General features: G+C 52.4%; 1 protein-coding gene across 3 annotated transcripts; it reads right to left on the bottom strand.

The window, feature by feature from the left end:
- Nucleotides 1-70,160: 70,160 nt before the first annotated feature.
- On the bottom strand, nt 70,161-143,022 carry MYOM2 (myomesin 2). Of its 3 annotated transcripts, none has more exons than XM_043557424.1 (38): nt 142,893-142,985; nt 139,654-139,910; nt 137,965-138,083; nt 135,727-135,870; nt 132,135-132,273; nt 131,861-132,018; nt 130,371-130,463; nt 123,639-123,727; nt 123,512-123,562; nt 121,001-121,165; nt 118,305-118,466; nt 115,806-115,947; nt 113,578-113,777; nt 112,876-112,929; nt 108,798-108,925; nt 104,755-104,938; nt 103,366-103,540; nt 101,706-101,827; nt 100,649-100,836; nt 98,544-98,670; nt 97,941-98,119; nt 96,816-96,930; nt 95,710-95,866; nt 95,521-95,627; nt 93,016-93,060; nt 92,324-92,460; nt 87,590-87,734; nt 87,420-87,479; nt 86,151-86,218; nt 81,196-81,309; nt 80,935-81,022; nt 80,381-80,419; nt 76,975-77,080; nt 75,744-75,907; nt 75,502-75,538; nt 74,197-74,219; nt 71,999-72,054; nt 70,161-70,879 (listed from the first exon to the last, which is right to left on the bottom strand). In XM_043557424.1, the coding sequence occupies exons 3-38, from the start codon at nt 138,069-138,071 to the stop codon at nt 70,565-70,567; spliced, it is 4,383 nt and encodes a 1,460-aa protein (XP_043413359.1). In that variant the 5' UTR covers nt 138,072-138,083; nt 139,654-139,910; nt 142,893-142,985; the 3' UTR covers nt 70,161-70,564. The 3 variants fall into 3 exon arrangements, with proteins under 3 accessions (XP_043413359.1, XP_043413349.1, XP_043413339.1); XM_043557414.1 differs by having other exon boundaries at nt 139,654-139,890; nt 142,893-142,984; XM_043557404.1 differs by lacking the exon at nt 139,654-139,910 and having other exon boundaries at nt 142,893-143,022.
- Between the last annotated feature and the right edge of the window lie 253 nt (nt 143,023-143,275).

The following is a 143,275-nucleotide window of genomic DNA, read 5'->3' as shown; positions in this document are numbered from 1 at the left end:
AGGGTCTGGTCCTGAACATGACCCCATAAGGGGGGGAGGGGTCTGATCCTGAACATGACCCCATAAGGGGAAGGTCTGGTCCTGCGCATGACCCCAGAAGGGAGGGTCTGGTCCTGAACATGACCCCGTAAGGGGGGGGGGGGTCTGATCCTGAACATGACCCTGTAAGGGGAGGGTCTGGTCCTGAACATGACCCCGTAAGGAAGGGTCTGGTCCTGAACATGACCCCGTAAGGGGGGAGGGGGTCTGATCCTGAACATGACCCCATAAGGGGAGGGTCTGGTCCTGAACATGACCCCATAAGGGGGGGGTCTGGTCCTGAACATGACCCCGTAAGGGGAGGGTCTGGTCCTGAACATGACCCCATAAGGAAGGGTCTGGTCCTGAACATGACCCCGTAAGGGGGGAGGGGGTCTGATCCTGAACATGACCCCGTAAGGAAGGGTCTGGTCCTGAACATGACCCCATAAGGGGGGGGTCTGGTCCTGAACATGACCCCATAAGGGGGGGGTCTGGTCCTGAACATGACCCTGTAAGGACGCAGACCTCTGAATGGCATGGATGAGCTGTTAGGTGTGCTCTAGGCTATGTGGAAAGTTCCAGAAGAGCTGTGAGTGGGGAGAGGAGCCCTGAACCCCCACGGGTGATTGATTCAGAGCCTGGGCTCAGGTTCCCCAGTGCTCAGGAAGCGTGGGCCAATATCACCACACCGGGGACCTGAGAAGTTGGGCCTCTTATAATATATAGAATAGTTAACTGGGTTAAAACAAAATGCCTCCCCTCACGCTTAGTAGCACTTTCTTTTCCTCTTCTTTTCTCATTTTTCTCAGCCCTTCCCTTTTCTCATCCGTCTTCATCCTGAAGGGAAAGAGCCGACTGTCCGTTCCTGCACATCCGTGTGATGACATTTGCCCCCACGAGGGGCCAGGGGGAGTGGGGGCAGCCACGGCAGCGTCCCCGCCCGCCACACACCCAGGCTCTGGGGATTCGGGAGAGCAGCCCTGCAGCCCCCGTGGAAGGGGGAAAGGCCATGTCCCCATTGTCACGGAGGCCATTAAACCCTTTCTCCTCATCCCCCCACTGAGTAGATTCAGCATACTTTTGGATTTGACCAAGGCCTAAGGCAAATTCCAAGAGCCTTATAATCAAAATCCTCAATGCTCTATCATATACAAGAGCCCAAGTCTCCTGGGGGACTGGGGACAGCTAGATGACAGGTTGGGGGGCTCTGGGACTCTCCCACATTGAGGCAAGACTGCGTGTGTGCAAGAATCACAGCTGAGCTGGTGGTAAGATGGGCCTGCCTATTGAGGACCAGGACCCAAAGACATAACGCCCCAATGGCGTGGGGCCAGCATCTTGAGGATTTCCAAGAAACGTAAAATAAGATGAAGAAAAATTGCCCAACAGCAAGTAGCAAAGTCCTTTTCACAGGAATTTATGGTAGGACCTCGGTACCTTGCACATTTATGAGAAAGAGAGAGAGAGAGAGAGAGAACCCACACTGGAAAACACAAGGCATGGGAAATGAATGCCATTCCAGAAACCGAGGGAAAGGCTGCAGCCCAAAGAAGCAAGGCAAGATCCAACTTATGAGCTCCACGTGCAGCGTCAGAGCCACACCGGCAGCTGAGAAGGTTCGATGCTGGACGCTGGGCCCCTGGACCAGCCGTCTCCAGCTCCAGTGTCCCCCCCCCCACCCCACCGGCGACAGGGAGGACGCGTCACAGAGTGTGCAATGTGTCCTCCGCTGGGGCCGGAGGCATCAACCGAGGAGCGGGGGCGGGAGCACTGGCAGAGCACGACCGCACAGCTTGGCTCCGGGCCACTCAGCTTTCCGCCTTCGGGCAACCCCCTCGGTGTAACGATTCGTGTGCTCCAAGATCCATGTGCAAGGATATTCCTCGTTCATTGTACACCACAGAGAAATAGATGACGACGATGATAGGTAGACGGCAGATGAGACGTCAGACAGACTGATGACGATGATGATAGACGATACACAGAGGACACAGAAGAATGACAGGTGAACGGTGTGGGCGCCGACTCGTGCCCGTTGTTAATTACCCGCCCTCGGTTCTAGGGTTTAGCGTGTTTTCCCACAGTGATGACCGCTGAAAAGGCGACTTGAAAATACGTTTAAAAACCTCACGTATTTCTGCCCGCTCATACAACATAAACATGTGGGGGCCATTGGGGTCCCTGATGCATATTCATTTCGGATTAAAATCTCAGGAAAGGAAGCAGCATAAGTAAAAGTGCTGAATCATAGATCCTCGAAGTGCGGGAGGGGTAACGGATGACCCCATCCGAGCCACCGCTCCGCGCCCTCGGCCGGAGTTCTTTTCCTGCACTTTCGCCAGGACTCAGCCAGCCTCCTGTCGTTCAGACCACTGACCGAGTGAGCATCATGTAAGGAGCCCCCTTGGTTTCAGCTCAGGTCATGATATCATGGCTTCGTGAGTTTGAGCCCCGCGTCGGGCTCTGAGCTGGCGACCCAGAGCCTGCCTGGGATTCCCTCTCTCCCTCTCTCTCCGCTCCTCCCCCGCTCCATGCTGTCTCTGTCTCTCTCTCAGAATAAATAAATTTAAAACAAAAAAGACAAGGTCTAATATGAAAATCTCTTTAGATTCCGGCGCTTGATGAGCCACTACAGGTGTTTAGTATTTTGATTCTTTTTGTTCCTATGCAAATAATCACCTATCAATCTTTTTTTTTTTTTTTAACCAGTTAAGCTCGAGTTCTGCATTTCAAGGAATCTCATTAAAAGTAATGGTCTTGTCCTGCTGGAATTTAATCTTGTTTTCTTTATTAAAATGTTTCCTTTTCAATGCCTTCAAGAAAGTCTGAAAGGGAGGAGAGACCGTTTCATCACATTTAAATAATTTGTTCCCGTGTCACTGGCATCGTGGGTGCTATTCGAAACTCTTCTTTATGAGATGGCCATTTTTGGTCCATATTTCACAAATTGGGGAGTGTTACTATATCTTATATATATGAGTAAGAAAGTTTACTCTACAGGGGCGCCTGGGGGGCTCAGTCGGTTAAGTGTCCAACTTCAGCTCAGGTCATGATCTCATGGTTTGTGGGTTCAAGCCCCGCATCAGGGTCTGTGCTGACAGCTCAGAGCCTGGAGCCTGCTTCGGATTCTGTGTCTCCCTTACTGTCTGCCCCTTCCACACTTGTGCTCTCTCTCTCTCTCTCTCTCAAAAATAAATAAATATTAAAAAAAAAAAAGAAATGTCACGCTACAGAATATGAAACCATGTCTAAGAACAGTTTTCAACTTCATTTCTACAAGTCCCACTGAATTTGCTTACAAGTGAGACATGCGACCATGCAAAGCCTGTGTTTTCATTCCGTGGAGCCATGGCAGGCGGAGCCCAGTGGAGAACGTCACCACCGTCTCACCACATATGACATTCCTTGTGTTCTCACGTAGGGGGGCAGAAATACCAGAAGACCAGGAATGATCTTTCTGGACATCTAAGTCAGAGCAAAACTGTAATACACTCTTCAGATCTTCTCTTTCTTCTTTGCAGCAGATTTCTCTTTTCAAATAAAATTTTGCCTTGAACATTAAAGAGGTAAGTCCAGTATTGTTCTGGTTTAACCGTGAGAGAGCAGCCTTTGACGCCCAGACCAGCCTTCCTACCACTGCCCACCGGGGCAGACCCGCTGAGGTCTCTTCAGAAACACCAGGACTTGCTGTAGCTGATTTTGAAAAGTCCTGATTAGATTAACATGTAGCTTTATAGTCGAAGAAGCTAAGGCTGAACACCTAGGATGTCCCTGCGTGTTCGTTGTCAGCAGTGGCTGGAACCCACATTGTTCTCCTTAACCTCCCCCGTGGCCCGGGAGCTGCCTGTCTAGCGCGCGGAGGGCCACAGAGCATCTCAGATGCATCCTGGGTGGTGTAGACCCCTGACAGCTCCCTGGAGCCTGGTGGAGATGCCGGACGCCCACGGCCCAGCATGGAGCTCCTAGCGTTACCCAGGCTGCTTCTCCTGGGAACCCCTTCCCAGCCCTGTGGAAGGAAAACAAGGAGACGATGATTTTTCGTCACCTGGACCAGACCTTATGACGGGGTCAATAGTCCCCTGAGGACCTGGTCACTCAGAATGAGACCTCCCCGCCCCCACCAAAGGGAAGGGGAAATGAGAGTTGTGGAAGTCCCTTCCCCATGGCTAGAGTCTCCTCGGAGAGCTTCTGGATTTTCTTCCATAATAGCCACCGAGGAGATTGGTCACCATAAAGTTGGAGGCGGCTACTATGTCTGTTGGCCTCACAAGACGACACGGGCCTCCTGGCAAGCCAAGTGTGAGTGTTCGAAAAGAAATTATTCACACCGGGAGCTGAGTTTGTACTGTAGAATACTTTTGTAATTAAAACAAAATAAAACCTCTGTCGTCTCCCTTAAGCCCTCAGCATATTAAAGAAGCTGCCGGCTTATCAACCAAATGATTCGGTCATCGCTGGTTAATATGAAATCTGGAAAACTGGCTGTAGAAGACCAATTAAGAAAGGGAAATGAATTTTTAAAAAATTAAAGAGAGCACATAAAAATAACAAACACTCAAAGAGGTTCAGCTCAAATATAAACAGGTTAGTTTTATTATAGAATTACTGGAGTAGCTCCTTTTGTTAATAAGCACAAGAAATATGCCTTATATGTCATGTAGCAAATGGTTATTATACTCAAATCACTCTTAAGTAGTCAGATCATTAATATAGTGCATATCTTTCCATTGTTCCCTAGAGAGAAGATTTTTTTCAGGGTGCACAATGTAAAAATAATAACCTGCTGCTAAAACTCAAGGGATTGAACTACCTATAAGACAGATGACATTTAACAGCTAGGCGATGCTTAACTGCCTGAGTGAAATGCAAAAGTCCCATTGAAATGTAGCGTAAGGCTCAGCGATGTCATGACCCACGTTCCTAAAGGACACTGTTGTCACCATCGTTCTGCCATCAGAAATTAGTGTGTGAATTCCAAAAACAACAGGTTTGCAATACAGTTTAAGTGGCCCAAGTGACAGGGTCGCCCTACTAAGAAATCAGTAGAAATTGTAAAGAATCTGAGAGTCAAAGGTCTTTTTGGAAATACTGTCACCGGAAGGAAAAATCTAATTCTTTCTCTGATTTACAATTCTGCTCAAACTGGAATTAGGAACATATAAAGTGGAGGAACAGAGTCTATCAGCAGACTTTTCCTTTAAATAGCCAATGACTTCGGGGTGCCTGGCCGGCTCAGTCAGGAGAGCACGTGGCTCTTGATCTCAGGGTTGTGAGTTCAAGCCCCACGTTGGGTGTAGCAATTACTTAAAATCTTTAAGAAAAAAATGTCTAATGATTTTCAATACAGAAAAAGAGAAGACTATTTAGCAATTCATTAACCTATGTATAGCAGAAACAATGACTGAACTACTATTCAAAAGAGCAGACGATGTTCAGATACTTTACGAGTTCTGATTTATGTACAGGCAGTTCACACGTTTATTACAAACACATCCTATCTATGTATTAATTCAAACCTTATACACATTTAACCTACTTTCAAGTTTCTCTGTGCAGCAAAATCTATAAAGCCTCACGTTTTCACTCCTCAAAATCCTGACTAGTAATAAGGATATTACTTACTAACAAGGATAATGGTAAGTGTCGGTGCTAACATCAGGTAAGTGACGACTGACACGCCTCACGACAGCTTCGTGGGGCCTTTGATTCAATAATAGTCACCGAGGTCCTGCCTCTGCTCTAAGGGCAGGTGACGGAATAGCGAACTCAGCGGTGCAGTGCCTGCCCTCGTGGGGTAGAAACGCTAGCAGGTCAGAGGGCGAGAGGCACACAAATAAACACACGCAGTGTGTAACGTGAGCAGTGATATGCGTGGCACACACCTTTGGAAGCAGGGTGTGCTCATGTGTCCCTTCCCTAAAGGGGGATCTGGGATTAAAGTAACTTGATCCAGGATACAGAGTTAATAAGCCACCGGTCCAGAACTGAATTCCAAGGTCGTCAAATTCTACGGCTCAAGCTCTAAATCACTGCATCGCATTAATTTACCGTGCCTTGTGCACAATAAAAATCTGTATCCGGACCTCCTTTCTATCGATTAGAAATTGATTACAAGTCATTTAGAAATACGCACCTACCCTGGTTGAGACATTGGGATTCAGAAGTGGGCTTCAAATTGGGCTTCAAATATGGGCTTTGCCTTCTTGCGACTCATCTCTAGAAGACTTCGGAGGCAAAACCAAACACACACACACACACACACACACACAGGAGATTTTTACAAACACACGGTTAGAAGCGTAAACCCAGACAGGAGTGAGGGTCCCGACCAAGCCCCGCCATGTGTCTGGCACACCGCACTGAGGTACCAGTATTGTCTCATTAAATCACCATTTCGCCACCGGACCGGAACCAGCGAGGGTTTTGCCGGAATCGGCAAACGAAGCAGGAGTCAATTACGTAAGAGGCCCACAGGCATGTGACACACCAGTAGCAGTTATCTGCCCCCTGCGCGAGGACAGCAAACAGAAGAGACCGGACTTGGGGAGGCGGACTCCTCTCTTTCCTCCCAGGCACTTTTGGCCACGCCGTCCCCACAGCCGCCAAGCGCGCCATCACAAAAATATGGCTAAATTCACTTCTGACATTTGAACCAACGCCTCCCCCTCGGGGTCCCCAAGAGCCTGCACGTGTTTGCACGTGTGTCGAAATAAAGATTATTTTCATAACGACGTGGAGAGACTTCCCATTAGCCCTTTTGGCCTCATTGCCTGCTAATAATTTTTTAAAGGGAAGAGAACTTAGTTTACAAACAGGCTTTAAATTCGCCGTCCTGGCCGTGGTCTTCTCCACCCCCTCCTCCTCCGGGCCTGTGCAGTGTGACTTCGTCTCGTGAGATACGCCCGTGAGGCCCCCAGCCCTGCGTTTCTAAAGCAGGCAACATCCTTCTTATTCTAATCTGCCTTCTTCCCAGCCCTCGCCGCCCGCCCAGCTCGGATAAGTGACTTCAGCCTGGAGAGAATGATAAACATGTATCAAAAAGAGCAAAGGAAGCAAATTCCTTCCGACCCACGAGGCCGCATGATGGAACTAATAATCCCCAAAGGCGTCCACCTGACTTACAGGTGCAAAACCCTGCCTGCTCTGCTTCAGCGGGGACCGTTCGCGCAGATGCCACAGAAAGCACAACCCCCCCCCCCCCCCCGGCCAACCTCGACCGGAGGGTGAGCTCCCACACCGCCAGTTCTTACCAACACTCGTTGGTGTCTGTCCCCTCCCGCAAGTGTCACTAAATCTGGAGCTGGATGGCACTTGCCTCTCGTCTTCGAACAGACGACACGAGCTGGGCAGCCCAAAGCCGACGCCAGAAGCCCACCGCGAGCCCAGGTCACACACGCGGAGAGGGGACCTCGGGGGACTGCCTGGCCCAGGGCCAGGGACAGCACTCCCCTCGGAGCACGGCCAGCTGACTGCCCCCCAGGGGATCCCCCCAGGATGCTGCCTTCAGGCCACAGAGACCTCATTTCCGTCCATCAGTTGTGCTCTTTGAGGAAAGCAAACGCATCATGGGCATAAGTTGCACACGCAAACTAGCGACGAAGTAAAGGAAACGGGTAAAATCCCACTGCCGTCACTCAGGGTGCGGCCACCGTGCTCAACGGTCTCGTTCAGAAGGCCCGTGTGCGCTCTTGCCCTCCCGCCTGATTGAACTAGACGTCGTCTGGCCCAAACCGATACAATGAGAGGGCACGTGGATGCGGGGACCCCCCGGCGCTTGCCGGTCAGAATGGGGGGGACCTCAGGGAAACCCCCTGAGGATTAGGGGCGGGGCTGCAGGCTCCCCCGGCGCTCAGGCATTACTGAGAACTGCTCCTTCCCGGGGTCCTCACTCAGTGCAGTCACTTGAACGTTGAGCTCTACTCGGAGAGCAGGAATCCTCTCCACCACTCACTCTCCCCACAGAACCGGAAAGAAAGACAACATCGAGGAGAAATTCCCTTCTTGAAGGCAGGAAGGACTGCCCGCTAGGGAGTCACTTCAAATGACCCAATAGAAAAGGGTGCTCACTTTCAACCGTCCCCAGAGACAGTGACAGTAGGTGATGCAGGTGGACGAACTTATATGTATGAAATAGAACCCTAACTTACGGATGCTTCAGGCCCGTAACATTGATGGTAAGATCTGTATATTCTATTTTCGATGTTTGTTTATTTATTTTTGAGAGAGAGGTAGACAGCGAGTGGGAAAGGGGCAGAGAGAGAGGGAGACACAGAATCTGAAACAGGCTCCATAGTATCAACACAGAGCCCAACCTGAGGGTCGAACTCATGAACTGTGACATCACGTCCTGAGCTGAAACCGAGAGTCGGATGCTTAACTGCCGGAGCCACCCAGGTGCCCCGATATCTGTATATTTTTGATATTTCCTGCTTACTGGTCTTTGGTTCAGACTAATTTTGGTGCTCGCCGTGACGCTGGCCGCACTGTGTGGGAGACACTCAGGTCCCACTGAGGCCTCTCACTTGGGAGTGGGGGATGGAGGCTCCTTCCTGTGTCCTCACCTGGTCTCCGCTCTGTGCAAGGGCACGCCTGGTGTCTCTTCTTCTTATGAAGACTCCAGTCCTATTGGATCAGGGCCCCACTCCATGACCTCATTCAACCTTAATTACCTCCTCGAAGGCCCCATTCCAAATACGTTGGGGATTAGGGCTTCAACATCTGAACTATGGTGGCGTAATTCAGCCATCACAGGATGTGGATAGAGAGAGACATCCTGGGCTCACCCTATACAATGTGATCAATGTCTATGTTGACAAACGTACGCCACGAAGGTCATTTAAAATATGGCTAAGTTGTCTACAGAGTCGTATGTGTTAATAATTTCCCATTGCTTCCTAAAAACCATTTGCTTTTTAGACTGGAAACCACGTATCCAGTACAGGGATAGTAATTCTTGTTACAAGAGACCCATTAGTTGACATGCAAGAATCTGCATTTAGCTTGACTTCCATACGCAAGAGACACATTCATATGCCAGAAAAACTCTGAGAACACAAGTAAGCTAGGGAAGGCTCTAGAAACAATGTCAAATGGGTCATAGTGAATTCCGTGAGGCCCGTTTGCCTCAAAAAAGTGCAGTGGAAAATGAAGTCACAGGAATGTTGAAAGGGGCCACCATTTGAAAAATGAGTCTATGTGCCCTGCGTGAACCCAGAGGTGAGAGATAACACTAGAAATTTCAAGGGGAGAATGTGGACAGATACAGAATTGTTCATCCCACTAGGACAGTCTGTTCTATTTTAGCTCTCCTGTAAACATCCGGAGTTTCCCCACAGTAAGCTGGGGTCTGACACCTGTCAGGGAGGTTATAGGCAATAATGCTCATCTCATCTGGAGAATAAATGACCCTGACATCCCTTCTGGCACCAATGACTGATGCGTTCAGGACCACATCTAGACCAGGTGTCCAGGCCTGTGTGTGCACAGCCTCGAAGGTTCCTGGAAGGATGGTCGGAAACAGGAACACGGGGGGCCCCTAGGGGGCTCAGTCAGTTGAGCATCCGACTTCGGCTCAGGTCATGATCTCACGGTTTGTGTGTTCGAGCCCCGCGTCGGGCTCTGTGCTGACAGATTCTGTGTCTCCCTTTCTTTCTGCCCCTCCCCTGCTCGCACTCTCACTCTTTGTCTTTCAAAAATAAACATTAAAAAAATTTTTTTGAAACAGGAAGGCTGCTTTGCAGCACGAGTCAGTGTGATTCAGTTAAACGTCTAGCAGAACAAAGAGAGAAGGAGAGGAAAGATGAAGGAGATGGGCAGCGGGGCCCCGAGCACACGGGCACACGGTTCAGGGCCCGCTGCTCACGGATCAGCTGTTGCCTGCTTTCCACACTGTTTCGTTTCGATTTCTCTGAAGATACGGCCCGTCCCGGCATTTTGCTGTTGGAAAGCACTCAAGTCTCACTAGCGGCTGCTTCATGAATCACCTGCCTCGTAAAACTCTAGATTTGACTGTGGGTCCCAAGCACTGATGAGTTCGTTTTCCATAATGGGAACTGCTATAAAAGTAGAAGCCTATTATCTAATAGGAAATGTATAAGCATATATAAATACACATATATATAAATATACGATAGATATAATGACATGGGCACATATGTAATTTATTTAATAGGAACCTATTATGTTCTGCCTTCTCTGGGTTGTAATGGGCCAACGGAATTATGTTACTACGTAGCCATAATCGTAAAACACTCACATAGCACACAGAGTATAGCTATTTTAATACAATTTGAAAATAAAGTAGCTATCGCGATGAAACCGTTGGGCACAGTTCTCAATTATTAGCATGCATTTCAGATGCTGCAAAGCCAGAGCTGGATCATGTGACCCGCCCGTGCCTACCTGGGAAAGCCACGCTTGGAGAATCGCGAGGCAGAGTCTCTGGAGGACCCGGGATCTCACTGGGCTCGTGGATGGGGGGCAGAAAATAACCGTGGCAGATAAGCAGATTGCATGCAGCGTCACAAGACCCTGTGGGCTGTTAAGAAATTGAGCCGAGGAACACGGAAGGCCCGGCTGGTTGGGTCACATGGACGCCGAGTCCAGGTGGGAGCCACACGGCTCCAGGGTTCGAGCCCAGCAGGTGCCCGAGGCGCAGCTGGCCAGGGGATGATAGGGCCCGTGGCCGGAGGGGACCCCACGGCGCCAGCCGGAGCCCCTGGAGACCAGGGCCACGGACCAGCAGAATTTTGGCTTTGCAAGCACGGTGGCTTTTCCTGGGAGGGAGAGGCGGCGCTCCGACGCTTCTGGGAAGGGGGCAGGACGGTCTGACCTCGTTCTCAGGACACTCCGGCCAGAGCGCAAACTCGCAACACAAACCCGCCTTCTTGTGGGGGATGGGGCACGGGGGAGAATTCTTACTTATAACCCAGCCTCGGGACTTCAAGACAGAACCACTCATTTCCAGCACTGTTGCTCAAGCATTTTCTTTCACGCCCGGATCCACCCCCGAAGTATTAGGGCACGAATTTGCTGGGCCGTGGTGACACAGCACGTGGCCCGTCTCGGGTGAAGGGAGACTCGATTTACTGAGATTTTACCATGATGATTAGCTCGAATCCCTTCAAACGGCCGGAGAGGAAGATACAATTAATCTGTTTACGGGGAAAGAAGAGCTTCCCAAAGCATGGAAGGCGGCGTCCCCACGACGGATGTGCAGACACCAAGAAGCTCTGGACAGCGGCTGCCTCTGGAACGGGGGCTTGGCCCGCACCCGACAGACGAGGGACTGCAGGCCCCCTGTTCGGGGTCCCACCCCGTTGGCGCTCTCGGGCCCCCCAGAGGGGTTTGCCCAGGGAATGAGTCAAAGAGCCGAGGCAAGCAGGATTTACCGACCCCAATAAGGAGGGAAGAAGGCTGGGTAACACAGAGCTATTAAAGCGACTTTGTGTGGACACGAGGATCTCGGAAAATAAATTGGAAGATGGGAAAGTGTACGTATCAATATTCAACGAGGGTGTTAAGGCCACATTGAAATTCTTTGGGGAGATAGTGTCAAAGGGAAGGCATTAACGTAAGCAATCTAGATTGTCCCGGAACGGCAAAGTATGGGCAGGTCCCTAGATATTTGAGACAGCGGGCACCCCGGGGATGAGGCATGTGGGGCTGACCTTGCTGATTCCTCCCCAAGGCCTCTGATGCTGGAGGAATCAGAGCAAAGCCCGGCATTTGGAAGGAGGATGCGGGTGTCTCCAGGGAGCTGAAATAAGGCCTTTCAGAGCTCACGAGTGACGTGACTTAGGCTCCGGAGATACGGGACTCTGGCTCGGGACAAAGCCGCCAGCAGATTAGGTGGCCTGTTTGTACACAGAGAACAAACAAATCCCGTCCCTGCGACCACAGCTTCATTGTCCACGACGTCACCCCCGGACGGAACACCAGACGTCCCCCTCTGAACTCACCACGCGGCAGCTAAGATCGCCCCTGTGCTCACACTCTGGCTGCACACCCTGGGGAAGCTTTGCCTGGCTAACAAGTCCTTTCGTTCCCAAAGAAGTCCGCGGGCTGAGCCACGTTAACAGCAGGAATCTCCCACCTGCAAATTTCTCACCGACCGGAAGAAGAAAGTGAATGGAAGAGTGATGATGGTCTTTGAAAATCAGTGGAGGAAAGTTCTTTACGCAAATTCTAGCAGTGAACGAAATCATTTCCTTGCCAAAAAAAACAAAACAAAACTGGATGCGTCCCTATCATATAACAATGCATGGGTGACTCATTCCCTGCCAGAGGTGGCTGTGCAGTGACAGAGCAGCGCCCACCTACGGGCCCCCACAGGCAAGGCAGCACCACCTACGGGCCCCCCTGCACATACCTGCCCTCTCACAGACACGCTGGGGGGCGGGGGGACCAGCCACCTGTTTCTTGAACCCCCTTCGCTGCTTCCTCTCTTCCTGGTAGCCAAGGACCCCAGAAGCTTGTGCCGGAGAAACTCCAATAAATCAAGCATTGCCTCCAAGATATCCTCCCAGGTCCCCACCCTACCCAAGAGTAAGTCACTGCATCTTTCCCCTTCGAGTTGATCTTAATTTTTTCAAGGTACTTTAAAGTCAATTCTGTCTCATAGCCATAACGGTCACCAAAAAAGGCCCTTTCCCACTTGAAAAGATCCTCAGAAGCACGTATCCTCACCTCTCTTCTGTGTTCATGAGGCTGATCCCTGTGCCCACACTGTGCCTTCCTCTCTGCTTCCCGTTTTAAGTACTTTGTTAGACTTCATTTTCTCAGGGCGGTTTTAGGTTTACAATAAAGTTGAGAGGAAGACAGAGGTTTTCCATCTACCGCACAGCCTCCCCCGCTATCAACATCCCCGCTGGATGGTCCATTTGTTACACCTGATGGATCCGCACAGACATGTCGCCACCCAGAGCCCATAGTCTACATCAGGGTCCCTCTTGGTGCCATACGGTCTATGAGTTTGGGTCAAAGTACGATGACGTAGCGTCCATCACTACGGGATCGTACGGTATTTTCTCTGCCCTGAAAATCCTCTGTGCTCCCCCTGTTCATGCCTCCCCCCATCCACTGTCTCCATAGTTTTGCCTTTTCCAGAATGTCACAGAGTTGAAATCATACACTATGTAGGCTTTTCAGATTGCCCTCTTTCACTTAGTGATGTGCGTGTAAGGTTTCTCGTGTCTTTTCTTGCCCTGATAGCTCATTTCCTTCTTGTGCTGAATGAGATTCCGTTGTCTGGGTTGACCACAGTTTATTTACCCATCATCTACCGAAGGGCGCCTCGGTGGCTTCGGGTTTTGGCAATTACAAAGAAAGCTGCTATAAACATCCTGTAGAAGTTTCTGTGCGGACATGAGTTTTGAACTCCTTTGGGTAAATACCCAGGAACATCCTTGTCGGGTCAGATGACCGAGTGTGTTCAGTTCTTTAACAAACTCTAACACTGTCTCCGTAGTGGCTGTGCCATGTTGCTTTCCCTCCAACCGTGAGTGAGGGTCCCCGTGCCCCACGTCCTCTCCAGTGCTCTGGGCGCTGGCCGTTCTCATGGGTGCTCAGCGGCATCTGTCTTTCTTCTTCAGGAACTTTTTAAGCAAGCTCCCCTCTCTCACTGTCTCCATTTCACCTGGAGGGGTCCATTTCCTGAGGGGTCTGTCTACATGCCTAGGTCTGCTCTGGGCAGCAAAATGCACGTTCAGTCATTTTTTTTAAAATCTGGTTTCACCCTCAAGCTTTCTATTTGTCTCATGACACTTGAATATGAAGGAAAAGACTAACGGTGGATAACAGCCCTTATTCTGGAGACAGGTTACTGAGTTTACCACCTCTGAGTCTCGGGCAAGTAATTTAAGCTCTCAGTGCTCCAGCATCCTCATCAGTAAGACAGGGATTAAGATGATGTGTACTTACTGGGTTGCTGTGAACATGTACATACACACATGTGACTTAGTAGAGCTCCCAGCAGGCATACAAAGCGCTCACTAGATGTTTAAGGTAATAACAAGGCAAAAGGTCTTCGGCTTCTGTGTTCAGAAATTCAACAAGAACCTCCTAATTTCTTTCTCGAAATGCACTTTCTACCTCTTTGTATCTTTTGATGATCTCTTTTTAAATGCTTATTTTGAGAGAGAGAGAAAGGTCGTGTCCTCAAGCGGGAGAAGGGCAGAAAAAGAGAGAGAGAATCCCAAGCAGGCTCCGCCCCCAGCGCAGAGCCCGACACAGGGCTCGATCCTACGACCCCTGGATCATGACCTGAGCCGAAACCAAGAGTTGGACGCTTGGCCAACTGGGCCACCCCGGCGCCCTGCTTTTGATGACCTTGACTGCCTTTTTCCTTCTCCCTTCCTGTCTCTCTCTCCCTGTGTGTCTCTTTCTGTCTCTCCCTCCCCCCACTCACCATGCCAACCATAAGATAAGGAAACCTGAATTTAAACCTGAAGAACCAGCTACTACTGGCAAGTGTGAGGCTTCCACCTGCAACGGGAGGAACGGAGAGCGTCAACATGGCACCCACCGCGAAAGGCCAAGGGTGAAAACACAACATTTTGAAAACAAAGTGTATTGGGCGTTCATGTTTTGCGAGGGAAAACAGTGTACGCTCAAGTATCATGGAGACACAGGCCCAGGAAGCATCGCTTAAAAGGGAGAGACAGTAAAAACCCCACGGCCAGACAGCACAGGTTAGGTTACACAGCATTCAGGCTCGGTGGTGTTGGGAGGGGAGATTTTCTGCTGGGAAGAAGAAGCAGATTCTCTCCTCACCCAACACGCCTTCAATCCCAGCCCTTCTGGGGCGAATCACCTAAGAGATTTTAAATCCAACTCGCGTGAGGACCATAAGATAGCGACCCCTCGAGGGTGGGACTCTCCAGTTGGCGGGGTATCCGTGGCTCTTACTCCCTCTCTCTCCTTCCGTTTGTGCTTTGGGTGCTCGTTGGCCCAGGCTGGAAGGGATGCAGAGAAGACAGAATGCGAACCGCTCACTTTGCTGCTTGGTAATGGTGCTTGTCAAACGCGTGCCGGGCGGAAAGGTTAAAATTAAATGGGGACAAGGGCTTCCGAGCTCTATGGATTTCATTTTCTCCAGTCCTCCCTGCCCCCAGCAGCACGATAATTGAGAGTTGGCTGCGTTTTTTTTCCCCTATAATCAGATAATCTGTGAGGAAATGAGAATTTGACTCCTGTGGGTCTCTATGTAGACCCTTAGAAAGCGTCTCCTCAGAAGCATTACGTCGCTTAATTCTGAGCAAACTAGAAGCAGAAATGAGAAGTGCTAATGAAGATATCTGTTAGTTCATTATGGGGAAAAACTCAGCTCTCAGAGAACTGAAAGCAGGCGGTTTTCCCGGTCTCGGGGAAGACCCCAGGAGAAAGCAGAATCCGTTTGCAATCTGACTGAGGAGACATTAAAGGCATAAATTGAGTAGGAGATTTATTTACGTCCTATCCAATAGCACTTCTTGTGCTGGGGATCTAACTGTCCCCACCGTAAAGGAACCATGTAAAGATGTATGGTTCCACATGTCAGAGAACTTGGTAAACTCAGATGGTCTGTATCTCTGAATTTGGACGCTGTTGATACCTGAAAAATTATCCTGAATTACTTTCGTGCGAGACTATCGTCATGTACTTAGTCTCGGAAAATGTCACCGCCAATAGTAGATAAAAACAGAGAGGGAGGCAAACCATAAGAGAGTCTTAAATACAGAGAACAAACCGAGGGTTGAGGGAGGGAGGTGGGTGGGGGGATGGGCTGGATGGGTGACGGGCATTGAGGAGGGCACTTGCGGGGATGAGCACTGGGTGTCGTATGGAAGCGATGAATCACTAAATTCTACTCCTGAAACCAATACTGCACTGTATGTTAACTGACTTCAATTTAAATTAAACATAAATAAATAAAGAGTAAAAAAAAAGCCAAAAAACAAAACAGTGGTGCGTTGATCTTGAAACACTGTGTTAGCTTCCCGGGGCTTAGACCCCTCCCTGAGGACGTCGGCGAGATTCTTGGTGTCTCCTGGACGGGGTCCTTCACACTCAACCTCAGGAGGGGGCGATCACTCTTCCTCCTAATGGCTGTATCAGTCAGAATGAAATGATGCGGAAGGGCCTTTCTGTGGGACCCTGACGTGGCACGGGGACAGGCTGGCGGGGCCGAGGCCCTACCCTGGGGGTCCGTGCTGACTCCGGACCATCCGTGTCAGAGCCGAGGTAGATCACAGGACACCCAGTGCACATCCACGGAGACCAGGGACGTGCTTGGCGTGGAAAGACGCGCCTGTGCCTTGGAGCAGAGCAAGAGAAGGGGCTGCTTTCCTTTACCTGTGTGTCCTCCAGGTGGCCTCGAGGCGTCCCCTCCCGCCCTCCCTCCACATCTCCCCCTCTCCCAGAATGCAGGGCAGGACGGCCGAGCCCACCACACCCCCTCCTGTGATAGGGTCACCTGTCCACGTGCCAGGGTCAGACCGAGCAGCCACTCCACTGCCGGGTGGGACGGGACCCCAGCCCCTTCCCACAGCGGGAGCATCAGGGACCCCCCTACAGACCCAACGCCTGACGGCACAGACACAACCCTGAAGAGCTAAAAAAATTAAAAAGGAAAGGAACCTGAAAAGAGGTCCCCTCCCCTAAAGCTGCACGTTTGTGTGGATTGCTACGTCTTAATCACAACATGCAAGGGTGTCAGAACTAACAAAACTAAAAAATTTACAAATTTAAAAAAGCAAATTAATACTCTCTGTTGCCTAAATTTTTTAATCTACGAAACACATTGGGAATGTTTTAATTTCCATAATTGATCAACTTAATCTCACAGGAAATCATGCTTTCCTATTGATTTGCTTAGAAAACCTTAAAATTAAGCCCGAGCCTCCTGAGCGACGTCAAAAATCAAAAGAGTACTAAAATGGTACTTCGTGGTCATAAAATTTTCATCCATAAGGCACATTGGGGATGTTTTAATTTTCATAATTGACCCACTTCTTGAATAATCTCAAATTAAATAAATGTCTTCTAACTGATTTGTAAAAAGTTTAGAAACCCCGAGTCGAAAGAGTGCCTTTGAAATCTACAAAGTACAAAAATCGTGCTTAATAAGCATTGAAATATTACGTGGAGTCACAGCATCCTTGATGTTGGAGGCTTCTCAGTTATCACACCTGGCCCGCCAGGGAGACTCCAGCAAGCTCCTCGTCCTGCGTGGGGTCTTTCTCACGAATTAGCTCGCTCAGCCCCCATAATAACGGTGAGAACAACCGTCATCTCACAAGATTTCGGGGAGGATGACATGAAAGGAAGTACACAAAAGCTTCCCCTACGAGAGTTTAAACCCATGGAAACACCATAAACAAAACAAAAAGCAAACCAGGAAGAGACATACACATTTGCCTGCGTATGTTTGAGGTCTGTAAATGTGCGCGTGCATATAGCACACGGGAACACCATGGTGATGGCGTGCATGTAGAAAGAGTGAGTACAGATCTGTAAGAAAACGGTGATATTAGGGGCGCGTGGGGGGCTCAGTCAATTAAGCGTCCGACTTCGGCTCAGGTCACGATCTCACAGTTTGTGGGTTTGAGCCCCGCGTCGGGCTCTGTGCTGACAGCTGGGAGGCTGGAGCCTGCTTCGGATTCTGTGTGTCTCTCTCTCTGTCCCTCTCCTACTCGTGCTCTGTCTCTCTCTCAAAAATAAATAAACATTAAAAAGTTAGAAAACAGTGATATTAAGAAGCATACAAAGCTTTTGGGGCGCCTGGGTGGCTCAGTTGGTTGAGCGTCTGACTTCGGCTCAGGTCATGATCTCACGGTCCGTGAGTTCGAGCCCCGCATCGGACTTTGTGCTGATGGCTCGGAGCCTGGAGCCTGCTTCGGATTCTGTGTCTCCCTCTCTCTGGCCCTCCCCTGTTCATGCTTTGTCTCGCTCTGTCTCAAAAATAAATAAACATTAAAAAAAATTTTTTTAAAGAAGCATACAAAGCTTTTGACCAAAGATATTTCACTTCAGCATTTTTTTATTGTAAAATATGAAGCACAATCCAAAAGCCCAAGAGGACAGAAACAGTTAAGAAATACACATATTTGACACGTAGGAAAGAATATTATTATGTCGTTCAAAGTGGTGCTTCTGAGGAGTACGGATACCACAAAGGATTTTCACCAAATGAAAAGGAAAGAGAAAATTAAACAAGGAAACCATCAGATTCTGGTCCGTGTGCACACATCTACACAGAAGAGAGACCTCCATTATTTCAACTCTTCCTTTCCATTTTGTAAACATTCAAAAACTAAATGTTTTTCTAAACATTCAAAAACTAAACGAGGCTCAGGCTTAATTTTAAGGTTTTCTAAGCAAATCAAGAGGAAAGCATGATTTCCTGTGAGATTAAGTTGATCAATTATGGAAATTAAAACATTCCCAATGTGTTTCGTAGATTAAAAAATTTAATGGCTTAGGAGGACCAAGGATTGCGGTGAGCATGCAGAAATCTAGATAATCATGGTTACGTTCCTCAAAATGAAATAATATTGGCCTCACACAAGACAGGGACAAGGCCAAGGATAAATCCCAGTGCGTCAGCAATACTGAACAACGTGAAATTACATGCTATTTGTCAACTCCTGCTCATTAAGAACACTGGAGGTTTTCTCTCTTTCAGGGTGTCAATAGAACGTTTTAAAAATTTGCTTTTTCTGGGAGAAACGATGATCCAGAGACTGTCAGCCACTGGAAAGGCAAGTTCCAGGATTGTGCCAATTTTCATCTCACAGGTTACAGAAATTTCAAAGGCACAGATGTTTCACACGAAATTCTCAATACCTTTGGGAGAAGGGGCCAAAATTCACATCCGCAACATCTCACACGTGGAACTTGGCAGGTCGTGGAGGCGAATCAACATCACCTTTTCCGATTCCCGAAATGACATGACAAGTGAGTTAGAAAGAATCAATTCTCCCCACTTTCTACGATGTGAGTAAAATAAGCCGGGAGAATTTATCATTTAAATTGGGAAAGGCTACCCCTAAATGCACCATCATAATATGTGTAATGCACTCGCCGGGAGATCTCTCCTGCATTGGAGATTCAAATGTGCTCGTTTCTAGCTGGATTTTAAAGGCATTCCAAAGTTATTATCTGGTACCTCTGTTGAAAATGTTTAAACAGGGTGCTGCCTCTCTGGAATCTGGAGTCTAAGTCCTGACGAACTAGGAACCAGACATCCTCACAGATTCGGGAGAGAAGGCGAGGCAAAATTGGCACCTGTTGAAAAAATTACGTTTTTTGGGGCGCCTGGGTGGCGCAGTCGGTTAAGCGTCCGACTTCGGCCAGGTCACGATCTCGCGGTCCGGGAGTTCCAGCCCCGCGTCAGGCTCTGGGCTGATGGCTCGGAGCCTGGAGCCTGTTTCCGATTCTGTGTCTCCCTCTCTCTCTGCCCCTCCCCCGTTCATGCTCTGTCTCTCTCTGTCCCAAAAATAAATAAACGTTGAAAAAATAAATTAAAAAAAAAAATTACGTTTTTTGATGATCAAGTTGGTAGCCAGGGTCCTTGTCCTGAACAGTGTCTGGCAGCCTGGAAAGGCCACAGCCATGCCTCATGAGTCCTGGGATCTCCTCCCCTCCTGGGTTCCGAGGTGCCTCCTGGTGGCAGGTCCTCACTCAGACTCGGACTTCTCCACCATCTCTGACGTGGCGACCATGTGGAGTTGAATGGGAAGAGTGACGGGCTGCCTGGCCATGAAGACACATCTCGTCTTGTGGAGGCTGTTGAAATTCATCTTCAGCTGAATCATAACTGGATTTAGAACTTTTTCAATCTAGGGCAGTTTGGGAACAGGTATTTTCACCATGTGATTTTCCCCCCTCCCTATTTACTACCGAGGTTCCTTACTGGATAAGCAAAAGAGATATTATTGATGAAATGCTCTTGTAGAACATCAGCCCGAGTTTGTCAGCTCAATCAATAATTTATGCCTCAAGGCCAAATAAAAAGAGAGAAATTTTCAAGTGTTTATAGACTATCAAACTCCACACTGTCAGCTACTCCTGAGATAAATCTATTTTAATTTCACTTTCACCGGGGTCACTTAGCTTTCCACACGGCTATACTTAAAGTAAATAGAGGGGGATAAGGCAACACATTAATGAAAAACGGTATAAATAACTTAAAAACTTGAACGATTATAAAGTCGCCTGCCATCCGTAGGGTGAGCTGCTCCATTGTTGCCGCCATATTTCTATTTTCTACAGGAAATTATGCAGTAGGTAATTACGATGTCTCTACCTGTCGTCGAAAAAGACGTTTATCTTACTTGGTTAGTTAGAGAGTGATGTGAGTTAGAAATCACAGGAAGGGTTCTGGGCCACAATGCGTTTCCTCTGTTCCTGTGTCAAAGTTTTGCTGATCCTGCTTGGTCAATCACAAGACAAATACACTTTCTGGCAGAAGAGTCAGGCAGTCCGAATGGATCCAGGGTATGCTGTGTTCAATGATAGGAAATCTCCAAAGGGAAGTCCGGTCGATTTTCATCGTTCACAACGGTTATGTTCTATTAAGTCCCCACCAACACTGAATGAGCGATGGCACATCGTGCTCTCTGGAGAAGTACGGGGTGAGCTTCTTCTGGACCGCTGGTCACAACGTTCCCGTCAGCCGGTCTAAACAAACCTTGTTTTCTGTGTACTTTAAGGTGTTTAAAGCCACCTTAATATGTATTGTTGATGCATCAAACAGAACTCACGAGAACGAGAACCCTGTAACTCGTGCCCCAAGGAAGGGAGTCTACAGAACACACGTGTTTCCCTTAAGCGACAGAACACTAGACGGCATTTCAGCGCTGGGCTTGGGGGCCCTTTTAAACCCCACGATCGCCAACACCCTCGTTGCTAAACAGCCCCCGGAAAGAACACGTTTCGGCAGTGTGGGAGCTGAAACAAGAAGGCAGAGGACGGCCTCGTCCTCCTCAGCCAGGGACCGGTACGCCGGGTGACTCCAACCTTTCTCCACTCTGGGCAGGTCCACCAACAGCCGTGAAGGCACCGTGAGGATGGATGTTTGAGTTATAAATAAAATTTAGCTTAAGCTGATGTGAAGAAAGGGAATCTGCAAATCATGAGCACCAACTGCATGTAACAAGGAAGTCAAGACCCACACGCGAAGCCTCCCGCAAAAGCAAAGATAAACGACAGGTATGAAAAGTACAGATGCGGGCTTCAGTGACGCTCCCGGAACAAAATGTACCCGTGATTTGTGGACCATCTGGCTTATCTCATTAACACACAAAATGTGCTCCCTCCTCAAACAGAATCAGGGAGGAACTTTCTGTAATTAGTCAAGTGCATTGGGCCTCCTTCTAAATGGATCTTGAAAGAAGGAAAGAAGACGTCAAAAAGACAGTTGAGCTCCAAAATAGAACAGGGATCATCCAAAAGAAGCAGAAGACACAGCTGTCAGGAAGCGATAACTCGTAGGGAAAAAACGCATGGGCACTCTGGAAGGCGGGGGTGGTACCACAAGTGTGTCCATCAGTCCAAGATCACCGAATTGTTTACGGTGGTCATGTGCACGTTATAAGCATACAACAGTAACACCTCAATTATACTCAATAAAGCTGAGAAAAAAGAGCATTAGTCCGGTGGCTCCCCTGGCGTCTCTCCGTCACCCCCAGGACAAACATGTCTTGACACAGCCCAAGGGTTCTGGTCCCTAAAACCGAAAGTTGGGAGTCTTTCCCGATTTTCACAGGAAGTGGGAAGGGAGACTTATAGAGAGAATCGGCACGCTCATGGGCTTACCCCGCATGCCCAAAACGAAATCTGATTCGCGTAAGTGCTTAGTGACTGTCTCAAAATGGAACTGAATGGTGACGATATTCAAAGCGTCAAAGAGTGGTGTGCATGAGGCAGACGTTAAGACAGGGGCTGAATGTCCATCCACCTCCATCCGCTAGGCAAGACGGTAGTGGTTTTACTGGAAAGGGAGTGAGGTGGATACAGTCCCTTCCAGCACAGGCCAGCGCACACGTGGCTGGCGGGGAGACTAGCCGGCGGAAATCCACTCTTCTAAAAAAGTTCAGATCTCCTCAGAAATTTCCAAAATGCTTGGGAGAGACCTGGAACTCCGCCTCGATGCCCACGGCTTCACCGACGCCCGAAGTCTGCTTACTTCCCTCCTCTTGCGCCTTCAGTGAGCCACGGACGCGATCCTGACTCCCACACATTTGGGAGAGCCTCCCACCTCGTCTGCGGGAAGAGGAGAAGCCCTGATCGAGTAGCGATTCTGCCTCCTCTGGTTTCCACAGACCCCGGTCCCACATACCGTAGGCTGCTCCTCGGAGACCCAATCCTTTCCGTATGTGTCCCTGGATGGAAGAAACCTTAGCCGCCTGTGATGAATACGGTCCTCCGAGTGTCCTGGCCACCTGGAAGGCTGGGGCCCAGGTACTGGGTTTGAGGACAGCCAGAGGGCAGAGCAGGAGTCTCCCGGAAGGCCCAGAGAAGGCAGGCCAGGTGATCAGGCTGACACGGCGCTTTGTGTCCTGGGACGTCAGCACCTGGTGACTGAGCTGTGCCTCGGTGCTACTCAGTCTGCGCCCCCGACACTCCATCGCTGCCTGCCCTATCTTCACCCATCGTCCTGATGGTCTGAGCGAGTCAACTTCCACACATCCATCTGGCCGAAGATTCCTTAATCCCCGTCAATCCTAACCATCACAGGACCTGGAAAGACTCTCCCAGGCTCGGAACATAACGTACAGCCGTGGCTTCCTGTTTACCTACTTTGCTCAGTGCGGTAATAAATCTGGGACGGAGTGATGATTTTACACAGCAAATGTACACCAACCCAGGACTCAAATAAACAGCTGTCAGGCATATCCTGGGAGAGATTCCCGGTATAATTTTATACCATCACACGCAAGGAAGACATTACTTTATCCCAAATTCTTCCCGAGAAAGAGTCTCCTCATCCCACACGAAAGCCAATTTGGTGCCTAAGGGATCTGATTCCAAGGATGATTGCATTTTGTGCACCAGAAAGATCTTGCCGCAAAATCTAACTAAGAGAGAACTAAGAATTTGAGACTTGAATAGGAATCTAGGAATCCTGTGTATGGCAGCCCGTCACGTCTCAGAGAAGAAATCGGTGAGCCCCATGCCTCCCGGAGCCATCGGGGAGTGAGAGGCCAGGGCCTCTGTGTCCCTGCTCCGCTCCCCCTGCGCTCTCCCCTCCCCTTACAACGCGCAGCCCAATCTACAGCTGCCGTCAAGACCCCTCGTTAAAGATAAAAGCCTGGCATCGGTGCACATGGGAGCGACGTCCATTAGGTCTCATGCCACTTACACCTGGATCGCGTTTTCTGTATCGTAATGCACACCTGTGTATTTTCCCATTTGGCCTCCACCTAAACCCAGCAAGATGTATAAGCTGCACATGACTACCGGCTGGCAAAAAGTGAGTGACAAAAATGCTCTGGGATCTGCTCAACTTCACACAATTCATCGGTGACGAGGTCCTACCCGGAAGCCTGGAATCCTGATTACCCGGCAAGTAGAGGCGGGTTGGAAAGTCTAGCTGTTAAAAAGAACTATTATTACAAGAATTATTAGGCACCAAATGCATGCCTACGAGAAACCGGGCCATCCGATTATTTGGAGATCTCTTTTTCTAAGGTAATTTGATAGCTGTTTTCACCAGGAGCAGGTAGTCAACACCGAATAATAAATTCTCAAGGATCCTTTCCAATCCAACAAAGAAATTATTTCCAAGGGGCCTAAGGGGTGACGCTGGAGAAAACGACGAACGACACTTCTTTTTTTTAATTTTTTTTAATGTTTTATTCACTTTTGAGAGAGAGAGAGACAGGCCGTGAGCAGGGGCGGGGCAGAGAGAGGGAGACACAGAATGCGGAGCAGGCTGCAGGCCCTGAGCCGTCAGCACAGAGTCGGATGTGGGGCTCGAACTCACGAACCATGAGATCATGACCTGAGCCGAAGTCCGACGTTCAACTGAGCCACCCAGGCGCCCCTACAATGATGCTTCTTTTTGCTCCCAGAACAAGTCCGTTCTCAGGCCCTTTGATGACAGGGCAGATTTCCTTTCCAGAAGCTCCCCCCCATTCACAACGGGACACGATCCCTCGTGGCCAATTCTCGGGCAGGTGGGACCCTTTATGCCTCCCTGCTTCCCTACGCCCTTTCCTCCGGGTCAAGGGAAACCATCATCAGCGTCATTTGCTTCTCCTTTGGGGCTGAATGTGTTTTCATATTATCAGAGTCTTGAATCTGGCCTAGCAGGTGCTGGAAATCCTGACATTACCTTTATTTATATATATTTATTTATATTTATATATATATATATTTTTATATTATATATACGTTTCATTATCATCATTATTCTTTTGATTGTCCCGTTATTTACCTGGGGGTCCATGCTGGGGAGCACATACTCCAGGGGCAGGAGCCCTGAGTTTCTGTTTCCATGTGATGCCAACGTCCCTGGCGCTTTGGGCTCAGTGCCCCGGAGCAGTGAGGTTGCTGGAGGAAGTGTGGCCTCCTGCCGACCCGGAGGCCTTGGATGGAGACGATGGAGCCACAGGCAGACCTTGAACACAGCGTCCAGGGTCACAGCGAGAGAACGTCCTCCCCAGACAGCCACTGCCCCGCGGCCAGCTTTGGGAGCAAGTAGCACAGCCTCGTTGCGCTGGGACCCGGTGCCAGGGCGGGCGGGTGCTGGTGGGACCCCGTGACAGCTTCTGGCTGTGTCGCACGGAGGAGGGGCTGGGAACTCTGAGGGTCTCTTTTCTAAGGACGCCGATCCCATCGCGGGGGCCCCACCGCCAGGACCTCATCACGCTGGGGGTCAGGACACAATATATGGATTTGGGGGACACAAACATTCAGCCTGTATCAGCTTGTGCGTGTGCGTGTGTGTGTGCGTGTGTGTGTGTTACCAGACCCTTGGGTCTTTTCATGTTTAACATTTTTATCAAAATAAAATCCACAGGAAAGTGCACAAGCCACACTAAGGATATAACTCACGGGATTATTGCAGACTGAGCAAAGCCCGGTAGCCAAGTTTGTCCTTTAAGCTCTAAAGGACCGTCTCGGCAAAGCCCACGGAGTGTCTGCCTCCTTCCCACCCGGCCTGGTGCGCGGCTCTGAGGCCGAGCGCTCGGGAAGCCGCGTCAGAACCGGTCGCGAGGCTCGGGGACGGGAATCCAGGGGTAATCACGTAGGCTCACGCTAGGGACTCACCTCTCCAAAGAGAAGCGGCTGTCCCGTGTGAGACTCCTGCACGGGGAGAAAGATTCTCGGGGTGGGGGCCCTGACTCCAGTCCCCCGTGCACCGTTCCACCGAGGCGCCGTGGTCAGCCTCAGGGAACAGCACGGTCACTTTTCTAGGCAACGGGGCGACGGCGTGACCTTAGGCTGGTTCTCAGGTTGATGCTTGGTGACTGTAAGTGCTATGACCTAGGGTGCTAGAGGGAGCCTACTTCCTGTCTGTGACTCCCTCCCGGCCAAGCGTGGGGAGGGAGGAGAGCTTCCTGGAATCATTATCAGATAACTGCCTACGCTTTAATAGTTTTTAAAAACCCACAGAGTGAAGGTCAGCCCGCCTTCCCAGTGCTCCTCTTGTACCGGACACGTTTTTTGTTTGTCAGCACAAAGCAGACTTGAATCTCCCTTCACGGCCAGGAGCACCCAGAGTTCACAAGTAACTTGAATATTCACGTTCTAAGCCTATGGAAGTCATTGTCGTCAGCACCTGCCCCATTAGGACACGTGTGCTGGGGAGAGCATGTGGGTGCCAGGGGGGAAGGGAGGGAGGGACAGGAAGGTCAGGCTAAGTGAGCCCGGGCTTTAGCTGGAAAGACACCTATGGATTGAGGACCGCACGGGTCTTAGACACCTCCCTGCTCGGGAGAGCACCGGGAAGCGGACTGAGCGTACCCCAGCTCGGAGACGTCCTCTCTGCTCCCTACACCTGCAAGAGTTGAGCTCCAAGGTCTGGCCGGCTCTCAGGCGTAATTTATAACCAGCCAGTGGCAGATCCAGAACGGGGGCTCGAATCCACTCCAGCAGAGGGAATCCCCAGCTAACATGCTATGTGGGTTGTGTTCAGGCAAAATCACCTTCGTTCCGAGAACAAAAAGTTCTTGTTAGAAAACCGAAGCCCCCGGGTGGCTCAGTCAGTTGAGCGTCTGACTCTTGATTTCGGCTCAGGTCACGATCTCGCAGTTGGTGAGATCTGCGCTGACAGGGCGGAGCCTGCTTGAGAGCCTCTCTCCCCCTCTCTCTCCGCCCCTCCCCTGCCCTTTCTCTGTCTCTCAAAGTAAATAAACTTCAAAAAAAATCCCCTATCTTCTATCCTTCCTCCTGTGCCAGCCTCTCCGTCCCCAGCCCACACAGGATGACTGCAAATCTCTCGCTCTGAAAGCCTAACCCAGCTGAGCATCATTACAGCAATCGTGTACTTTGGCCGCACAAGACAGACACTCTCCACTGGCGGGAAACTGGAAAGTGGAGACTGACGAGCACACGGGCCACAGGCAGGTGCAGGTCGGACGCGTAGAGAGGCAACTCTGCAGACCCCGCCCCCGCTGGACATTTTATTCTCGCTGACGGTGTACGTTTCAAGTGGAGACAGACGGTCGCCTGAAGTCTGTGCCGTGACGGCAGGCTTCCTACCACTGAGCAAACAGCCTGTCAGCTTATACTCTCGTAGTGACTCAAACAGGCAGTTCGACAGAACCAACAAAATCCGGGGCCCTTTTCATCACCACGTCGGGAGTGCCTTCTGCCCATCACAACTGCATCCAAGAGACCTAGCACCTGCCCCTCTTGGTTGGGATTAGTATAAAATTACCTAAATAGCCATCTTTATCACTCAAGATGATTTTAGTTTAAATCGAGGGAGAGATTGATTTGTTCAGAGTACCATCACAGACCTAAAATACAGGAACAGTGACTTTGGAAGATGCTGAGGTGGGGCGGGGGGTGGGGGTGGGATGGAGCTAAAATGAGGGTTTAATGATTTAGCATGGGGTCTGGCCAACCTTCGTCCCCTGTGGATGCTTCACAGCCTCTGTGACAGTTAGAGAAGAGGGGGCTGGTAACATGCTACCAAGCACTCAGGCACACGTGGCAAGGTGTGGGATTATCACCCTACTTCTCAGGGGCCACGGGATGGTGTCGTGGTCCCATTTGATGAAGGATAAACACAGCGTGATTGACAACATTTCCACGCTTCCGAGCGGCAAGGAAATCCCAGCATCGGACGCGTCTTCTGTCCCTCGGAACCGTCAGGCAGGGGCACTTTGCAACGATGCCCACCTCTGAAATAGACACGATTGCTTGGAAATAGAGGTCACACCTGCTGAAATTGCCAGTGGAGGCTCACCCTGCCGGAGTGTCGCTAAAGCGGCATGAAATCACCAAAGCCGGAGCCCCCGCTTCTGCTCCAGACACGGGGAGGGCTCAGCGTCTCTGATCGCCTACGCCCCCTTCATCAAAGGCGCAAATGTGATGCTGATTTTGCCAGATCAGAGCCCGCGTTCATTTGGAAGCTTTACTTTTGAAAACAGGTGTTGACTGGGGTCATCTTGCCGGCGTTGGCATTTCTTTAGCTCACGTCACGCGCACCACGCCTTCTGGCTTTGGAGAATCTGGTGAAGCGGCAACAAACAGTGCAATTAACGAGTCCATCTCCGAGAAGCCGAGCGGTTCTCCCAGCGCGAGCCATGCAAGTCACAATCGGTGACGAGGGAGCGAGGGGGACCCTGCAGCAAAGGGCAGGGTCTGCCCCGAGGCACCCGCGGCCAGTCCCAGGGGTGGCTGACACTGAGTAGGGACGCTGAGTGGGTTACAGCGGAGGCCGCGTGCTGGCACGGGCAGCGAGCGCCTGGAGAGGCTCAGTGATCATCCTCACCAACGTGAGATCACGACCTGAGCCGCAATCAAGAGTCGGACCTTGGCTGGTGGGGCCACCAGGCGCCCCTCCCTGGGTTTTCTGAAAAACAACACGGTCGGTGTTCAGCAGCCTCAGGCCTGACCCCGCGGCCCACTGACTCCCAGAGCGTTCGGATTTCCCGCCTGGCTACGGCAGTGCCCGCAGGAGGTCTGGCCCGTGGAGCCAACGACCACCCGGTCGTTGAAAGCGCAACTTTCGTACGAACACGCACCCCCTCCGCACCCCCATGAGAGCGCATTCATTATTCCACACCCACTGTGTGCGAAAGGCATAGTGAGCCTGTGGGCCGTAAAACGGGCCCTCGGCTGAGCCGCACGGGGGACGGGGGACAGGGGACAGCCTGTGAGCCGGAGCATCGGACGGCGAGGGGCGGGCCCTGGGGCTGGAAGAACTAGGAAGGAAGGGTGGCCGGCAAGGTGCCCTGAGCAACAGCCAGCTTGTGACAGGAGAGAGAGCAGGCAGGGGCCCCACGTCGCGGGACTGCAGGGGACACGGGTGCATCGTCCGGCCTCGGGAGCACGCGCGGTGGCCCTCGCGAGGGCAGCTGAGCCCCGAAGGCAGCTGTCGCTTTGCTGAGAGGCCGAGGAAGACCCTCCCCTCCGTGGGGTGCAGGTACAGGGCTCCCATGAGCCCCGTGAGAGCAGCCCCTCCGAGGGAGAAGGACGCCCTCTGCCAAAGGACAGAGGATCGTGACGTTCCCGGGCCACGCCGCACTTTCTTTCGTGCTCGGAATGTTCCGGACACCACTGCCCCATCACCTCGCTTGAGAAAGAGCATGTGTGCCCACTTCTCCCACGGGGAGACGATCACGTGCCACCCGCTGGAAGACACCGCGAGCGGCAGGTGAGGACGGGAGCCTTGGACGCCGGGCCCCGGGTCTTTCTGCTTCGCCCATCCCCGCAAACAGGGCGCCCCACAGAGAGGACGGAAAGACCCCAAGGGGAGAGGGCCGAGCGGAGAGGCCTCCACGGAAACAACCACGCGGGGAAAACAGCTGCCCGAGAAGGCGCCGCCCATTCCGGCCCGCGGCCGCTGCCCGCGACGGGCCGCGTGGGTGGGCGCCGCCGAAGTCATCGGGACACGCGTGCAGAGGCGGCGGCCAGCAGCTGGGGCGCGCGGGGACCAGAGCGGCGGCCCAGAGCTGCTGGCGGGTCAGCTGTCACCCCTCCCCCGCCCTCGGCGGAGAAAGGACTTGACCCTTCTGAGTCGGAGCAACAGAGAACCCACAGTCCCAAGTCCTGCCCTAAAGGGCCTCACGTTGAACCTGGAGGACACGGTGCTTCCGGGGCGTCCTTCCCGCAGCCGCGCCAGGGCCCGGGCGGGGCACACGGTGGGGCCGCGGTCCCGTTCAGTGCGACTGAACCCAGAAGAGAAAGAAGGATTCACTTTCCCCATCGACCTACGTTGCTGGCATGGTACTTCTTTCTTTCATTGCAAAAATAGCCCACAAAGATGAAGAGAAGTGGCACCATTGAGGATGTTAAAAAGGATTTTTTTGAGAGGCAATTCACGCTTCTTTCTGTACGTGACAGATGTGCTTCTGTTCGGCTTGGGCTGAAATTCTGGCGTGCAAATCATGGATGTGATTTGTGCGGCCATAATCCGTCCCACCTATGAACCACATCGCGGGAACGTCCCCGCAGATTTCCCTCCCTCTGCTCCGTGCTTACAAAAGGAACACAAATCCCCAGGGAGCTGCTACGTGTAAGCGAGCTCAGTGTGACCGGGGAGGAACCGATGCATCCTCGTGAAGCAACAGAATAAGGGAGGATCGGGCATCACGGAGAAAACGTGCGGAGAGCGGGCGTCGCTGGGGCTGGGGTGGCGCCTCAGGAGCTAACTTTGCACAGAGGTGTTCCTTCAGACAGGGTTCTGTTTTCTCCTTAATAACGCTCCGCTTTCTCTCGCCTGTTTGCTTGTTTGCCCTTTGAAAGACCATTATGCTGAATAATTCCCGAAGGCTGGATTAGGATGATGAATCACAACTAATCCTCATGGCGCCAAACCCGAAAACACACAGAGCGTTTTCCCAAATGGTATGCGCGTACGTGAGTTTCGTCCCTTGGTTGATTTTTAACAGAATGCGGTTGTACCGTCTACATTATAGAGCCAAGTGCGCTTTCCGTTTGCCAGGCTGGCGTGGACAGCCCTACCTTCCTACCCCCAAATTTATGGGCACGCCCACGTATGCACTCACGTAATGTGGATCAGTGTGATCAGTGTGATCACGTATGTGGATCAGTGGATCCACATACTGTAATTTTTTTCGCGTCTTCTTTGCTCGTCTCCTCTCTCCCCCTCGAACCCCTACCTCTGCCGGCATTCACCGTGGCTCCCACCCACCCCTCTCCTCCAGAAAACTTGGTGAAGAACCTGGTATGTATTATTCATAACTTGCTCCCTACTGCTATAATTATGACCGTGCATATTTCCATGCACACAAGCTTATACTTTTACTTCACATTGGTATCGTTTGGGGCCAACATTTTCTTTGCAAAAATGGGATTATTCTGTCCATCTGGATCTTTCCTTTATTCACTCAACAGCAATCTGTAGATCTCCCGCTGAATTCATTTGTGCATGCTTCGAAGGCGCATCGAAAGGCTGCGTGATGTCACAAGACGTCTTCACCCTTCCTGGTGAGTGCCCATGTCTCTGACGGTGGATCTGGCCATCGTCAACAACGCTGTTAGGGACGTCTGTGTTCCTGTGGCCTTCCCCAGTACCTGTGCGTCCGTGGGACCCAGTCTTAGAAGTGGGTGGCTAGGGAACAGGGCACAGGCACATTTAATTTGGATAGGATTTGGTAACTCATTCTAAAAAATAGGTTCTAACCATTTCTATTTCTGGCAACAATGTGTAGATGAGCTTCCCCCCCCCCCCCCCCCGTATTCCTGGAGGAAATAAGTTTATTGCTGTTTCCCATTTTTACCAGTTTGATAGGTATTAAATGAGGTTATTTTAGTTGGAATTTTTCTGTCTACTTGTGATTTTGAACATCAGTGCATATGTTTGATGGTCATTTGTACTGCTAATCCGTGACCTTCTAATTCACACCTTTGCTTGTGTTTCTATTTTGTGGTTTGTCCTTCTCTTTGCATTTGTAAAAACTCCTTGTTTATGACACGTATTAGCCCTTTGCTTAGCATGTGTGTTGCAAATGTATCTTTCCACAGCTATAACTTTTAATTCACTTGGTTTGTGAAGTTTTCGGTCACACTTGAACGTTGCTTTTCATAGCTTTGAGCTTCTGGTATCGTCTAAGACATTATCTCGAAACTCCACGTAGTAATGTACTTTGGGATTTTTTTTTAACTTTTAGGAGCACAAAATTTGTTTGCTTATAATCCTTAATTCATGAAAGATCCTGAGCTCTGTTTTCTAAATGATGCCCTTACATTTATCTCCCTAGGTGTTTGGGTAATGGTCGTGCTGTAACTCACCAATCTGACATTGATCTTCCAACAACAAGCTGTGCCTCACACCCGCCCTGCTTTTGCTCGCCTCAAGTATCTGCCTTTCTGGAGGCTTTGTTCAGTCTCCTTTACCTTCCTTTTTATATGCTTAATTGCTTCTTTTCCTGGTGCTGTGGACTGTGTGGTGTCCCCCCCCCCAAATTCCATATGGCGGAGCCCAATCCCCAATGTCTCCACATTTGGAGACAGGACCTTTCAGGAAGGGATAAAGTTGAATGAGGCTGTGAGGCTGGGGCCCCGATCCACGAGAAGAGATGAGCACACAGACGCACCCAGGGGGACGACCACGTGAGGACACGGGGGGCCATCGTGTCTAGAGGCCAAGGAGGGGGGAAGCGTCTGTACCCTGCTCACTCCGGCCGCTGTACAATTTCTCATGGGATGAGACACGCGTTGTTGCCCCAGGTGATGATCGACTCATCCTCTCGCCTTTGCCACGTTGATGGGATCACACACGGACTGTGGCACGTTCCGGTCACGCGACTTTGCTTTCTAATCCCAACTGCTGCACATTTTCATTCTTTCTTGGCAATTTTGGAGTATTTAATTTCCTAAATCATTTCTCAAGAAGTTCTCATAGAATTTTATTTTGGAGTTGACCTAAACATAATGGGACTCTTAGAAGAATTGATTTTTTTTCTTTTTTTTCCAGGTTAATTCATCTTCCCATTTCCCTCCAACGCCCCTGGCAACCACTTTTCTACTCTGCTTTCCTACTCTGTTTCTATGAGGGTTTTGTTCATTTTTCTTTTTTTAGATTCCACATATAAGTGATATCATGCAGTATTTTTGTTTTTCTCTGACTTATTTCACAGAGCATCATGCCCTGGCCCCATCCCAATTGCCGCAAATGGCTGAATAACACTCCATTGTGCACAAACGCGACATCTTCTTTATCCATTCGTCAGTCAGTGGACCCTGGCTGCCTCCACCTCTTGGCTGCTGTAGACAGTGCTGTGGACAGTGTTATAGATAATGCAGCAGTGACCATGAAGGAGCACGTGACTTTTCATTTTGCTGTTTTTGTTTTCGTTGGGTAAATATCCAGAAGTGGAATTGCTGGATCATAGGACCGTTCTGTTTTTTAATTTTTCGGGAAACCTCCATACTGTTTTCCAGAGTGGCTGCACCAGTTTGCATTCCCACCAACAGCGTAAGAGGGTTCCCCTCTCCCCGCATCGTCTCGATACTTCTTGTCTCTTGTGTTATCGATTTGGCCCATTCTGACAGGTGTGAGGTGATATCCCCTTTTGGTTTTGATTTATATTTCCCTGATGCTGAGTGATGATGAACATTTTCCTTTGTAAATACAATAACTGTTGGGGTTAATATCTAAAATATATAAGGAGCTCCTACAACTTAATGGCTAAAAAACCAAATAGCTCAATTTAAAAAATGGGCAAAGGACTTGAAGAGACATTTTTCCAATAAAGACCTGTTGCTATATGAAAATAATTGATGTTTTTATTACAGTTAATTTTTACTTCTTCCCTTCTAAGAATTGAACAAATACATCTTGAAATTTTTGTCAGACCATGGGGTGCTTAGGTGGCTCAGTTGGTTAAGCATCTGACTTCAGCTCAGGTCATGATCTCACGGGTTATGGGTTCGAGCCCCATGTCAGGCTCTGTGCTGACAGCTCAGAGCCTGGAACCTGCTTCGGATTCTGTGTCTCCCTCTCTCTCTGACCGTCCCTCATTCATGTTCTGTCTCTCTCTCTCACACTCTCTCTCTCAAAAATAAACAAACATTAAAAAAATGAAAACAAATTTTTTCAGACCTGTTTTTAGTGGTTGTTTTTTTACTGTTTAAAATTTTCTGTATCAAGTCCTCTGGCTTATATAGATTTATCACTGAATATGGATGTTAATTCTATTGTATGTTGAGTGATTTTTTTCTCCTGTCTCTAGATGCTTAGTTGAAAGAAACACTATTGATGTGTTCATAGCATATTTATTTTGAACACAACCAGCTTAACAAATATTTTAAGTTCTAGTTTCTTTTTAACTAAGCCCTCCTGAGTATGTTAAATACACAATTACAACATCAGCACAAGTCAACAGTTAATGTTTTTTGTCTTGTACTAATTTGAAGGGATTCACTGTGTCTTACTGCTGTTATTAGAAATTTTCTTAAATAATGATGACAGGTCATGACATGATGTGTCTAATTCCTAGTTTTAACTGAAAAATTTTTTTAGTGTTTTGCTGCTTCGATAATATTTGGTATTTATTTTTGACATTTGCTCTCATAACTATCTAATCTTCTTGTACTCCTAACTTCACACAAAGATATTTAGGACTGCCTGCTCTATCTTATCGAATGCATTTCTAGGTTCCGATCAGAGGATCATATGATTTTTCTCTCTTAGCTTATTTATGAGTGCACTGCGTTAACGGGTATCCTGATAATTAACTTCCTCTGGACTCCCGAAGTAAGCTGTAACAGTCCTTAGTATATTATTCTGTCAATATTGCATTCCATCCTATGTATTAAATTTTTATTTAGAAGTTAACACCCCTAACTGTAAAATAAATCGATCTAATCGATCTTTATAAAGTTATAATATTAAAGTTGCACTGAACTTATAACATGAATTGCTTTCTATGATATACGTCCATTTCAATGACATTATATTCGTCCACCCTTTAAAATTAACTAGGTATTGGCAAAACAACCGAGTCTGCTGACTTTTTAAACAGGAAGCATTAGGGGCACCTGGATGGTTCAGTCAAGCGTCCAAGTTCGGCTCAGGTCAGGATCTCAGAGTTTGTGAGTTCGAGCCACGCATCGGGCTCTGTGCGTGCTGACAGCTCGGAGCCTGGATCCTGCTTCGGATTCTGGGTCTCCCTCGCTCTCTGTCCGCCCCCCCCCCACTTGCACTCTGTCTCTCTCCCTCAAAAGTAAAAATAAGTATTAAAATAATAAATACATAAATAAATAAATAAATAAACAGGAAAACTCAGATCACTTTTCCAAGCTCTGAAGTGATCTACGATGTGTTCAAGATCTCTAGTTCTTCCGTTTTGATGGTTTCATTTTGTCAAGAAATCACTTTTTCTAGGTTTGCAAATTGGTTGCAATAGATCTCCATATAATATTTGCTTGCATTTTCCATTGCAGACTTTACCTAACATTGTCATTTCTTACTATTAATCTTAAACATTTTGTTCATTTTCTTTCTTTAGTCAGCCTTTGAAAAGTTTATCTAATTTCATAACTTTAAAAGATAGGAAATTCTCCTTTCCACAATGCTTTCGTAATGTCATTAATTTGAGGTTTTTGATTAGTAATTCCCTCTTCATAATTTTTAGTTATTTTACTATTCTTTTTTAAATTTATCAAGATCAAATCATGCCATTCGCAGCAACGTGGACAGAACTGGAAGGTAATATGCTGAGTGAAATTAGCAGTCAGAGAAAGACAGATATCATGTTTTCACTCATATGTGGATCTTGAGAAACTTAGCAGAAGACCATGGGGGAGGGGAAGGGGGAAAAAAGAGAGGGAGGGAGGGAGGCAAACCATCAGAGACTCTTAAATACAGAGAACAAACTGGGGGTTGATGGGAGGGTGGGGGAGACAGGAAAGTGGGTGACGGGCACTGAGGAAGGCACTTGTTGGGACGAGCACTGGGTGTTGTGTACAAGAGATGAACCACGGGAATCTACCCCAAAACCGAGAGCACACTTGACACACTGTATGTTAGCCTATGTGACAATAAATTATGTTAAAAAATAATTAAGATTTTCTACTGAGGTTTTTTTCTTTACCGGTGACGTAATTTGACGGGTACACTTTGCTGTGAGTATAGTTTTGCTGGTTTCCCTCGGATCTGATAGCAAGCGTGCTTTATAAATAGCGGGAGGTCTCAGCACCGGCTTTCCTTTGATCTGGGCTTTACCCAGCACCACTTGGCTTAATTTGCCAGTCATTAAGGAGTATTTTTTTAAAATTGTTATCATTTGTGCCTTGGCTTCCTCACATCTCCTTGATAAGTGAGCAAAGCAAAACTTTACATTTTAAAGCAAAGGTAAGTTTTGCTATATGTTACTTCTATGGACACGTATGCCTGATTGATACAGAATTTGGTAACAGGAAAAGTGTCCTACAAGAGACAGATGCGAAAATGTACAATCGGCTGCACGGAAGGGTGAGGGCGGCCAGTAGGGGGCACACGAACACCAGCACCCCGACTTTCTAGAAGGAGACCAGGTGCCTCGGATTCCAGCTCTGTGTCCCGACACCTGCGAGGTGGGAAGGGAACCATGGCGTGAACCTAGTGCCTGAGCATGTCCGCTACTATTTTTAACTTAAAAAAAAATTAACTTATATTCTACACATTTTTAAGTCAGGAACAGACCTGAGTTAGAGTTGTCCACCATATTTGCTCATAGAACCTCACAGTCTACACGGCATTTTCACGCGCACACGACTGAATCCGAGCCCCACGGCAGTTCTGTGAGCTCCTCTCAGTTGTGGGCAGCTTCTCCTGTGGAGATGGAGAGAAGAAAGGAGTCTCCGAGGTAGCTCTCTTAGGGGGCGGCAGCCGAGTCCACTCAGACCCGCCCTCACCACCCCTGCCTCGCTAGATGTTACCGGCACGTGCCCTCCTCCCCGGACTCACAGAGAATCAGTACACCCCACTGACCACCACATCCGTGCCTCACTGCGGGTGCAAGCGAACCCCAGGTATTTTTATAACATGAAAACAAATGTGCTCGTTAGGATAGCCACCATCAAAAGAACAGAAGAGAACAGAGGTTGGCGAGGATGCGGAGAAAGGGAAAGCCTCGTGCACTGTTGGTGGGAACGCAAACCGGTGCAGCCGCTCTGGAGAGCAGCGTGGAGGCCTCTCGAACAACTAAAAGGAGAAATGCCATGTGATCCAACAACTCCCCTCCTGAGTATTTCTTCAAGAGAATTGCAATCTGGATCTCTGATAGATATCTGCACAACTGTGTTCATCATACCCTCACTCACAATAGCCAAGATATAGAAACAAGGCAAATGTCCATCGAAAGACGGGTGCATAAAGAAAACATGCATATACACAGTGGAATATTAAACAAATATTTCAGGGGCGCCTGGGTGGCTCAGTCGGTGAAACATCCAACTTCGGCTCAGGTCATGATCTCATGGTTCGTGAGTTCAAGCCCCATGTCGGAACGTGCTTTGATTCTGTGTCTCCCTCTGTCTCTGCCCCTGCTGTGCTCCCACTCTGTCTCTGTCTCTCAAAAAGTGAATAAACGTTAAAATAAATAAATAAATAAATAAATAAATAAATAAACAAATATATAAACAAACGAATAAACATAAAAATTAAAATTAAAATTAAAAAATATTTAAGACATAAGGCCATCCTGCCATTTGTGACCACGCAGGTGAACCTAGGGGATGTTCTGGTAACTGAAATAAGCCAGCCAGAGACAGATAGTGTATGATTCCACCCACGTGAAGTATCTAAAGTAGTCAAAAATCGCAGAAAGTCCGTTTCTACAAGCCAAAGGCTGGGGGAGGGGGGCGTGGATCTGTGTTTGGTGGGGACGCAGTGTGAGTTTCGCAAGATGAACAAGTTCCGTACGTGTGTTGAGGACGGCGTGAATGCACGCGACACGACCGAATGTACGCTCAACAACGGTGAACGCGTTACACGTGCTGGTAGGTATGTTTTGCCACGATAAGAATGAAGCGTGGCACGGAGATCCAAAGGCAGAGCCTCAACTATAAATCATACCACCCTGCTGTCCTGCTCACCCGCCTCGCCCCCAGCACCTGCTTTCGGGCACGGGCGCCGGCTCTGGGGGGACACGAGGCGGTGCCTCCGCTGAGCTCTGCTTCTTCACGAACCTGGGATGTTCGGAGGCCCTGCTGAGTCTCCGCTCAAAGGTCACTCCGCCTGGCCTGGCGGGAGCGGCCCTCCGGAAACCGTGAATCCCCGCGAAACCCCCTTTGGCTCCGGAGAATTCGAGCGCCCTACCTCCGCTGCGGGGATCGTTGGCCGCACTTGAATGGCTACACTACACGCCACAACTCGGGATCAAAACCAGCCGCGTTTAGCCCTTGTGTTAGCGCTGCAGCCTTGGGGGAGTTCAGCAGCCCCGGTGTGATGTTCTGACTCCAGGGACCTCTACACAGACTGGGGTCCTGCAGGGACGCTTCTTTCCCGTGAGTCCTCCGGCCTCTTAGGGCCTTTTTAGAAAAATCCTGAGATACTGGACCGCATGTGCCCGTGCACACCCAGCTCAGGGCTTAATTGGAGTGGGACTGATTATTCCCGCTTAGATTGTGAAGATACGGTACCGCGGGCTGCCCTTTCCCAGAATGAGAGACTCATAGATCCTTTTAATGGCGTGTTAATAATTTCATTCCGTTTTTTAATTCAGCGTATTAATTGGCCGAGGCGCACCAGCAGCACTGAGGATCTGCACGGGTTTATGACAGAACAGAAGGAAAGGCGCCTCCACTGTTCATCAGTCTGCACCCGAGAGCAGGTGCGCGAGCATCTAATATGGAAATGCCCCTAATTCACAGCAGGGCCCACCAAACAAGCGGCCCGATGGAGGGGCTGGGTTTTGTACTGTTATTTGTCTGCAGAAGGAAGGCGGAGGTCCGGTGAGCATTTCATCAAATTCGTCTGCAGACCCTCTGGCCCCCGGCGAGGGAGCCCGGGACGTGTGCGCTGTGTGCTTGGGTCTTGCAGAAGGGGCGCGTCGAGTACCGAGACGTGCACAAGGTGAAGCCGCATGAAAGGGGAAAAGGCCCACGAGGGACCGGCTCAAACCAGTGGCGACTCACGCTGACTGCTTTCCCGGCGCCGGGTGGAGGCTGTGCCGGGACACTGAGGACACAGAGTGAGAAGGAAGGGCGTCACCGGGCAGGAGCGGGAAGGTCCCTCCGGCCACCTCCGGCCACCTCCGCCCTTACAGAGCCCGTTTCTTTACCTGTGAAGTGAAGCTTCCTCCTCGCTGAGCCTCTGGGTACAGAGAAGAGAAAATTCAGGAAGCCCCAAGGGCAGTTCACAGTGTAACCAGGAAGAGGTGTGGAAGGAAGAGAGGCAGGGAGGGAGGGATCCGCCTGGCCCCGCTCCCCCTCCCCCTCCCTCAGAGAGTCATGGGGGCAGGTGAGGGGGCTGCGAGCAGGGCTGGCCGGATGGTGGAGCTGTGATTACCGCCCCTCTCGCCCAGCAGGGAGAGACAGCAGCTCCTGAGTGTCCCCGCAGGGGCGGAGGGGGGCGCAGCTGTGTATCTGTCCCCAACTACGTTTGAGAAACCCTCCCAGTCCGCATGGGGCCAAAAGCGCATCCGGCCTCTCCCTGCGTCTCGAATTTGACGAACGGCACTCACGAGTCACCCTTCCGACAGCATCCGAGCAGCCACCACGTGTCAAAAGTATAAAACGCTTCCAATGGGAACGTCCCCTTGGCTGAAGGAAGTGATCTAAGTTCAAGACGAAAGTAAGTCAACAGCACTGGGGGGAAACTGTTTATCAGCAAAATAAACACACAGAAGTTCTCCTGGAGCCGGCAGGCCTCGAGGTTCAACCCGGAAGGGCGGCGGCTTGACAGGCTGGCCTGACAAGTGAGGTAAGAAAAGGCCAACCGTAAGGTGACCAAATGCGCTCTGTCCCCCGCGAGAGGACGCTAACTGCACAGAGTGCGAACCACATACCACCTGGTGAGTCTGGTTGTCGGCGACACGTCAAGATGTGTACCCGTTGCCAGTCTTCTAAAACGGAATGATGACCCTTCGACAATGAAAGTAACGGGACATCAGTCGCTGGATAAGGTCCTAAGCGAGAAGCTTTACCCGCACGCCGCACATCGCCCACCTCGCGCCCCAGGGCAGCTTCCCGCCGCACCCCTGCTACAGGGGAGAGTCCCCCCCCCCCCCGTGGGCTGTCCTTTCCTGAGCTGAATGGCGGCAGTCTCCTGGCCTCTTCGCTTCTAGGACACGTGTCGCTTCTGCTCTCCAGCACCCCCAGTGTGGACAAGACCCCAGGCCCAACCCCAGGAGGCGGCATCCTGGGGGTTATCATCCCAGGAGACACACTGTCATTGACACACTCCCCCCCCCTTCCTCCTCCTCCTCCTCTTCATCCCCATCACCTCGTCAAATCTTATGCCAGACACCATCATAAGCAATAGGCATCTATCCCCTTGCTGGTGCTTTCGGCAAGGAGACGGCTCCCACGTGGCCGGTTTTATCGCTGTCCTGCAGCCAAGGACACTGAGGGGAGACAGCCGTTAAGGAGACTTTGAAGACCCCCCAGCTCCTAACAAGGAGACCGACATCTTCTTATGTTCATAAAAGCACGAGTGAAAATCACATTCACTGTGTATTTTCCATTGAACAAATGACCAAAAGCGCGAGCAGTCCACAAAGAGGACCCATATACAGATAGCAAAATACTTAAAAAAAACACCCCATCTCTATGGTAATTCAATGATCTCCCGTCAAAAGGAATGAAAACTAACAACTTGCACTTGTTGAAATGACATGTTACAGTCACGGGGCTCCCACATCTTGTTTTCCAAAGCGATGTTGCCGATGTAGGTGCGCGCTGAGTGTTCACGCAAAGGACGGTGCACGCTGTAGACCTTTGCTACCCCCTGGGCTGCTTCCTCTGCAAACAGACTTCCGGTAATTAAGTAAATCGAATGTTCATTTGAAATAAGTGACCGTTACCAATCGACCCCTGGGACTGTCAAAATTTAAAATATTCATAGCAAAAAAATAAAAATAAAACTTACCCGGAAAGAAATGTCCAATATGAGAAGAAAAGCAATCTAAATTATGACACATTGAGTAAACGGATGAATTCTTGTATCTACATCATTGTTACGTCCGTGGAAGGATGGTGAAGGGTATACGCACTATTGTGATGTGGAAAAAATAGCTGACATCATGGTAAGTTCACAAGTTGCCACTCCTGTAAAAACACGATGCCTACAAATTAAGGATCCAGCAAGAAAATGAGCTTCCCCTCTCTCGTGCCTGTTCAGCAGGAGCTCCTCAATAAAGGGGTGTTAGCAAATGACACTTTTTTTCACAAAACTATCTGTTGCTTGAGAAGTTACCAGTCAGGGGCGCCTGGTGGCTCAGTCGGTTGAGCGTTGACTTCAGCTCAGGTCGTGATCTCGCGGTTCATGGGTCCGAGCCCCGCGTCGGGCTCTGTGCTGACTGTGCAGAGCCTGCTTGAGATTCTCTTTCTCCCTCTCTCTCTGCCCCTCTCCTGCTCATGTGCGTGCTCCCTCTCTCTCGAAATAAACATGAAAAAAATTCTGAAGAAGGAGTCACCAGTCAATTGAGGAAATTGATTAACCTCGATTACATTCTATCACCTCCTTCTGACACATCACCCAGTCTCTTACTCTCTTGCTGTAGACGTGGACAGCAGTGTGCAATTCCATCAACAGCACGTTTATAAATTAGTTCTTAGGTTACTTCATCCTGCTCCTCCTTAATCTCACTCATACGGTCGACTTTTCGCTGAACTTGACTAGACGTTAGTGCAGTCACCTTGTTACAAATCGTTGACCCTTTATTCACCTGCTGGAAAAGTGTTCCTCTCTCCACCGTAAGACTAATTGATGTCAGGTGTCTCCTCGGGATCTGGGCCGTTCCAGTCCTGGGGGGGATGGGAAAGCCAGAGGCACGCTCAGGGAACCTTCTTGCTTGGTCGTCTCTTGTGCCCTTGTGGCCCCATTAACTGAGTTGTAGCTTTGTTCTCAGGATCTTCACAACCCATCACGACCACCAGGGTCTGCAGGTGAGTCCCTCCGTTAATTGCCTACACTCGGACTCCTTCCAGGAAACCTTCCCCATCCTCCACAGGTCTTGTGACTTCACTCTCATCACCCATCTGGGAAATCCGGGCCGGGGATCCTGATATCTCCTGATCAATGCGTTACAATCCCCCTCCTCTCGTGCCCCAAACCCCAGACTGCCCATCCAGAAACCCTGGGAGACATTTCTGACGGTAGCTGCTTCCTGGAACCCCACCTGCTGTGTGGCCGTCCTTTCTGGGTTACTAAATCTTACCTGCCTGATCTGACATTATTCCATTACCAGCAGTTGGGTCTGTTCCCTGTAACAGGCGGGTGAACACTAAATCCTAGCTCTTCTCACTTGGCCCAAAGCTGGGAGGCCACGAATTCCTTCGCACCTGGCGAGAGCTCAGACCACACCACAGATCCGTTTCAGGAAATCGATGTTTTGCGTGTTGCCGTGTGTCCTCTCATAAAACTTGCAAAGTCAGAGCAAGAGAAGATACGGACATCGGTGTACCTATCGCTAAATGTTTTAAAGTTAAAATCAAGCTAAGTAGCGGTGAAGTAGAGTGTTTTTGGAACCCCACCCTTTGCAAATATACTTCCATAATATCCAGGGAGGTCTGGCTCTTCCTGAGAACAATCCATTTTCTCAGAGCTCTGCCTCAAATGTGAGGGTGGGGTGCGGGGAGACGGGGTCCGGCCTCGCCTGACATGCTGGCCTGCCCACCCCCGGGGTCCTCCTACACTGCAAGTGGCATCACACACCCATGTGGAGACCCACCCCTGCTCACCCGGGTTCCATGCACCTGCTCATCCCTTACACAGGTACCTTTTGGGTTCATGCTGATGAAGAGGCATGCCTTCAGTCAAGGACCTGGGGAAGAAGCCCAAGAATCTCTACAACAAAGATCAATCATCAGGAAACCTGAGGGCCGTGGTGGGCATGTCCCTTAGGCCCTGTGGTCAGGGTGCGGCCTGAGAGGGTCAGGGCAGAGGCCCGGGTAGCTCCTGTCTGGATCTAAGGGCATCACAGCTCTCAGAGACCCACTGTTTGCTAGCAAGATAGATGTCATGGCCACCACGGTGTCTCCCGTCCCCATCCTCCCGAAAAGAAGAGTGGCAGGTGTCCTGGACCCCCCTTGAGTCTCTCTGAGGGGTAACCACCTCTGAGTCGGCCGACAGTGACCCCCACTTACAGGCTGGTCAAACTAGCTAATGGACCAGAGAAAGAAAGCCACGTGACCCGACCCTCTGTGTTTGGAGAGCACACCTGCGGGCCGAGGGAAGGGAGGGGGACAGCAGTGGTTATGGGTGGGCCTTCAGCCCCGGTCCAGCTGGCTGGGGAGGTATCTGAGTGCACAACGGAGGGGGCCACCCTTAGCGTTGCAACCACAGGATCCCGGGAAAGGGTCTTTGCAGCTGGCAGTGAGGGAGCGGGCGTCTCCTCCCGCCTGCGTGGTGGCCCAGAACTGGGTCTGCGTCCAAAACCCCACCGCGTGCAGAAGCGAGACTGTGGGCTGAAGGGATCCCGGGGCTCTGCCACCTGGTGTTGAAGCCAGAGGGCTTCCTTGAAGGGACGTGGGACAGCTCAGGGCCGGGCCCCACACCCAGATAATACATGTGCAGAGTTCAAACGAGCACCTGGCTGTAAGCCAGGTAGGGAAGCAGCCGTTTATACAACAGATGCACGTGTTCTCTTCTCCGGAAAAATGCTTATTCAAAGGCCTCAAATTATTCTTAAAGTCGGACAAAGTATAACAGGTTCAGAACGCCTACGCCATGCATAGGTTTTGCTGAGCTGCTCACTTTGAGAGCTTTGTGCTTTTCCTTTCTTTTTTTTTTCCTCTTAATACTTCACCTCTCACATCTTGGAGAGGAAGGCCTTTGCACTCAGTGCTTTGGGAACATCAGGAATGGCGCTGCAGTGGGCTGAGGCTTTCTGGTACTGCTCTGGGACTTGCCCATCCACTCGCTCCATAATGGACGTTGTCGCACAGAAGTCCCGAGCGCCGCTGTGCACAACTTACTCAGACTGGGGGTCAGGCTCCCTGGAACCGCCTGAAAAGATGGCATCCAAGGACCAGGAGGAAATGGACACAGATTCATAAAGAGATAAGAAGACCAGCAGGTGCCGACAACACATCAAGTGAGCGGAAAGAAATCGTGCCTTCACTTCCAGTTTCATGTTTCTGTAGTTGAGGACTCGTTCCGTGTAGGTTTGGGGGCACTTAGACTGTGGTCCAAGGGAATCATTGTCCAGTGGTTTCATTTAATTGAACACACACCAGATTGGCTGAGACCAAAGCCACTCTCCCTTTGTTACCTTTCACAATACATCCCAAAACTCAGCGTCCTCAGAATCCCCTCAGTATTTTCTTAGGACTTGTTCCAATTCCCTTGTCTCTGGGTTCTCCTGAGCTCAGAGAGAAACTCATTTCCACATTTCACCCCTGCACAAGTTCACACCATGACGTTCACGTCTGTGTGCTAGTTTTCAAAATCGTAATATCCCCTCTTTATTTCCTCTTTGACCCAACTTCCCTTTACTTCATGCCATTGTGCTCTACAAGTTCTTATAAACTACCTTGAAACAGTTTTGAAACGAGGGACAAGATAGATTGGTTGGCCAGTTGTTTGGTAGATGACAGATTAGATGGATGGATGGACAGGCAGACAGAAGGATGGATGGATGGATAATAGATAGATAGATAGATGATAGATTAGAGGCATGGCAGATGGATGGACAGAAGGAACGACAGATACACAGACTGGATAGATGGATGGATGGAAGGATGGATGGATGGAAGGATGGATGATAGATGGATGAAAAGATGGAAGTATGGATGGAAAGATGGATGGATGGATGGAAAGATGGATGGATGGATGGATGGATGGATGAAAGGATGGATGGATGGACGGATGGAAAGATGGATGGATGGATGGATGATAGATGGATGGATGGATGGAAGGATGGATGGATGAATGGATGGATGGAGAGATGGATGGATGGAAGGATGGATGGATGGATGGATGGAGGATTAGATAGAGAGGATAATTTAAGATAGTATTAATCTTCCACATAGGAGAATATAAATCAAACTCTTAACACCAATGACCTGGGTGGAGGGTGGAGGAAGAGCACAAGAAAGTCAACTGGAATAGAAGTGAGCAGGGGTGTGTTTTTTCCCACTTTCTAGTATTTGATTTTTTGCAATGAGCACTTATTTTTTTCAACACTTAAAAAACGCAAGGTGGGGCACCTGGCAGTCTCAGTTGGTTAAGCGTACAACTCTTGATTTCGGCTCAGGTCAGGATCTCATGGGGACGGGTTCAAGTTCCACATCAGGCTCCTCACTGATGGCACTGGGGTCTGCTTGGGATTCCCTCTCTCTCTCTCTCTCTCTCTGTTCCCCACTCTCTCTGCCCCTCCTCTACTCTCTCTGTCTCTCAAAAATAAACATTTGTTTACGCAAAGTAATAGCAACATATATAGTCTGTAAATATAAATACTACACAAATGAAGTACTAGAAATATAAATAAATATAAATATAGGGTTGATATGCAGTACGTCCCTAAGTTTTACACGTGAAATGCCATGAAGGCATCACCAATGTGCATTCACACCAACAGTGCAAAAGGATCCCCTTTTAGCAACATGCTCACCAGTACTTGTTGATAACCTAATTTCTGATCTGTTGTAACATGCCTCAAAAGGTATCTTGATTATAGACTCACTTTGTATTTGGAAGATAGAAACAAAAATGGATTAACTAAGATTCGAGGCAGAGCAGAAAGAGAACTACAATCGTTTTTAACCCACTCCCCACAGAAAAATTTAGAGATCTGTAGTTTCCTGCAGAATAGTAATTGCATAATCATTAATAATTTTGTTAAATGATTTGATTTTTTTGTTTGCTTAGTATACGTGATTTATGATAAATTAAGTAGAGTCCACGAGATTTTTTAAGTACAATACATTAGTAATTTAGGAATAGATATATTTATATATTTGGTGGGTACTTTGATTTATTTCTACATGATGAAAAATAGGGGTATCTATAGGAAAAATGTGATCCAGAGAATGAATAACTAGAACAAATAAGCATATAAACAAACAAAACATACCATCTAAAAATGGTGCCAACACGTCTCATGTCTGTATTTTCTCCTAATTACTTTCACGTACTTTGACATAAGCTTCATACATAAAATTTGATATCAAACACTATTGCAAAGAAATTATTTTTACAGCCGTTATACAATCTGTCAAAATGCCACTTTATTTCAGGAACAGGAATTATACTGGATTGCACAGAGTAACATAAGAGAAAGGGGCATTTGCGTCTTAAAAGCTGATTATCCGAAAGTTCTGAGGCCTAATGCAGAGTCCTAACACACTGGGGGATTAGGTAACTTTGGCTCTCACAAATTACCCCTGGACTTAGGGGTATTTATAGAATATTGAGTTACATAAGACATGCAGATATAAATTTCATTAGGAAAGAACGCTGACAGCCGCATTCTGTCCGTCGGATCTGGCCGGACACCTGGCGTGCGCTGGGTCACTGGCGCCGTGTTGCATAAGCTCCTTCTGGACGCGCCAACCACGCCCCACCCTCCTTCCCCACTGGCAGAACCTTGGCACAAAGTGTCTGATCCACAGCGTCTCTTCATTAGCCTTCAACCCAGGCCCGTTGCTGCTCTAAAAATAAAGGTCTACCACCTGCGTGTCCTCAGATGTGCAGTGACCACACCGGGCAGCAGGCACCGTCTCTCAAAATGGCTCCCGCTGCCCAAGAGACAGAAGTCATATTCCTTTAAAGAAGGATTGATGTCTGCTCCTGGCGCATACACTTCCACCTATGGAAAACTGAATCAAGATGTCAGTTGACAGTGACTCTCAGTTTCTCAGAAACAGGTAAAATAGAGCTCCGTGAAAAGAAGTAAAAAAAAAGTGGTAAGTCTGAAGTTGACAGAGTTGGTGAGGTCCATGGGAATAGGGGACGGGGGCAAATAGCCATTGGTTTCCAGACCATGCTGACCACACCTCTGCTCTGTTAACTGGGTCAAGTTACCGTCTAAGTGCGTAAGAACCATGGAAAGAGTCACCGTCTTGATTTCACAAATGGGGAGAGGAAACCAGAGAGAACAGAGATGATTTACTTCAAGACCTGAGCACCTTGATGAGAACGTGATTGGTTGCGGCTTAGACCACTTTTATTATCAGCACACATTGTGATGGAGACAGCAACGGTTGACTATTTTGTGCTCTCGACATTTGGATCTTGACACAGAAGACAGCAGATGGGAGGCAGGGTCCATAAACTCGGATTACTTTCTCTCCGCCGGCCAACAAGATGTGAAGACAGACCACGTTCTAGAAGGTTCCAGCAACTGTCCACTCTAACTGTACACAGATACATCTCGCACACCAAGTAGAACAGTGGAGGCCGGGCACCTGTTTACGAGTCCCTGTATAGCCATTTTCCTATCACCCCACCAAAAATGAGACAAGAGAGACTCCCGTGACCATCAGACTGTAAGGGAACTATTTGCCCTCTGGTTTGGGAAAAGGCCAGGAGAATTATGTGGTCAGTGAGACCTTCCAAAGGGTATTGGCATATTTGCTGAACAAAGTGTGGTGCCAGCTTCAACAATAAATAAACCGAGTTCTCGTCTTCGTTACGCCTCGAAAATGACCAACTTCTAGAACACGGCAACTTTCCCCTTTTATAACTTTAAGAGCACTTCCTGATATTTGGGATACAGATGACGTAAAACCTACCAATTCTCTCTTGCTTACGCTATTACGTGGAGAGCTATGTCGTACTTGGTTCAATCACTTTACAATGTACTTTTCATTGTGGACGAAATGTTTTGGATGCTTTTCTGTTTCCGGTTTTCTTTTTCCTGAGATCACTTCCTTTACCTGTCGACCTGATATTTTGTTTTCTATGTGGAAGCTGCGAGGGTCAGAAAATGATATAAATTCCACTTCTCTAAAAGTGTGTGAGCTTCAAAATGACCTTAAATAACTTGATCACAAAAAAGTAAATAAAAAGAGCATTTTCTCAATATTCAGCTTCTGCCCAGATTTCCTCTTCCACCTGTCCTTTCTGCCACTCCTGTATTCCATACCCTCCCCGACGGCTGACGGACCATGTCCAGGGTCAGTGCCTTGTCAGGCGCCCCTGACGGCTGTCCTGCAGGTCATGGCCTCCTCGTCTGTGTCCCCAGAGCACTGATTCTGGACCTCCGGACCTCCTGCCTTCCATTCACTGGCCTGCCTCCCCTGCTCAACAGCGGGGCTGCTTTGTCCTGAATATGTGACAGCCAGGAGGCAGTGGGGGAGGCCGGCTGCCAGGCTGGGAAGGTACCGAGGGTGTTGAGCTCTGGCCCCCGCGGCCCAGGAATTGCAAGCGGCTGTGTGGCCTTCCGTGGCCCGCCCTCCCTGCACCCCCAGAAATGGCAGTGGGAAAGGAATTTGGAAGCCCAGCTCTAGGGGCCCCTGGTCCCTTCAGTGCGCCATGGGGGAGTGATCCCGTGGGCTCAGGAGGCCACCTTTCCCTGGACTATGGGAGGGCTCATGGAGGGCAGCACATGCACTGGTTCCGGAACTGGTGCTGTCCCCACGCCTTGGGGGCGACCAGCCCTGGAGCAGCACCCACGAGACCTCGAAGCTGCCGTCCTGGTGGGCGTAACAGACTAGACCCTCCTCTGCTTACAGCCGTGCGTGGTGAACGTCCTGGTGTCCGCCCTCAGCTCCTGTCGGAGGGCTCGAGAATTTATCTTTCTTCTCTTTGGACCTGCTTGACTAAATCAGCCTTGGCTAACTGGGTCGCAACAGGCTTGAAGTTAAAACATAGGGTAAATCAGCTTCTTAGACTATTATGCACAGGAGAGAGATCATTATCAGGTACCAATCGTTGACTGATGAGGTTAATTGCTCCTAATGGTGGCTCCCGGTGTTTTAATTAAACACACAACGCCAAGGTGCTCCGCCAGGTGGGGTGTGAAGTAACCGGAAGGGAAGATTCTGCAAGCCCCTGAAAACCAGGAACAGAAATTTGAAGACATTTCTATTCCCAGATGGTCTCGTATGAATAGTGATGTTTTCAGGTACACGACAGACACCGATTTTATACGGCAGGTGCACACATTAGATGAGGGTCAGTGAAGACAGAGCTTGCCCTGGGCCGGGCGGAGGTGGATGGCTTTGTGACGGCTGTGGACCCTGACAAGGTGGCTTCAGAACCCCCTGGGAACGCCCAGAAATGCTGCCCAGCATCTTCCCGGGTTGAAGACACGTTCCCAGGGGCCCAGGTACAACAGGACCTCACAGTTTCTCAATGAGCCTAGGGACTCAGCTGATGGAACCTTTGTTTTAATCTATCCATCGTCCTCAGCCTGCAAGTGTCTGTGAGATCGAATCTCACCCACTCGGCGAAATCAGGTAGCGGTGTCACGGAACAGGAAATTAAGTTGTCACCGTTGACGGGTAAGTAATACCGCACCACTGACGAAGCTCTCGGTGAATATTTTTCCCGTTTGACGTCCCAGGAGCGTGAAAGGGGGACAGCGAATGTGGGGGGTTGAAAGGCTGTGCTGGTAAGAGTCCTCTCTGAGCACCTCATGTCAGCGCCTCGGGGGAGGAAGCCAAGGTCCCCCGGTGCCCGATGACACTGCAGACCCCACGGGACCTCCGGGCCTCCAGATCCCACACCTCTGCACTTTGTCCCCCCCTGCACAGCGGCCAGCGTTGCCTACACAGCAAAAACACAGAATGCAGGCAGAATGTGAAAGCCACCACTCAGAGAAACACTTTGGGGAACTTTCTTCCTCTGGAGTGAAAAAGTTCGGGGGTGCCTGGTGGTTCAGCCCATTGGTTAAGCATCTGACTTTGGCTCAGGTCATTATCTAGAGGTTCTCGCGTTTGAGCCCCGTGTAGGGCTCTGTGCTGACAGCTCAGAGCCTGGGGCCTGCTTCGGATTCTGTGTCTCCCTATCTCCCTCTCTATCCGTCTCTCTCTCTCTCTCAAAAATAAATAAACATTAAAAAAAACCTTTGTGTTTCCAAATGATTTCCTTATTTCATCATTTGTTTCTTGGTGACTGACTCCTCCACTGAGGATAATAATAAAATCATTAGGTTTTCAAGTTTTCTTGTTTTAGTAAAACACGGTGTCTAAGCCAATGGGAAATGCACGGGTTATGGTGTTTGCCTGCAGTAATTAGATGGAAACAGCCGTATCCTTCAGTCCGTGGAGCTGGAAGTTTCTAAGCAGCTTTTTTGTTGTCTGCATATGTGGGTTTGAGGGGCGGTTGTTTGGGTTTTGCTTTCTTTCTGGTAAGATGGGTGGTTCAGACATTTCTGCGCACACGCTGGGGCACCTGGGAGGCGGCTAACGCCCACACGCTTCGTCAGTGGTGGTGTTTCTTTGGTGCAAGAAAAGGCAACATTCATCTGCTTATTCATATTTCCTGAAGGATGCGGAAAAAATTAAGAATTTATCTTCAACTTAATTATAACAGGGAAGAGTGTTACCTTTGGTGTTTCTTTCCTCCCCACCAACAACGGCAAGAGAAAAACGTCCCTGAGCCTTGGGCCTCATTGTCCGCAGACTCGTCACAGCTGTCCCATGGAGAATCTTCTTTCCGTGACCGCGAAAGGGAAATCTTATTTAGTATTTGTCTTCTCTAAGCACCTGGGTGTTAAAAATGACAGGGAGCATATTTTATGCGTATTAGTTTAAGAAACCTGTTGAAAATCGACGCAGAGCAATGAGATGACGTCCGAATCCACTGTGGTGATACATTTCCATGACACAGAGGTGGGGGCTCTTGCCCGGAGAGTGCGGCCTCACTACCGGCAGGGGGCGAGGACAGCCTCTCAGGACATGTGGCCCCGAGGCGGACGCTTTCCCACAGGCGTCCCTGGAGAAGCACTGGTTCCGACCCAGCTTCTCCAAACCAGGAGGAAAGAGTGGAGGTCAGGGGAGTCATGAACCCCCGGGGGGAGCAGTGACCTTCCTCTTCCAAGAACAGCCTCTCTGTGCAACCCCCGTCCCCCGCAGGGAAAAGCCAGGCAGACACACCAGCCCCTCCCCTCCCCCCCCCCCCGCCCCCATCGACATTCACCAGGCTTTCTCGGCCACAGAAGCCTCTTTGTTCTAGGCTTTTCCTTTCTGTTCTTTCCGCCTGTACAGCCTGTCGTCACGGGGAGGGAGTTGAGTTCAATTGTGTTCCTTCCAGACCAGCTCCCTGGGAGGGTCAACCAAAGACCCCAAGTCTCAGAGCACATATACATCTAAAGATTTAGGCCTTAAACGTTCCACTTACTTGGGGCAACTAGTGACTTATCTCTTTAAATGGAATGGAGGCCTCGGACTTTCCTATCAGGATAATGATGCAAAAGGCAACGTTGCCAGGGATCCTGTTGTGTGACGTGCACCAAGTCGAGTGTTAAACAAAGGCGATCGAATAGACCCCCATGAAAGTCGGATGGAGGGGTCACACGAGCCCGTTTAGAGTTAGGAACCCAATGCCGAAGGAGGGGGTATAACTGACCCTCATCTGGCTGAGAAGCGGGGTCTGGGCCAAGGCTCCGTCTCTGATCCCCGGTATCTGCATTCGTTCGTGCAGATCTACCGTCTTCTCGTAGCCCCCCCCCCCCCCCCGGGGATTCACTTACTGTGTCGGGCACACAAGTCATGGTCTTTGTCAAGGTAAGAGAGAACGCTCACTGCCAGTCAACACGAGCTGAGTTGAGCTCAGTAGAGAACCAGGCTGATGGACCCCTGGCCGCCGTCCGCCCTCCCCAGCGTCTGACGGGGGGAGCGCTGGCCGACCAAGTTACTGGGGACACCGCATTCCAGTGTTGAATACGTCCAGTGGACGTCTTCGAGGAAAAATCGAATAGCTGAATATCAAAGAGGACCCGTCTTCTGAGCCTCCGCAGTAAACAATGAACTCACGAATTAAAAACGCCTTGTGGGAATATTTGAGTCTGAATTGAGGGCAAATGACATGTTGATTGAGCAGCAGAGATGCTGCAACAATGAATTCAGGGAACAGAAAAATTAATTACCACCCCCCCAGGACCACGCCCTCCAGCTCTCCCGCGGACCAAGGATGCGGCTCACACACGCCATCTTCCAACGCTGGGCAACGTCACTGGGACACAGGAAGGTGCAGCGTCTATTGGTTACGCCAAACACTATGCCCGCAACTTAGTAGTACAAGAAAATTGAAGGCGTGACATCTTCTGTCTGCCGCGTTTGCACGTGATCTCACTGATCTCACGGGAGCTTTGCACCAGCCAACTCAGTTTACCTGAGGTACTATTGATCGATCAGTTTTCATTTCGCACCCGAAAGCTAAAATATGATGGAATCTAACGTAAAATATTCATTCTCAGGGGTTCCCATTAGATCATTATGACAAAAAATAATATGTAAAACATTACCCATGAAATTGAGCTAAGTAAGACAAAAGGAAAATAAACGCTACCGGGAGAAAAGGTAGCACCAGTGTCTCTGTCTTAAAGACATTTGTGTGGGGCACCTGGAGGGCTCAGTCGGTTGAGCGTCCGACTTCGGCTCAGGTCTCAATCTCGGAGTCCGTGAGTTCGAGCCCCGTGTCGGGCTCTGTGCTGACAGCTCTGAGCCTGGAGCCTGCTTCGGATTCTGTGTCTCCATCTCTCTCTGCCCCTCCCCAACTCGTGCTCTGTCTCTCTCTGTCTCGGAAATAAACATTAAACATTTTTTTTAATTAAAAAACAAAAAAACAAAACCAAAAATAGATCATGTGTGCTTCCTTAGAATTGGGTGGAGATGTTGATGCTGAGGTCCTAGTTATTAATTCTTCTTCTTCTCCCAGGTATAACTGATACAAATCATAAATATCAAAGGTGCACAAGTCGATGTTGAGATAGAGGCGTACATTATGGAATAATCAACACACCAAGCTGACTAGCACACCCATATCCCTACATAGTGACCATGTTCTTTGCTTATTTTTTCTTTTGCTTGTTCATTTATTTATGTATCTGGTGAGTAGTTCTTAAGGTTTAAATGGCTGTTTATTTATAAAGAAACCAATTTCTGTGTTACCATATTGGCCGGCCTCGACGGAACACTTGATGCGATTTGAGGGGAAATCTCATTTCCTTGACTAGATTGAATTGAGGCTACGCCATTGTAAAAAAGCTGCTGCTTGACTTGAATATAGAAATAGAAAAGAAGTATGTTCTCAGGGGGAAAAAAGCACGGTTCACGTTATGTAGAGGGAAGGACAATGACACCGCAGGACAATAGATCCCAACCCGGAATAAGCGTGTGTCTGGAAGGAACAGTGTCCGCCCCATCACCAGGCGGAGGAGGGGAAGGTTGCTGCTGTGATCTGGGGTGTCAGTGGCCCGGGGCGGGGGCGCAGAGAGAAATGGACCTGAATTCTAGGATTTTTAAAGCACTGTTCGGTGGTCCTCTTGATGGGGATCTATCTTTTCAGGAAAGAAATCCAGCAACAGTAGGCAGATGCCATCGCAAGGAAATATGGTTCAGCCGAAGCAATGATATAAGGGAGCCTAAGGAGGGGTCTAGGGGAGAACTCTCTGTAGGTCTGACGTGCTTCCCCGGTGCCTCTGTCCTGCCGAACTGAGACAACCAAGGAGGCTCCAGCGCCCTCCCAGGCACCTCTCTTGAACTGAAATAAGAATGTGGGATGACAAACATGTACAGGAAAGGGGACTCAGTCAGTGTCAAGACGGATAAGAATATATACTTCCTCCGAGGAATGAAGAGTGGGAAATAAAGTATGGGATCAGCATGATGCCCTCAGATTAAGTAAATGTCATAAAAACAGGAGCAAATCCGGTTCCAGGAAGAAGGGGTAATACAAAGTTGTTTCGACTTCCGCAAGAGTCAAAAATGGCTCCGTGGACAAGGCATGGCGTGCGCTGCGTCCTTCATAAACAGAAGAGGGTAGAAAGAGAGAAGAGGAACATTTCAGGAGACAAGACAGATCGAGGAAGTTCCAGAAGAGAAAGGGCGGCGGGGGGAGACCAGACAGAGATAAAACCATCTTTGCCAGAACAGAGCATAGGGGTAGAGAAGCCGCGAGGGCAACCCTGGAAGCGAAGCCAGGCTGCTGGGGACCACGTGCGCGCAGAAGGAAACAATGGAAGCCAGGCTTGAGAAAGTGAAATTTAAACCTGCAGGCAAAAGGGAGTCCTGCCAAGGGTTTTGAACAAGGGATTCTCTTTATCACTGCCTCACTCGGGGAAGGGCGACGGGGCAGCACGTGGCGGCCAGCTGGGAGGAAAGCAAGTGACGACACGTCCAGGGAGGAGGCCAGCCAGGGAGTCAGGAAGAGGTCTTCAGGGCCTGAAAGAGACCTGTGGCAAAAAGACTTGAAAGGAGAATACAGATGATATACAATGAGAGAGTCAGGCTGTTCCTAGTTGTCTCCCTCTGCCCATTCCAGAATAGGCCAGAGCTCCCAGAACGAGAAATCCCTTTCGAGGATGGTGTTCACCAACACAAGAGTCAACTAGTAAGAAGGAAATGGACCCACAAGTAAAATCGTTTAGTTACAAAGCACGAAGTCTGAGGGGTTTATACAAAAACCACCACTTTCTCAAGTTGTGTCTTGGACACGTCTGGGCCTGAAAGAAAACTCGTAGCACACGTGGCTACTAGAAGTCACGTTAGAGCCTAGAAAACAACCTACCACTCATTGGACTTCCACAAACACTACGTCCCCCGATTAGGGAATCTGTGTGTGAGAGTGACAATGTCCACTGCCCAACCTCTAAGCTCGCTGTTTCATTGAAACCACAACTTTACATATCCTTTTTATATAAACACTCCTGAGGTCCCCCATTTGAGAAACATGGCGGACGAGGATATTACAGAAACATTCCTTCGACAGACACCTAGAAATGCTTTTACTATTTTTTTTTTTTTTTTTTAGTTCAGAGGACTGTGCAGTCCCTGGTGGCAGGAGTGGTGAGCCGGGGAAGGCAGGGAAGATGCGTTGATGACACGGGACCTTAGGGCTCAAAACAGACAGGATCAAAAGCTGTAGGTTGGCACTACACACCCACGAGAATGGCTCCAAAGCCAAAACACCGGCAACACCAAGCACCGGCAAGGACATGGGGAAACGGGGGCTCTCGCTCGGTGTTGATGGGGACACAGGATGGTGTGGCCATTTTGGAAGATGGCTTGGTGGTTTCCTACAAAACTGAACATACTCTTACCTACAACCCAGGAACCACACTCTTGGTATTCACCCAACGGAGCTGAAAACGTGCTCGCACACACAACCTGCACATGGGTGCATACAGCAGCTTTACCATAACGGCCAAAACTTGGACGCCCTTCAGTAGGTGATGATGAATGAACTGTGGTCCATCCAGACATGGAATATTCTTTGGTGCTAGAAAGAAGTGAGCCATCAAGCCACGATAAAGCATGGAGGAGTTGTACGCGCATATTACTTCGTGAAAGCAGCCGAAATGCAAGGGCTACGTACCGTATGCTGCCGACGGGTATGACATTCTGGAGAAGTGAAAACTGTGACAAGGTCAGCGGCTTCCAGGTGCGGAGGATGCCGAGGGCAGGATGAACAGGTGGAGCACAGAGGACTTGGGGGGCAGTGAAAGTATTCTGCACGACGCTATAATGGTGCACGCGTCACTATACGTTTGTTCACACCCATAGAATGAACAACACCAAGAGTGACCCTAATACGAACTGTGGACTCTGGGCGATGACGACGTGTCCATGTGGGTTCATTGATGGTGACAGACACGCCATCTGGGGTGAGGATGCTGATGATGGGGGACCTGTCTGTCTCTCAAAAACAAAGAAACATTTAAAATTAAAAAAAAAATAGAAACAAAGGAGGAAATGAGAATATAAGTATTGTAGCAGGTATAGATACAATACTGACAAAACTCAACAATTGCTTGGGACCTTAAAAGGGGCACCGTTTGTAGCAACTAAGAGTGAAAAAGAACATCGTTGGCCTGATGAGCAGGATCTATGGAAAACTCGCCATGATGTCATTCTGTGGCCCCACATCAGGGACGTGGAGCACGCCAGCCTGCTATTACCCCTTTTCCCCTTTGCCCCTAACGGGAGGGTGTAACCGGCCAATGCATCAAGAAAAATGAAATTTGTGAGAATCCTAAGGCGAGAAAGGAAATTATTGGAATCTGCAGGCAATACAGTTTTCAACATAGAAAATCAGAACACGGGGCACCTGGGTGGTTCAGTCAGTTAAGCATCTGACTTCAGCTCAGGTCACGATCTCACACTCCGTGAGTTCGAGCCCCGCATCGGGCTCTGTGCTGATGGCTCGGAGCCTGGAGCCCGCTTCAGATTCTGTGTCTCCCCCTCTCTCTGCCCCTCCCCTGCTCATGCTCTGTCTCTCTCTGTCTCGAAAATAAATAAAAACATTAAAAAATGTGAAAGAAAGAAAGAAAGAAAGAAAGAAAGAAAGAAAGAAAGAAAATCAGAGCACATCTACAGACCAGTAGCACACGGAGAGAGGCAGTTGTAACACATGCTTTCGGAGCCATCAGCCACGTCGCATTGTGTCATAGCCAATGTGTACAAGAGTACGGAGCAGCACGAGTGCCATACGTCCCTGATCACAGCAACAGCTCAATCACCATTTCAGGGAGCAGCCTGATGACGGCTAAGGAAGTCGACGGTGCATAAATCCTATGACACACCCATTCCACTTCCACGCACCTACTTTAGAAAACCCATAAATGTACACAGTTACGTTATTAAAGACACTCGTTGAACGCGGTTCACAATATCAAAGATTACGAACACCCTGGTCATCCCTTGCCAGGAAAATGAAGAGCTATAGACAAAGAATAAGAACAGGCAAGAGAATTCACAGTGACATCAAGACGTGGTTAACTCTGGAGCAGGAGAGGGGAGAGGGCTGGGCAGCAAACTTCACATCCAACACCCAATGGTGTGTGTGTGCATGCGTGCGCCTGAGACACAATTTTCTGAAGTCTTGTGGGTGTTTTAAATTTTTACTTATAAAACCATAAAACTAAAATAGAACCGTGCAGTGTAAACACGAAAGGAAAGAAGGAACAAGGGGAAATGGAGGGAGGGAGGGAAGAAAAACAAAGAGAAGAGAGGAACCCATCCAGAAATAACCGTGATTATCCCTTAACGTTTACGAAGAGCATGATGACTCTTGATCTGGTTGTGCAGACACGGACACAGCTCGACTTGTTCGATAAATTCCAATACACACCTAGGTTTCCTTCCATGTATACGAGGTCTGAATTATAAACATGGTTAACGAGATGTTTCCTCGACTATCTCTGGTAACACAAAGTGGAATGACAAGGAAAGACCTAGCATAGACCCTCTGTAGTTTGCCGCATCGTATTTATAATCTGCAGAATATCCATGGAGCACCTGCCTTGTGCCAGGCATGATTCTCAGGGCTGGAGGTAATAGCAAATAACACGGGTTCTGCCCTTGGGGGGCTACAGCGTATGGATGGTTAGGGCTTCCTGTGTTAACTGTTCCTGTGCTTCTGAAGTGGGCTTTCAATCTACTGGGAATCAGAGTGAGTGCAAATATTTCTCCCACGATCTTGTTCACATTTATTATTTTGCTTCGTAAATCCTTTGCTCAGAGATAATTCCAAATAAAAACTAGCTTATTAACCAAACTAGGTTATTTTGCTAGAGGGATCCAAAAAACTAAGATTTTCCCAGCTTTGGGGATCCGTCGATGAAGTGAATTTTTGCTGCAAAAATGCAATGTTTACCCCCTTTTATCGTTGTTTGCAAATGTCTAGTGAACAGCTATGATCTGAGCTGAATTGTGCTCAATGATAGAAGAACGAAATAATTCTTTGTGGTCTCAGGTGCTTGTTGAAGAAGTGATGGGATGAACGTATGAATGAGTGAGTGGTTTAATGACTATTTGCCTAGAGCCAGGACATAATTTTTCAAAAGACCGTAAGGCAAGTAGCAATGGTGTAGGGGTGGAAAATATTTTAAAAGCATCCTATCACCCAGGTAGCCTCGATGATAAATACAAGCACTTGCTTTTTCTTCTTCTTCTCTTAATCTTTAGTAGGGGAGCATGGAAATACAGGCCTGTGAGTTTTCTTCCATTGGGCAAAAATCAAAATCATTCTTTTTATAGCTGAAGAATACTCTATCGTGCATATAATATACACCACATCCTCTTCATCCGCTCATCTATCGAGGGTGGTTTCCATAAAACACTTGGGCTGTTGCTGTAATTTGGTTATTGTAAATAATGCTGCTATAAACATAGGTGTGCATGTATTTCTTTGAATTAGTGTTTTTGTATTTTGGGGGCGAATTACTCAGCCATAAAAAAGAACGAAATCTTGGGGCAGCTGGGTGGTTCGGTCGGTTAACCATCCGACTCTTGGTTTCCACCCAGGTCATGATCCCACAGTTCATGGGGTCGAGCCCCACATCAGGCTCTGCACTGACAGAGTGGAGCCTGCCTGGGATTCTGTCTCTCTCCCTCTCTTTCTGCTCCTCCCTCCCCCCTTGCACACACACACACTCTCTCTCTCTCTCTCAAAATAAATAAATAAACTTAAAAAAATGAAATCTTGCCATTTGCAGCAACATGGATGGAGCTAGAGAGTCTAATGTTAAGCGAAATAAGTCAGGGAAAGGCAAATACCATATGATTTCACTCCTAGGCGGAATTTAAGGAACCAAACAAGCAAAGGAAAAAGAGAGAGAGACAAGCCAGGAAACAACAGACTCTTAAGTCCGGAGAACACACCGGTGGTCACCAGAGGGGAGGGGGCTGGGAGAGGGGGACACACATGATGGGAACAAGAATACACTTGTGGTGAGGGCAGCGCGTGTGGGGTGGACGTGCAGGGTCACTGTATGGCACACCTGGAACTAATATTATACTGTGTGTTAACTACACTGGAAAGAAAATAAAATGAAGTAAACACAACAAACAAAAACCAAAATCACTCTATGCCAGTCGAAGGCAGACTTGAGGAGGGCCTTGAAGGTGAGGAGGCTGTGCCCGCCCACTGGAGGAGATCCCCGCCCCCCTCCCTTGGCCCCCCTTCCCCGACCCCTTCCCCCCACCCCCCCCCTGCACCCACCCTCCTGCCCAAGCCCTGACCACCTGCTCCCTGAGCACCATGGCCCCGCCCACTGCTGGAGCAGGCCCCGCCCACTACTGGATTCCGGGTTTGCAGGGCGGGACACACAGCCTTTCCCGACGGAAGCCCTGGGCCTAAGGTCGCTGTGCTTCTCCAGCGCTTTGAGCTGTCTCTGCGGGAATCCTCGGAAGACCGTCCTCTGTCTGTCCCGGGTGCTGTCCCCACCCTCCTGACAAGCCGGTCCTCAATAAGCAGGTGCCTACGAAGCGCCCTCTGTGGACCTTGGGGGGCACACTGCAGCCTGTCCAGGGCGAGTCCTGCAATGGCCCTCAAATGTGGCCTGTTTCTTAGAGTCCCTCCTGGTGGGGCTGGGAGGCCTGCTGTCTGTACCCGTGTGGTGACCTGGCTCTTCAGGCCCTTCACGAGTTCTGAATAGTTCCGTTAGGATATGGGAAGAAAGCCGGAAGGACGAACTGGGGTGGCTGCCGTCCCAACCTGCTGCCAGACCCGACGGTGGCCCGCGTGGCATCCCCGACCAGGAGACCAGCTCTGCGGGGGCAAAGGCCGCGCACAGTCTCCACCAGGCCAGGCCCGGGAGGACGGAGGCCTCGGCACCCCGGGCCCGTGGCACGGAGGCTGGGTAGCCGAGGTCGTGAGCAGACTCCCCATCGACACGAGAGATGCACCTGCTGATGTCCCAACGCGAGAGCTCTGACGGGGCTTTAGGAAACCTCTGGCCGGCTGGCCCGACAGAACGAACGATCCCAAGAAGGTGTTGGAAACGAAAGTCCCACGTGCAGGACACTGCGGAGCGTGCCCGGTGGGGGGTACAGGTGTGCTGGGCCCTGTGGCTCCTGAATGGGGCTCGGCATGAGACCTGCTGACGCCGCTCACCCCTCGAGGAAACCGAGGCGCGGAAAGACCAGACAGGCGCAAGGCGGTGCAGACAGCCTCTCGGAGCCAATACCGTGTTCTCCCCGCTGTAGTCTGTGTTCATCTGTTTGTGCTGTGGATGCAGTGAAAGAAGGGAAAGAAATCCGTGTGCTCCCGGAGAAGCGGCCTCACATCTCGAATGAGGTAAGAGCAGATCACTTAACACAAGATGAGTGAGACCAGGCCCAGAGAGCAGACGTACTACATCAGGAGGGGGCTGAAGGGCAAATGGGACGGGCCTGTCGATGTCATAAGGCTGGTTCGGGGGGGCATCGCTGGTCTCCACGGGAATTCGTAATGTGATCCTTTAACGTGCCCCTTCGGTATTCCCTCCCCGCGTAAGAAGTATCATTGTGGTTCTCCAGGTAAGATGATGTTTACATGGACCCCATCCATTTTGAAGCCAGTGAAAAATGAGACCGTTACAAGTTAATCTTTCTTTCCATGACTTAACTAAATCTCAAAGGGACAATTAAAACCAAGAAACAGTAAAGACACACAGTTAACCATGTGTGTTCACTGTAAAAGACGGGGTGATAGGACTCCCCGATGCCTCCCCAAAGCTGCTTCTGCCAAATATCCGTAAGGAAGACGCCTCTGAAAATCAGGAACCAGAACAACCACGGAGAAAAGACTCAAGGACACACAAGGACGCGGGGGGAGCGCAGCTCCGGGACGATCCAGAACCCCCTCCGCCTCACCTCCTCCGTCCCCGACTGAACTTTTGTAGTATCAGATGCTTCCGGTGAAAAACGTCAATGCCGTATAATTCACTGCCTTGAAAAATGAGTGAACCGGCTGCATTTGACAGGACTCCTTGAAACATGGAATATTTAAAATTCATGCCCCAAACTTAATGTATAGATACATCACATATTTTGATGACTTTGCTGATGTCATAAGAGCCTTGTAATATCTCACAAGGTGTGTTTTATTCCTTCTAATGTGTATCATGTGAAGATTAAGAGGCTATATTATTGCCTTCAGAATGGCCTGCTATTTCCTGGAAACAGTACTTTGCCGGACCTGTCCTTGTCACGGTGCCTTTAATCATCTTCCATCACTAAGTGATTGTGTTTGCATCAGGAAGATGTATCCGGGTGGGCCGCGCAGGCAGGCAGTCCGGGATCTGTTCTCGGAGCGCCATCTAGAGGCTTCGCGGGGCCCGAAAACCATTCTTCACGTTATTTACTTGGGTCCTAACACCCTTTCGTGAGGCTGGGAACGGAGGCCTCCAGGGGTGCTGTCATTATGTAACTTCTCTCCCAGGGGGAACCGATGGCTCAGCTGAGGGCCATCCTGGCTGGGGCGGGGCTGAACCCTAGTCTGTTCCCTCCCAGTGGGAACGGACAGGTGACACTCAGCTGAGGGCCAGCCTGGCCGGGGCGGGGCTGAACCCCGGTCTGGGGCAGGTTGTACCGGGGAAACAGAAAGCGGGAAGCTCGCCCGTGAACCTCCAGCATCCCTCAAGGTAACACCTCAAAGCCGCCGAGAAGCTGGCCTTGGCAAGGCTTTAACAGAGTTCCTTTTCTGACAAGCAGGTGCGCAGGAAGATTGGGGGAGACAGGTGCTTCCGCAGGAGCACCGCACGAGAGCCATCTTCCCAGCCCCGCGGGCTCAGAAAGCACTGAGCTGGGCCGCCACCCGGCCACCTGCCACTGGGAGGCCACGGCGGCCACCGCAGTTCTGGCGAGGGCAGTAGACACCATGGAAGAGGTCCCCGCCCGCCAGGCTGGGGATTCGCAGTTGAATCGCGCCCTGTGGGTTTGTGAGCACTAAGCACTAAGACCGGGGCGGGGACCCTGCTTTACGCTGGCGTCACACGTGCTGTCTGTGCTGCCGTTTGAGCACAGGCGATGGAGACATGTGACTGACCAGTCTCGCTATTTCAGGAATGGCCGCCGACCTACCGAAGATTCCATTTTCTGCTGCTAGAGCAACAAAGCCATAATTTGGATGGAAATGCGGAACAATCCCATCTTTCCAAGAGCGTTATTTTTTTAAGGGAACGTTTACAGAGTAAACGCAGAGACAAGAAAAAAGCATCCCTCAGTAGCGCTACAGACAAGTGGTCCGTGACGGGTGGGAGGAGAGGCCTGACCCCAGATGAAAACTCCCGTGAAGGAAAACGGTACGGAACGGCCTAAAATGTTCAATGAAATCACAGAAAGGATGATTGAGAAAAGGCATCAAAGTGTGGATGGGGAAAAAAGAGGAAAAAATCAAGACAAAAATAATCTAGGTGAAATACTAAATATTAGACATTAATGCTAGTAGTGATGGGTGTTAGCCCACATGCATTTATGTAGCACTTGCTGTATACTAGGCACTTGACCTGTGCTCACAAGTGTTCCGATGGAGCCCTGGGCTGGAACTATCACCCCCACCTGACAGCTGAAGAATGAGGCACCAAGAGACAAGGATTGTCCCCGGCTCCCAGGGCGTCAACGCAGAGCTGGCATTCGAACCTCACAGCTCAGGAGTCTGGGCCCTTGGCAGCCTTGGTGCGGACCGGCTGGGACACTAAACGGGGACCAGATGTACCACAGAGTGGGGGGGGAAGTAGAGAGGAGAAGAAGGCTCCTTATTTCTTAAAGAATGATCTGGCCTGGGCATGCCGTGGAGGACGTCCGGGCAGGCTGGTGGCTGAGTCGGGGCTGTGTTGGCCACCTGGTGCCCACAGCAGTGCCTCCCTGGCCCTCCCAGTGACAGGACATGGGGCCCTATCTGTTGTGATGGTTGTATGTCCGAGGGATGGCTCCCAGATCCCTGAGCGGGACAGTCCAGGTTATGAGACTGGCAAGGGGCTGGGAGATTTACATACACGTCAAAGGGAGGTCGGAGGCATAGACACAGGAAGACTCCAGGCTACAGAGTTTCCTCAAGCTCACGTGAAGGCTGTCTTCATCAGGGCCTAGAAACTTCCAGACAGCTCAGAAAATGTTTGGGGCTGGCGGGACATCAGCTGAGCACTGCAGACAGACTTCGTCCAAGTGTAAGAACAGAAAGTGGCTGGGGTGCCTGGGTGTCTCAGTTGAGTGTCCGACTTCGACTCAGGTCATGATCTCGCAGTTTGTGAGTTCAAGCCCCACGTCGGGCTCTGTGCTGACAGCTCAGAGCCTGGAGCCTGCTTCAGATTCTGTGTCTCCCTCCCTCTCTACTCCTCCCCCGCCCATACTCTGTCTCTCTCTGTCTCTCAAAAATAAATTAAAACAGTAAAAAAAAAAAAAAAAAAAACAGAAAGTGGCTGGGATGTGGAATCTTCCTCGTGGGACATTGCCCAACATTCCCTTGGGGCCCGCCTCCCTCACCTCTTGAACTGAAAGGTGAGTTAATGTCATTCCGTTGGGAACAAGGCGGGAGAGTCGTGTTGGTCTGACCGGTGACAGGCGCCCCGCACACGCACCCCTGGCCTTCTTTGGAAACCCCTCCAACCCAGAACCCCAGAATGGAAGGAAAGCTTTCTGTGAAGCACCCGGGTGATAGACTTTCCCCCATCGACATTCGCACAAACCTACCTTTGTTTAGTTAATAAATAATTTGAGTCCTTCAAACAAAACAAAACAAAACCTTTATAGCAAGTACCCACCCAGTAATGAAACACTCTGGGTACCTTTTGCCACGAATGCGCATCTGTTTAATGCCGTGCGCATACTTTCTATGAAATTTAATTTCTAAACCTATTTATGGTTTTTAATTTTCCAAGTCATTAACGTTCACATGTGGATTCCCACTGAGCTCCCCGGTTAAAACGTTTCATGGGGGGAAAGTACGTGTTTTGCTGAAAGGAACACATTTGTTGCCCACTGAATGAGGTGCACAAATGAAATCCGAGCGCTAGCAATGGTACCTGTCTCCCTGCTTGGCCATCGGAGTAAATCCCCAGAACGCGTCTCCTTCTCCAAAAACAGCGAGCCGCTCTGAGGTGCTGTAAGAGATGGGATTCCCTGTAATGTCTCTTGACTAAAGAAGCTAGTGGGGGACCCTTAGGGAGCAGCTGGTTCGTGCAAAGGGCCTGCGGTCCCCTTTGCTTCTCTGCCGTGCATCTCGGGGATCAGGGCTCATGTGACGTAGGTGAATTGCACTAAACTCTGCAGACAAAGTGGTTCTTTCCTGTTCCCGGGTCTCCATCCACAGGAAGTTTTACTTTTGCCGACATGCCCTTCCGATGCATAAAACAAAACGAAACAAACACACGAAAAACAGCGATCCCAGAAAGGAGTCTCCAGCTCACGTTCTAACTCATACCCTTTCATTCTGGCCAGGCCTGAGAGCAGAGAGGAGGAAAGTAAGCAGTGAATTATTTCTTTAAAAACAGGACATGAGCAATCTTAAAATTTAATTTTCAGAAGATGCAAAATCCTTCTGTTTCTTCCATGAGTTGACCGGGGTAGCGCATACATTCCCCCAGCTCTAGAAGATATAACTGAGGCAGGACATCTGGTAAGGCCTACAAGGTGCTGATTTAATATACTGCAAAGGTATTACCACCACGGCGTCGCCATCACATAATTACGATTTCATTTTGTGGTGAGAGCTTTCCGGGTCAGCTCTCTCAGCAGCTTTCCCATATATAATACCGTATTGTTGGCCATAGTCACCCTGCTGTGCACGGGACCCCCAGAACCCACTCATCTTAGAGCTGGAAGTTTGCTTCCTTTGGCCAACACCTCCTGTTTCCCTTGCCCGCCCCTGGTAATAAGCATTCTACCTCCTGCTTCTGCGGGGTCTCCCTTATTAGATTCTGCATATAAATGAAACCATACAGGATTTGTCTTCCTCTGACTTACCTCCTTTAGGATAATGTCCTCAAGGTCCATCGCTGTTGTCTACAATGGCAGGATTCCCTTCCTTTTTGTGGCTGATATTCCACTCTGTGTGTGTGTGCGCGCGTGCACGCGCGTGTGTGTGCCTGTGTGCGTGCACGTGCGTGTGTGCACGTGTGCGTGCATGTCTGTATGCGTGCGTCTGTGTGTCTGTGTGTGCACACGTGCATGTGTGTCTCTGTGTGCACACGTCGTGGGTGTCTCTGTGTATGTCTGTGCACGCATGCATGTGTGTGTGTGTGTGCGCGCACGCACACATCTTTATCAGTTCATCCATCCATGGACACTTACGTTGTTTCCACGTCTTGGGGATTGTGAGTAACATGGCAATGACCGTCGGGGGGCAGGTGTGTCCGGAGACAGTAATTGCGTTTTCTTTGGAGATATGCCCACGAGCATTAACAGATTCCAGTGACAAGCGGCTACTAGGAATGTGGAAAGCTGCAAAGAAGTGTTGCGGTTGGCTGTCCCCTAATTAGCCTTGACTCAGTTTTGGAGCTGATGACCTGGGACGTCATCGGTTTGGTGAGCACAACGTTGGTAAACAAGGGCTCACTTTTCAGCTATTCACAGCCCCACACGCCCACCCTGCTTCCCGCTCGGGGCAGCCGCGTCTCAGGGGAAGCTGACTTCTGGGGCTGACTTATGTTAACTTGTATCTAACTATTCTCAAGAGGTGACCCTAGAAATGGCAGAACTGATGCACATTTTTAACAGACGGCTGATTTATTTAAAAGCCCCACCTCTACCCCAAATCACCACATTTTGTGATCATGCAAATCCTAAATTTACTCTTTCTGTAACGAGCTATTGGAATACAGACCACACCCCTCATAAAAGGCATCATTTCTTCTATTTTCATAGATAAAAGGAAACAAGGCTTAAAGAGTCCAACGACCGGCCCGTAATGAAAAAGCTGCCCGGCCACTGAGCGGGGACGCAGTGCAGGACGCGTGGACCCCGCACACCTTGTTGTCCTTGGCCCGGGTGCGGTCGTCAGCCGACAGCCACAGGTGGGAACAGGGGAGGTCGTGTCCGGGTCACGGGTCCTTCCCAGGGCAGCAAGCCGTGAAAAGGAAGCGTGACCCCCGACATGGGCGTTATCAGGGGAGCTCCCAATTCCCAGCCGGAAGTGCAGCCAGGGATGCTGGCAGAGGGCGGGGGAAGGGCGTGTGCGGACAGCTCAGAGGTGCAGACACAGGAAGGAAGACTGAGCGGAGCACAGACGAGTGAACGGTGCCATCGGGCGCCACAGTAAACACGGACATACTGAATACAGAATGGCACGGGGCCCAGGAGTCCCGTGCGACGGTGACAGACAAGGCAGAAGTGCGTGACGACGAGCGGAGCAAGGACCACGAAATGGCGCAGGCACTGCTGGAGCCAGGGGAAAGTCCGTGGCTACCACCCCCGGGGAGCATTCACCTGGTCTCCACGTGTCCCCGCAGACGGCTTGTGAGCCACAGGGACACGCGGCTGCTGTGAGGTCCCTGCAGCCTCTGATCCCGGGACAGAAACACACTGCTGCGACAGGCAGACACTCCACGCGCCTCTGCACGGGCCACCGCGGGGGCCACCACAGCCGCATGACCGTCAACGTATGTGTCAGCCAGAGGGGCCTGGCAGGAGGCCGGCACCCGTGAGGACAGAGGAGCATGTGATTCGGGGGACCGAGTGGACAAACCCCATCATCCAATCCGCTGGGGCCCGAGTGGAGCGAAAGTGAGTGGGAAGGTGGACTCACCCTGCTTGAGCGGAGACAGACTTCCTCTGTCCTCGGACACCAGCACTCCTGCGTCTCGGGCTTTCGGACTCAGGCTGACGGCCACCCCCGTCTCCTGGGCCTCCACCTGCAGACGCAGTCGGTGGGATTTCCCGGCCTCTGTGACCCCGTGAGCCCTTCCTGTAACAGATCTGCTCATCCTGATCCATCTATGGGCTCTCATCTATCTATCCATCATCTGTCTGTCTACCTATCTATATGTCTATCATCTATCTATATATCTACATATCTATATATATATATATCATCTATCCACCTATCGTCTATCATCCATCTATCTCCATATCTATCTATCTATCCATTGTCTACCTATAATCTATCTATTGGCTATCATCTATCTCCTATTGGTTTTGTGTCCCTGGAGAACCTTAACTAATGCAAATAGTAATGCAACCAGGGATGCATAGCTTGAATTTAATCGTCAGTAAACATCAGCAAGCCCCAATTAAGAAAGACTCTACAGGGGCGCCTGGGTGGCTCAGTCGGTTAAGCTTCCGACTTCGGCTCAGGTCACGATCTCACAGTTCATTGTTCGAGCCCCATGTCGGGCTCTGTGCTGACAGCTCAGAGCCTGGAGCCTGCTTCGGATTCTGTGTCTCCCTCTCTGTCTGCCCCTTCTCCACTCATGCTCTGTCTCTGTCTCACAAAAATAAATAGATGTTAAAAACAGTTAAAAAAAAAGAGAAATACTCTATAAAATAACTGGCCTGTGTCCTTCAAAACTAACAACATGAAGAAAAGGAAGGGTGGGGAGCTGTCCCAGGTTTGAGAAGAGTCAAGAGACGTGGCCAGTAAATGCAATACAGGATCCTAACCTGGGTTCTGGGTTCAAGGGAACCTCTAGAGCTTATGACTGGGATAACTGGCCAGGTCAGAATGTGGATTCTGCATTACAGTTCTGCATCAAAGGTAAATTCCTTCTACTTGATAACTGTACAGTGGTAACATAAGAGGATACCTTCGTCTTCGTTCGAAGGAGACACAGCCACAGTGTTAAGGGAGAGAGACCACTGATGTGTGTGCCGTGTGCCGTGTGCTCTCCTGTGGTTCTGAAAACAGTGCTATTTCGGCTCACCGAATCAGCGCCTCAGCCGGGCAGCCTTGTGCTTCTCACGGCTGTCACGGGAGCACACGATTCAAGGGAGCAAGTAGGGCTCCCAGGGCCCGATGGCGTCCCCTAACCGAGCCGTGAGCGTTCCTCACCCCCGTCCCCTGATCTTAGCCCAGCGCAGTCTCGACAAGAGCGGTGTGGATTCCAGAAAGGAACTAAAGGCAGACAACCGCTCTTTGGAGGCAAAGCCCAGTCATTTCTAGACAGTTAATGGATGACACCGATACCTTCCCCAGGTACTTAATCCCTTCTGTCTCCCAGGGAGTAACTGGTAATCGTATTGGGATCACCTATACTGTGCTGCAGAGATACAGCAGGTGGGATGTGTGATAAAAAATACGAGATGACCCCAGCCCCAGTCCTTGGATTCTGGTCCCACGGTCCAGGACGAGGAACCAGGTGTCGCTGGAGAAACGGCCGAGTCTAGGGCTGGGCCAGGGTAGATGCAAGGTGAGCACACGGTGTCCGCGAGAGCCAGAAAGTCAGGAAGGGCTCAAAACAGCAAATGGCAAAGGACCTGGGGTCAAGCCTAAGAAGCCCGCGGGGGCCAAAGTGGAACAGTCTGGGCAAGGAGAGCAGTCGCTTCATAATGGATTGTAACCCAGAGTAGGAAGGAAGTCTGACTCCATGCCAGTATACATGAGTGGCTGAATAAAGAAAGAAAAGGCAGAGAAGAGACTCGTGTTTCTTTTTTTTTTTTTTTTTTTAATATTTTTATTTATTTTTTTGGGACAGAGAGAGACAGAGCATAAACGGGGGAGGGGCAGAGAGAGAGAGAGACACAGAATCGGAAACAGGCTCCAGGCTCCGAGCCATCAGCCCAGAGCCTGACGCGGGGCTCGAACTCACGGACCGCGAGATCGTGACCTGGCTGAAGTCGGGCGCTTAACCGACTGTGCCACCCAGGCGCCCCGAGACTCGTGTTTCTTATAGAAGAACCCCAAATACCGTATGCAGACCCTCTCCCTCCAAGAGGAGGGCTCCCAGCCCGCAGACCCCTCCCTTGAGGGCGGAAGGGCCCTCGGCACTCGGATGCAGGAACAGACCAGGAGAGGGGGAGTCGGTCACGCTGCGGGGAGAAACCACCGACACCCCTCGTCACGTGAGGAAGGTTAGCGCCACCCTGATGTGTGGGTGCGGGCCGCCCGCCAGGTCTTCCCAAAGCCCCCACCCCCCACCCCGGGCCCATCAGGAGGGGCCGTCGGACAGACCCAGACCGGACGGCATCCTCAAAACCATCGCGCTCTGGAGAAACAAGGGGAGACGAAGTGTCAGGGACCAGACCGGGGAGAAGTGGCAGCCGGGTGCCAGTGGCGTCCGGAGAGGGCGCGGGTGCGACCAGCGGGGGGAATCCAGAAGCCGGCTGCAGCGGACAGCCAGCCTACCAAGGTCGGGCTCCTGAGCTCCCGCAAAGGTACGGTGGAAGCCACATGTGGGGCGGGGAACTCTGCGCTGTCTTCGCAACGGTTGTGTGAGCCTCAGGTTGTTCAAACAGAACAAGCTTGTGTTTAAGATAGTGTAAGCCAGGGGGCGCCTGGGGGGCTCAGCCACCTGAGCGTCCGACTTCAGCTCAGGTCATGATCTCACGGTTCATGGGTTCGAGCCCCGTGTCGGGCTCTGTGCCGACCGCTAGGAGCCTGGAGCCTGCTGCGGATTCTGTGTCTCCCTCTCTCTCTGCCCCTTCCCCACTCATGCTCTGTCTCTATCTCAAAAATAAATGAACATTTAAAAAACTTAAAAAACGTAAAATATCATAAGCCAAACTGGAGACAGCAAAGAGGTCGGTGGCTGCCAGGGGTTGTGGGAGGAGGGAGGACGAACAGGTAGAGCACAGAGAGGTTTGGGGCAGTGAGACTACGCCGTTACTCCATAATGACGGACACATGTCATTATACGTTTGTCCAGACCCTCAGAATGTACGACACCAAGAGGGACCCTGATGTAGACTGTGGACTCTGGGCGATGACGACATCATCAGTTCTAACAAATGCACCATCTGGTGGGGGTGCTGGTGGAGGGGGAGGTTGTGCATGCCGGTGGGGGGGTGGGGGGCAGGGGTGCCCAGGAAATCTCTGCACCTTTGTCTCAAGTTTGCTGTGAACCTAAAACTGCTCTAAAAATATAAAGTCCACCAAAAGAAGTGATCGGGCTTTAAGAAATTCACAACCGTTTCATTCTTTCCCACGAACTACGATTGCTAAACAAAAATGACCATTGAAACTAGAAAATAAGCCAGTTCCGTCTAACCCAATAAAGGCCAAATAACGGGAAAATCTGTCTGTGCCCACCCTTGCCAAGATGTCTGGGAAATACGCTCCACACTACAGTACTAACAGAGGCAGCTGGAGTTCGCCTGCCCGACACAGAAGGTAAAAATACTTGTGGAAATTCTGGAGGGTACTCACTCTACCTGCTATAAACCCCCTCAACCACCTGGCGATACCAGAGACGTATTTAAATGGCAGAGTTTCTTTTATGACCTTGGGAAAATATAACACAATCTCATGGAGTCTGGATCGGCCTTAACGACAGAGAGAGAAAATAATCTGAACCACCAAAGCTTTTCCTGATAAACGTCACGTGTCTACTACAAAACTAAAATATGGAGGTAGGATTTCTGCGCCCAAGGGATTTCAGCCTCTTCCCAAAAGAAGGAAGAAAAAGTTCAAAGGAAGGCTGGGTCCATCCGCGCATTTTAACTTCACCGAGAGACGGACGGTCGGCCAAATTTCCGGAGTTCCCCAGGCCACTGCTCTGCTCCTTTGTAACCGCTACCTCCTCTCTTGGGAAGCCCCTGATTAATCAGCACGCTGAAAAGGAACACAGCCACCTGCACATTTTGTGGCCCTCTACAGAGGTGTTCAGGCCCACGCGGTGATAACCACATAACAGTGCCTGTAGACGAAGTGCCCCTTCTTAGGACGCCCTCCTGGCCACCACCCCTGGAGAGGGCCCAGCACGGCTGGGCTCTGCCCGCCGCCCCGGCTCTCCGGATCACAGGCCCACGCGTTGGTGCTCCTGGCCACGCCACCACACGTACTTAGGCCCAAAAAGGGAGCAGGTGGAGTCAGGTACGGCTTCATACAGGAGAACCACGAGTTGTCTTTTAAAGTTTTATTCGTTTACGGCAACAAAAACCAGAGTGTACCCGGTAACACGTGCATTTAAGGCTCTACAACCAGGATTTCCGAGCGGCTGGATCTCGTCTGCACCACAGACGACAACCACCAGGCGGCCTGGGGCTTTGCGCCCCGTGCCAGCATCGATGGAAACCGGAGCGGCCACCTTGCAACCCGCCCTCTGCGGGAACCCGCAGACCTAGCTCTGTCAGCCTAGTGCAAAACCTTAGCTCTTCCCCTTAGGTGAACATAAAATGCCAAGAATCAACTAAAAGCATAACGCGCGACGGCCTGTCGGCACACGTGGCATCCCCGGGGCCGTGGTCACTCACCGGAACGGGTGCGCAGCACTCAGCGGCCTGCCCCCCGCCGGCGGCCACCCCCCTATTCCGTCACGGAGGCAGACGCCGGGAGGAGCTTCGGCTTCGCCTGCTGGGGTGGTGCCACGTCGGGGATCTTCTCCCCGTACTTGTACACGCTGACGGTGACGTCGATCTTCTCGCCTCCGTACTTGTTCTTCACGTTGATGCTGTACTTGCCCGAATCCTCGGAGGTCACGCCCTTGATGGTCATGCTCACGTACTTGGACTGCTCCACCTTGACCGAGAAGTGCTCGCTGAGCTCGATGTCCTTGTCGTTCTTGAACCACACCACTTCAGGGTCAGGGTTTCCAAACACGGTGCAGGTCAGGTTCAAGGTCTTCGGGAGGGAGGCGTGGGCGGAGAAGGGAGGGTTAGAGACAGAGAAGTCATACCAGCCTTCCAAAGGGGCCCGGCTCCCTGTGACACTCACTGAAGCGTTCACCTATCCCCCACGTTCATCTGGCCAACACGCTCTTTCTCTGTGTAAGCACCACGCTAGACACGCGGGATCCGAACACAGCACACGCGAGCGAGTTCGCCGTTCCGTGAGGCAGCTCATGAGAAAAATCAGTGATAGTTTTCCCTCTTTATTCTCAGTTTTAATCCACGGCCTGACAAGATCAATGCATTTAGAGGTAATGAAACTACATTTTACAGTAGACATATTTAGCCTGTTTCTAAATTTCCTTTCTATCCCAACCAATGGATCCATTTTACCAACATCTTCTCTGGATTTCCTCTGGCAAATCCAGAGAAGATGTCTTCTAACCAGTAATCAGGCGCAGCAAATGCACTGACAACGTGTGCTGGGCCCATGAGCAGCTAACAGCACCAGCACAGCCTCGTTGTGAGGCCCACGGTTCCTCCGTCTCAGGAACTCGCTAGAATTTCTTTAGCCGCTCAAGAAAAGGCCTATAAATTTTAGTGTTTGGGCCTAATAAAATTCTCTCGTGTCTCTGTCCCCTCGACACTGACTTAGGACGGCTGCAGACAGAGAGAGGTTCCAATCGGATGTCGGCAACTCTGCTGACAGGCAACAAACACAAACTCTAGGAAGTGGTTTCCGTTATAAATTCCAGAAGGACCTCGAAAACCGGAGTGCTTTTCTACCTTCCTGCCGGGCCAAGGGTGGCGGGGGGTGCGGGCGTGTCCCACCTTCTCGGTGGGCAGTTACCACCTGGAAGGACCAGGACCCCGCAGAGGCCCAGGGCCGGGAGCCACACCTGCCACACACCGTGTGGCTGTGTGACACCTGCGTCAGGCTCCGTGTCCCTGTGGGCCTGTGGCTTCAGAATATTAAACTCTGCCGTCCCCTGAGAACGTGAGGGTGACCAGGGGCAGCCTGAGACCGCCATCGGGGTGGGTGGGGAGCTCCCCGTGGTCCGGGCTCTGGGCAGCAACCCCGTCCCTGGGATCCCCCTACACTGGGCCGCATGAGTCTCACTGTCCTTCTTACCTTGCCCTCCATTATGGTCACCACGTCAGGTAAGCCACCGATCACCTTGCCACGATCTGCAACATGAAGGCCACTGGGTTGAGTAAACCGTCCCCAGGGACGTTTCTAGGAGCAGGCCCCGTGCCGCGCAGCAGTGTATACAACACGACACGGGAGGGGCCCCCACCACTAGGAGCGGGACGACGGCCGGGCGGACCCACTGGTCCCGTGAGGGACGGAACTGAGGATGAAGAGTTCCCCGAGGGCCACACAGGGAACCGGACACGTGGTCCCTGGAAGGGAGAGGGGTCCCCTGCGTCTACACAGCAGGACTCTCCCAGGGCAGTGGACTGTCCACTGTGTTATGTTTCCACTGTTTTCTGGGTTATGACGCTTGACATCCTAGAAACCTTCCTGCCCGGGAGATGGCGCCTCCCCCGGCAGCCAGTTCTCAGAGACGACAAAGGTCCCAGCCTGGGACAGGCCGCCAGCCCATCTGGAGCCAGCCCACCTGTACCCACCCCTGCACCCTGGAGGTGACCCCACCCCTGCCCCCGGAAGGCGACATCCCTCCACCCCACCTCCCCCACCCACCCCTGCCCCAGGACGTGACCCACCTCGACCCTGTGTCCCTCCCCTGCCCATCCCTGCACCGGGATATGACCCCCCCCACCCTATGTCCCCCACCCACCCCTGCCCCCAGGACGTGACCCCCCCCTCCACCCCACCTCCCCCACCCAGCCCTGCACCTGGAGGCGAACCCCCTCTATATTGCATCCCCCACCCACCAATGCACCAGGAGGTGACCCCCCTCCACCCTGCGTCCCCCACCCACCCCTGCACCTGGAGGCGAATGCCCTCTATATTGCATCCCCCGCCCACCCCTGCACCAGGAGGCAACCCCCCTCCACCCCACCTCCCCCACCTACCCCTGCACCAGGAGGCAACCCCCCTCCACCCTGCGTCCCCCACCCATCCCTACACTGGGTTGTGAACCTCCTCCACCCTGCATTCCACACCCACCCCTGCACCGGGAGGTGACCCCCCTCCACCCTGGGTCCTCCACTCACCCCTGCCCCTGGGAGGCTACCCCCCTCCACCCTGTGTCCCCCACCCACCCCTGCACTGGGTTGTGAACCTCCTCCACCCTGCATCCCCCACCCACCCCTGCACTGGGTTGTGACCCCCCTCCACCCTGCGTCCCACACCCACCCCTGCACCTGGAGGTGACCCCCTCCACCCTGTGTCCCCCACCCACTCCTGTACCTGGAGGTGACCCCCCTCCACCCTGCATCCCACACCCACCCCTGCACTGGGAGGTGACCCCCCTCCACCCTGCGTCCCCCACCCACCCCTGCCCCCTGGGAGGCGGCCCCCTCCACCCTGCGTCCGCCACCCACCCCTGCACTGGGAGGTGACCCCCCTCCACCCTGTGTCCCACACCCACCCCTGCACCGGGAGATGAACCCCCTCCACCCTGCATCCCCCACCCACCCCTGCCCCCTGGGAGGCGACCCCCCTCCACCCTGGGTCCTCCACCCACCCCTGAACCCTGGAGGCAAGGTGACACCCCTTCACCCCTGCCCACAGGAGGCGACACCCCTTCACCCCACCTCCTCCACCTGCCCCTGCATCCAGAAGCCCTATTCCTCTGCCCTGATCATCCCAGGGCCTGGTGCCAGGCAACTAGGGGCCTCCCCTACTGACCAAAACCCACAAAACCGTTCAAACTAGTCAGTCCTAAGTTGTTCCCCTGCCCTGCCTGCGTGTCCCATGGAAACCCGAACACAGGTCACAGCCTCAGCACTCTCTTCACTCCTGCCTCCTCCACGCGTGACCCGGTGCCTCCCCAGGTGCCTGCGTCTCTAGCACCTGCGAGTGTGATGGACTCTGACCCCCTGAGCCTCCCCTCTGCCTCCTCCACCTGTGGCTGCACCTGCCTGACATGTCGTAGAAGACCAGGGGGCAGGCGGGTGGAGGGCGGAAGGGAGGCGGAGGCCACACAAACGACAAGGAGCTGACAAGGGGAGGTGGGCTGGGCGGGGGTGCAGGGAGTGCCAGGATCAGGAGGGCAGGTGCCAGGAGTTCTGGAAGGTTCCCCGCCCACGGAGCAGGTCTGCTGTCTATCAGTGAATACACGGCATTAAAACTCTACCGTGGGACCCGCTGGCCCTCCCCAGATAATAAAGGGTGCTCGATACCACATAACATATACTCACTCTTCTCTGCAAAAGCGGCTGCCCTAGGAATTAAAGGGGCGGAGAGAACAGGAAGTCAGTCATGAGAAAAGGCTCTGGACGACAAGCACCACACATCTCAGGGCTTCGCCGGGCAGGGGGCGAGAGGAACAAGCAGTGTGTTCTCCCCTTGGAAGGACACCAGGGCACAGGGCCCAAGGAACCGTAAACTGTGTGCATTTCTCCTGCCCTCTCCGCTGCCCCTTGGGGGGGCCCGGCGGGATTCCCTGTCTCTCAGCAGGTGAAACCCACGGGAAAGGTCGGCATTCAGGCTCATAGGCTGGAGAGATTTCTTTCTTCACCAAATTCACCAGATGGCACTGGAGAGTTTTAGATATCTTTGAAAACCCTGGTTTCGGACTTATCTCAGCCGTCTGTTCATTCGTTCAGCCAACGTTTCCTGACTAGCCTAGCATGGCCGGTGACCGCTGTCCATTCTGGGTACTCCCAAATTCAGAGACACACTTAAAATCTCAAGTGATTCGTTAAAAAGTTGCTCTGAACAAGGTGACATTATCCAGCGCTAAACATAAAGGAGGCTTCGAGCCATGAGAAGACACAGAGCAGCCCTGAGTGCAGATTCACTAAGTGAAAGAAGCCGGCCTGAAAAGCCCACACATCCATGATTCAGCCCCGTGACCTTGCGGAGACAGCAAAACCGTGGAGACAGGGGACAGTGACCAGGGGTCCACAACGAGGGACACAGAGGATGTGGGAGGCATTAAGAATTCTCTGTACGATACTCTAGTCGTGGGCAGGTGCCACCATACATTTGTCCAGACCCACAGCCACTTAGAGGGAACCGTGATGTGCACGGCGGACTCTGCGTGGGGATGATGTGTCCGTGCGGCCTCATCAATGGCAACGGATGCAGCACCCAGAGGGGATGCTGATGGGGGGGGGCTGGGTTTCGGGGACCCGGGAAAACTCTGCACCTTCTTCCCCATGGTGCTGTGATTAAATGGCTCTAGAAAAACAAGGTCTTTAAAAAGAACCTAAATACCTAACATTAAAAAATTGCTCTGCGCCACATTACCATAATTGTAACTATTGGAGAAATCCATCATTATAATCACTGAAGCAACCCAGGGTTATGGGGGCTCTAGAAAGTTACTTTATAAACACACGCACGGCTTAGGGGCATGCCTGCCCCCCCCCAACACTGAACGCTTCAACCGCCACTTTTAGGTCAGTTCCCTGGACAGGGCGCCCAGCGGCCACCCACACGCCCACGAGGTCGGTGGCCCCAGGGACAGACAGACCGCCACGCACACACACAAATCTTACTTGAGCTGCTGGAATTCTGCAAAGGCCTCATCGAACGCTGTAAGGAAACATTTCAAACATTTTAATGGTTTCGTTGCCAATGTATTGGCTTAGTGAAAACCGACAAAGAGCCAAAGACTAAACTGATTATTCGGAGACAATCTTCTCCGAATGAAAATCATGAACCCGAGCGCTTCCTCTCCCAGCATTCTCTGTGGATCGCCGAATCCAAAGTTAGGGGGTGCTGAGGAATGTGATCTTACCCTGGCCGGACAGGTCGAGGGAGCGATGATGGTTATCTTTGCCGTCGTAAATCTCAAAAGTGTACTTTCCTTTATCTTTCTCCGTGGGCTCACAGATCTGCAGCCAGGCCATATCCTCGGTGCCTCCAACCCTCATGTGCTCACTAGACGCGATCTTGGCATCTCTTTAAACAGAAATCAAAGGGGGCGCCTGGCTGGGGGGCTCAGTCAGCTGAGCGTCCAACCTCAGTTCAGGTCATGATCTCAAGGTTCTTGGTTTCGAGCCCCGTGTCGGGCTCTGTGCTGACAGCTCGGAGCCTGGAGCCTGCTTCGGATTCTGTGTCTCCCTCTCTCTCTGCTCTTCTTCCCCTGTTCGTGTTCTCTCTCTCTCTCACACAAAATGAATAAATGTCCAAACGTTTAAAAAACAAAAAAAAGAAAATATGGGCTAAAAATGTTGCCTACGCCCTCAGGACAGAGCAGAGACAGCCCGTCCTGTTCCACCTGCCGCGGCTGACGCCCCCTCCTCTGCGGGCGAATGCTGACCTCCGTCCTCTGTGCTCAAAAACCACTTCTCCGACAACTGTTTCAGAGACACCCCTGGGGTGTGGTTTGGAAAGAGCCAGACCGCAGGAGCCCGCCTGTGCCATGACTATCACAAAGTCCCGGCTGCTTTGGGAGGGGACACCACCCACCTAGAGAGGCAGGAGCAGCAAATGTGAAACAGAAAACCTGCTGGTCTCACAGGTTTCATCTTCTTCCACGTTTTACCTCTGGGCTTCTTTGGTGCTTCTCTTCTTTTTTTTTTTTTTTAATGTTTATTTATTTATTTTGAGAAAGAGAGAGAAAGCAAGCAGGGGAGGGGCAGCGAGAGGGAGAGAGACCACACTGTCAGCACAGAGCCCGACGAGGGGCTCGAACTCACAAATTGTGAGATCACACCCTGAGACCGACAACTGGACACTCAACCGACTGAGCCCCCCAGGCGCCCCAGTTGGTCCTTTTCTTCGCAACCAAGCTAGTGAGGAGCTGACAGACTGGAAACTGAGAATGTGGTCTCCACGTATTACTTTCCCGTCGGCGGTCTGCTGGATTGCAGATGAAATGTGCGTCGGCAACAGAGCCACGTTTGGCAAAACCCAGAAGGTGAAGACATTTGTCTGCGGCACCTTCAGGCATTTCTGTCTTCCCCTTCCGCGAGGCCCGCCTGCTGTCCCGGGCCAAGGCCACAGGGAATCACACTTGTACTTACTTGTGATACCAGTTCGCTTTCATCTCTTCGGTAAAATATTTCATGAAACACTGAAGCCTGATTCCTTCCGGGGTGCAGAGCACCTTGAGCGGAGAAGCGGACGCACCTGCAGGAAACAGAAGAGATGCGGATCTAAGAAGGGCAGCGGGTGCGCCTTCGGAACGCAAGGCGCTACTGCCCCTTGGCAGCTCAGCTTAAGAAGAGGAGGAAAATTCTCGCAAACGGCGCCGAACACCGTCCGTTCTGTGTGAATTGATCCGGAACTGAAGTATCGGGGGGGATGGTGAGTCAGCAGAAATGATGCAGGGAGGGGTCAAGGAGGGGTCAAGGACAGGTCAGGGACGGGTCAGGGAAGGGTCGAGGACGGGTCAGGGACAGGACAGGGACGGGTCAGGGAGGGGTCAGGGAGGGGTCAGGGAGGGGTCAGGGAGTCCTAAAACTGCAGTTCGGCCTTCAAGCTGAGTAAAGACGGGATGAGAGGGAGAAGGCAGGAGAGGCAACAGGGGAGGAAAACCCACGACGTGAGAACAGACTTCGTGTGTCTGGGGCAGGAACGCAGCCTCGCGCGACAGAACACAGGGTCGGGGGGGGCGGGGGGCGAGGGGTCAGGACTCGGGAAGTTACGGCGAAGGCTGACCCGGAAGCGGAGATCGTTACTAGATGCGTAACTTCGGAGAACCGGCGTGGGCCCGGGGTATTCCATCACCCAGAAGATGCCGTGTCCGTGCCCGGCAAAATAAAAGGAAACGATATGATGGAGAAGGACCTTCCGAACGCACCATCTCCTAACTGTGGTAAGCGACCTGGAGACTTCTATTCATCCTAAAGTCACAGCACTCCACGCGGTCATCGTACCTACAGGCGTCGCCGCACCCGCAGCCCGAGGTGCCGGACGCGCAGTAGCTCTGGGGCTTCAGGTGTGACAGCCTTCGGCTCCAAACCAGGTGGACATTCTCCTGGAAGGGCCGAGGGGTGTGGGGTGTGGGGGTGCAGGGAGAAGCTGGGCAGGAAGACAGACGTAGAGGGAGGGAGGGAGGGCTGAGAGCAGAGGAGGGGCAGGGGCTCGCTCAGCGAGGGGGCGTCTGAGGTGTGAGTCTGTGTGTGTGTGTGTGTGTGTGTGTGTGTGTGTGAGGCTGGGTGTGTCTGTACGTGTGTGTGTGTGATTCTGTGTGAGTGTCTGTATGAGTCTATGTGTAAGTGTGTGAATCTGTGTGTGTGTCTGTGTGAGTCTATGTATGTGTGATTCTGTGTGTGTGAGTCTGTGTGTATGTTAGTGTGTGTGTGTCAGTCTGTATGTGTATGTGTGCGTGTGTGTGAGTTTGTGTGATTCTGTGTGTGTGTGTGTGAGGCTGGGTGTGTCTGTGAGTGTGTGTGTCTGTGTGTGTGTGACTCTGCGATTCTGTGTGTATATCTGAGTCTGTGTGAGTCTGTGTCTGTGAGTGTGTGTGTCGACGTGTGTGTGTCTGTGCGATTCTGTGTGTATGTGTGTGTATCTGTGTGAGTCTGTGCTTGTGTGTCTGTGCACGTGTCTTGCATGAGTCTGTGAGTGTGTCTGTGCTTGTGTGTATCTATGTGTGTGTCTGTGTGTGTATGAGTCTGCACGAGTCTGAGTGCATGAGTCTGTGTGTCTGTGCAATTCTGTGTGTGTGTGAGTCTGTGCTTGTGTGTATCTGTGTGTGTGTCTGTGAGTGTGTGTATGAGTCTGCGTGAGTCTGAGTGCATGAGTCTGTGTGTGTGTCTAAGTGTGTGTGTGAGTCTACGTGAGTCTGTGGGTGTGTCTGTGTGTGTCAGTCTGTATGTGTGTGTGTCTGTGTGAGTTTGTGCTTGTGTGTGTGTGTGTGTGTGTGTGTGAGAGAGAGAGAGAGAGAGAGAGAGACTGTGAGTGTGTGTGTGTGAGTCTGTTCATGGGCACTGCCGATGCTCCCAGGAGAAACCGAGGGAGGCGAGTGTGCTGTGTCCCCGAGGATGCAGGATGGAGATGGCCCCACCGACAAGTCCAAGAACAAAGGCCCCAGTTTCTGAAAGCCGAGGGGACCCACAGCACAGGGGATGGTGGCCCTTGACGAACGGCAGGTGGCATGGGAGCCCACAGATGTTGCTCTGGGACTAACGCAAGGCCGGGACACCTCGAGGTCACCAGGAATGTCCCTGCGGCCTGCGAGGGGCCCGCGGAGAGGACGGCCCGGAGCAGCAGGCGGGGCCCTGGGGGTCCTGGACCGTGGCACGGGGCGCGGGGGCCGCGGGGAAAGCGGTGCGCTCCCAGCACACACGTGTCTTTCAGCAGACGGCAGCGGCTCCTGCCCCTTTCCCTCAGGGGCTTCCGCACACACGGGCCTGGCCTCTCGGGAGAACATGGTCTTTGCGTGTGTGCCCCTGGAAAACCCCGCGTCTGTTCTCTCACTACTCTGGCCCCTGCACACTCCCACTCACGTCTTCAAGGACGGCGCTCGGCTGCCTCCACGGTGCATGTGACACGACAACTTAACACAAGGTAGTTCCCAGGGGCGCGGGAGCGCACCCACCTTCCTGACAGCTTCATCCACCTTCCCCAGGGGCTCCACCGCCACGAAGGCATTTGGTCCCTTAATGACCATCGAGGCTAAAACTCACTTAAAACGTGGTCACGTTTCCTTGACCAAAAGGAGAAAGAAGTGAAATCTAGCCCACAGAGCTGTTCTGAGGAAACAACGAAAACCACAAAACCACAAGAAGCTTTTGAGGAGAAGGTCAGAAAGCCTGGCGAGAAAGCACTTGGGTTTGGAATTGGACGTACGCTACTTGGCGGGAGAGCCGCGGCTCGAGCTAGCGAACACCCACAGTTGAGCCGGGTTCCTGCTGCGGGCCTGGCCGCTTGCTCCGAAGACAGAACTTAGGGGATTTCTAGAAAGCCCACAGTGATAAGTGGTGTAACCCTTAGCATAAAACTCTACACGAATGCCAGCTAAGGTTACTACTGAGTTACTAACCGATCCCTTCATTGTCCGTTCCCGTGGAAGGGGACGTGCAGAGAAAGAATTTATTTGCAAAGCTAGAGAATGGCCTAATACGTGTGATGCAAAGCCAGAGGCTTAAAATCTACGATTGCTGCTCCACATGGGTAATAAAGACGCTGACGGCAATTACGTGCACGGCAATCATCCAAACAAAGCGGCGGCAAATCGGAAGACGCGGCTAATCAGGAAGTCCCAACTGGGTTTTTTAAAATACGACATAGATCCTAAATACAGTGCTGAGACCCCTTCAGAAAGCCTCGGGAGCGGTCGGCAGACGGCTCGGTCTGGCCCCCGGGCCGCCCGGCGTCCACGCGCAGGTGCCTCAGCCTTCCCCTTGCGGTGCTAAGTGCCCGTCTCCGCGAACGAGATGTCCGCACCCAAAATAACTCGCAAGTTAGTGGGCATTTACTTACCGCAGACTCTGCTCATTGCCAAAACCATATCCTCGTACACTGAAAGGAAGAAGGAGAGGTGCCGTTACGACGTACGCGTTTATCAGGACGCAGCATTTTCATGTTTAATTAAATGGATACAGGAAATCGTCATGTTCATTTGAAAAATGAAACATTACAACGGTGACATTTATCCACTAAAGGTTCACGTGTGTCATAAATCCCTCTAACCTGTTCGCTCTTTAAACAAGGGACAAGAAAACCTTACGCCACGTAAATCCAACTATACCTTTAATTGAATTTAACTTCCTCGCTGTTTCAATCATTTTAACTGCATTAGTAATGGGATAAAACCTGGCTGACGATGACGCGCTCAAATGGCGTTTCTAATGAAGGCGAAGTAACATCACACATTCTTCTAGAACACTGAAGCAGGTTAGAATGGAAACACAAATCTACTTTCTCCTGCTGCGTTACCGCCATAAGGACACGGACGGACGTGCCCTCATAGCACGTGGCATCCCGCTGGCAAAACGGATCTCTCGTTGCGGGGAGCAAAGAGGGTTTTGTTTTACCTTTGCCAGCGATCTCCAGGACAGACACATCTTGACCTCTGTCGTCTTTCAACGTTGCCTTGTATTCGCCGAGGTCCTTCTTTGACGGCTGCAAGAAAACATACCCCACGTGCGTGTGAAATCAATGCCAAGATGGAAAATGTAAGAAGTGCTAATACGGTTTTTAGCCAACCCTGGGAATTCAGGCCACAAGCTGGGAGACAGCGCAGGTTTTGCAAGTTATTAGAAAGACGAGCTTTTGTTTGGCCCTCCACGGCGTACCTTCGGTATGAGGAGCTGACAAACTCCCTTCTCCAGGTCAGGCAACGTCTCCGTTTCATACAGAACATCATCCTTCAGCCATTTGAAAACTGTGTCTTTCTTAGTGTTTGCAACCTACGAGGCAGAAATCTTATGGTTAGTATGTGAATCGCTCCAGGAAAAAGTCTCTGGATTTTAAATCACAGACTTAAAAAAAAAATACCATCAATGTTTATGATAGCCTCAGATAGAGGCTTATGGAAAAGCTGTCAGTCCTAATAATGGCCAGTCAACTTCTAAATTCCAGCTTCTGAAATAATTAAGCCCTCACAGTTGCACAGAGAAGGGCAAATTGTCCTAGTCCGCGGAATTAAATGACGTGAGGCGCTTTTGGTTTATGTGAAACGCCAGTAATAAAAACAAGTCGTAAGCAGTGTATTTTAAATTTGCAGATAATATGAAATACTCTTAGACGTCTATACGACCATTCACTGGCTGCTTTTTGGCAGTAGGACATTTCAGATGTGTCCGTATGGAGTCAATGCAACCATAACACAAGATAAGCCCACTGGGAATGGGCACTCCCCTTCTACTAAAATTCCTCACAAGTCAACCTCTGACGTGAGCTTGAAGTTGAAACCAAGCTTTGCAGAGTTCCAAGGGTGAGTACGCATGTCGATCCACATGCTGTGACACGTACATCATACGGGTGAGAAAGAAGCCTGGTTCCTATGAACGGAACGTACCGGCCACACCAGGATGCACGGGCTGGACTTACATCCATTTCACTTACAAGATGCATTTACATCCCATACGGACTCAGCCACAGTGAGGCCAGTGTGGAACACATGACAAGTATCCAGACAGCGAGACTCGATCCGATTGCGCGGTAGCACGGCCCAGAGCTTCCGCGTGGGCCCTGAGCTGGTGTCACTGGTGACAGCGTCAGAGCGCCATCCCCGGACAGCAGCGACTCTGAGTGTGCCACTCCCACTTGCAGCCCAGGCCATGGCGGCACGCCCACGAATGTCTGCTGAGCGGGCGGACGGACTGTTCCCACCAGACTGTGGGACAGGAGCTGGGCTCTCTAGCCGGAAGCAAGAGTTGACAATAAATGGCAGGACGGACTGCATCCAAACAATTCCGGCAGACGACCTCCCGTCCCTAACCAAACCTCGGTATCCATTTTCAGTGCCAACCCTCCCCCTCACATCCTTCACCTCAAGTCAGTACTACTTTCCCTGACTCTGGTTTTCCCGGCTGCGTTGTCCTTGAGCGCTAAATAAACCCTTTCCAAGGGCCTCCCGCCTCTGTTCTCTACAACAGTCACCCTCAACTGGCTTCCCGGTCCAAGAGCTGGGACGTTCTTCTGCCCCTGGAGGACTCTGGTCTTTCCTCTGTACTCTCTACAATTTCTCCCTACTGCTCCTAAAATACGGGCCCCTGAAAGGTACATAAATACCTCGAAAAGACAGTAGCAAGACCCCCAAGACATCCACGTGGCACACTCCTGACTCACTCTCCAAGAGGGAGCGCCCTGAGTCCCCACATCTGCTGTACAAGAACTTTCTAGAAGATCTTCTTCGGTTTCAGACTCAAGTTGCTTTTACTATAAACTTTTCTTTTAAAAGACATTTTCTTCTGGGGCACCTGGGTGGTTCGATCGGTTAAGCGTCCAACTCTGGATGTCAGCTCAGGTCATGGTCTCATGGTTCATGAGATCAAGCCCCAGATCTGGCTCTGTGCTGACAGCATGGAGCCTGCTTGGGATTCTGTCTCTCTCCCTCTCTCTCTGCCCCTCTTCTGCTATCTCTCTCTCTCTCTCTCTCTCAAAATAAATACACTTTAAAAAATATATACATAAATAAATTAAAGACGGTTTTCTGTGAAGTTATATTATGAATTATGTACCCTTGCATAAATTATCTCCATGTGTCTCAATGTCTCCATCGTTTCTTAAGTAAATTTTAAAAATCTGCCCAAGTATCATTAAGGGAAAAACTACGTAAAACAGGTGACAGAATCACAGGAGATGGGGACACAAGTACACAAATTAAGTGCGCTGAACTGCAAAATACTCAAATCCCAGTTAATATGTATTCAGTTTCTCCAATAGCTGTGTTTAAACACATAAATCGCTTTGGTCAGGGAATGTGAATCGTCCTCACGGATTATATGTGAAGGCACATACCACTGGGATGATAGCAGATGTACACGCAGAACGAAAACTCCCACTTCGCCCATGGAGGCGGCTACCGAATGCCCACAATCAGGAAAAGACAATGACCCAACCATGACCAGCCCCTCTGCCCCGGCTGGCCAACGAGAGCTGCTGACTGTCTGAAGAACAGACTTGGGCAGTTGCTGGGGTCGAAAACTTTGAAGATACACACCTTCTTTGCATTTGACAATCATCGGAAAACACTGCTGCTCTTCTGATCCTGTTTCCGAAGTAAACGGCCCGTCCTCGGGGACCTTGTGGGGTTTCCCTGTAAATACCTACTGCTCCCATTTGCTGACCAGACACTTGTAACTTCGGTGCCCGTCAGCTTCTTGTACTTTAAGAATGAGGTGGGGGCGCCGGGCGGCTCAGTCCGTTCAGCAACCCACTTTGGTTCAGGTCATGATCTCGCGGTTTATGAGTTCATGTCCCTAATCGGGCTCCGTGCGGACAGCACGGAGCCTGCTTGGGATTCCCTCTCTCCCTCTCTCTCTCTGCCCCTCACCCACTCATGTTCTCCCTCTCTCTCAAAAATAAACAAACATTAAAAAAAATGTTTTTAACGAGTTTGTCCTGCGTCTTCCTTGTAAGCATACTGGGGTAAGAAACTCACTATGAGAAGAAAGACATCCAGGAATTTTTCTGAAATGGCTCTGTAACAACCTCGAGTGTGTCAAATATCAAAACTTTAGCCTCAGTTATTACACACACAAAAGAGCCAGGAACAAGGCCTCCAGTTTCAAATTAGTCGCCAACACCAACAATGAGTGGGGGCGAACAGGAAAAGGTCGGGGTAAGCATGGGGTCTCAAGGCCCACCGGGAATGCACCGAGGGCGCCCACGGCCCTCACGCGGCTGCCTCCTGCAGACCGTCCTTACCTCACGCCCCCTGTCCCGGGGCCCTGTGCCCCTGCCGCATGTCAGCGCCCTGCACGTTTCTGCACCTGAGCACGGGCCTCCCCTTTACCCCGGCCCCTCATCTGACAACACCAATGTGGAGAAGCCGGCATCCTGGTGCCCCCGCCCCGCCACCCCGGCAACCCCACTATCACCCGTCTCCTCCTGCACCCCCCCCCCCGAATGCCAGCTCCCTGCACGGATGCACACCCGCATGGCCCACCTGCTCCTTCTCCATCAACCCATCAGGCCAGGGGCACAAGCGGCTGACAACAGAATCACCAGCACACGGCGCCCGTCCTCGCCTCCTCAGACTGGCCCCTCACGGCCGGTCCCGACCGTCGCCCGTTCTCGCCTCCTCAGGCGAATGCCGCTCCATCCTTTATCCTACTTTCCTTTGCTTTCACCCCGTAACTCTTTGTTCCCGACTTCACTGAGATACAGTTGGCAACGTCATCATTTAAGGTTAAGGGATACGACGTGGTGATACGATATATTCAACTACCACGAGATGGTCACCACCTTAAGATTAATTAACACATCCATCCCCTTACATAGTCACCTTTTTTGGGTATATTTATGGTTGAGAACTCGAAGATCTGCCCTCAGCAGTTTTAAGGGTGTTATATGGTATTACCAACTACAATCACCAAGCTGTCCACTTACCAGCCCTAGAACTACTCATCTTACCACTGGAAGTTTGTGCTCTTTGACCAACTTCTCCCCGGTTCCGTAACCCCCAGCCCCTGGCAACCACCCCTGCACTCTGCTTCTGTAAGCTCAGTTCTCTTAGATTCCACATATACGTGCGATCGTATGGTGTTTTCCTTCTCTGTGCGACTTACTTCGCTTGGCACAATGCCCTCAAGGTCCATCCATGTTGCCACAAGTGGCAGGCTGCCCTTCCTTCCAAAGGATGAATAACACTCCGCATTAAGGATACACACGCTGCATTAACCCATTCATCTGCCCACGGACACTTGGCTGCCTCCTTCGGCTGTTGGGAAAAATGCTGCGGTCCACACGGACGCACAGATACCTATCTGAGTTCCCGGTTTCAATTCTTTTCTCTGCCGGATCCTCAGATAATTCTACATTTAATTTTTGAGGACCTGCCTTACCATCTGCCACGACGCCCAGCCTCCGAATATCCACAAGTTGGCAGTTTCCGAGCTCCGTTGCTTCGTCCGTGCCCTGGGCCTCCCTGGACAAGTCTCTCCAACCTGACTGCCCCTGGACCATTCCTGGTCTTCCTCCAGTGTCCACCCCAAAAACCCCTCACTCTGTTGAAATTCTCTGTTTACCTTCTCTTTCATCTGCTCGTCTGTGAGTAGCTTGAGGAACAAAACCCTGCATTATCGATCTTCCCCAGCACCTATGATAGTGCCAGTCTTGCAGGAGATGCTCCTTAAAGTCTGGTCCCCCAAACAGAGATCTGTATAGTCGGTAGTAACTAAGGCTTACTTTACTATTCAATTGTTAAATAAACGCGTTAAGGAGCATCTTATTCCCAAAACATACCTTTTATTTCTTAAAGAAACCACGTGAGCGGCACGGGAATCACCGGATGAATGTCATCGTGGCACACTGTCCCTGAGTTCACTCACCAAGATCTTAAATCTTCTAAATGGCCCACTTGACTTCCCTGGCACGCCACCACACCATAGTCCCCTCGTAAAGAGCAGAGACGGGCACGGAAGCGTAAGACCACAACGTCCACAAGACGCAAAGTCGCTCGGCACGCCCACGTGCGGCGTTTCTTCGCGTCCTGGGACGGACGGCACACGCTTCCCCGAAAGGGCTCTCGCCGGCCCATGGACGACACCTTACCACTCTCTTGTTGGAGCTCAGTCCTCACCTTACAAACAAGTCGAACCTCGCACTCGTCTGTAACATCCCAGTGCAAATATTCGGCAAAATGAGGGCCTGGGGGGAATATAGAAAAGTTTTAAAAGGGGGAAAAATAAACACACACACACACACACACACACACATATATTACACACATACATATACATACATATATATCACACCCCCACACACGCATATATATACACACACATATATACCATACACACATATATACACCCACACACACATATATACACACATATATCACACCCACACACATATATATCACGCACAGGCACACATATACATATATATGTGTGTGTGTGTATCTACACTTGTGATGCATTTTGAGCAGAAGAACATAGCTTTTCTGTTTGAAACTGAGATGACATTTCTGATGGATGTACCCTTTCCTCATCACCACCCCCCGAATCATTCATGTGGTAAGTACTGAGTTCTGACCGGCCCCGGTCCCCAGAAGCTCAAGGTCATGGCCTCCAAAACACCAGCTCAGGTCCAGCATACGGGAGTGGCCTGGAGATCCAGCTCGCACTTTGCACGGTGCCCCGGATTGAATGGGGGACCATGGGAGACTATGTCGCTGTGGGATGGCCAGACCACAGAGGGATGGAAAATGTGTGGGGGGGGGGGGGGAGGGGGGAGTGGGACTGTAAGGAGACCAGCGGGCTCAGGAGAGACTAGCTGGTCTGCAGGTTGGCCACAGAGCCCGGGTACCTCTGGTTACCCTGATCATGTCCCTGATTCGCAGTGACAAAAGTATGAACACTACATAGTGGATTCCAGGACTTTTAAAGGTAGAAGCAAGAAAAGAATACAGATGAAATCCATGTAAAGTGCAAAAAACAGAAAAATACCCACATTTCTGCAGATAAAAGCCATCTAACATCGCGGTCATTTAAAATAGCATTTAGTCATTGGGCATTGAGCAGAATTGGCCTTAAACAAGCATTCACATAAACACTGAGTCTGGGGGCTCCTGGGTGGCTCAGTTGGTTAAGCGTCTGACCTCAGCCCAGGTCATGATCTCGCAGTTCGTGACTTCAACCCCTGCATCAGGCTCTGTCCTGACGGCTGGGAGCCTGGAGCCTACTTTGGATTCTGTGTCTCCCTCTCTCTGCCCCTCTCCTGCGTGCTCTCTCTCTCTCTCTCTCTCTCTCTCTCTCTCTCTCAAAAATAAATAAACATTAAAAATTTTTTAAAAAAGAAAACACTGAGTCTGCTGGGGGCTCGTGCTGGGGGCGGGTTAAGTACATACCTTGCTTCCTGAGGAACTCCTTTCTTTGAAATTCAGCCTCATCCAGAATAGCCTTGAATGCTAAATTCGGTATTTAAGGGGGAAAGAAATGAAAGATGTTTGCTTCTGTGGGGTCAACACAATTTTCTTTGAATTTTCTTTTACAGGCATACAAAAATAGTGTTGCATACCGTCTCCGATGAGAACCAGAGAAGACTGACTTTTGGCTTTTCCGTCATGAATCTGCACAGTGTAGGTGCCTTCGTTCTCGATAGTAAATCGGTCCATGACCATCTCGATAATGCCCGTTGCTTTGTCGCATTTAATTCTGTGTTTCTGGAAGCAATGGGGGAAGTAGAGAGGTCTACAGTGAAATTCTGTCTTCCAGTCTGACCCCTGACGTTAGGTACTGGCATAATGTCACTACTGCATCTTCGGGGACTGGGACATACACAGAAACACAGAATGAAATTTTATCCACTAAACCTCTTGGAGAACGGCACATCCACCAAGGGACACAAACAACCCCTCGGTGACCAAGCCCGCGTTCTGCGTGGGAGCCGACGACGCCAGGAAGGCTCACTCCCAAGAACAGGCGCCTAGCGCCAGAAAATTAGACACACAGGAGGGACGAAACGGTGTGCATGTCAGCGTGCCCCACGCTGACCACGAAACCACGGGGAGCCAGCGGCAACGCACCACGTGGCCTGTGGCTCCGAGGCCGCCGTGTGACCAGGGCCACAGGAGCTGCGTGTCAGGTGGGCAGAGGTTTTCTGGAGGAGCGAGGAGGAACTGTGCGTGACTTGGCAGTTCTGGCACCTTGCGCCCGAGTCCGTCCTGAGGCCATGACCCGACACGGCCTCTGAATGCTCCCAGCTGACCACCGGCCCCATGCCCTGCAGACTGGTGTGGGGAGCACTTGTCTGAACAGCCCTGGGGATCGGCGGGGTGCCTTCCCCTGAGACACCCGCAGTGCCCGCCTGCCCTACAGGGCCATACCTTGCCCCGGTCCAGATGTCCTCTCGCTGTCCGCCCGTCCGGCTGGACGGTAAATCCTCAAGAGCGAGGACTGTCCTCACCCTTTCCACCTGGCACGTGAGCGCCCAAACGAGCGTGTAGGGGATTCTCGACGAGAAAGTCAGCCTGTGCCGATCGGCTCATTTTGCCGTCTACGGCGCTGAGCTGGCTGCGGTCCCTGACCGCAGCGTAGTTCCCCACCGACGCGTCCGACCGGGGACATGACCCCGTGCTGCCCAGCCCACCCGAAGCCCGGCTTCCTTTCACGCTGCTCTCATCTTTCGTGATGAGCTGACACACGCTGACGTTTTGTGGTGGCTAACGGGCTCCATCTTATCCCCACCTCGGACACCACGGAATCTGAAACTAAGCAGGGCCACGGAGGTGTGGGGACCACATCCAAAGAATGAGTCGTCTCCGATGCAGAGAATCGGCAGGGAAAGGACGGCACCAAGGCACTGGGGCTCCTCCCTAGAGATGCTGCTCACGGCAGGGCCTCGACCTCCGCGTGCCCAGGGTGACCTCCAGGACGGCCCCGGCCGGCTCTCGTCCTCCCATTAGGCTGAGCCCCACTGGGACTGCGGCAGTGACTCTCCAACCTGAATGACGACCTCGCTCCTGAGAGGGGGAGGCCCACGAGCCAGGAGAACAGAACAAACACCCGTGACCCGTGGTCAGCAGGCTAAGGAAACCCCATTGGCCCCCTAGAAAGTGCGCTCCATGACATGCCCCTTTCTAAGAGTTTAGAATTTCTGTCTGCAGGTAACTTAACAGAAAACCTGTGAACAGGGGGGCCTGGCGGGCGGGAGGGGAGGCGGTCAGTCGGTTGAGCATCAGACTAGATTTCAGCTCAGGTCGTGATCTCACAGTTTGTGAGCTCGAGCCCCACGTCGGGCCCTGTGCTGACAGCTCAGGGCCCACTTGGAATTCTCTCTCCCGCTCTCTCTGCCCCTCACTCTCTCTCTCTCCCTCTCCCGCTCTCTCTGCTCCTCCCCCGCTTGCTCTCTCTCGTCTCAAAATAAACATTATTTAAAACATCTGTGAACGGAGCCAGAGAAACAGGACTCACTTTCTGACAAACACCGCGTGTAATTTCCACGGTGCTCTCCTCTCTCTGAGACCACACTGACGCCTCAGCATTCCAAATGGCTGTGTCCCAAGAGACTTCAGAACACAGCTATTGGCAAAACAGCAACTTTGCCCGGTTTACCGGTGAGCGCATCTCCAGGAGCATCGGGCACCGTCTAAACTCTACCGCAGGAAGGCCAAGGCCCCCATCTTGGCCAGCTCCCCTCCGGCTCCTGGCATCTAGCTGTCACACCGCCAGCGCTCAGCACAGGCAGCACCAGGCTGGCCTGTCCCCCGCCCACCTCCCCCAGACTCACCCCGGGCACCCCCATTCCCCAAGCCTTCCTAACGGCTTGGGCCTCTCCTGTCTCCGCTGCCCCTGAGCTCAGATGGCCCTGCTGCTCTGTTCTCAGTCCCTGCGTCCTCCCCTGAGGGACCCGGTCCTCCAGCTCCAGGGGACCCTCCAGGAGGGCAGGCTCACCTCACTTCTCTGTCCCTACTGCTGGGCTGGCTCCGGGGGACCATCAAAAACGATTCGCAAAACATACCCCGCGGGAGACAAAGACGACTACCACATTCTCAGTGGTTACCGATGAGGCTTCAGGTCCTGGCTCATCAAATACACCTTGTGGGTTTGAAGTGAATCAAGCCTACTCCCCGGCCCTGACTTCCAGTCAACATTAAAAAACCACCTTCATAGTTAGAAATTGCAGTGCGATTTCACGGACGTACGGCACACGATATGTGCTTGTTTGAGGTCATTCACGCCGTGTCCAGATGGGACGCTGGTCTGTGGAACGTGATGGAGAGACAGAAATGAGCAAGAAAGGCTGGCTTCAGATCGCTTTCCGGGAGAGAGAGGCCAGGGTAAGAAGCGGTACTGATCACAGAATGTGGAGTCACTCCTGGTGGGGGTGGGGGGGGGTGCGGGGGGCAGGAGGAGGGGAAGGCCTGTAAGTAAAGGCACACTCAGACACCTGTAAGTAAGGGGACTCCAGGAGCCTCCTCATCAAGTCTGAGAAGCAAAAACACGGCACTCTCACCCCCCAGATTGTTGACAATACAACAGCCGTTTCCCATTTCTCGGCTTCCGCACTGTGGTATCTGGGCAGGTTTTAGGAATTCATTAGGCTTCTCGCTATTATGCAGCCAGATGAAGTTCAACGATTTTCCGGGTGCCATAAATGCAGGCTTTTATGTGACTTACGCAAGATAACATCAATCTTCACATGGGAAAGCCACCTGTGGATTGCTAATTAGGCAAGTGAAACAGCTCAGCCCTACTCCAAAAGATTAGCCACGCGGCAGAGACATCAGTTTTTAAAGCAAGGTCTATGCAGCAGGTAGGAAACGTTAATCAAAAGATGTTCTTCAAATAAAGTGCAATTACACTAACTTCCTTTTCATCTCCTGGCACGATCTCTGCTCGAAGAAAATGCCTCCAATTCCTTCATCATGCCGTACTCTCCCAGGGACAAGAGTCACGTTTCTGGCTTGTTTGCAACCAGGAAGAAAATACTGCTGTCAGCCGATCCTCCCACGTCTACGAGTCTAACGTACGTCACTGTTTTTCAAGGTGAAGAAAAATCACATGCTCCTTGTCCATTCAGGATTTCTGCCCGATAGCCGCTCACGCTGCCAGATGAGCTTTACCAAACGCCCACCGGACACAATGCCCGCACTAGGGGTGAGGGGCCCGGTGAAAGGCACCTGCGTGGCTACAGCGATTCCCACATTGCAACCGCCCCGTGAACGTGTGTGCAGCACACACAGGGGTGAGGCGTTCAGGGGTTAGGAGGATGGTACATGGACCAAGGACACTTCACACTGAGCATCCAGGGGAAGAGCAGAGGAAGTACAGTCCCCTAGCTTTCCGTGCAACAGTAACGAAAGGGCCCATCGAGCAAGGTTTTCCTTTAGCTGGATCTCCAGGTGAACTATAGTTACTAGACAAGAAGAAATACGTCGAAACACAATCAAGGTTCCACAGCCAGAAAAGGAATATTTAGAATAACTGTAGGATTCGTTGCACACAATGAAAAGCGGAACAACGGTAAAAGCGTTTGAATCCCAGCACACTACACATTGTTGGCGATTCTGCTGGTCTTTGCCCAGATCTGCCGTAACAGAGAGCAGCCTAAAAGTTCAGGGAAGGTGTAGAAACAGATTTACCAGGAGGTGCCTGATACGGGAAGTTCTCCGTGGGAGGGGGGCCCGCCGGCCACGTTGCAAAATGCATGCCTTCAAAACCACGATCGAGAATAAATACACCTATCCATCAGGGATATTCCCACGTCCCTCGTGTCACCTGGACCTTTTGATAAAACCAGGCTCAACGTCTCCGGGGGGGGGGGGGGGTGCCTGGGTGGCTCAGTCGGTCAAGTGTCCAAGCTCGGCTCAGGTCATGATCTCGCAGTTTGTGGGTTCGAGCCCCGTGTCCGGCTCTGTGCTGAGAGCTCGGAGCCTGGAGCCTGCTTCGGGTTGTGTGTCTCCCTCTCTCTGCCCCTCCCCCGCTCACACTCTGTCTCGTTCTCTCTCAAAAATAAAAAAACATCCACAAATTAAAAAAAAAAAAAAAACAACAGGCCCAACATCTCTAAAACATAGTGTGTCATTTTTTTTAATGCTGGCAGGCTGGGATTCAGAGGGCTTCCGATCTCTTCTCTGGCCCAGGCCAATCTCTGAACATCCCAAGAATCAGCCATCACACAGGCATCTCACCAACCTGCTACACCCCAAATTCTACCGCTCAAACACAGAATACTGACTTTAAGGAACTGACCTACTGAAGTAAAACCTGGCCCTCTTCAAAGCCCCAGATCACTCACACATGAACTCACCTCGCTGTCGGAGACTTCTCTGTCGTTAATAATAAATCGGTAGCTGGCATCTGGTGATAAGTGCTCAGCCTGGAGCCAGAAGCGAACCTGGCCCTTATCAAAAATCTCATAAGCTAATTCTGATTTCAAAGGAATTGCTACAGGAAGAAAAGAAATCAGAAGTCAATAATGCATGAATCCTTATGAGAAAAATTGCTACATATTGGTGGAAAATATCAATCCCAGTTATTAAATTTTTTGCGAACGTGAAGCCCAGGAGTACGGAATTGGATTATGAAAACCCAAAATAAAAACAAACCCCTCGTTAGCCTGCTGTAGCTAAAGGCGTGCCGTGTGAGCTTTGTGTGCCCGTCGGCACAGCCTCGCTTTCCTGGCTGATCCGACGGTTGCGAATGTATGGATCTGTGTATTCAGTGTAACTCAATCACCAAAGGTGCCATCTGACTGACTCACTTGGATTAGGAACAGCTATGCTAAGCCCCAAATTCTAACCACTCTCTATGCAATAAAAATTTCTACAAGTTACAGTACCAATTCGTTTTTGTTTTAAATGTGCAGGGGACACGCCTGTAAGCTGGGAGCGTGAAATGAAGGCGTTCTGCCCCAAAGAGCTCCTCCGTGAGCTCCGTGCGGCAACAAACACCCCCCTCTCCCCCGGTTGCGTCAGCCTGCAGGGTCCCGGGCTCACTTACTGGGATTTTTGATTTCGTTGCTCAGGGCCATCAGACGTTCAAGCTCTAAAATTAAGAAAAATACTCGTGTCGGTTTTGCCCTGTACATTCAGAAGTTTACAAACAATCGAGCGAAGATGGGACATCACCGAGATTTAATCTGGGGTGGTGTAAGAAATGTGAACCGGAAGCGAAAGCACAAGTCGGAGGTAAGCCACCTTCGAACACTCGCTTCGGCCGAGATCCTCACCATTTAATAACCCGGTCCCGACGGGCGGTGGGGTGTGTGAGGGCGGAGCCTTAGGGACAGCGGGTTTGGGGTGGGGGCGGCTTGCAGAGGGGAGGTTTGCAGAGATCCATTTCCAGACCCTCTAATTCCATAGGATCCTGACATGGATCCGGCAGGCTGGGGACAGGTGGGTGGTCTGTGATTTTCTTTCCCCTGCAAGATGGCCTTCTTCCAAATCCTTCGCCCCCCCACCCCACGATTTCACTGTGATGTATTATTGCCACAAGTTAACAAAAACAAAAATGCATCACTCCTGAGTCTCAAGGACAAGCTAAGAAACCCTGAAGGTTCTCAGCCATTTCTTCCCTGCTTCCTTCTTTCCTTCTCTCCTTCCTCCTCAATGAGAATTGAGAAAGGCAGCCGTGGTCACAAAGGCACGTGTGAACACGCTGATTTGAACTCAACAATGAAGTCGGACTGCTCCTGACTGGACGGCTGGCCTGGCTTCCTGATGAGGTCTAAGCATAGGAATCCCCATAAATCAAATGGGCAAAACCTGCAGCTTCATCCACAAGACAGACGTCCAAAGTCCACATACGTTACAGAACACGCTGTAAATGTGCATCGTTTGCAACTATTTAAAAGGAGGGGTGCCTGGGTGGCTCAGTGGGTTAAGCGGCCGACTTTGGCTCAGGTCATGATCTCGCGGTCTGTGAGTTCGAGCCCCGCGTCAGGCTCTGTGCTGAGAGCTCAGAGCCTGGAGCCTGTTTCAGATTGTGTCTCCCTCTCTCTGACCCTCCCCCGTTCATGCTCTGTCTCTCCCTGTCTCAAAAATAAATAAAACGTTTAAAAAATTTAAAAAAATAAAATAAAATAAAAGTAAAGACGCCATCTAGAAGCTTAGCGATGGTGCCAAGGGGGTACAGACCACTTTTCAGGGTTACCTAGGGGTGTTTGCAGCCTGAATGGTTTGAGGACCACTGAGTTGGGTCAGAAAAGGCAGCCTAAAAGGCACTGGAGCAGACTGTGGATGTGCCCCTGTCTCTGGGCACGGGCACACTGAGCGAGGACCCCACACGCAGACTCTGTGCAGAGCCCCCCGCTGGAGTCCTGCTCAGTCTGGTGAAATCTGCATTTGCTTCACCAGGCTTCCCAGCACCTGCACTGGACACGCAGGGGCCTGACGTCAGGGGCAGGGGGCGCCTCCCGGAGGGGGCCCAGGCCGCTCCCGCCCACCCACACCGGACGGCCACTCTAGGTCAGCTTGCCTCGGGACCACACTGCCTCCGGCCACCACGCCACGGGTGGCCGCAGGGTCTGCTCATCAGGCACGAGAGGCATTTTAATAGAGGGCTCGGAGGGACTCAGAAGCTTCAAGGACCTGAAGAAACCTGTCTGGAACTGCACGGTTCACCCCACATCCCGGCAAGGCTGACCTTGACCTGCACATACGGCAGACAAGGGCCGGACACAAACAGACCGAAGCCCAGGCAGCACAAGAATCCGCCTCCCGAGGCTCCCCCGTTTGCCCAGCAGAGTCGGGTGTGTGAGCCCACCTGAGACCACCTTCCCCGAGCCCCGTGGCCCAAACAGACTTTGCTCATTTCCTCCTTCGGTCTCCTACTCCTAGGAGAGCACGAGAGGTTGACTCTGCTGGCTAGACCCTATTTCACATGCAGAAAATGCATGTTTTCTTTTATCGTCCTGATTATTCAATGTTGGGAGGGAAGGGGGCACTTCCATACGTGTCCCCTGCATCAATCTCACGGACTTACCTGCTAATATGCCCCTCCCTGCTTGCAAGCCTCTGAAATGTAGCAAAACCCAACGTTAAAAGCACAAGGGGGAAGCAGGGGCCGCCTGGAGGGCTCAGGTGGCTGAGCATCTGACTCTTGGTCTCGGCTCAGGTCGTGATCTCAGTTGGTGGGTCCGAGCCCCGCATCCGGCTCTGTGCTGACAGCGCGGAGCCTGCTTGGGTTTCTCTCTCTCCCTCTCTCTGCCCCTCCCCTGCTCACTCCCTGTGTCTCTCTCTCGAAATAAATAAATAAACTTGAGAAGAAAAGGCACAAGGGGAAGCTATAAAGGCAGCAGGTCCTGGGCCGGTGATTTACGTGGCGGACGGACTACAAGCTCCAGAGTCTCCTCGGTCCCACGGTAGGTTTGCTTCTGTAAATGTCCCGCACTCCAGCCTCCCCCCGGCACACGCCCTTTCCCTAAGTGAGTCCCTCCTGTGTTGCTGTCAATCTTTTCAAGCGTCACACACCGAGCCAGGCGAGCCCACGTCACGTGGACCTTACCTTCTTCATCCAACACAAAACTGGAGGACACTCCGTCGGTGTCGCTTACGGACACGGAGTACGTTCCTAAATCCTCTTTATCCGGCTTTTTGAAGTACAGCTTCGAGCTGAAAGGGAAGAAGCATAGGAAACGTTACCGTTTGTGACGGTCCCCCGGAGTCCCAGCGGCCAGCTCCAAAGCGGACTTACTGGTCTCCCACCGTCTCGATCCTGAACTTCCCGTCGTCTCCGACCTCCTCGTAGGCTTTGCACCAAGTGAACTGGGAGGCGTCTGTCATTTCTTGGCAGTCAAAGCTCAGGTAGATGTTTCCTTCCTCGTCCACACCCGCGCTGATCTCCTTCGTGCCTGAAGGGCGAGGACACAACTAGACGCCTTACGATTCTTTTTTTGGAGGGGTGGTTCCCTTTACCCCGACTCATCAGGTTGCTCTCCACGGTCACCGAGGACGCTGAGTCGGACCCGTCGGAGGGCAAACCACCGCGGGAGCAGAGGGCAGAGCGCGCTGGGCGTTCCGCCCATCCCCCTCTCTGCGTCCAGTCCCGCCGTGGAGAGTGTGTCGGCCAGGAAGACCCTTCCTCTCTCTGAGATCTGGCCCCTCACCCCCGCTAGGGGCCCGGGCAGCCGTGGGCACACGCGGGCCCCCCTCTCTGCTCTCCTTCCCTGAGGGGCAGTGGGGCGGGGGGGACTTCTGGCTACTCTGGGAGCAGGTGGACACCCGGCCCATCGCAGGCCAGTCCGAGTTGGCCCCTCGGGAACCAGGGACACGTCAGCCCGGGCAGGTACGAATAGATCACCGGTTTCCGAGAAGGCAGAGAGGCACGGAACGCCGGGTGGCAGAAGGAAATGAAGCCAGCCCCGGGGAGGGGAACCGCCGACCCCCCCGTCTGCGGCTCGAGCACGCTCCTTCCCCACGTGCCCTGTGCGCCGACCTCGTCCTCAGAGGTCACCTCCACGGGGCTTTGGCTACTTGGAACAGCGAGCAGTACCAACGGCTTCATGAGCTCCTGGTCCAGAGGCAGCAGTGAAACGAAGACCACCGTCATCCCCGCCGGTTGTGGTCCTCCTCCACGTAAAGCTGCCACTGACTCTGCCACGTGGCCTGGGGCACCCCACCCTGACCCAAGGGTCTGCCAGGGCACGGGGCTGGCTGGACACACGCGCTCCCGTCTGCCACTCAGCTGCTCCAGCATCGCGACGGGACCCAGCCGTCGCCGCGCTCACGCGGACACAGAGCGCGCGCCCCTCCTCCCGCAGCCCGGCCACCGCCTCGCGTCGCTACGCGCTCCAGTCTCACCTGGTCTGGCCTCCACCAGCACCGGCTCAGACGTGTCCGACGGCCTTCCCACCCCACTGGCGTTCACGGCCCGGACCCTGAAGACATAGGTCTTACCCTGGTGCAGGTTACAGACCTTGGGAAGACAGAGAAAATACCCCATGTCAGTCGACAAACGACACAGACTTTATACTTTTCACATTTTACCGTGAACCTGCTTTTTTAAAAAGCAATTCATTTTCCAGCTAGAACGGCTGCACGCAAGGAAGGAGGAAGGCCAGAGGTGAGACAGGCTGACGATCACTCCCAGCCTTACTTTGCAAGCTCACTCTTCAATGTTGCTACGTTGTTTCTTTTTTCTCTGCATGTTTCAAAGCAGAATTAAAATCACACCTCCAGTTTGCAACCTGAGGTTCATACTTAACACGATTCTACGGGACGAAATATTATTTTCACGGTGAGTGCTAACTGCGCAAGATATCCCATCATTTGGAGGCATGAAGATTAAATCATTTTCCTCTCGCACATACGGAGGTAATGTGCGCCGCAACCCGCACTGGTAAGTAAAGTATACCTAAGTCATTTGTTTTGCTAGATCCTTAGAAGCCCATCGGTTCATTCAGAAGAACCCGATCTTGTTTTATGCTGTCGGCTTGCTTCCCAGAGGCTGATGCCGATTTACGTGTCTGAAGGTGCAGCCGGGGACACAACTCAGGTGTGGTCTTTCCGTACAGGCGTGTACGTGCCACGCCACGGAGACCCCGGTCAAACGACGAAAACCCCTGGGTGAGGGCAGCTGGGGAACAAACCAGCCAGGTGGCCTCCTGCTCCAAAGACCAGGGTCACAACTGCCCCCAGTGATGGGCAAACCGTAGGTGCTAAAAATAGAAACACATGGAGCAAGAACAGCACAATCTTGTTAAATGTACTAAAGCTGTGCGTGTGCTTCTCGGGCAGACCTCTGTGAGCGATCCTGAATTATTTGGACGAACTCCAAGGCCTGGAGCGCAAAAAAACCAGTAGTGGAGACCGTGCACGGTGGCACCGAGCTATGTGGGCGGCCGCCTGGTGGCTCGGAGCCCGTCCGCGGCAGGACCAAAGTCACCCTCCCCGCGAGGCAGCGAGCGAGCGGAGGAACACGGTCACCTTTAAGTAACGGTTGGCGGTTGCTGCCTCATTCACGGTGCTCCATTCTCCAGAATCCTCCTCCTTATAGTCCACAAAATACCCAGAAATGGGGCTGTTGCCCGTGTACATGGGCGCCTTCCAGAGCATGACCAGCGACGTGTCCCTGACCTCACAGAACGTCAGATCATAGGCAGGACCTGCAAAGTGGAACATACCCCGTGCCCATGCATGCACACGCCGGCCGCACAGCACAGCCGCCGCCCCGGGGAAACACTACTTTTTCACACCACGGTCGTCGCTAATCTGCCTACTGAATGTCTCTCTCGGCGTTTGTCCGAGAACGTCCGGGAGGAGCGTGGAGGGGGGGAGTGGGGGGCGTCCGGCCGGCCCCACAGCTGTTCATGGGGCACGGGGGGGGGCACTGCGGCCACCCTCGCGATGGCTCGTGAGCCCACATCGCTGCTCAGGACCAGCAGCCTGTCTCACAGACAGAGCAGGTGCACCCAGGTGGGGCACGCGTGTTACCCACGCCCACGCAGGAAACCTGTCCGCCACAGCGCCTGCCCCCTGGCCAGCCCCATGCATGCGCAGGGCACTCGGGGCCCCAGAGGGGACTCGTACCAGGCTCAGGCATGGTCCACGCCTCACACTTGAAGAGCTCGCTGGGGTCCGACGACTGCCCGATCCCCGCCAGGTTGACGGCCGCGATTTTGAACTCATAGAGTGAGCCTTCTGTCAAGCCATCCACCTACGCGGATTATTCAAGTTAACGCATGAAATAAGCGTTGCGTTGCAGTCCGTTCACGACTGACTCACGAATGAACCCCGAGGGAGGGGCCACGTCGGTAAACTGTGCAGTGAGGTCAGGGAGGGCTGCGGATGCCCCTGCCGCATGTGGCCGCTCCAGGGGACCTCACCTGCTTTGCCCTGTTCCTTCCTTGCATAACCTCGCCTACAGGGGCGGCGTGATGACCCCCCCCTCCCCAGGCAGATAGGGCTCCGGGGGCTTGGAGACACAAAGGCACAGAGGAAAGTGAACAGCAGAGCAGAGGGGGCCGCCCTCAAGCCCCCGTCCCTTCTGTGAACGCCGGCACATTGGCCGCCACGGGCTGGGGACCCGAGGCCTCCCTGCCAGACCAGGGCCTCACTCTGTGACACCGGGCAACCCGTCACCATCCCCAGCACACCACCTGGAGGCCCTTCGGTCGGGACCTCAGCCACACGAGGGTCTGTACCCAAACGTGAGGGGAAGGCCTTGACCAGGACCCTTAGCGCTGCCTGGCAGTTTCCAGACAATACTGTCTCTAAAAACAGATGGCCTGCAAAGCGAGTGTGTTTATAGTTCAACGGCCTTGGGCACCTGGGGGCTCAGGGGTCTCTCTCTGCCCCCACCCACCTGCTCATTATGTCTCTCTCTCTCTCTCAAAGGTAAATAAACATTAAAAAAAATTTTTTTAAGTAAATGCTTTTCTCTTAAAAAAAATTTAAAACAAAAAAAAAGGGGGCACCTGGGTGGCTCAGTCGGTTAAGCATCCGACTTCGGCTCAGGTCATGATCTCACGATCTGTGAGTTCGAGCCCTGCGTCAGGCTCTGTGCTGACAGCTCAGAGCCTGGAGCCTGCTTCGGATTCTGGGTCTCTGTCTCTCTCTGCCCCCACCCACCTGCTCATTATGTCTCTCTCTCTCTCTCAAAGGTAAATAAACATTAAAAAAATTTTTTTAAGTAAATGCGTTTTCTCTTAAAAAAAATTTTTAAAAAAGAAAAAAAAAAAGGGGGCGCCTGCGTGGCTCAGCTAGTTAAGTGAGATCAGGTCATGATCTCACTGTTTGTGGGTTCGAGCCCCGTGTCGGGCTCTGTGCTGACAGCTTGGAGCCTGGAGCCTGCTTCGGATTCTGTGTCTCTCTCTGCACCCCCCCACCCCCGCTCATTATGTCTCTCTCTCTCTCTCAAAGGTAAACAAACATTAAAAAAATTTTTTTAAGTAAATGCTTTCCTCATACACACGTGAACACATATGCACACACACGTGTGCACTCATACCCATTCACAAACACACGTACACATTCATATACTCACGTGCACACACAGGCACACGTGCGCATGCTCACGTGTGTGTGCACTGTGCACACACACTCCTATACACACGCGTGCACACACGTTCACACACACGAGCCTGTGACCTACACTGTGCGAACGAGGAGTGGGAATGTCAGAGGGCAGAAGAGAAAGCCCACGGGCTGCTGAGGGTTTGTGTCTGGATTCAGTCCCGGATCTTCCTTCCTCCAAACCCACGTCCTTCCCACTCTCTCCGCTCGGACAGAACAGGCGTTTGGACAAGTGACTCACTCGGGGGCGGGCATGCAGCCTTGCTCAGGAAAACCGCGACAAAGAAGCCGGGGGGCAGGGGGACTCCCTGACTGACACCTGCTGGACGCAAACCTCACATCCCCGTGGCCGCTCGCTGTGACAAGCTCGGGGCCTGGAGCCGGCCGCGGCGGTGACCCTAAGCCCACCCGCCCCCTTGCCTCTCCACCTGCTCCTGCTTCACAGGACAAAATGCTTCCTAAGGCCCAGTTCTAGAGGTACAGGATCTCAGGAGACCGCGAACTTTTCTTAACCCGCTTTTGCTTCTGTGTCACGTGATCTAGTGTCTGAGTCGCCAAAGGAAGGACTCTGCCCGGGAGGCAAAAGCAGAGCGGAGACCCGTGAACCCGGAAGAACCAACCGTCAGGATCCTCTCCTTCACAGGCGAAGAGTTGACCTCATGCCAGTTCTTATGCTGAGCCTCGCGCTTGTCTATGTAGTAACCCAGGATGGGGGCCCCGCCGCTGAACCTGGGCACCTTCCAGCCCAGCGTCATGGAGTGGCCGTCGCAGTTCAGAAGCGTGACCCCGTACGGATGCGAGGGGACAGCTGCAGGGACACAGGGCGGGAGGGTTACCCCAGAGTCGGCCTGGGCACCCCCTGCCCCACGGGGCGGCTCCTGCACTGGGGTAAGGGGGGGCAGGCGGCAGCTGGGGGGTGGCGCCCAGACTCGACCCATCTTTGTGTGTTTTCATCTCTTCCTTTGAAGAGAGGATGCGTCCGTCGTATGTATTTATTGCTATTTCTAAACACATCCCCCAATAAATAACACAGGCACACAGACATCTTCCAATATTTCAATAATACAAGGGCGATAAATTATTGAAATCTGGCCCGGATGGCTGAAATATGAGATTCCTCCCCCTCCTCTGGGGACAGCTTCGAGGAGCCGTCTCATCACATCCATGAACGACACCTGTGCCCCCCGTGACCAGAGATGATGAACGCCACGGACGCCAGAATCACTCAAGTGAGCACAAGTTTGTATTTTCCTTCTGAACCCGTTTGGAAATGGACCATCTTTTCCTACCGGGTTGAAGAGGGACACGTCTCTGCTCCCCCACCCCCAACCCTGGGTGACCTACGCCCAGCCGTCCTCTGTCACCTGAGACACAGGTGACCCGGGAAAGATCCGTTCTCATCATAGACTAAAAATGTAGACGATTGCTTCTCATTTAGTAGAAAGGACTCGAAGAGCAAAATGGTAACGTTTGGAAGTCCTTCCCGGGAAAAACTGACAGATTAGAATAGTGACCTTAAAACTAAAGAGTAACTGATTTTTTTTTCTTTTTCTTTTTCTTTCTTTTTTTTTTTTTTTGCTCTATTTCCCACCTAAGTGTTATCGGACCCGACATTCCTCGGAAATTCCGTAACACTGTGTATCGTCAGAAATCTAAGTAAGCCCGCGGGTTACTCACTGAGAGCGGCCTGGACCTTGATGACGTCCGACTCCTGGGAGTTTTCACTTGTGCCGACGGCATTCACCGCCTTCACCCGGAACACGTACTGCTCACCGGTGGTCAGGCCGTGCACCACGAACCTGAGGGAGACACCAGTCAGGGGCACGACTACATGGCTGAACCGTTTTTCTCTCTCCCGCAGCACAAGTACAAATCATGGGGGACACGCCAACGTTTTTTCCACGGGGGACGAGAAGGAACGTTACTCTGAGTCAAGTTGTGTGCACACCGTATACATGGGTTCGCGCCGTCAGTTTTAGCTTTCTGATGCAAACCAGCACGCGGGGTCAGGAAGGAAGGCGGCGTGACGCCTCGCTACGCCAGGAGCTGGAGGGGCACAGGTCTGGGGGCACGGAAAGCAAGCCCCTCAGATCCTAAGTGCCCCTCTTCCTCCGTGTCGCCCACGTGCTCTGCGCCCCCCCTCCCCTTCGCTTCCCCAGTTACCAGGTTCTGTCTGAATCAAACGTCTATCACAAAACAGCATTCAAGTCCTCATCTAAAGAACCCACGTGTGGAAGGCTTAGAAGCAGGAAGCATTCCGGACACGGAAGGGACCCTAGTCAGACGAGGCTCGAACACCGGCCTCCACACGCAACAGATTTGGGCCCCTAGTCACGTGCCTCCCCCTTGGTGAGGCTGCTAGCCCATCTGTGAAACAGGACATCGGCCCCTTCCTCCAGCACCCCTGGCAAGTGTCACCTGGGAAATGGCACAGGAGGATCTGGGTCGCCCCGCACAGGCCGGCGCTCTGCCCGGTCCGCGTAAGCAGTCACCGCTTGCCTCACCGGGCCTGTGAACGTGCTGTGACCTTCTACAAAACTCCGGCCTGAGAATGCTATTTTCACTTCTTTGTTCTGAGATCTCTTTCTGCGTTTGCCGCCCGTGAACTCTAAATAACATCTAACCAATGCTCTCAGTCGCATCTCTTCTTTCGCAGCCACGGCCTTTTCCAATCTATTACTTTCTTAAGAAGACTGAAACGGGAAAGACGGCTGAGCCATCACTGACCGCCCGTCCATGGTGCAGAGCCGGACAGCTGCCTCTGTTTTCTGGAGCAGCACATCCTGGAGAGGGCCTAACAGGGTCGGACATTCTGCACCCTTGGCAGGAAAAGGGAGTGCATCGATGCCAGAGTGAAGACGCTCCCTCCCACGGCAGGAGGGGCCCAGGTCCCCTGCACCAGAGATGGGACGTCCCCCGGCTTTGTCTCAATCGGGGGGAGAGTGCGGGCTCTCACTTACAAGAACGAAGCAATTTTAAAAGTTGGAAAAATCAACACGGAAAAATAAAACGCCTCGCAGGTCGTGGTTGCGACTGTAACTTTCCCGCTGGAAGGGAGGCCTTAACTGCTCCCGTGTCGGGAGAGTCAAGGTTCTGGAGCCTCCTCTGTCATGAACACCCTAATCGTATCAGGCGCGAGCCTGGGGACCCGAGCAGCCTGTCAGCTCTGGAGTCCTGCGCCCCTTACGTGGGCATAAGAAACAGACCTTTGTGTAGAGGCTCACGGGTGTGGGCGCCACGGCGTGGACCGCTCTGAGCCTGAGCGGCTCCTGTCTGGTTTTGCGTCTCCTACTCTGTCCCCTCACACGGCAGTTCTGGGGCCCCCGCAGGGCCACACCTGTTGTAGCCAATGGGCTTGTGATTGCACGGCTCCCAGACGTTGGACCCCGCCACGGAGCAGTCCACGTAGTAGCCGAGGAGATCGTCTTCCTGCTTGGGTCTGTCCCACCGCACGACCACCGACGTCTTCGTGTTCCGCGACGCCAGCACCCGGCCAGGGGCAGAAGGCACGGCTGTGCAGGGGAGACACGGTGACAGACGGGACACGGTATCAGAGTTTTGGAAGCTGTACCACAGACCCTTGAGCCCTTGTGTCCACAGGGAAGGACGACCTGAAATCTACACACGGAGGGAAGTGGGGGGCAGGCTGCCACCCGGGGAGCCAGAAGGTGCCGGACATTCCTCCGTCCTCCCAAGTCCTACCCGACTCACAAAAGAATTACAACCACCGAATCTCCCATACCCCCACCAGAAAAGTTGAAAATCACGTTCGGGGGCACCTGGGGGGCTTAACCGGTTGAGTGTCCAACTCTTGGTTTCAGCTCAGGTCATGATCTCACGGTTCATGAGATTGAGCCCCACATCAGGCTCTGTGCTGACAGCGCTGAGCCTGCTTGGGATTCTCTGTCTCCCTCTCTGCCCCTCCCTGCTGGTTCTCATTCTCTCTCTCTCTATCTCAATAAATAAAACTTAATAAAAAAAAAAAGCATATTCTGATGACACACACACTTTGGCTAACAGGGTAGTTAACAATTTCTGGAGGGTGAAATGACTGATTTTAAGAAAACAAGACACACTTCTATCAGATTGATCAGAAACTTGACGGGATTCCAAATCTAATCATGACTTGACCATAGATTTTTCTCACTGGTGCAATTCAGAATTTCTGTAACTCCTACTTGACATCTTCCAAGAGGGAACTTGAAGCCATACGGGCAAGGAGTTCCGGTGTGTTCAGGGTTTTTAAAAAGGTGGCCAATGCCTAAAAATATTTCTAACCCATTTATTAGTTCCATGAAAATAAGACGGAGGGGCACCTGGGCAGCTCAGTCGGTTAAGCATCCGACTCTTGACTTTGGCTCAGGTCATGATCTCATAGTTTAGGAGTTCGAGCCCCAAATTGGGCTCTGCGCTGACAGCACAGAGCCTGCTTGGGATTCTCTCTTTCCCTCTCTCTCTGCCCCTCCCCTGCTCACAAGCTCTCTTTCAGTCTCTCAAAATAAATAAGTAAACTTAAAATAAGACAGAACTTTGGAGAAATGTTGAGTACCAACCAACACAGGGCAAAGAGATCTCTGTCCCCTGTAAAATGAAATTTTAAGACAGCTTGAATTTTAACTCCCATACAACATGAATTGTCTTTTTCAACACAACATGATGGCCTCTGATGTCAGTGACTCAAGGCCTGTCCCCAGCTGTGGTCGCTCGCGGACATGACCGTACTCACCAATCATATCCTGGGCCTGAATGGGGGCGGTGATCTCCGATGGTTCGCTCAGGCCATGTTTGTTGGCTGACAAAACCCGGAACACGTATGGCTTCCCTTCAGCAAGGTCAAAGACGGCGTAGCGAGGGGACCGCACGGCCGTCTGGGCGTTGACCCGCTGCCAGCTCCCGCTCCCGACCACCGACTGTGAAGAGACATGGGATTCGCCAAAGGAAGCCAAGAACTGCCCAAACACATGCTGACGGAACCATTCTGCTTTAGCTAGCCAAACTAATCTGTAGGGACTTCCGGGGGTAGAGCGCATCCTGGGCCATCAGTAAACCTTTCCTGAATCACGCAAAAAAGGGAATTCAACCAGGAAAAGTAGGTAAGAAATTACCCCAAGTTGGAAATGCTCAGCAGTAAAAAGTTTTAAGTGAAAGCAAATAAACTTCAAGGAATTAACACATAGATTGTAGTTTTAGTAAAGTGGAATGAACTGTAAAGAATTAAAGATAATTTAAGATATTCATAAAATTCTATCGTAACTCAACTGGTCACATTTCAATTTAAAATGTACAGTATTGGGGCGCCTGGGTGGCGCAGTCGGTTAAGCGTCCGACTTCAGCCAGGTCACGATATCGCGGTCTGTGAGTTCGAGCCCCGCGTCAGGCTCTGGGCTGATGGCTCGGAGCCTGGAGCCTGTTTCCGATTCTGTGTCTCCCTCTCTCTCTGCCCCTCCCCCGTTCATGCTCTGTCTCTCTCTGTCCCAAAAATAAATAAACGTTGAAAAAAAAAATTAAAATGTACAGTATTTTACGACTATTATCGTAGTAACAGCAATCTACCTAACCAGCAGCAACATAAGACGCGCTATGATACATCCGTACATTGGAGAACGTAGTCACTTAGGCTACCTTATAAAAATCCTCAATCAGAGGAGAGCGACTGTTTTGCTAAATGTAACACAGGATGCCAACTGTACTGATGACATATAAAGTATACAAAAGACTATAGAGAAAAAGACTCTTAATGTATGTATCACACGTTCATCATGACTATTTCAGGGGTGCCCGGGGGCTCTGTCAATTAAGTGTCCAACTTCATCTCAGGTCATGATCTCGTGGTCTATGAGTTCGAGCCCTGCATCAGGCTCTGTGCTGACGGCTCAGAGCCTGGAGCCTGCATCGGATTCTGTGTCGCCCTCTCTGCCCTCCCCCACTCGCTCTCTCCCTCCTTCTCTCCCTCTCTCTCTCTCTCTCTCTCTCTCTCTCTTTCTCAAAAATAAATACTTTTTAAAGCATAATGACAATTTCAAATGATGGAGTTATCAGTGATTTTCATTCTATTCTATATAATGTCTCTGTATTTCCCAAACTTCCCATACTGCAGGTTTCGTTTTTATCATTTGATTTTCTCATCACTCATAATTATTTTTTTAAACTTCAGTTACAAGTTTCACTTAATTGTTTCCTATAGAGAAAGATCCCCCTTCCTGAAGGGATCCTGAGGCAGCAAAAGCACGTGCACGGTGACCCTTGGAAAGGCTCCCAAGAACAGTGAAAGCGTTTCAAATGACCCCGGGCTTCTAGAAGTCAGAGTCACACTGAAAGCTGTCTCTCATTTCAGCAGGAGCAAAGTCACCGTCTAGGGGCTGGTGCAGGCACCCGCAGTCGGAGGCCCCCACGCGCCCCCGTCTGACACTCAGCTGGGGCCGAGCAGAGAGGAGGAGCCTCGCGTTGGAGGAATGACGACAGGGAGGAGGGAGGAAATACAAGGGGCTTACTGCCAAGCTTCTAGAAGCCCAAGAAAGGCTCGGGAGCCAGAGCTAAGTCGGGAGCTGCTCATCCTTCGGTGGAGGCTGGAAGGACGTGTGTAGGTCCCCGTGCCCGGAGCAGGGCCCCCAGGGCATGCGTCTGGAGCAGGAGAGCACTCGGGGCACCGCCAGCTTCACCTCAGGCAGACTAGCCACTGAAGCGGCCACTAGCCACTGAACCATGGGCGTCAGAAATGACCGGCCACTAGCCGCTGAACCACGGGCGTCAACACGGCGGGAACGGCCCGGGAGCCGTCCAGGAGCTACCCAGCAGAGGCGCAATGGCGCTGAAACTCCACTCCGGGTGATGCGGCAGGCCACCCGCTCGGCGTCTGGGTGCCGGGCTGCCGCCCCCCACTCTTGGTGTCGGCATAAAGCGGGAAAGAGGAATCCGTATTCCTGCGCTTCCTTCCGGGCCTTGACAGGAATGAAGTCACCACAAGACCACCTCAGACGGGCTGGGGGTGGACCGCCCGCCAGGAGCCCACGCTCAGTGTGGCCCAGCTCCGGCCCCTCCCCGGGGCCTCACGCTGCTCCCCGGGCCCCCGGCGCACGCCGCCGGGCCCTGAACACTTCGCCCTGCAGCACTGCAGGGTCAGCCGCCACGTAAGGCGGCCCCGCAGACCAGCGGTGAGGGCCACGGGGTCCGTCCACGCCCTGGAGGCTGAAATAGCGCTCACTTCATTCCCGCGTCTGCTTCCTCTACTTGTACCACGCGCCGTTCCTGTGCCGCACGCACCTGTTACTTGCTCTGTCCCGTGTGCGTGCCATAAACCGCGCGCTCCACACCACACTGTGGCGTAAGCGGAGGGTCGCAAAACCAGCCACGGGATCTGGACCGCAGCGATTTTTCTCAATATGGCCCACAGCCCACTAGCAGGTCACTGAGCCCGTGAAGGGGTCAAAAGCTGTGTCCAGTGCTACGGGACAGACCAAAGCCGGAGCGCATCAGAGCATGCGGTAAGGGTGTCGCGGTTTGGGAGTTGTTGGTTAGACGTGTGCACGTGTGTGTGCGACTGTGTGTGCATGTGTGCAAGTGCATGCATGTGTGCATGTATGAGTGTGTGTGCATGTGTGTGACTGTGTGCGCATGTGTGCAAGTGCATGCATGTGTGCACGTGTGTGCATGTGTGTGCATGTATGAGTGTGCGCGTGTGCCCGTGTGTGCGTGTGCGCATGTGTGTCTGAGGGTGTGCATGTGTGTGCCTATGTGTACTTGTGTACATGTATGAGTGTGTACGTGTGTGTGCGTGTATGTGTGTTCGTGTGTGTACAAATGTGTGTGCTTGTGCACATGTATGAGTGTGTGTGCGTGTGCATATGCATATGGGTGTATGCATGTGTGTCCACATTTATGTGTGTGCATACGTGTATGTGTGCTCACGTGTGTGCGTGTTTGTATGAGTGTGTGTGCACATGTATGCATATGCGTGTGCGTGTATGACTGTGCATGTGCCCATATGTGTGCGTGTATGAGTGTGTGCCCATGTGTGTCTGAGTGTGTGCATGTGTGTGCCTATGTGTGCTTGTGTACATGTATGAGTGTGTACGTGTGTGCGTGTGTGTGCATGTATGTGTGTTCGTGTGTGTGCAAATGTGCGCATGTGTGCTTGTGCACATGTATGAGTGTGTGTGCATATGCGTATGGGTGTATGCATGTGTGTGCACATTTATGAGTGTGTGCATACGTGTATGAGTGTGTGCTCACATGTGTGCGTGTTTGTATGAGTGTGTGCGCACATGTGTGCATATGTGTGTGTGTATGGGTGTGTGCATGTGCATATGTGTGTGCATTTGAGTGTGTGTGCGTGCGTGTGCAGGGCTGCAATACACAGCTACTTCTCTCTGCGTCAAGACCTAGAGCCCTCCAGACAAGAACTGGCTCTCCCGGCCAGCTGCAGTGTGAATCCCTGTACAAGACCGCCACCAAGTGGCCACGCGACCTCTGAACAAATGCAGAGCAGCAGCAAATGACCCTCCTGCCCACGTCTCACTCGTCCTCAAGTGAGACGTGGGAGCTAGACTGCGTCGGCAGGAAGAAAACATACAGATCCCCCATTTCGGTGCCTTCGTGGGGGTGGGGCCACTCACTCACAGGAAGGCAGCAAACCCAGACCCAGAACGCAGTCCCCTGATTCCCACTTGCACGGCCGGGCTGGCCACGTACTCACAGCACAGCCGGCGCCCTGGCGCCCTCAGAGCGCAACCCATTGAACAGCACAATGTGAGGGTTTACAACACGCGGTACCTTCTCGATGAAATACATCAGCGGCTCCTTGCCACGGGGAGTAGGCGGGTCCCAGCTGAGGACCACATACGTCCTGCTGATCTCTGAGGCGTGCACGTTGGTGGGCGGCCCTGGGATCTGCACGTCGCCTGCAGGAGTGATGAACTCAGTTAGTGCTGGGTGTGCCCCATGTCCCCCCGTTCGCCGGAGCCCATCGTTGGAGCGCGGTCCCCGGGGTACATTCCCAGGCACCAAAGATCGGCCCTATCAGTGACGTCCTCTGCTTCGCCTCTATTTGGGGACGGTAAGCAAACTATTTTTCCCAGCCAAGTCTAATGCACTGCTTAAGATCACCTAATTAGTTTTGTTTCTAACATAAGCCAGCTCATTAAAAAAAAAAAAAAGGAAGAATCTAATCCAAAAATCTTCCAGAGTTCCGCTGGAAGGGGAGGCAGGAAGATCCACCCGGAAGAAATAGAGTGCTTAACCAGAGTGGAGCTTTAGAGGTGCCGGGAACCCGTGCAGAGGAGGTGCTCGCGGTCTGTGTTCCGCGATACGGAAGCCTTCTGGAAGGGGATTACCCTCGCTCTGCTGGTCCTCTGGGTTATTTTCCTTGTACTGCTCGCCCTCACAGCCCTGGATCTGAACACCGACCTTCTATAGCCCGTCGTTCTTCCCTCCCTAGGGGGGCCCGGGCCACGTTCACAAGCACTGGAACCTATACCCACAGGTTTAAAATCCTGGAGTGATATCAATAAGCCTCTTGCAAATAACTAGTTTGGAACATTTGTGATCGGAGGGGTCTGCTGTGCCTGGCTTGTGACACACCCCTTGCTTTAACATACGTGAAGGTGTCGGGGGCGTTATATCTGGAGAGAGCTTTTCATGAGATGTGGAGGTTTTCCAGACCCACAATCTCTGTAGCTGTGATACAAAATATTATGAGCTTCCGATTAGATTAGCACATGATTAAACCGGTTTGAACGTCCCCAGGACACGTCTGAGCCCTTCTCCATATCCCATTGCGCCCTGGGGACTGTGCAGCCGGCAAGGAACTGAACCACCGCATGGAGACGGGACAAACAAGACTGGGTCTGGTTTCCCAGGAGTCCTGTTACACATTTTACAGGCCACTCGGCACAGAAGGGTGTCGTGGCCTGATCTAGGAGCTTCCTGGCAAGGGGCTTGGATTCAAACAAGGACTCAGGGAGTCTCTCCAGGAAAGTGCCAGTAAGGCCGGGTGGAGCGGGGCCTCTGGACACCCGACGGGACCCACGCACTGCGTCCCCTCCTGAAGAGATCCGGACACAGCCCTGACGGGAGAAGATACAGGAACCTCCCCTCGGGTGACGCGTGCCAAACCCCCAGGGCTGCAGCCTGGTTTATGCTTTATGTCCAAGGTGCCGCAGGACATGGGAGGCAAGCCCAGGGAACAGAGGGCGGCAAGGAAGGTGGTGAAGGCAGTAAGGACGTGTGAGTGCCCGCTCACAGAGCTGCCATCCACGTGCTTTCAGGTCTGAGCGTGTCACTGTTCTCAGACCCCGCACAGAGCTGCCAGGCCCAGAGAAAACGGAGCAGGAAGCATCTCGTCCGATGCTGGGGGAGGAGGAAGAGTCCCCGTTCGTGTCAGCAGGGGACCCCTGGCTGGGGCGAGATGCTTGGGTCCCAGAGCCTTTCGGCGTCAGGCCGACCTGCAGCGGTGGGAGCCTTGGGGATGTGCTGATGGCGTCAGCCACGGACAGCAGAGGGGGGCCAGGGAGGGGGACAAGGAGAGGCCACGAGCAGAACCCACCTCCGTTATCCACACTCCCAACAGCCGAGAGGAGGGCGCAGAGAGAAGCAAACGGAGAGGACAGGAAACTCCAAGTGCGTTACCAGGTTACCCTGGGTGTCCCCGTGCCCAGGGCTGCGCATCTCTGGAGCCCACGGCGCTCCCGCGTGACTGCAGGTCAGCAAGCTGGGATGCCCAGGCCCTGGTCTCCCGATCGCAAATTCTGCACTTGGTTCTCTCCACCCTGGGAGACTGCAACCCCCACAGGCTGCCCAGACGTCCCCTCCAAGTCAGTGAAACCTGAGCTTCATCCCCGGGATGACAGAGCCCGAGACGGCGCACGTGTTCAGAGCACACGGTGCCTTCGCCCCGGACGCCGGGTGTGCAGTTAGCGGAAGGCAAGCCATCTGCCTGGGCTGCGAGGCCTGTCGGCCCTTCCCAGAACAGACTGTGCACCTTGCGAGCGAGCAAGTCAGGAAAGGTTGGGAAGGCTGGGCGACATTCAGAGACCAGTACCAGCACTGACCGTAATTAACACGTTTGCAAGGGGGGCGCCGGGATGCCTTCTCTGACCCGCCTGCCCCTGACCTCGGACAATGTGCGGCCGCACCCCGGAGAGCTGGCGCCCGCTGGCTGGACTCCGGGAGTACCATGGCCCGTCTGAGCGTCTCAGCCCTTGGCCCGCGTGGCCAGACACAAACAAGAGCCTCAGGAACACCGGCCACAGTGTGGATATAACACAGCCACGTTCGAGGGCGCATCACACAAACGAAGGCACCCGCCTTCTTATAAGAAAGGAAGCATGAGAACCATGAAGGGTGGGGTCTGTGACGTCACTCCAGTTGGAAATAAGATGCACGGCGTCTGTAACTCCCATTTTATCAGCCGGAAAACGAAGTCTCTTACGTTGTGTTATTTCTTTGGCACTTAATAGCTGGCCGTTTACACCCAACACGTCCGTATCTATGTGTAAAAAGGCAGATGTTCTCTGCAGACGGGCACGGGTCCTGCCACGGGAAGGTTTATTATATTATTTCTTACTCCCATTGCTTTGCACGGTGACCTTCACGTAATGCAAATTTCACCACCGATAGGCGTGGGGAGCAGCCAACGCCTCCTCGTTTGGGGCAATTTTATGTGAATTCCTACACACCCACTCAGGATGGCTCAGATGGTTCTCTCCTCACTGACCCCATCGCCCACCAGACGCGAACAAAAGAACTTCCTTTTCCTCGCTCCTGTCAAAAGCGCCTACGTTACCCAGGCTGGGGTGCTGCGGGAACCCCTCCTCCACTCTTAGCAGGACCAGATTTTACTTGTTCAAAGAGCAATGTTTCCATCGGGTATTTATGAAGCCACAGTTAGGTCAACCTTCCCTAAATTGTTTTTCTTTTGTCACCGCTTTCCTGGGCATCTCCCCCCTTCTCTGAGAATGTCTGGAAGTGGAGGTCTCATCTAAGCCTTCAGATGTTCCCGTGGGGCTCAGCCAGGACTCTTAAAGGGCGTCCCTCTGGATGTTGGGTGTTGAGATACTAGAGAAAAACCATTTTAGGTGCAGAAGATTGCAAGTCTGGAGACCATCCGGGGGCAAATATGGAAATCAACGAAGGACCCCTCAATTGAGGACAGAGTGCTTGGACCACAGCGATTTCAAAGGAGAACTCGCTCCAAAGTACGTGTCCTGAGGCTCCAAACTCAACTTGCTTCGTTTTTTCATTGTTTTCATTTTTCAAGTTTTTCATTGTTCTCTATGAACTGTCCTTGTAAGTCCACGTAAGATCTTTGGCTTTGTGATTCATAACGCCAGGTTCCCCTCCTTAATAAATTCATCCTCCTCCCTGTCTCTGAGAGAACTATCTAGGAGAAGTGTTCATAAAATCCAGTATAAATGAGGGAAATGCAAACTTTCGGACCAGGGATACCGACCGCAAGAACTCACTCCATTTCGGTTAAAATGCTGGAAATACAATCTTGGCTTAAAAGGAAAGACTAAAATAGTCCTCCACTAACGGAGTCTGAGAGAAGGGGCCCCAGCCTCAGCCGGTGATCAAGGCTCAGATTCAGTTTGATCTTCTCTGCACACCCCCAGGAGAACGCCGTAGTGAACCCTACACGGAAGCAATGAGGCCCCGTGAGGACCCCTGGATTCTAATGCTCTCCTCGCTCTGCCCTGCTTGGGCTTCCTGACTTCTACAGGCCGTAAGCACGCAGGCCTGACCCGCGGGTTTTACGTTTACATGTAAAGCCTGTGCTGACCGGCTGATCACACTCGTCTCTACTTGCCACGCTGAATCCCCAGCTGAGCCAAAGCGGTGAGAGGCCACTTACCCTCAAGGTCGTCCTGATACATTACGACTTCTTTATCCCCCTCCAAATGGACCGCTGCAGAGAGAAAGGTTGGTGCTCAATTTGGCATCCAATGGTTTCCTGAAGAAAGCCCAGCTTCCCTAACCGAGCGTGGGATCCAAATCACCTCCGCGTTATGATTACAGAATACTCCCGACTCTACAGGAATCAGCGTAGGTATTCCGAACAGGCTTAAGAGTTAGTGCTTCCCAGATCTTTGTACCGGATCAGAAAGACCGGGGGGGGGGGGGGGGGGGTAAGGAACACGTACGGGCTCACTTAAAACCACGACTGAGGGGCCCACCGTCCCATCCCTTTCGGGAATCTGGGTCGTGGGAAATTAAACTTCGGAAACAGAGCGGCCTGATCTCAAAGCCTTCTGAGTCTTAGCGTGTGTTGAGATCGCATCACCAACGGACTAAGAAAAGGCTAATTCTGAACCCAGCGATCTGGATTCCAGTGGAGGGGCATGAGGACGGCCGTGTGCGTTCGTGGTGAAGCACACGCGCCCGCCTGGCCGCCCCGCCCCTAACGCGGCCCCGGTGGACACACGGGCACCACGAGATATCACCGCCCCGCGCTCGGCCCCGGGAGACGTTCTTAAGGCTCACATACAGCTGAGCACAGAAGACAACGTCCCAAGTTTCCAAGACACGACTGGAGCTTGAAATCTGCACAGCCTACCTTGTAACCTCCTGAGGTCTACGGGGTCAAGGGCAGCCACGGCCTCGGAGACTCTGGAAGGCCTGCTGACGCCCGCGCTGTTGACTGCCCTCACACGGAATATGTAAGACCTCCCTTCAAAAAGGCCTGTCACGGGGTATTTGCAGATTTTCACAGGTGCGTCATTGCACTGAACCCAATTGTCTGTCCCCACTTCACATCTGTGAATTACAAAAAGAGTAGAGAATAACAAATACATCAGCCTAGTAAATTCACTCAGGTCTATACATCTATTCTACACACATGTGATGTATCTAGGACAACCGTAACAGGAAAATACCTTGCGTTGGTAGAAACCGATGCTGGTGAAGTACTGATTTATGTCAAAAGTAGTACAAATAAACCATAAAAGACAAAGCCACTTAGGAAATGTGAAATAGATATATTTATATATTTAAAAGCTTGATGACTTATAGCTTGAAAATCAATTCCTGCCTTCAACCACATTTAGGCAAAATGACCTCCAAAGGTCACTCGAGGCGTATCCTTGATAGTCCTTTTTCCGACACACTTGGCGAAATCACAGGGTGCCCTAAGCTCCCCAGCATGCCCAATGCCAGGGTGCAGGGGAGTGCCCCGCTGCCCGTCCCCCACATGCCTCCCACCCTACTGAGCCCCAGGAGCGAAGGGTCTCTAGCCCAATGGCTCAGTCTCTCCCGATGTCAGAAATACGTGTCTTTCAAGCACGTCTCGTGTGGAATTTGGAAGTCTTTTGAAAACAGTTAAGTGCTGACCGGACACCTGGAAATGCAGAAGAGATCGGCCTCCATTTGTCACAGGCTGAGAAATTTCAACACCAAAACATCATGTCAAATTCCCAGGAGAACACAGCAAGTTCAGAGAAATCATTTTCGGTGCCATTAGGAGCCAGGTTGTATATTCGCTTTAAAGAATCAACTCTCTTTCTAACTCTTCGGAATTTTTAATGGAAGTTCTGAGACCCACATGTGCTAACCTGTTACAGGCAGAACGTGACATGGTCATAGCTGAGCGTCTGGCAGGGAACAACTTGGCTTAAATCGACACCTGGCTGTTGCAGGACGGGAGGGCGCGTAGGGTCGGAGCTGCCTCCCCCGACCTGAAGTCCTGTTGTGTTTATCTTTGTCAATGAAGGAGAGAGGGGGCAGGTCATTAACTGCGAAGGGCCATGAAATTGGTTTCGCCAAACGGCTGAAAAAATTCTCAAATGTCACAGGAAAACAGAAAATAGCTTTGTTTTAGTTTTTTGTTTTTTAATTCAAGGTAAACCCCGACCGATGCCCTCTGCAAAAGCTGACCTTAGCACTTCCAAATATCATCCCGATGGTGAATATTTTACCTAAACAAGCAGCTTTGTTGGTGTGGAAAAGGGAACTTAACAAACGTACTGACAAAAAAAAAAAAAAGGTTTGATTTTTCTGAAACAAACGTCTTATTTTACTGTGTTTTATACATATGGCATCTTAACTCCCTCCCCAGATGCATCATCTTCTGATATATCCATAGCTTAGACCTTTTATCTTACTTCCAAATTCATTTTCTTTGACTACAGTTTTTCTCAGTGATTGGTGTGTGTGATTGAGGCATAAACTGCATGTGCAACAAATTCACCGACTCTGCTTGGTTTCCTTCCCAGGCCCTGAGCGCCACACCAAGTAACGGAACATGAAAGAATTAAGACTCTGATGCATTTTGTGATGATCCACATTTAAGTTATTAACTCAAAGGTGAAGTCCGATCTTCTGTACTTGAAATGTCAATATATTTTTTTTTAACTCGGAAGCAAGAAGAAAACCTAATCTAATGGAGAGGAAGACTGGAATTTGGGTACGAATGGGCGGGCGCTCTTCCCAGCTACGCTTCACGCGGCCTGTCTTCTGCTCCGGAAGGAGGCGCAGGACTGAAGTTCTCCCCAGAACCCACAACCAGGGTTCCGCGTGCCGGGAGAAGCTGGAGGGCATTCGGTACCGGGTGTCGGACAGGCAGGCAGAGCTCCAAGCACCACATGCAGAAGTCTACCCGCCCTCGCCCCGCCATTTGGTGATATCTTCCAACTATCCGGTCAGGAGCCTTAAATAACCATATAGTGACGTACCTGATCAAGAACACTGTCATGAACTTGAGTTTAGAAGTATATCCAGAGACACTGTCCATGCCAACAATAGTTTCAGGAACGTTCCCATCCCCGGAAGAAGACAATGGGCACTCACCGATCAATGAAATAGCCAATGACAGGGCTCTCCATGGTCGTGTTGGGCGGCTTCCAAGTCACGATGACATAATCACGGTTTGCGTCATAGCACCTCAAGTCCATAGGCGCACCAGGAGCCCCAGTCACCAGTGGGTCTGCGTCTGCACCGGGGGGCGGGGGAGGGGAGGCATGAGGCTTGGGACACTGTCAAGCCTGTTCATGGCTCCTTCAAACTCAGACTTGTATCTACTCGACTCGATCTGACCCCTGCTTCGTCCTCACGTCTACATGACCTGACTTCTTTTTGACTATGATGGATTGGTGACAAGAAATAGAAGCCTAGTTAGGAGGTTTTAAAGTCAACATGTTCTGCCCTCTATAAGATACTCAAGTCTATGATTTTTTTGTAATTGATTGCAAAATGGAAGGTCACCTTCTCTTGATAGTGGATTATCCCATAAGGTCATGTCAAAAACTAACCAATGAAATGATAATAGTGTGGCCTTTTTAACACCTGAGAAATATTACCTTAGACGCTTTTATCTTTCAAAATCCTTCGGAGATTGAGGGTTTAAACCTTCCTTTTTCTGCAAGCTGTGAGCAAACGTTTAGGTCCACACGACACTCACTCCTTCATGGGCCGCTCGTGACCACGGTGCACATTAAGTTTTATTTTCAGGTTTTAATTACAGGAGCACTGAGGCCAGCAGAGCTATTCAGAAAGTGGATACGCCGAACGTTGAATTTCCTTACCTACAATCTGTATTTATTCCATAACCATGACTGCCACACTCTCCTGTTCGAGGCATATTAAAAGCTAAGCATTTCGTGACATTGAGCCAAATATTTTCTCTCCCATTCAAAATCCTCAGAAAGTAATCAGAACAGTAAAACTGCCCCCTGCGTGCTTTATTTTCCTCCTGCTGGTGGTGCTGAATAAGGAAGGCAATTTCAGCTACGCTGTATTTACTGCATCTTCACGGGGCGAGACATCTTGCCAGAAGGCGTACAGGAGAACCGGAGGGACACTTTAATGCCAACCTAATAAAAATGGTAAAACTTCACGGAAGGGCCTAAAACCCCGGCCCTGCAGGTTTGTGCCATCTTGTGGGAGTGGGGAGGGGGAGGGTATTTGTTTTACATTTATTCCTTTTTTTTTTTTTTTAAGTTATAATACTCCCTGATGACACAGCCCTTTCTCGCGCTCTGACAGGTCCAGCGGAAAACAGAGTATGCTGATGGGACCATCCCAGGCACATATAACCAGAGCTGGCGGTAGGCACAAAGGTGCCCGGGACACCGAGCGCAGGTCAGGCTGGGCAGCCCGTCCGAATGGAGGGGCTCAGGACAGCAGCACCGGGCAACTAGAGCGGAAGTGTTCCGGGATCTTCGGCGGGGCTCAGCCGGGCCCTGCGGAGGAGGGCCTCCAAGCTGGAGGCCACAGGGGTCTGGGAGTAGATACAGGGAAAAGGGCTCTGCCAGGTGAAGAAAAAAGCCCGGGGGCTGTTGAGTGTCCAAGGGAAGGCTCCAGACACCTGACCCCCTGCCCCTCCAGCCTGGAGAAGTCCCCCAGGCCTCTAAGCCTCCACATTTGCATTTGGGAAACCGAGAATAACAGCCCTTGCTTACAAAATGGGCCTAAGAATTGTAGGGTATACACACATACTTGTGGATGTGTGTGTGTGTGTGTGTGTGTGTGGACGTGCACATGCACACCTGTGTGCACACATACACAGATACATACATACACTACATACGTATGATATACATAATTTTATCCATTTCATGTGTCCATGTGTCCGTTTTGTACAGGATAGATATATGATGTGTACGCATATGACACGTCTACGTATAAACATGCACATACACATACACACACCTCCGTGCCCACGTGTGACAGGGATTCACAGATCATGTACAGAACGTGTGACCCCGTGGCTGGTATGCCATGACTTTGTCCTTAATTCCATGAACTAGGAGTCAGGAAGCCCCCGGCGGGACCACGTCAGGAAGAAAGGGGACAGCGCGCAGACTGCTGGATGTCAAGCTCTTTGCAGGTGCCAATGCCACGCGGGCGTCCTACCCACACACTCGCTGGAGGCAGTGGTGACAACAGCAGCCCTCCCCTCCCAGCCTGTCCTCGTCAGTGTGCCCAGAGGCAATGAGGGGCACCCCCCTGGAGCCCCCTACTCCGGGGCCCCCTCAGTTCTGCAACGCTCTCGAGAATTAGTAACATAGGCGTATTCATGCCAGAAAGCCGTCTCATAGATTCTATCGATTTATCAACGGAGAGACAAAAATGGAGATTCTGATCTGTTTCCAAGTGTAGTCAGGGACTCGTTGTCAGGACAGGAGCTGAGACGCAGGACAGGGAACACTCACGTCACATCAGGAGGCTCCGAGGAGCAGCGTGAGTGACCCCACACACGCACCTGCTCCGGCCTAGCCCCTGTGAGGTCCCAGCCTCCCGCGCTCACGCCCTGACTGTGCCCCCCTCGCCCCTGGAGGCTCCACGTACCGCAGACAAACAGGAAGGCGCTGTGCTCGCTGATGCCCCCTCTGGACACAATCCTCAAGGTGTACAGACCCTCGTCGTCCTTGTTCAGGTGGCTGAACGACAGGGAGGCCTGGCCTTCGCCGAAGAACATCTTGGTCCACTTGGACTCCTTCACGAGCACATCTGAAAGAGCGGGCAACACGGGATCGCCTCAGAAACCGTCAAGGAGATCAGACGATGAAAGTGGACAACGTGTCCTGGCCGGGCAGCGGGACACAGAGGAAGGGAGCCTCAGCCTCACAACGACCCGAGGGCGTGTGACACGCCAGGAGCACACACGACGGCCCGTCGGGAGGACGGGGGCATCCTCAGGACAGGACCGAGGCCCGCACTCGGGGTGCACAGACACCCGGCGCGTCTCCGCGGGGACGGCGGGTCGACCTGGGCTCAGAGCTTCCGGCCGTGTGACTGCTGTCTGCCCGCCCCGCCCCACCCGCACCTAACCACGTGGTCTAACCACGGCCACGGCCACGGCATCCTTGCAGGTAACACTCTCCTGGGTGGAAAGCTGGCCTGGGAAAGACCCCGCCCATGCGCCTCAGCAAAGAAAGTATAAGCACCGACAAACCATCCATCAGAGGCCGTGAAATGAAAAAGGCGGCTGCGGAAAAAGAAGAGATGAAACCACAAGCGGCGAAGAACACCCACTCTGGAAATCAAGGAAACACCGAACGAGCGATCCTCGTCCGCCTCCTAATTTGGCTACATCCACACTTGGGAAGGGCAGAGAGACCTCGCCACCCGCCTCGCAGGGGAGGACAGCCACACGGGGTGAGTCTGAGGACAAGCACACCGTTTGGGGCACAAGCACAAGTTCCAAGAACGTGTCCCAGGGGGTGACAATTTCATTCAAGAACTTGGACCTCCAGCCTCCAGAAGTGTGGGAGGTCCGTCCACTGTGTAAGCCGCCCGGCCATGGTATTTCTGTCAGCGCAGCCGGGACGGACTAAGACACCAGGCTATTCCCGGCAGGATGCTGTCGTGGCTCGTGCTCCCGAGGACCTGTCTGTCCCCACAAAGTCCCTCACGCACCATAGGGAATGCACAGCACGTACGCATGTGACTTGCTTGCAGTCACATGTGTTTAAGACCAGGGCCCATCAGCTGGAGTGGCATGTCTAGCCAGGAGCCAGTCCCCCGACCAGAGGCCCACCCCACCACGGGCTCCGTAAGCATCTCAGGACTTGCCAAATCGGCCTCAAGTGCAAATCACACCCAAGGGTGGGTCTCGGGTTTTAATAGGAGTAAACTTGGTTCTCCCTCCTCCTGTTAGATTAGAGTTCTAATCCATCTTAACTTGTGTCCCCAATTCCACACGTCCCGTTTGCACGGTGCACCTGCCGTGCCTCACGGAGGATAGCATTCCTCGGGCTGACATCACCTCAGGGTTTACCAGCCACCTGGAGCCTCACAGCTCATTAATTTTAAAGGGCAAAAAAAAAACCCCAAAATCTCCTTGCATTTTAATGTCTACAAATAAGCCACTGATAAGTCTCTACCGGTTCCCTCTTGAGTACTAAAGCCCGTGAAGATCTTACCGTGACTGTGCACGCGGGGCGTCTGGCACAGCTAAGCCCCCTAATGCCACAAGGCCCCAGCTCGCCATGGGGACAGGCCAGGCACGGGATCCGAGCACGAGTTCTCCACACACAGGTCAAGGCCAGGAAAGTGCCGCGTCACCCGGATGCCAGGCGCTTCCCCGTCACTAGGAAACCCTCCAAAGCTGACATCACTATCCTCCGGGGACATAATGAAAACTTTCCTCAAACCGATGTCATTCTCCACAGAAGAAGTAAATTAGAATCTTGGAACTCAAGTTAGACCTCCTGTCTTAAATTAGAACTACAGAGGGTAAATTAAATCCCGTCTGTCACCACAAAGAGTGTCCCCCTCCCTCCCTCGGCTCCGCTCAGACTGGACACGTGGTCCTTGCCGTGTATTTGGCAAAGCGTCACGTTCTGGGACATTTCTTACACTTTAAAAGGACACGGCTTTATATTTCTGTTTTCCTGCAGCCGTTTATAAATACCTCGTGGGCAGGCTGGCCTACGTCCTTGTCATATTTTGCACCGTGTTAGGGCCCAAGAAGAGATAAGCAGGCCAGTCGCACTGGCTGCACAGAAAACCGGTTTCTGTTAGGAGCCCCAGGGCAGACACGATGAAGGAAAACCCTCTCGCACCGTCCCCGCACCTCGCAGGACAGCCGTGCACGCTGGGAAGGAGCACAGCGTCTGCCCCAGTCCTGCTGCGCAGGAAGCACCTTGAACAAGCCCCTTGCCACAGCGCCCACCTGTCGCAGGGAGCCACAACCCCATCCCCATCTCGGGTCCGCGTGGAAGAAGGGTGTCACATTCAACACACAGTCCAACACACAATAAATGGCGGGGGTTGTTTTAGCCAAGGAGGAACATAAAGACACAGACACCTTGCTTCTTCTTAACCCCAGAAAGACCCTTCTTAGGCAGCTATAAAGATCTCCTCTAAATTCGGGCACCCCCGTTAACCTCTCACACGCCGGGGTGAAGGTCAGGGTCCGTGGCAGTCTCCCGGCTCTCCCCAGTCTCCCTGCTTGCCGTGCCGTCTGCAGCGACCACGGCGGGGACACGAATGCCCAGGGGTGTCCCCGGTCGGGGGGGTTGTCCCCACATCACACTCACCATCTCGGTACCACTCGGCACGCGGCTGCACCCTCTTCAGCTCCGGCGTCACCAGCAGCGTGCACTTGAGAGTGACAGTCTCGCCTTCCCTCCTGAAGGTGACTCCAAATTTCTCCAGAAACTGGACGTCAAAGTGCATGTATGGGATCACGGACGAAGGGGGCACTGCACAGGGAGAGCGGGACAGCGTTACGGGGGCAGGCGCAGCCATTCCCAGCCCAGCAGGTGCACAGCAGGCCGTGACCGCGAAAGTCCCCCAATCCACCATCACACATCCCGTCCTCGAGAGAGGTGCGTGATGGGATAGACTGGTGTCCCCCAAAGTCACGTGTCAAAGCCCTAAGCCCCAGAGAGAAGGTACGAGGAGGTGGGGTCTTGGGAAAGGGAGCAGTTCTAGATCAGGCCATGAGGGTGGGCTCCATGATGGGACTAGCGTCCTTATCAGCTGCAGACACTCGGGCTCTCTCTCCTCCGTGGGCGGACGCGGTGAGAAGGAGCCATCCACACGGCTGGAAGGGGGCCACAGCCGCTGGGCCGACACGGTGATCTCTGACTTCTGAGATCCGTGAGGTTGAGGCCCCCAGCATGTGGTCATGTCCTGGCAGCTGAGCTCACTAACCCACTCCCAGAGAACCAGAAGACCCGTCCTGGAGAGGAGCGGACCCTCTGTGACAGAGGGGACAGAAACAGGCAGGACAGGAGGCAACCCGGAGTCTGGACCACAGGTAAGAGTAAAGGGTGTGAATCCTGCATCGACCCCACATGGGGGGCTTTCTCGTCGTCAGAAATGAACTGAGACACATTCATCAACTGAATGCCGTTTACGCTGCAGACAAAATGAATTAACCAGATCCAGAGGCACCGAGACTGAATCTCAAAAATACACTGTTTAGTGGAGGGGGCAGTATTTTAGAAAAAAAGTGCACAGTAAATTTTCGAAATGAAAACCACCTGTGACTTAGAAACACATGTCTGCAGGGAAGATGTTTTTAAGGAGCTGGGAGCTCCAAGGTGACGGTTTCTTCTTGGAGGAAGACGGGTGAGGGGAAGGAGGGAAGGATTGTGGAGACTCCTCAACTCCTGATAGTTCTAGCTCCCTAAAAACACCCGAGGGTCACCGAAGTGTCCATTTGAAAATGCTTAGCTTTGTGTTCTGCCAACCGGACTCCAATTTTCTTAAAATAACTGAAAAAAGTGGGAAAATATTCACTCTGCTGAACATGGGTGGTGACCAACTGCACAGCGTCTATTATGTCACGGTCCGTGCATATCAGTATGTTACAGATACCGCAGAGGCTTTACTCAAGCAGACACAATTTTAACCAACAGAGGAACCCCGGGGGATGGGACCAGGGGACAGCCCCCAAGGTCCCTTCCGTCTCCACCGGTGCCTCAGGGCCATCCTCCCAGCGGGCTCCACATGGTCCCTGGAACCCAGGGGACACCGTCAGACGTCTCCCCGGCACACACGTTCTCGAGCCTCCCTGCCTCTCCGCCTGTCGGCTCTGAACTTGTCCCGCTCACCTGCTAATGGTCTTCGACAACCCCCGAGGGAAGGACACGAGCCAATCCGATACCTGACCCAGAAATGGCCAAGGGCCCACCACACACAAGTGTCCAGCGGCTGCCAGAAAGGCTTTCCCCTCGGGCACCCGACCTGAAGTCAGGTCTTCACCGACACTTGACCTGTAACATCTCCACCTCCCGTCAGGGTAAAATGAACACTGCCGTGGAATCACACGATCATTCTTTCGGAAGGTCAGGTCAACCCCAAGCCTCACTCCCGTCCCGTGACAAAGCCATGGTAAGTCACTGAGTCAGCCTGCCAAGTCCTGGTCCTGGAGATGCTGTGGACACGGCTCCCTTCTCCACCCTCGCCCGACTCGGGCCACCCCAGCTTCCTGGCCTTCTGGCTCGACACCAGCCCTGGTGCTCAGGAAGACACTCGACTTGCCTCATCAGGGGCCCACCTCGGTCGCCTTGGAAACAGGGGGCCCACCGGTGGCCCCCCAGTCCCCAAGCCCCGCAGAAGAGCGGACGGAATCAGACACGTGTCCACAGTGCAGAGAGGGAGAACCTTCCCAACAGGTAAGCGAAAGAGCCGGGTCCGAAGTCACAGGGGCTACGGGCATCACACACAGCGGGAAGGGAGCGTCCACCATTTAAAGGCAGGGCCCCGAGCCAGCTTCTGAGCGTCATCTGCCACACGCCGTCACCCTGCTCGACGGTGGCTGTTTGCTATAAATGGGCCCTGTGGCAACAGCACGCATTCAGGTCAAAGATCTGGATTCCGTGTTGTCCCCAATCCAAAGGTGTGAGGTCCGTCAGTTTCACCAGCGTCTCAGAATTCCACCTAGCCACAGAGTCACGTGGGGACAGCCTGTCAGCATACTAGCAGTGCCAGCAAACACACGGCTTTAAGAAACGATTCGACCCTCAGGAAACGACTTTTTAACTCTGTGCTGTGTCGCCACGCGTTTTTCGGCACAAAAAGGAAAACAGTGGACTTACATCCGATAGGGAGTCCCACCGAACGGAACGGCTCCTCGTCTCCGTGGAACCCTGCAAGACAAGCCGCTGAAGGGCACGGGGGACGGGAGGCGCCAAGGCGTGCCCGCACCCCGGGAGGACAACTCACTTCTCACGACCACGGCAGCGTTGGTCGACACCTGTCCGTACCCGTTTGTGGCCACCGCGGAGTACGTTGCTGTGTCGTCAAAGTTCGCCCTTGGAGGAGAGAAAGCAAGGTCACGCCCTGAATGCACTGTGGGACTGTTCTGCAGGGGCCGGCGACCCTAATCTGAGCGCAAGGTTCCTCGAAAGCCACGCGTGTGACCCAGATCCTTTGTTCGTGAGTGGTTTGTTTAAGAACAATGCCAGCTCTGTCTGTGGAACAAGCTGTTAATTATAGACACGGCAAGGTCTGATCCCAGGCTATGGCTTCCCTGTCCTCGAGGAAAACAGTAGTACAGATGCTTCTCAGTCTCCTCGACTGCATTCTCAAGGGGAAGTCTATGTTCCCCTCTGGCTCAATTTTTCTTCCTCTATAGGACTCGTGGCTTTATTTTGCCAATGGGAAGGCCCCCCTGACCTCCACCACTGGGAAAATTAACTCCACCTCACTCCACACCCGGGGTTCCCATGTGGACGGGAGAGTATTTCCCAAGCCCCAAAATAACAGATACGAAGCACCCACTCGGGGGTGTTTTGAAGGTGTCGAACTGGACGCAGCCCAGGCAGCCACCCCCAGGGCCATAGGGATGATGGACACCCACCTCCAGAAAGAACCGTGACCCAGGAACCACCAGACCCCAGCTTCTCCAGGCTGGAGCCCCTCTACACCCCCTCCAAAACTGATCTGGAAAAAGTTGAAGCTTCCCAGCAGAATACAGAAAATGTCACAGAGACCACGGATATAGGCAGGAAATCGAGCCCCAACACGGGGCTCAAACTCACGAACCACAAGGTCATGACCCACGCCGAAACTGAGAGTGGGATGCTTAACCAACCGAGCCACCCCGGCGCCCCAAGCCATTTCGTTTCCATAAATGCATTCTGCAGACAGGAGGGTATCCTGCGTCTGGGATCAGCCCCACACCTGCCCCTGCAAGCAGCACCCCCACCGGCAACAGCACGGCACAGCCAAGGCCACAGGGAGAGAAGCACGGAGGTCTGTAAGAACCGCTGGGTCAGGGTGTCCGGACCCTGCGCCACGTGCAGAGCAGGGAGACCGGCCGCCACAGGAACACGGGTCCTCAGAGAGCACGTATGGGGAGGTCACTTAGCGCTGTCCAGTCGGGCACCGTGAATCTCTTTCCTGTCTCCTTGGCCTCCTGGACTTCATACCAGTGGTCCTCAGGCTGTGCCCCGTGGTTTACAAACCAAATCTTCCCATTTTGTCTTCAATGTATATTTTAGCAGTTTTTCAAAGTACGGCAGGGGTGCCCGGGTGGCTCAGACGGTTAAGTGTCCGACTTCAGCTCAGGTCACGATCTCACGGCTCGTGGGATCGAGCCCGAGTCGGGCTCTGTGTGACAGCGTGGAGCCTGCTTGGGATTCTCTCTCCCTCTCTCTGCCCCTGCCCCACTCCATCACGCACATGCGCGCGTGCTCTCTCTCTCTCTCTCTCTCTATCAAAATAAATAAAGTTTAAAAAGAAAGATCCTTTAAAAAGTGCAGCAACCACAGGCACTCGGCAAGCGGTGCTGGGATATTACGAGCTGGCAGACGGGTCACGTCAGATCCTCGCCTTCGCTCCACCTGCCTGACGAGTTTATCCGCTGACTTTGTAACGGATAGATAGCATCCGCCTTAAACTTCTCAAGTACGTCTACCGTGCACCTGCCCTTCACTCAGGTGACTCTGACAATCAAATAAAACAACGTATTTGAAAACATTTGTAGTTTGTAGGACCGTCCCTCGCTCGTACATTATTCATTAAAACATATTAGCAGAGCTCCCGGACCCAAGTTCGAAGATGCTTCCCTGCTCGCTCCATGACTCGGGCGCTCTCCTCTGCCTCCACATTCCAACAAACCAAAACAGACTTCTAAGGGTTTTGAGAACTGCAATTAATTGCTCTTTCGTTTCTCTGTGGGTGGAACAGCCAGAAGGGACAGGGGAAGGGAATGCGCCTTGTGACAGAGTCCCTGGAAACAACTCGGAGAAGGGAAGGAAGGGGCAGGGTGAGTCCTGCAGGGCAGGACCCAGCCAGGCAGCAACTTCTACAAGATTCTGAGCTCGTGTCTCAGCCGAGAATAAGAGACGGAGGGGAGCTCCCTAACACATTAGCACTGACAGGTTGTCAAGGGACCAATTATCACTTAGTACTTAGCGGCAGGGATGGGGCTGGGGAGGAGAAAGCCGGTACTTAGGAGCTGGAACCTTCCTCGGTGACACATAGACTGATTGTGTATGTGCTCGCGTGCATTTATCCAGAACAGGGTCCACGGCGCTCGTCCGGGGTGCGAGGAAGTCCATACGCCCAAGTATTCAGACGCCCTGACTTACTGCAACCATCCGGGGAGGGCGTCCCGCACAGGTGCTGGCTGTGGCTAAGTCGACACTTGGTCTTACGTTTGCTTTTATCTCGTTGCTCTCGCGTTTCCCCTTTGCAAACGTTTTATGTTGCATAAAAAACTCCAGGACATCGAGAGGCCGTAAGGAAGCGTCCCCGGGTGTATGGGGGTCCTGCTCACACACGCTGCCCCGTGCGGGTGCTGCGTGCGGGCTGCGGGAAGGACGGTGTCTGGGGCACTGGGGCAGCGTGGAAGCAGAGGGTGGACGGGCCGGGCACGCAGATTTTGAGCAGACTGTACCCAGCTCAAACTTCTGTCCAGCCTTCCCACGGGCCAGCAGGACTGCGTTCTCTCTCTCCTCCCCCAGGCCGCACCGGGAGGTGGCATTGGGCAATCCCCTCCCCATCCTCTGCCACCCCCACCCCCCGGGGCAGAGCCCGCTTCCGGCCTGTCCTTCACGCTGTGAGAAACTGCAAGCGAGTGATTAAGAGGCAAACGGTTTTATTTTCTGTTGGGACAGGTTGCCGGAACGGACAGAGGAGGGTTCCTTTGGTCCCCGTTCGTACAAACTTCCCGGGGGCACTTCTGTGTCTCCAAGTCTTGATCTGAACTGCCTCGAAAAGGACTCATGGTATTGTATCTAGCTTAAAGAGGACAGACGAATGTTTCAGTGGTCTGTGGCCTGCCCTGGCTACGCTGGCCCAATGTCCTTACGCGGGATTCACCATTTAACTCGAATCAGAGTTTGCATGTGGAAGTCTAAAGAAAGTGCAAGAGGAGGTCAGCCGTGCTGAGCTCAGCAGGCATGGGGGGGCGGGGGGGGGGGGTGCTACAAAGAAAACGGGAGCCAGATCCCTCTAAACGCTCTCATTACACTATGAGAGCAGCATTAAAATTCCCTGAAGAAACAGGACGCGCATGATGAGTCCCCAGAGAAAATCTTACGAGCGTATAAAATAGTGTCGAATTCGAGCAGCACCAAAGGGTCAGAAGCTTCCCTTCCGGCACTTGAAGAATTCAGACGGCCGCCAAGGAGTATTCCTGGAGGTGAACGTCACTCCTGCGGCCACGAAGGAAGAGCTCACAAACCCCCCTCCTCCCGCCCTTGCCCTCCCAACAGACGTGGCCAGCACATTCCCCACCACTCGGAACGGCCACAGATCAAATGATGGCAGGTCAGCACTTTGGAATGAACAGCTGAGCCCAGCGGCAGCTGCGGGCCCCCCCCCCCCCACCTCCACTCTGTGTCTGAAGAAGGTTCACACTGCCTCTGCCCAGAGGGTCCCGACCCAGGCCTATCTGGGTTCATGAACTGCGGATGACGGCATCCGGGGCCCTTCGAGGATTCATCAGTCTGTTTGGTCCAAAGCCTGTATAAATTTAAACGTTTTGGGGCCTCTGGGCGGCTCAGTCGGGGGAGCGTCCAACTCTTGATTTCGGCCCAGGTCACGATCTCACGGTTCGTGGGATCAAGCCCTGCGTGGGGTTCTGTGCTGACAGCACGGAGCCTGCTTGGGATTCTCTGCTCTCTCTGCCCTTTCTCTCTCTCTCTCTCTTTCAAAAAATAAATAAGCATTTTCTAAAAATTTAAAAGTTTCAGACTTGAGAGTGGAAAGTGGTTTTTCCTCTTAAAACTGTCCTTCCCACGCGGCTGGAGGGGAACTGGCTGGATCGTCAGCCTGACCCTCGTAACCCTCACCGGCCACAACGCACCCCAGGCCAGAGAAGAGATGTCCCTGAGCACAAACGCACCCCCCAAATGAGGGTGGACATTCTCCTACAGAGTGTGGCTCTCCGTCCACTAAAGTTTCATAATTGTGGAAACCAAAGGAGAGAAAATTGCAGCAAGGGGCCAGGGCATTCCAATGCCCCAGGCGAGGAGACCCTGACCCTCTGTGTGTGCTTGCACCTAGACCCGCCCCCCCTTCTGCCTGCTCATCTCAGCGGCCCCCCTTTCCACGAGCACCCCGCCTCCAATCTGTCACACTTCCTGTCGTTCTCTCTCCAGAACCCGTGTAGAGCCCACACCCTTCTCGCCAGCCACGGCATGGCCACCAGCACTCAGCCCTGCCTTCTGTTCAGAGCCAGGCTTTAGACCCTTTCAAGACACGGGTCAGATCTTCCACCGCCCCCCTCAAAGTCCTTGCCACGGCCCACAGCGTCCGTGTGGCCCTCACGGTCCCGGCTCTATCTCTGACCTCCTGTCCCTCGCCGGCCACAGCCCAGACCAGCCCGAGGGGCTGGGACACAACCTCTCGGAGCCTCTGCTGCAGCTGCCGCCCCGGGCTGGCACCCTCGTGGCCCAACTCCCCATCTATCCCAGTCACCATCTCCTGTAAGCCTTGTTCAGAAGATGTCTTCTCAGGGAGGGCTGGCCTGACCACCCCACTTAACCCCACCACCTAGCCCACCCCCACACCAAGACACCCCCATTCCCCACGCCCAGTACCACAGCCTCCTGATCTACTATATAATTCACTATTTTATTACGCTTACGGTTCACCTCCTTATGCCAGCACATAAGACCTGAGATGAGGACCTCAGTTTTGGTCGTGTATCCCAAGCATCTGGACCAGTGCCTGGTACACAGTAGGCTGTCAATAAACAGCACCAGTAGGCCCATGAGGCCAGAACCTCCAGCTTCCTGAAAGAGCCTCATATTTACCTGGCAAAACAGGGTAACGACTTGTCAGACGCTTCCATGTTCATTACAGTCTTCTAACATCTGTTCTAAGTAATCTGTAGGTGCAGTGACAGTTCTGGTGACGGGGAACCTTCCGGGCCTCCTGAGGCACATACCGGGTGCGTGTGACCGACGAGGAAGCTGGCCTCGCGTGAGGACGGGGGGTGGGAGGGGACACGCAGCCTGGGGCTGACAGCCAGCCGGCCCCCCGTGCGGTGCGGTCCTGAGTGCTGGGTGGGTGGTGCCCGGGGGGCTCACGCCTGGGCTCTACCCCAAAGTCAGAGTGGGAAACAGGGAGGGAGAAAACGGGCAGGAGGCAGAGGACGAAACGGCGAGGGCGACGAAGGAAAGTGCAGAAAGGAGGCGAGACCGACTTCCCGCTGGGTGGAAGGGAGCCGGCAAAGACTCCCGCCCGGGTCGACCTGGGTCAGCCTCCGCCGAACCTCGACCTTGGGCCTCGTCCTCATGCTCGGGAAGCCCGCTACGTCAGCTCAGGGAGCCCCCAGCTCCGTGTCGGACAGGGCTCCTCACCGCCCCCCAGGCGAGTCCCATCGCCTGGCCGGCCTTCGGCACGAATCCTGCCGGTGGGTCTGGAAGGACCCCCGCCCCCTGACGCTTCCTCGCGGTGGTCTCCCTCCGCGCCCCCGCCCGCTCCGAGGAGCACACCCCACTGCCCTTCTGGGGCGGGGGCCTGGGCCCCACCCCCTGGTCGCCAGACGGAGCGCCCTCAGAATCACCTTCTCTTTAACGGAACCCAGGTACAAAGGCTTTTCAACAAAACAGGAGAGAATCCCCTCGGCGGAAGAAGTGCGTCTGGAAGACGGAGCCAGGTAAAGGTGACGTTGTACTGACTCGTGACTTCCACGAGTCGCCTTGGGAATTATTTCATTGGAGCTATTTTACTGGGGATTCCTTTACCTCTAAGTAAACTGAACCTAATTATGACATGGTGGCTCCACAGGGTGGTAACAGCGAACCCAGTAAAGTTATATATTCTAACGTCTTACCGATTTCTTGCCTTTGTATTAGGATCCCTTATCTTTTCCTGGAAAGGACTTGATAGGACGTCCTACACGCACACGCTCACCACCTGTTTAGATCACGTATGTCAACGTGGATGTAGTGTGTGTGTGCATGCCTGTGTATGTGTTGTGTAAGGAAAATGACACGCTATCCATCCAGCAAAATACTGATGCCAGCTGTGGGAAATACGATTTTCTTCTTTTACTTAGCTGTATCCTACATTTTTTTCAATTTCTGAGAAAAAAATATAAAAGTCGTATTTCCTTGAGGAGCCTGGGTTGAGGGACTACTCCTCAAACCTGTACGAGACGCAGCCCCGCGGCCGGACAGGTGTGGAGGAATCCCCTGCACCCGCCATAACCTTTACACCTGCGCGTGTCCATCTGTCCTTAAACCACTTGCCCTGTTCCCAGAGCAGGGGCCCGGACAAAACCACTGGGTTTGCCTCCCTGCGGCCCGACACCGAGGATGACAAGGGAAGCTTCTACCGCAGATTGACTCGGAAACACCAGCGAGAGCACGTGGAACCCACAGGGACGGGGTGCACCCCGACCTCCTGGTTTTAAATTCGATTTCTCTCCCGCATGAGCAGCGCTATTTGGGGCAGGTGTCCCAGGGCGCGTGGCCAGGCCCACCGAGACCTCACCTGTTGATCTCCAGGGTGTGCACGCCATACTTGCTCTCGATTCGGTACTTCCCCGGCTCTCCTGCTTGGCAGATCAAACTGCCGTCTTTATACCTAAACGAGGGAAACGCTGATTTTAGTGCAAAGGCAGAGTGGACTCTGCATTCTGGCCCAGCCTCCTTTACGGCCCCTCGGGACGCCACTCCCTGCCTGTGCGAGCTTCACGCAGGGCCCGTGGGCACAGCGGAGTGGCCGGGGGTGGGGCGATCTAGGGCCCGTGTCTGCCTGTCTGTTTAGGGGAGAGCAGCTCTTGCAGGACTCAGCCCGTCTGGGCGATCCTCAACCGATGACAGCGAGGGCCGCAGGGCTCCTTGGACTCCGTCAGGAATCCAGGGAAAGTCCTTCCGTGAGAACGAAATGTTGCCAGCGTTAGCTGGGTTCCGGGCCAGCCTCTCCAGAGAGTTCCACAGGATCAAACCACACTGGACCCTGACTCGAGGAAGCTGGCCTCCTTGCCCCAGGCAGGACAGCAGGACCTCGTCTCCCTGAGACCCAGAGGCTGTGGGTCGCAGCCTCCCCTGCCCGCCTGGCACATGGGCTCCTTTTTCCTGATCTGGGCTGAGCACCCCAATCCAGGGTGTGAGTAAAATGCTTACAGTTTTCGCAGCAAGCTACAAACTTCAGGAATGTTATCACTTCCAGCAAGTGAGGAAACAGACAAGCACATATGGGGCCCGGAGACTTGTCTTGGCTCCTAAGGTCCGGTCGACCACAGCCCAGCTCCAGCGGGGAGCCTTCCCATGTTAAAAGCAGAGCCACTCGTGTAAACACGGGCCACCCGAGGGAACTCTCTCTGAAATAAAAACCCTCTGAAAACTCAGCTGAGTCTGTTGCACCGACATGAAAAACGTTGCCATGGTATCTATAACGGACGCCCTGCGAGTTTTTATAAAGGCCTTTCCCGGAGTCTCGCGCAAGGTGGTCAGCGGGACGGGCCGTGTGCCACGTGCTTCCTTCGCGTGGATCTCCCACTGCGCGGCTCAGGCAGCCGTTTCCAGATCCCTGCAAGAAAGTGCAGGTGCCGGGGCGGCTCGGCGGGTAAGAGTCTGACTCTTGATTTCAGCTCAGGCCATGATGTCACCGTTCGTTTGATTGAGCCCCATGTCTAGGTTTCTCTCTCTCTCTCTCTCTCAAAAATAAATAAACGTTAGGGGCGCCTGGGTGGCGCAGTCGGTTAAGCGTCCGACTTCAGCCAGGTCACGATCTCGCGGTCCGCGAGTTCGAGCCCCGCGTCGGGCTCTGGGCTGATGGCTCAGAGCCTGGAGCCTGTTTCCGATTCTGTGTCTCCCTCTCTCTCTGCCCCTCCCTCGTTCATGCTCTGTCTCTCTCTGTCCCAAAAATAAATTAAAAAAAAAAAAAACGTTGAAAAAAATAAATAAACGTTAAAAAACCATCATTAAAAAGAGAGGGCGAGAACAGGACAGCCCTCCCGGGCCGGGAACGGCACTCACCACTGCACCACAGGGGTGGGAAAGCCTTGCACGGTGAAACACAGCTTCACGGACATCCTCTCCCACACGGTGTGGGACCGCAGGCGCACCAGGATCTCGGGGGCCCTGCGCATCCGCTCCTCGTACGAGTGCCTCTCCCCGGAGAGCTTGTCCTCCACCTGTCCCGGGGACGAGGACGCGTCAGCGCCCCTGCCCCGTCAACAGGCCGCGCGAACGCATCGGGAGCACCCAGGGCGAGGCCCGCGCCTCTCCCGGAGACGCAGGCGACCCCTACCATCTGCTGAATGGCGTATCTGTCCAGCTGGTGCTGCGCCTGTGAGCGAGCCAGGTGCACGTTCTCTTCCATCTCCGCCAGCTCCCGGAGGAAACGCTGCCGCTTGGCTTCTCCATACGAAGCCACCAGAGACTGGTACCTGCGGGAGAGGGGACATTATTCTCAGGACACACCGAAAAGGGCACGTCTGCCTGTGTTTATCTCCTTCGAGACCTCTGTGCGCTGGTGAGCCTGCACCACACAGAGCTGTGACGAGGGCAGGTGTAGGAGGCGTGAATGAGACCATGCGGGGGGCGCCTGGGGGGCTCAGTCGGCTGAGCGTCTGACTTGGGCTCAGGTCGTGATCTCGCGGTTCGTGAGTTCGAGCCCCGCATCGGGCTCTGTGCTGACGGCTCGGATCCTGGAGCCTGCTTCCGATTCTGTGTCTCCCTCTCTCTCTGCCCCTCCCCTGCTCATGTTCCGTGTCTCTCTCTCTCTCTCTCTCTCTCTGTCTCGCAAAAAAAAAAAAAAAAAAAATCGAAAAAAATGTAAAAAAAAGGAAATTCAGGGATTGAAACAAAAATGCATTATTTTTTATAAACACACAAAAAGTTAAAATTGAAATACAACTGGGGCACCCAGGGGCTCAGTCAGTTGAGCATCCGACTTTGGCTCAGGTCATGACCTCGCAGTTCACGAGTTCGAGCCCTGCATCAGGCTCTGTGGTGACAGCTCGGAGCCTGGAGCCTGCTAAGGATTCTGTGTCTCCCTACCTCAGCCCCTCCCCCGCTCATGCTCGTGTTTTCTCCCTCTCTCTCTCTCTCTCAAAAATAATAAACAAACATTTTTTAAAAAGGGAGGGGGCACCTGGGGGTTGAGTTGGTTAAGCGCCTGGCTCTTTCTCGGCTCAGGTTCTGATCTCCCAGTCTGTGAGTTCAAGCCCCATGTCGGGCTCTGTGCTGACAGCGTGGAGCCTGCTTGGGATTCTCTCCCCTCCCCCTCCCCCACTCGCACTGTCTCTCTCTCAAAATAAATAAACATTGAAAAAGGGAGAAAGTCAGCATCTGGCGGCCTAGGGGTCTGACACCCCACGCTGAGGCGCCCACGCAGACGACGGGAGATTCCTCCTGCGCGGAATCCTATAAAAACCGCCTGTTCTCCTGGGGAGACTGCTGTTCTGAGTGAATTTAGGACTGGGTTAAAGCCTCCTGAATCCACAGCTACAGACAGGAAGCAAACCTGTGTTCCAGGAAAATAGAGAGGATGCAAACAATGAAGCTCCTTTCATCTATGGGAGCAGAGAACGAGGTGCGGTTGATCTGGCCCGGGTGCCATCTCTGTGAGCCCAACACGGCCGGGCCCGCTCCCGGCCCGCCTCTCCTGCCCCTTCTCCCTCTCTCTCTCCCTCTCTTCTGTCCTTCTCCCTCCCTCCCTCTCCTTCTTTCTTCTCTCTCCCTCTCCCTCCCTCTCTCCTACTCCCTCTCCCTCCCCCCAACCGCTGAGGGAGCATCCCCGCTGCTCTGTGATGAGGTGTCCAGGCCTCTGGCCCTCTTCTGCAAGCCCACAGACAGCCTGTGTGATGCACGGAGGCCCGTCTTTCACTAGCACAGAAGCAGGGGCATGAAAGGGCTGCTTCTAATCCACGTATCCCCCAGGAGGACACGCTGAGATGTGCAGAGCTCCCGACGAGTCTTGGGTTCCTATTTTATGTGAAGATAGAGTGGTAATTTCAATGGATGCACCCACGGGTTCATCTTTCGAGCACCAACCAATCTGTCCCACGCGTTAAACTAGTTTCTGCCGCAGGAGGTGAGGAACAAAATGAGCTGGGGAGACACGGGTTATAACCCACATACCTGCCATGACTCAGCTTCCTACTTCGGGCGAGTAGCCTCGTGTATCCCAGAAAGATTTCCCACAGCCAGAAGGTCACCAAAGTCATTATCGCCAAAACCACGTGAATCCCTGACCTCTCAGATCAACAGAAGTCGACCTTCCCCCCCATTTCACTCCCTCGAAAACTGAGGAGTGGAGAGTTCTTGTGGCATGTTCAAGGACACAAGGAATGGCTCATAAACTTATAAAGCTCTAGCCCTCTCACTCCCCGCACCTGAACCCTAACTATGGGTAGAACCATTTTTTAAATAATCCAATACCAGAAAATCCAGAGTTTTATAATGTACACGTTTTAAATTTTTTAAATGTTTATTTTTGAGAGAGAAACAGAGCGCGTGGGGGAGGGGCAGAGAGAGAAGGCGACACAGAATCTGAAGCAGGCTCCAGGCTCCGATCTGTCAGCACAGAGCCCGACGCGGGGCCTGAACTCAAGAACCGTGAAATCATGACCTGAATCAGACCAAAAGTCAGACGCTTAACCGACGGAGCCCCCCAGGCACTCCTCTAACGTACACATTTTGAAGTGATTCTCTTACAAAAGAAATCCTCACTTTATAATGAAATTCATGTGTCAAAATTCCCGTAAGGCATTTAAAAGATCATTCAAAGATTAAAAATGAGGGCTAATCTCTTCAGCTGTACATTTTTATTACACAGATCCTTCCATCGTGAAATTCATCAAAAATGAAACCTGTTTACCAAAATCTCATTCTTCTTTTAGGTTTTCAATGTGTTAGAGATATCGAGAAAATTTTCTAGAAGTAGGAGGGAGAGGTGAGGGGGGAAGCAGCAGGAATGAAATAAAGCACTCATGACCCACCCAACTATTTTGTTCTTCTAAGATCACCACCTGCCTCTCTGATCTGGAAATAATTTTAAGACTGACGTCCCTATTAATCCATGTCACGCCCGTGACATTTTCCCCATGAGCTGAGTCCCCTGACATGCACGGCACGGCCGTCTACAGGCCCCTCACGACGGTTTCCCCACGGACACCCCTGGGAATGCCGGCGCATCTCAGGAAGATCGCCTTCTTGGAGTCGGCGACCTCACTGCCCCGCTTGAGCAGCTCAGGAGGCTGTCGGTGGGGGTTCCACATGACCTTCAAACCGCCAGGTCTTAGGGCTTTAACATGAGAATCCCACTGTGCGTGGAAAGCTAGTGAGTGCCACGTGGGACGGCGACCGGGACCTGATACAGGATGCCAGTGGCAACGCACACATGGCACGCGGCCCCGTCTGCGACATTCCCTTCTGCGACAGTTATCCTCTTAGGGTCCACTGAGGTGATGTCACTGACGAATAAGCAGGCAGCGGGAGCTTATGCTTTTGTTAGAAGCAAGCATCACCGGGGCGCCTGGGTGGCTCAGTCGGTTGAGCATCCGACTTCAGCTCAGGTCATGGTCTCACAGTTCGTGGGTTCGAGCCCCACGTCGGGCTCTGTGCTGACAGCTCAAGAGCCTGGAGCCTGCTTCGGATTCTGGGTCTCCCTCTCTTTCTGCCCCTCCCTGCCCCCCAAAAATAAACATTTAAAAATTTCTTTAAAAACAAAAAATAAAAAAGAAGCAAGTGTGACCTTCCAGGCTCTCTCGGGTGTGCGTCTGGCTGCCGCCCAGTCACTGTCCCCCCCTCTGGCCTTCAGGCCCTCCCTCCCGAGACGCGGTGACTCCGCGGGGCTGCGCGGCCTCTGCAGGCAGTCTGGGGGAGGCGGGGGTTACCTTCTCTTCTTGTCCTGCTCCTCCTCCTCCAGCTCGGTGCTCACCCTCTTCGCACAGATACTGCACGTTGTCCCCAGCGCCGTCTGGCCGGAAGCCCTCTGGGAAGACGACTTCCTCTGGACGGACGACTGCGTGGAGGTACGCCTGGGTGAGCGCGGAGAAATCGGACGCGTCAGAAAAGTACACGGGCAAACGTGACAGATGGCACGCAGGGCGCGCGAAGGAAAATGAGGTACAACAGAGAGGGAGCAGACCGTAAGAGGCTCGGCAATACAGACAGCAACTGAGGGCTGCCGGAGGGAGGTGGGGGGGATGGGCCAGACGGGTGCCCGCACTAAGGAGGGGGCTGGCGGACGGGCACCGGGTGTCATACGTAAGAGATGAGCACTGGGTTCTACTCCGGAAGCGGGGACTGTGCTGTAGGTTAGCTAACTTGAATTTAAATGTTTTCATGCTAAAAGCAGGGGCATTTGGGTGGCTCAGTTGGTTAAGCGTCCGACTTCGGCTCAGGTCACGATGTCACACGGTTCCTGAAATCAAGCCCCACATGGGGCTCTGTGTGTCAGCACCGAGCCTGCTTTGGGTCCTCTGTCTTCCCCTCTCTCTGCTCCTCCCCCCACTCGTGCTCTGTCTCTCTCTCAAAAATAAACATTTTAAAAAAGTGTTTAAACAATGCTAAAAAATAATAAAAACTAAAATTAAAAACAGTACACAAAGTTATCATGGCAGACACACCATCTTTCCCAGCGGCGGCACACCGGCGTGAAGGAGCACGCACACGCGCGCAGACACGCAAACGGGTGCGTGCACGCTCACAGCTAACACATGCGCATGCGTGCACGCACACGGAACTCCGCCCCCGTCTGCACGTGCCTGTGCCCGGAGGGGCGCGTGCGCGCGTGAGTCGGCCCTCCGCCTTGCCATTTTCCATCCGTGCCAGCCGGCGCCTTCCACGGCGCTCTTGGCCCAGCGCCACGATTATATATATCTCCGGGGATCTGAGGCTCCCGGAGGCTGCCGGGAGCGCTGCGAACGCTTGGCTGTGTGTCACAAGGATGGCAAAGGACACGGGGCCGCGGGCGCGTCTAAATATAGGGTGTCGGCGACACGCACGAGCCCCCGGGCCGGGCCGGGCCGGCACACCCGCGGCGTCTGTCCGTCCTTCGGCACAGCCGTCTAACCGGCCCAGGCCAATCCCGGACTCGGCACACAGGCACGTGCTGCGGGTCCCCGAGGACGCCGGCTTCGGAAACCCACCGGATCTGCGGCTCGACGCCAGCCCACTCGGCAGCGGATACGTGTACGGTTTTGCTATGCGTATTATTGCGGCAAAATGACGGGTATCGGCCTCCACGTGATCTTCACTCTGCCCCCATGAGCTCTTCCTCCCTCTGACGCTCTTCCCGTGGCCCTTCCCACCGCCCTTGTGCCGACTGGTTTTGTTGTTGTTGTTGTTGTTGTTGTTGTTGTTGTTTGGTTTTATTTGAGAGCAAGAGAGGGAGCCGGGGAGGGGCAGAGAGAAGAAGACAGAGAATCCCAAGCAGGATACGCGCTGTCAGCCCAGAGCCTGACGTGGGGCTCAAACTCACGACCTGTGAGATCATGACCTGAGCCGAGATCAAGAGTCACTGGGGGCACCTGGGGTGGTGGCTCAGTGGTTAAGCGGCCTCTCGCGGTTCACCGGTTCCAGCCCCGCGTCGGGCTCTGTGCCGATGGCTCGGAGCCTGGAGCCTGCTTCGGATTCTGTGTCTCCCTCTCTCTGCCCCTCCCCACTCACGCTTTGTCTCTCTCTCTCTCGCTCGCTCAAAAAAATAAACATTGAAAAAAATTAAAAAAAAAAAAAAAAAAAAAAGAATCAGACGCTCAGCCAACTGAGCCACCCAGGCGCCCTAGACTTTCTGGATCCTAGTTCTGGAAGATGTGTAGAGAAGAGCAAAGTCAAGGAGCACTTACGAAAAAGTCTCTGTGTTCATCATCTACACTAGGGGCTCAGAGCCAGTCTACCAGCATCTACCAGGATCTGCCAGGACCCGCCAGCATCTACCGGGATCCCAGGTGCACAACCTGGAGCTTCCGGTGCAGCCAGGAGAGCTAGATTTCCCCTGGGGTGCTGGGCGCGGGCGTCAGGCGGCCTGCCATCTCTGACCCTCCCGACGCTCCCGTCCAGGTTGCAGGGGACCGGACGCCAGACCCCCACGACCCAACCCCTCCCAGTCTAACCGCTGAATTCCAGCTTACTTTTTGGCAGCATATTCATCCAGAAGGTACCTCGTCTGAACGTTGCGGTACGACTGGTCAAAGTGTTTGTGTCGCTTCTGGTAGAAGGGCACTGCGGCGAGTGACATCTCGGTGGGTACCTACGAGTAAGGAGGGAGGCGGACGGTGCTGAGCTCCATCCCCCGTGCAGTCCTGCCCGGGCAGTGTCTACACCAACACGTCGGGTTGTCCCAAGGGGGGAAACCAACTTCAGTCCATCAAACCCCTTCGGGGGAGGGACGGATGGAAGAAACGTTATGTAAGTGAAAATAATTTGGGGCTGGGAGACCAGACACCTATCAAGTTCCCTGGGGTCTGACATCATTTTCTGTTTGGTTCTTTGGAAATTAGAAGATTGGGTTGTAGGTGTCTTTTCATTGTGAGCTCACCAGATGTTTCCACAACACCCCGTTTATCCAAGGCAACGTGAAAGGCAGTGTGAGTGACAAGGATAAAAATAGGTAAAACACAGATTAGAGAAGTAAACAAATACTCAGAATACAAGATAAGGGCGGAAAGAGGGACACACGCCCTGGGAAGCTAGGAGGGGGCACACGTAACAGGAGAGAGGGCAGCCAAATGAGGTCCCCTGAAGTAGGTGACATTTGAGAAGAGCCTTGACAGATGGATAGGCTGACAGATGCAGACGGGGCAGAGAGAAGGGCATCCCATGAGCGCAGGTAGGAGGCGGGGAGACGGGATCTCAGGATACTTGAAGAGACGGGACAAGAAATCACTCTGGAAAGCTCGTAACCACATACGGTGACCTGGAAAGGGAATTCGTCTCCAGGACGCTGTCCACATCCATGCTTCTAAAATCACATCCCGCAGGGTACTTGTAGGTGCCCACGGCTGGGGTGGGCGGGAGCAGGGCTGAGCCCAGCAGGGAAGCCAGGGGGGCGCGGGCACACGACACATCTTGGTCAAACTCCCTGAGAACTCGTCCTGCGGTGCGGCGTCTGGGAATTTGCAGTAGTGCTGGCACCTGGCCACGGGGCCACCTGCACCCACAATGAACAAAGCGCCACTTCTCACTGGGCTATTTGGCCGTCTCCCAAGCGTGACACAGGCAGTATGCCTCCATCTCGGTGACCCCTAACCCCCCAAACCGAGGGGCGAAGGAATTCTCAATCCGAGCTCCACTTTGGTCCTTTGTGTGTAAGTTCATCCCCCCCACTCGAAGAAGAAAACGCAGAGGCAAGGCAGTGCTGAGGGACAACGGGAACGGAGACCAGGAGTGGTCAACACGCAGGTGCGGCTCTGAGGTGAAACGGCCTGGCCTCCGCCACCGTTCAGACCTTGGCGCGGGTGTTACAAAACCCTCCAGGCGCTCTGCTGGTGATCCCTGTAGACTGTGATCTCCCAGAGTCACAGAATCGCAGGGCTCGGGAAGATCCTTAGGGATTATCTCCACCCCCACTGTACTGGGGGTGGGGACGGGAGCAATGCTCCCCCGGAATCATGCAGAAAGGGCTTCAGACTTCTGTTTCTGGACCTCTGACCCTTTGCCACACGAATACCAATGTTTCCTCTTAAAGACCAACCAGTCAACCAACCTCCACGGGTCCACTGAGGGCCGGGCATGTGTTTTACAGCATAAATCTGATTACAAATACGCAACAGAGCGTGGTGCCTAGTGGAACACAGCGAAAAAGGCACCTCTCCACCCACCTCAGCTCTGACACAGGTATTCTAGCACTGAGGCCAAGACCACAGGTTTGACATCGGGCAGACCGAGGTCTAAATCCTGAGCCCCGCCCAGTGACGTGGCCGCGGGTGACTCTCTCGCTGCTGTAACCCCGGGGTTCTGAACGGATTCTGTGGAACGTTTGGCACACGGTCTCCAACAACCAAAATCGGCAGCTGTCCCCGTCACGCTACATGCTGTCGCTGTTCTCCAGCCGGACGCTGTGGGTAGGAAAAGGTACCTGAAAAAAATGCATCCTGTCACTTGACTATCTGAAACGTCCTCGATGGCATCCCCGTGGTTCTCCGGCGAGTTCAGCAAGGTGAATCTTCAAGAGAAGCTTCCTGCCCACAACCGCGTGGCTTCCACTGATTGCGTCCAGAGTCCCCCGTGTGCTGCGGAAAGCTCAGGAACCGAAGTCAGACCAGGGTCGGGGGACACGCTGCACCACTCTGAACCAGCTTCCTGTCTCGGGCTTCTCCCACCGCACCTGCAGGGCCGGAGGAAAATTCTACGGCACCGATCCAGGACGATGCCCGCAGGTGCTGTGATGCCAGGTGGTCACGTCCCATCTCGATACTTGCTAACATTGCCGTTGAGTCAACCTTCAAACGCGCTTGCATTTCTCCGTGAAGGGAAGAGCCCAGAAATGGCCCCGACGATAAGAGGTGATATGCTATCTTGACATGTCTAAACTGTGGCAGCCGGCACCCAGAGGAGGGTAATACACAACTCGAGGGGACCCGTGCTTCTGTTCTGACTTAACTCGGCATGTGCTCGTGCGGGTCTGGGAGTCCTCAACACTCCCCGTTCAGGAAGCACACACTTTGTACTGATTAGCAACGCGGGGCCGGAATTGAGCGCACACGGCTCCGGTGGTCCTCGCTCCGACTCCTAGACCTGCTATCGCTGTTTCTCCCGACCCCAGAAGGCCTTGGGCAGGGCAGGAAGAGAGCACTTCACTGCACTGATCCCACATCTACTCTCTGCTCACTTCGCGACACACTGTGCGGACGGCCATCAAAACCAGGGGCTTCCGAGGACCCTGCAAATGCAATTATCCTCACTTCTGCCCACTTTTCATGCCACAAACACGTGGAGCCCCTGCCCCGTGGCGGCCACGCCTGAATCACAGAACCACTGCATGTCAAGGACGGGGCCGTCTTAGAGGCCCCCCCCTTGCCCCAGGGATGACGTCACGTCTTACATCTGAGCCTTGTGCCAGCGACCTCAGCTCCTCCGGCCTGTGCTGGCTTTTCCCGATCCCCTGGGTGACCCAGACCGAGCGGCAGGACCACCACGCGGCCCACGTCCAGGCCACTCGACCTCTTCCCCGCCCAGTGGACCTCACGTCTCAGCGCCTCTGCGTTGTCCCTGACCGCCCCAGACCGGGCGTGCTGAGATCTCCGCAGGCTCGGCACATGCTCGCAGCTGCAGCCTTGGGTCGCAAGGCATTTATCTGAAACCGCAGAGCGATTCCACAACTTGCCACGGATGATCTCATTCTGTCCCGGGTGGATCTCAGCCTTCCCTGCGAGGAAACTGAGTTTCAGATGGTAAAAATCATCTGCCCGGGTCACTGGCTCGTCGGAGACAGAGCCGACGTCCCACCTTGCACTTGTGACTCTGTGCCCACCTGCCCACACCCATCCCCGCCACTCACGGAACGCTGCTGACACGTTTGGGAATTAGGACACCAAAGTGAAATGCGAGCCTGTCCTCAAGTACAGGAGACCGTGCGTCTGTGACATGCTTAGACCTGATCCCTTCCTGCCAACGATATTTGGAACCCGCCTTCCCTGCCACCAAGAAGAAATTGAATTTGTGGACGCATTTCAACCACAATGCATTTGTTTCCATTTAATAAAAGAAGCCGTGGCCTGTGCAGCTAAAAATGTCCGAGTCAACGAGCGTACCAAGTGAAAGCTTTTCTAGAGGAAGGAAAAGGATTGGTTGGCGCCCACAGTGGGCCGACGCCCCCCAGGTAACTCAACCCTCAGGCCCCGAGACACGTTGTACCCACCCTCATTCACACCGAGGTCTACTCTCCCCGAAGCTTTTTGCGAACGACTTTGCACCAAAAGACAACTGAGCACAGAACCACTCTTAAAATCAGCCTCGATGACAAATCTAACACGGTTTGACATCTAATGTCTGGCGGCTGAATTTCTCCAGCATTCCTCCGAATCATCTTTCGGAACCGTGACCTGAACGGCAGAGGCCTGCCCTCGTGGCCACAGGGCTCTCCGGCTTCCAAGGACCCCGAGTCCCTGTGTCCTGACGCCGAAGCAGGATCAAATTCGATCAAGCAACGAGATCGTGTGCAGCTTCCTGGACGAGAGACGGTTGCCATTTCTTCACAAGTTCAGAGAACTAGAAACAAACCAACAGCTCCGGAAATATTCCAGTGCCGTGAACTTTTACACACAGAGTCTCTGGGTTTTGTGTGGGTGAAGGTCCCCCATTCGGTGTTAGTTTCTGGTAAGTTCGCTGCAAATGTGACCCAGACCTGGTTTACTTAAAACTTCAATTATCTTTCTTCCACTCGCTCTTGGATGCCTGTGTCACTTGTGTCCGGGAAGCGAGAGCTGAGACCGGGAGGTGGGAAAGTGACCCTTCTGCGCACAGGCCCCCGCCCCAGCGCCTTCCTCGTGGACGCACCTCCAAGGGCGGGAGGGAGCACGCGGGCTCCGCCGAGGGCACCGAGGCCAGAGACTCTGCAGGACTGTCGCTCATCACAGAGCACGGAGAAGGCGACGTGGGGAGCTGGCAGCGAGCCTTCTTCCCCTCCCCCAGACACCAGGGTCCAAGGCCACACTAATGTCCCTGCTTCCTCCTTCTCTCCAGAAAATACCTTTTATTCCACACCTTTTCAATCTGCACTGCCCCCACAGACTCCTTCAGGGCTCAGACTCTGGAGAAAGGGCACGGGCTCCGGGCCCCAGTGAGAAACGCCGCAGAGCTCGGGTCAGCCGGCAGGTGCCCTGAGCGGGTCGCACCCGATAACACTCGCGACCGTGACCTCGGGAAGCATTGGAAGCGTAAAGTCTAGTCCGGGAAGGACAGACGCAGACCGAGTCGTTGGCTGCCTTGTCTGTCCAACGGAGCGCCCTCCCCCGAAAAGGTCCACCTCGGACACCTGACTGCTACCGGCTCGGCATGCGTCGTTATTCCTTCTTCCAAAGCCCCGGGTTAGAGAAGGAAAGAAGAAAAGGGGACTCACCCAGAGAGAAAGGAAAACGGCCCAGAGGAGAGATGCCCTGCCGGCCTGGCTCGCCCACGACGCGGCTCTGGCTGAGGAAGGCACAGCTACTTCTGCCTCCAAGTGCCCAGCCCTCCCTCCCATTTATGGCCTGGGAGGCGCTATATATAGCCACAGGGACTGCCTCGCCCCGAACTAATACCTGCACCATAAGTCATCAGCCTGATCTAAAAGGGAAAATTCTTTGAGTCGGAAAAAATCAAAATCACAAAGTGCACAGTGCCTGTCCTGTCTGCAAAGCGCACCTGTCTCTCCCCGGGCATGGGTGTGACAATTCGGGGAGAGCCCCAGGAAAAGAGGGACGGGCCGGCAATCCACGTGGCTGGCTCTCCCGACGCGTTTTA

The sequence above is a fragment of the Prionailurus bengalensis genome, chromosome B1, assembly GCF_016509475.1.
Source record: "Prionailurus bengalensis isolate Pbe53 chromosome B1, Fcat_Pben_1.1_paternal_pri, whole genome shotgun sequence".
In the NCBI taxonomy this organism is placed as follows: domain Eukaryota; kingdom Metazoa; phylum Chordata; class Mammalia; order Carnivora; family Felidae; genus Prionailurus; species Prionailurus bengalensis.
This window is presented reverse-complemented; position numbering and strand designations above follow the sequence as displayed.

What these genes read in the sequence shown, in the direction of transcription:
- MYOM2 (XM_043557404.1), bottom strand. Translation starts at nt 143,015, where the DNA reads ATGGGAGGGAGGGCTGGGCACTTGGAGGCAGAAGTAGCTGTGCCTTCC. An exon ending in TTTTGTGTTGGATGAAGAAG is followed by an intron (nt 93,061 to 95,520) that starts GTAAGGTCCACG and finishes TCTTAATTTTAG; the next exon opens with AGCTTGAACGTCTGATGGCC. An exon ending in GGCAATGAGCAGAGTCTGCG is followed by an intron (nt 77,081 to 80,380) that starts GTAAGTAAATGC and finishes TGTTTCCTGCAG; the next exon opens with GTGCGTCCGCTTCTCCGCTC.